The sequence below is a fragment of the Hemitrygon akajei genome, chromosome 16, assembly GCF_048418815.1.
Source record: "Hemitrygon akajei chromosome 16, sHemAka1.3, whole genome shotgun sequence".
Classification (NCBI taxonomy): Eukaryota; Metazoa; Chordata; class Chondrichthyes; order Myliobatiformes; family Dasyatidae; genus Hemitrygon; species Hemitrygon akajei.
Genome location: NC_133139.1, coordinates 66,676,824 through 66,821,002, shown reverse-complemented (window position 1 = coordinate 66,821,002; position 144,179 = coordinate 66,676,824). Strand labels below are relative to the sequence as shown.

The 144,179-nt window shown below is 43.0% G+C and overlaps 1 protein-coding gene across 1 annotated transcript; it reads right to left on the bottom strand.

Annotated features, from left to right (window-relative positions):
- Positions 1-35,289: 35,289 nt before the first annotated feature.
- Positions 35,290-130,636, bottom strand: LOC140739659 (adhesion G protein-coupled receptor E3-like). Its single transcript, XM_073068033.1, has 17 exons — positions 130,222-130,636; positions 124,687-124,845; positions 108,841-108,975; positions 74,054-74,185; positions 65,661-65,746; positions 63,060-63,155; positions 59,695-59,869; positions 57,620-57,739; positions 54,314-54,501; positions 52,847-53,017; positions 50,699-50,893; positions 49,030-49,265; positions 47,442-47,508; positions 44,861-44,952; positions 40,507-40,675; positions 38,510-38,596; positions 35,290-36,293 (listed from the first exon to the last, which is right to left on the bottom strand). The coding sequence occupies exons 1-17, from the start codon at positions 130,634-130,636 to the stop codon at positions 36,252-36,254; spliced, it is 2,565 nt and encodes an 854-aa protein (XP_072924134.1). The 3' UTR covers positions 35,290-36,251.
- Positions 130,637-144,179: the final 13,543 nt, after the last annotated feature.

The following is a 144,179-nucleotide window of genomic DNA, read 5'->3' as shown; positions in this document are numbered from 1 at the left end:
TTAACTTCCTGTTCAGGTAGTAATTTGTTTACTTTTCATTTTTATTGAGCAGAGTTTAATAAATGTTTATTTGTTTATAAACCTGGACTCAATTCTATATTTACAGCTTTACATCTCTTCAAAGATTTCAAGTTCCCTGGCCCCCACCGTCTCATTTTCACCATGGACGTCCAGTCCCTATATACCTCTATCCCCCACCAGGAAGGTCTCCAAGCTCTCCGTTTCTTCCTGGATTCCAGACCCAGCCAGTCACCTTCTACCATCACTCTTCTTCACCTCGCGGAATTAGTCCTCACCCTTAACAATTTCTCCTTTGGCTCCTCCCACTTCCTCCAAACTAAATGTGTAGCCATGGGCACCCGCAGGGGTCCTAGCTACGCCTGCCTTTTTGTCGGCCATGTGGAGCAATCTATGTTCCTAGCCTACACCAGTATCTGTCCTCCTCTTTTCTGGCGTTATATTGACAACAGCATCGGTGCTGCTTCCTGCACGCATGCTGAGCTCGTCGACTTCATTAACTTTGCCTCCAACTTTCACCCCGCCCTCAAATTCACCTGGTCTATTTCCGACACCTCCCTCCCCTTTATAGATCTTTCTGTTCCTATCTCTGGAGACAGCCTATCCACCGACGTCTACTACAAACCTACTAACTCCCACAGCTACCTAGACTATTCCTCCTCCCACCCTGTCTCCTGCAAAAATGCCATCCCCTTCTCTCAATTCCTCCACCTCCACCACAGCTGCTCTCAGGATGAGGCCTTTCATTCTAGGACAAAGGAGATGTCTTCCTTTTTTAAAGAAAGGGGTTTCCCTTCGTCCACTATCAACTCTGCCCTCCATCGCGTCTCCCGTATTTCACGCACCTCTGCCCTCACCCCATCCCCCCGCCAGCCCACCAGGGATAGAGTCCCCCTGGTCCTCACCTATCACCCTACCAGCCTACAGATCCAATGTATAATGCTCCGTAACTTCTGCCACCTCCTACGTGATCCCACCATCAGCCACATCTTCCCCTCTCCCCCACTCTCGGCTTTCCACAGGAATCGCTCCCTATGTGACTCCCTTGTCCATTCATTCCCCCCATCCCTCCCCACCGACCTCCCTCCGGGCACTCATCCCTGCAAACGGAAGAAGTGCTACACCTGCCCCCACACTTCTTCCCTCGCCACCATCCCAGGCCCTCGACAGTCCTTTCAGGTGAGGCACCACTTCACCTGCGAGTCAACTGGGCTGATATACTGTATTCGGTGCTCCAGATGTGACCACTTATACATTGGGGAGACCCGCTGCAGACTGGGAGACTGTTTCGCCGAACACGGGCGCTCGGTCCTCCAGCAGTGGCGGGATCTCCCTGTGGCCACACACTTCAATTCCACAGACCACTCCCACTCCGACATGTCTGTCCATGGCCTCCTCTACCGTCAAGATGAGGCCACATGCAGGTGTGCACCTTATCTCCCACCTAGGTAGCCTCCGACCTGCTCATCCTACTCACGGACCTCCTACTCACGGACCTCCGTTGATACCCCTGCACCCCCTTACCCCCATCCCTATCTATTATTTCAGTCTGGTTCTCTTTCTCTCTCTTTTTCCCCCCTCACTATATCTCCCCCCAGCCCTACCTTTCTTTCTCTTTTATTTCCCATAATTCTCCACCTTCCCCCAGCCCATTTCCCCCCAACCTATCATTTCCTAGCTCTCTACTTTATCCCTCCCCCCACTTCTTATCCCCCCTTGACCATCCCATGTTACTTCACTCCTGATGAAGGGTTTCGGCCCGAAACATCGTCACTACCTCCTCCCATAGATGCTGTCTGGCCTGCTGAGTTCTGCCAGCATTTTGTGTTTTTATTTATTTCCAGCATCTGCAGATTCACTCGTGTTGCCTTTCAATTCTATATTCATTGTTGCCGTATCTTAACAATTGGGGGCTCATCTCGATCTGAATCCATTTTTGTGCTTAAGTTCTTGTTTACTTATCAGTCTGATTTGGAAAAGGGAAATACCCAATTCTTTTGTTTGATTGGTTTGCGGGTGGTATTCGGCAACCATGAATATTGATGTCTTTCTGGCATCGTCAGACGCGGAGTTCTTAGTGAAGGTGAAAAAGAGTGATGTATCTGATATTGCTAGCAGGTTGGAACATAAAGGTATTTCGAAGGCTACAACAAAGCATGTAATTCAGAGGAAAATTGCGGAACACTATCTAGATTTGGGTGTTTTTGATGAAGCAGTGTTAGATAGGTTCCCTATAAGTAAAACAGTGATCCAGTTACACATAGAACAGGTAGTGTTAGAAAAGCTTAGAATAGAAACTGAGTTAAAACAGAAACAATTGGAAGCTGACTTGGAACTAAGTCGATTGGAAGCTGAAAACGAAAAGAGGGAATTTGAACTTGCGATGGTGGACTTAAGGTCTGAGAATCAGTCCTCTAGTTCTAGAAGAATGTCTGTTGTTAATCAGGACATTGAGGGCTAATCAAGAAAACACAATTAAAATCCTTCAACAAATGAAAGTTACGGTGACCACCTGGTCCAAACAACATCCAGTAATCGATTAATTTTGTCTCTGCTACTCTAAAACCATTGTGAGAAGGATGTTGAAGAGATTAGCAAGAAATTTACAGAAACTGGACTCAAGGTTTGAGCTGAGGTTTAGATCAGCCCTGGGCAGTGAGAACACAGGACACGGTGTGATTGGGGAGTGAGAGCATTAGAGTATCGTGGAAACAACTTTAACACCACCCACATCTCCCGCTGAATGCTCCTACCCTTCAAAGAGCTGCTGCTGGGAGGGCTGTCTGGAAAATGACTGCATCCGGTCCAGGAGGTGCCACTCTCACACTGTTAGCTGCTAAAAGTTTGTTATCGCGCAGGAAACTACCGATATTCATCAACATCCATGTATGGGGTTGGGGGTGGTGGAGAAAATTTGCAGCCTGCAATTTGCCTCCAGGAACAGCAAGGAGCGATGTTGTGTTGGATCCATCTTGTTTATATTTGTTGTCCAATCACCTACATTCAGTGGGCACTTAATGAGTTACCTCCTGTACCCAATAAAGTGGCCACGAAATGCAAAGTACGCATTCAGTTCCTCTGCCATCTCTGCATCTCTCATTACAGTATCTCCAGTGTCATTTTGTATTGGTCCTATATCTACCCTTGACTCTTTTATCCTTTATCCTTCACCTACAATGGGACCACCAACATATTTAAAAAGGCTTTTAGTATCTCCTTTGATATTAGTTGCCAGCTTCCTTTCATAATTCATCTTTTCATTCCTAATGAACTTCTTAGTTTCCTTCTGCAAGTTTTTAAAATCTTCCCAATCCTCTATCTTCCCACTGGCTCTGGCGCCCTTGTATGCCCTCTCTTTTGCTTTTACTTTGGCTCTGAGTTCACTTGTCAGGCATGGTAGTGTCCTTCTTTCCTTTGAAAATTTCTTTTTATTTGGAATATGTCTGTTTTGCACTTCCCTCATTATTTGCAGAACCTCCAGCCATTGCTGCTCTGCTGTACTGCCTGCAAACGTCCCTTTTCAGTCAACTTCGGCCAGTTCCCCTCTCATGCCGTGTTAATTTCCTTTATTCCACTGAAATACCAACACATTGGATTTCATTTTTTCCCTCTCAAATTTCAATGTGAACTCGATCATATTGTGATCACTATTCCCTAAGGGTTCCTTAACCTTAAGCTCTCTTATCACCTCTGGATCATTGCACAACACCCAGTCCAGCACAGCCGGTCCCCTAGTGGGCTCAACTACAAGCTGTTCTGAAAATCCATCCCTTAGACATTCTATAAATTCCCTCTCGAGGTCCAGTACTGACCTAGTTTTCCCAATCCACTTTCATGTTAAAACCCCCAAAGATTATCGTGACATTGCCTATCTGACACGCCTTTTCTATCTCCTGCCATAATTTGTAATCCTCCCTGCCACGCTTTGCTATTCCCTTTTCTCTCTTCTACCTTCTGGGAGAAGATACAGGAAGTTGGAAACTCGGAACTCCAGACTCAAAAACAGATTCTTCCCCAATGCAATCAGATTCCTGCACCAGTCACCTCTTTTACATGCCTTTCCCGGTGAGGCTTGGACTCTTCACTCTACCTCTCTCGGTACCTTTCACATTGCTTTCAGTACCGTTTCAGAATGCATGGCCATCGTTGTGTCATTCTGTTGTCCTGTGCTCATGTTGGATTTACTTTCAGTACCCACTTTATGAGGTGCACCTGGACACCTGCTCAATAATGCAAATATTTCATCAGCCAATCATGCGCCCACAACTCAATGCATAAAAGCGAACAGAAATGATCAAGAGGTTCAGTTATTGTTCAGGCCAAACAACACAATGACAAGAAGTGTGATCAAAATGACTTTGACCATGGAATGACTGACGGTGCCAGAACTGTTCTTTGAGTATCTCTGAAAAAGCTGATTTCCTGGGATTTTCACGTACAAATTGTTACAAGAATCACCACTTGTAATAGTGAGGCACAGAAAATCTGTAGTTACCAACAAGTAACTTTGATTGTTTCAACTAAAAGCACGTGGGTTCACAAACTGTCTATGTGCACCCTACTAGAATTCCCTGACAGTCCATGAACAGTCAATGAAGAGAAAAGGATATTACCCAGGAAAGGAGTCTACGCTGGCCAGGCATTCCTCGTGGTTCCGATCTCCACGTGTCCGTGGGGTCCTCCGTATCCACGATGGTTTGTCTCTGGCTGCTGGGAGAGTTATCGCTCCTGTGTATTTGGAGCTCATGAGTCTTGTACTGTTCCTCATCAATTGAACCATTGGATCTCCATCCCATTGGCTCAAGGTCACCTGACCGACCTGGGTGACCTTCTTAATAGTCATTGTACAGGGCTACAGTCAACATTGTTTCATGGCTCTGCCCTTCCCAGGCTTGTGGTCCAAACCAGTTCAATGAGGCAACCCAGACAGAGCCTAACGAGATTACCGAATGCAGGTCTGGCATTTTACATAACAAGTAGCTGCTCCTCTGAGAAGGGTCTCAGGTGTTTGTTCACTTATTGCTGCTCAGCTGATCTTAAGTCAGGTTCCTTCTCCTCCGGATTCAGATGATTGTTATAAAGGGTTATGACCAGTAATATTCACAAATTGTGCACTTGGAATATTAAGAGGAGTCATTCACCAATCAAGAGAAAGAAAATCCTACGAAACCTGAAAAAGGAGAGGGTGGACATAGCCTTATTGCAGGAGACACATTTAAATGATAAAGAACATCTAAAACTGCAACAGAGTGGATTTGATCAAGTCTATTTTTCATCCTTTAATACCAGGAGTAGGGGGCGGCCATTTTAATTAGGAAGAACTTAACTTTTAAGTTATTAAACTGCATTAAGGATAAGCATGGGAGATTTGTGATTGTTAAGGCTTCAATATATGGAGAGGAATATGGTATTCTCAATGTGTACTGCTCTCCAGCTCATCCTCTCAAATTCCTAACAGATGCTTTTTCCAAACTTACAAGCTTTTCAATACAATTCAATACAAAACATTATTGTAGGATGGGAGTTTAATTGTCTCCTGGGCCATTGATGGACAGAGTACCTATTGGCCCCCCATTGCTCTCCTCACAGTCCAAACAAATCATGGGCTTATGTGGAGAACTAGGACTTGTGGATATCTGGAGGTTGTTACATCTCTCCGATGATTTTTTTTCTAAACCACACAAGTGTTACACCAGAATTAACCTTTTTCTAACCTCCAAAATGCCCCTAAGCTTAGTTGTATCCTGCACAATTGGAAATATCGCTATTTCTGACCATGCAGCAGTATATTTAAATATTAAGCCCAAAGATAATTCAGCACGATATAGATTCAAGATTCAAGATTCAATAACTTTATTGTCATTCTAACTGTACATCAGCTCTGCAGGGCAGAATGAGACAACGTTTCCCAGGAGGAGTGCAATCATAACATAACAAACGCAACACTAAATAATAAACATAACAATAAATAGTAAAACACAACAGCCACGTGTCAGTTAAAAACAAGTTATAAGCGTCCAGTGCAAGTTAAAAGTGTCCAAAGCTGAGTCAGGTACAGCAGCTATTTAGCAGTCTGTCTGCCTGTGGGAGGAAGCTGTTTAGTAGCCTTGTGGTTTTAGTTTTGATGCTCCTGTAACATTTACCTGATGCAGAAGAACAAACAGTTCATGGAGAGGGTGTGAGGGGTCTTTAATGATGTACCGTGTCTTCTGGAGGCATCGACTCTGAAAGAGATCTTGGACAGAAGGTAGGGAGACCCCAATAACCTTCTCTGCTCCCCTAACCACCCTCTGCAAGGCTTTTTTGTCGGCAGCACTGCAGCTGGAGTACCAGGTTGTGATGCAAAAGGTCTGCACACTCTCAACCACGCCTCTGTAGAATGTAGTTAAGATGTTAGTGGGGAGTGATGCTTGTTTAAGCTTCCTCAGAAAGTGCAATCTCTGTTGGGCATGTTTCACAATCCCAGTGGTGTTCCTGTACCAGGTGAGATTGTCCGAGATCTGCACCCCAAGGAACTTGATGTTTTCCACTCTCTCCACTGTGGAGCCGCTGATGCTGAGGGGTGTGTGCTCAGGCTGAGACTGTCTGAAATCGACGATCATCTCCTTGGTTTTGGTGACATTAAGCATCAAGTTGTTGTCACTGCACCAGCTCTCTAGGTGTTTGACCTACTCCCTGTATATTGTTTCATCATTTTTGCTGATGAGCCCCACCACTGTGGTATCATCGGCAAATGTAATGATCAGTTTCCCCTTGAATCTGGCTTCACAGTCATGTGTTAGCAGTGTAAACAGCAATGGGCTAAGCACACAGCCTTGTGGGGCTCCAGTGCTCAGTGTGATGGAGTCAGAGATGTTCCTGCCAACACGGACAGTCTGTGGTCTCTCTGTCAAGAAGTCCAGAATCCAGCGACACATGGCAGTGTTAAAGCCAAGCAGCGACAGTTTCACCACTAGTCTCTGTGGGGTGATGGTATTGAACGCTGAACTGAAATCAATGTACAGGATTCTGGCATAAGTGTCTTTGTTGTCCAAGTGAGAGAGAACTGTGTGCAGTGCGGTGGATATTGCGTCCTCCGTAGAGCGATTTGGACGATAAGCAAACTGTAGAGGATCCAGCGATGAGGGGAGGCTGGCTGTGATATGAGGCTTGACAAGCTGTTCAAAACATTTCATCACTATGGGGGTCAGGGCAATGGGACAGTAATCATTCAGACAGGCTACAACTGATTTCTTTGCTACAGGGATGATTGTGGAGGTTTTGAAGCATCTGGGGACAATGGCGTGACTAAGGGAGATGTTGAAATTGTCTGTCAGGACATGTGCTAATACATCAGCATATTTCTTGAGCACACATCCAGGGATGTTGTTGGGACCTCCCACTTTTCGAGGGTTAACAATGGCAAGGGTTCTCCGTGTTTGCTCTGAATCAACGATTGGAGCCGACTGGTCAGATGGTAAGAAAGGACTGGCTCTCCCCCTTGCTATAGTGTTTGATGCTTCGAAGCGTGCAAAGAATTTGTTAAGCCTGTTAGGAAGAGAGGCATTGGAGATATTGGACATATTGGACATATAATATAATAGATATAATATAATATAATAGATATTGGAGGCTGAATCCTTTTATTCTAAAAGATAATAAATTTATAGACTACTTTACTTCTGAATTCAAAACTTTCCTATCTATTAATTCCAAATCAGATAGAAGCCCATCAATGCTCTGGGAAACCGCTAAGGCCTATGCAAGGGGATTAATTACCTCCTACTCTGCTGGTAAGAAGTGATAAACTGTGGAACAGCAGCACCTAGTGGAAGCAAGGCTTGCAGCAACTGAAAAGGATCATATTAATAAGCCTTCTGCAGCCAAGTTACAGAAGATCACAGCTCTACGCTGGACACTAAACTCTTTATTTACACAAGCAGCCAAAAGAAGATTGACATTTGCTAAACAAAAACTGTTTGAACATGGTGAAAAACCAGGTAGGTATTTAGCTTATTTAGCTAGAAAGAAAAATGCCTCTCAGACTATTGCTTCAATTGGGGATGGGACAGGAGCCCTCACTAGTAATTATAAAATGATTAATGTTGTGTTTAAGAATTTTTATTCTAAATTGTATCAGTCTGAGCAATGTAATAATGGACAATCTAAGATGGAGCCACTTTTCAGGAATTTAGATCTCCCAGGCATTTCTTCTGAACAAGAGTCCCTCCTCAATGCTCCGTTATCTATACATGAAATACAGGAAGCTGGGAGACAGCTCCAAAGTGGGAAGGCCCCTGGTCCTGATGGACTCACTAGTGAATTCTATAAAGAGTTCACAGGGTTATTATCAGAGCCTAGGCTAAACATGTTCAATCATGCATTTAACTGTGGTCTCCTCCCATCATCATTGAGAGAAGCTAATATCTCCCTAATTCTTAAAAAAGGAAAGAGCCCTGAAGATTGTGCCTCCTACAGGCCTATTTCATTGTTAGATGTTGACTTTAAAATCTTATCTAAAACCTTAGCATTGTCATTAGAGACTGTTTTACCTTTTATCACCAAAGAGGATCAAATGGGTTTTGTAAAAGGCTGTAGATCATCTACCAATATCAGAAGATGACTTAATGTGATTCAAACATGTCAGAAACAGGCAGTGGATGGCTTGGTGGTTACCTTAGATGCAGGAAAGGCTTTTGATCGTGTCGAATAGTCGTATCTTTTTTTCACTTTAGAATGATTTGTTTTGGGCAATAATTTTATTAAGTGGGTGAAGGTTCTTTACAATGACCCTCTGGCTATAATTCTTACTAATGGTATTAGGTTGGATAATTTTAGTATTCTGAGGGGCAGCCGGCAGGGCTGCCCTTTATCACCACTAGTTTTCACACGAGTGATCGAGTCATTGGCTGAGGCTATTCAGCGAGACCCCAAAATATCTGCTCCAGACATAGGACTAAAGTCACATAAAATTACATTGTTGGCTTGGCCGAATATTCTTGCTCAAAATGAACATTCTTCCTCGTCTGCTCTACCCAATACAAATGATTCCAGTCATTTTTACCCAACAAATACTTATAAAAATAAATGGCTGGTTTGTTTCTTTCATCTGGAACAAAAAAAGACCCTGTACTAAAATGTCTAAGTTACAGCTTCCCAGTAGTCTAGGGAGTCTGGATTTTCCAGACATCAAAAAATATCAATTAAGCTCCTTTTTATCTTATGCGGTTGACTAGGTTTGCAAGGATCCCTCCACGGTTTGGATAGACATTGAAGCTTCACAAGCAAAATGCCCTCTTATTAATTTGTTTTTCCTCAATAAGATGAAATTAGTTAAGGAATATTGTCGCAATCCAATAATAATTAACACATTCAGGGCTTGGAGGGTGGTGCGACAAATTGAGGGCAACGCAGTGAAAATATCGCCCTTCACCCCAGTAACCGGCAGTCCAGATTTTTAGCCTGGCATACTGGATCTTGGATTTAATCTTTGGATTTCTAAGGGTATTTTCTATTTAGGAGACTTGTTTGATGAAGGAACGATGATGTCTTTTACTCAAATAGTACAGAAATTCATCATACCCAGCAAGGATCTTTTTCATTTCTTTCAGATAAGAGATTATATACAGAAAAAAACATCATTGTTAACTGATTTCTACAGTTCTGACATAGAAAAGTGGGTGTTTTGTTCTAAGGGTGAAGTCTCCATCAGTACTTTTTACAGCATCCTGAGGGAATGTTCTTGTGGAGAGGCTGAGCAGTGGGGAAGGGTCTGGGAGGAAGAGCTGGGAGTAGAAATTACAGCTGAAACATGGGAAGATATCTGTGATAATGCAAAGAAAAGTTCAGTTTGTAATAGAACTAAAGCATTTCAACTCAAAATTCTGCATAGAGCCCAGCTGACTCCAGATCGTCTCTCGAAATTTAAGATGGGGGTTTGTCCAATATGTTCTAAATGTAAAGTAAATACTGGAACTCTCACCCATTGTTTTTGGACTTGTCCCAAACTTCAGGCTCACTGGAGTGATATTCTGGGTGAAATGGAAAAGGTTCTGAAGATGGAGCTTGAACTGAATCCAGTGTCTTTTCTCTTAGGCCTACCCAGCAGTCATATTATTAATGCACATCAGAAAACACTTTTTAACATCCTGACCTTTTTGTGCATGGAAGAACATTTTACTTTATTGGATATCTGATAAGGCCTCTGGACTTTCTGTTTGGCATAAATTAATCATGGAATATATTCCTTTGGACTTTTTAACGTGTATGGTACACTCAAAAACAAATAGTTTTCATAAAACATGGCAACCTTTTCTACAATATGTAGATGTAAACCTGTCTGCTATACTAATACGGGCTTTTGTATAGGATGTGGTGGTGATGTCTAACTTTGATGGAAGTGTTCTGATAGCTGACATCTCTGAGGGGAAGAAATGTAGATGTACTTGGAAATCGAAAGTTTTGTTATGCTGAGCAAAAAAAAAATTAAAAATGAAAAAAAAGAAAACCAAATACAGTTCCTGTTCTCAAGTATTATAGTTAACTTCAGTTTCAGTTCCAGGCAGTATATCTACAAATTTAAATTCAAATTCAAAAATTATATATACGCTGTTTCACTCCTTTCATGACAATTCTCCAACATCACAACTCTTAAACAAAGTAAATCTCATTCAGCAAATTATCAAAGTATTTGCAAAGATAATCAGTTCTTGCAGAAAGTTAAATCTGTATTCTTCGAATGAAAATAACTTACACAACCAACCATATGAAATCCTCTGCGTCATTACACATTTCATTCCCATGTCGCTGTTTCATCTTGGGTGGCTCACCATCTTGGTTCTTGGTTCTTTGGAATGAAATAGTTTATCATCCATAGAAAGTCAATTCACAACCTTGTACAAAAACTTGACCCTAATCACAAAACGTCCCTAAGCACATGCTTGATTGCTGAAAGGAGATAACCAGGGAATTTGATGATACCAAAGTAGCTCTTTCCAACATGATCCTACTAGCATACTCACTCTCTAAAACACCCATAGCCATTGCTACTGACATTTCAGACTATGCTGTGGGTGTTGTGTACAAACAGTTAGTTGGAGGCACGTGGTAGCTGCTCGCCTTCTGCAGCTGGCAGCTTTGACACCGTCCCCCCCGATAGGAAGAACAGCACATTTGACTGTGAGCTTCTCGGTCTCTATCGGGTCGTCCACCATTTTCACTTTCTTCTAGAGGGTCGCCATTTCACAGCGTTCATTGACCACAAACCCCTCATGCATGCAATGGCCAAAATATTAGACCCTTGGTCTGTAATTCAGCAACACCACCTTGACTACATCTCAGAGTTCACAACTGATGTACAACACATCAATGGGAAAAATAATGCCGTGGCTGATTGCCTCTCGTGGGAAGCCATTGAGGCCATACACATAGGGGTTGACTATGCCAGCATGGCAGCCAACCAAGCTACTGACCCAGAGGCCCAGGCTTTCCGAATATCAGTCACAGGCCTGCGGTTTGCGGACATTAGGTTCGGGGAAGCTGGGGTTTCCCTCCTGTACAATATCTCAACCAGTCACCCTCACCACATAATGCCCATAATGGACTGTTTTTGACTCCAAACATGGACTCTTGTGTATGGGCCAGAAGTTATACTAAAGTTTGTGTGGCAAGGCCTTAGGAAGAACGTGTGTGATTGGACTGCAGCCTTTGTGGAGTGCCAATGGGTAAAAATTAACACATCTTCTGGGGTCCCTGAGCGATGTTTTGACATGTCCATGTGGACCTTATTGGTCATCTTTCCCCACCCCGTGGTTTTACACCCTCCTTTCCATGGTGGACCATACCACGAAGTAGGCAGGGGTCATCTCTCCAGCGTCGACAATGGCCACAGACGTGGCTTAGGCTTTCATCAGCACCAGGGTTGCTCGGTTTGGCACTCCATCTGATATTTCCTCTGATGAAGACTCCCAATTCATATCAGACATCTGGACTACAATGACCCAGAACCTGAGTGTTAGGCTACATCACACCATGGTGTGTCACACACAGTCCAATGCCATTTGCCAGCAGTTTTACCATTCCTTAGAGCTCTGAGAACTTCCCTGACCAACAAGTGTTGGCATGATCATCTCCTGTGGGCCCTGCAGTCATCCATGGCTGACTTTGTATACGGGCAGCCATTACGAGTGTCCAGGTGATTTTATTCCTGACACTACGACTGTTTAGACAGCCTCTCGACAGCATTCCACCCTCCTCAGTAAATTTAATTTCTTTGCTCCTTTTCCTACCTGCTATCATGGTGCATGGCCATTTTGGTTTCCTGCTGATCTAAATTCCACCTGATTTGTTTTTGTCACCATGATGCAAATCCACATCTCCTTGACCCCTAATGATGTCCCGTTCCACATTTTGGAATGGAACACCAGCATCAAGGACATCTTCAAAAGATGATGCCTCAAAACGATGGCATTTATCATTAGGGAGCTCCATCACCCAGGACATGCTGTCTTCTCATTGCTACCATCAAGGAGGAGGCATAGGAGCCTGAAGATACACTCTAAACATTTCAGGAACAACTTTGTCCTCTCCGCATTGGATTTCTGAATGGACAATAAACCAACCCACGAAGACTACCTCACTATTTTTGTTCATATTCATTATTGTAATTTATAGTTTTTAATGTATTGCACTGTACTGGGACCTGCTCTCAGGGCCTCACGAACAGCCGCTTTTTGATATTTCGAGGATGCAGCCAGGAAGACTAGTGTGCCTTCAGGGTGCCAGATTTTCGTGGCTCTGGAGATGTGTTGATTCTAGGCCGGTGCCCCTGACTGAGGCGTCGCGGGAGAACACGGAACATCGGGAGCAGCGGGTTAGCTGTCGTGGGTTGTGTGTCCAGAGATCTGAACCTTTCTAAGGCCAATTCTCTGGGCACGGTGCTCAGAAAAAGCAACACAACAAACTTCTAACATCATAAATCAGTGAGTTGTTTGTTATGTCTCCCCTCTCGCTGTGAAACAGGGACACCTCTTTTTCTCTTATTAGGGAGAGAGAGAGAGCCTGTGGTATGTCGAATTACCAGGTGAATGAGTAACTGGCATACTGCAAATCTGTGTGTTTATTGATGCTTGCTGCAAGCTTTAGTTCTCGGTGGGGGTGCTGATGCCTTTTTGCTGGTGGGGGTCATTGCCTTGCGGCTGCTTGTGTGTGGAAGGGGGAACTGAAGGGGCTTTGGGGTTCTAAAGTTTAACTGTCATTCGTTCTTTGGGGAACTCCCCTGTTTTTGTGGATGTTTGCGAAGAGAAGGAATTTCAGGATTGACCGTATATTGTATACATTTCTCTGACATTAAATGTACCTGGTGATACTGCTGCTGCAAAACAACAAATTACATGACATAGCTCAGTGATATTAAACCTATGAGGAGTGATTGATAAATTCATGGCCTAAGGTAAAAGGAGTCAATTTTAGAAAACCTAGCACATTTATTTTTCAACATAGTCTCCTCCTACATTTACACACTTAGTCCAGTGGTCGTGGAGCGTATGGATCTTGGACCTCCAGAAAGTGTCCTAGCATGGGTGATTGATGAGTTCGTGGCCTAAGGTAGAAGATGATGAGTTATACAGCTCTTGTAACATGCACATGCAGGTGGACTCTGAATGAAAATGCAGCAAGTTTGAAGTTAATAACTCATCTCCTTCTACCTTAGGCCACAAACTTATGAATCACCCCTGATATGTTATTAACTGATGACTTATTAACTTCAAACGTTCTGCATAATCACTCAAAGAGTTGAACTGCACATTCATGTATTGAGAGCTGTATAACTCATCTCCTTCTACCTTAGGCCACAAACTTATCAATCACCCATCTGTGGACTCTTTCTGGAGGTCCAAGATCCGTATGCTCCACGACCGCTGGACTAAGTGTGCAAATGTAGGAGGGGACTATGTTGAAAAATTAATGTGCTAGTTTTTCTAAAATTGACTCATTCTACCTTAGGCCACAAACTTATCAATTACCCCCTCTTAATTCTCAGCAGGCCAGGCAGAATCTATGGAAAAGAGTACAGTCTACGTTTCGGGCTGAGGCCATCTCCTTCCTTCAGCTTCTTATTCTAACTTCTTGTTGTTCTTTCTGGTCCTGATGAAGGGTCTCGGCTGGAAACATTGACTGTTTACTCTTTTCCATAGATGCTGCCAGGCCTGCCGAGTTTCTCCAGTATTTTGTGTGTGTTGCTTTAAACAGATTAGAGCTGTGTTCTTTAGGGTTTAGAGAAATTGTAGGGATCTCATTGAAACTTACCAATTCTTATTGCTAGAGAGCCTGCATTATGATGGGTAAGTTCAGAGGAGATATATGGGAAAGGTTTTTTACACAGAGAGTTGTGGGTGATGCCGGAGGTGGTGCTGGAGGCGTATACTGTACGATAGAGGTGTTTCAGAAGCTCTCAAATAGGCAAATGAATGTGCCGAGGATGGAGGGATAGGCAGGGGTGGCACAGTAGTGTAGTGGTTAGCACAACACTTTTCAGTACAGGTGACCCAGGTTAAATTCCTGCTGCTGCCTGTAAGGATTTTGTACATTCCTCCCATGAACACGTTCATTTGCTCCTGGTGCTCCAGTTTCCTCCCACAGTCCAAAGTTGTACCAGTTGGTAGTTTAATTGGTCATTGTATATTTTTGTGTGATTAGGTTCGGATTAAATCGGGGAATTGCTGGGCGGTGCATCTCAAGGGGCCGGAATGGCCTATTCCATGCTGTATCTCAATAATAATAAATAAAAGAAAGGATTAGTTTAGTTCAGCATTTACCTAGTTTATCAGTTCAGTACAACATTGTGGGCTGAATGGCCTGTTCCTGTACTGTACTGTTCCTATAGTACTTTCTGCCCGTTACACCGCTGGCATTTAGGGCGGCAATGAAGTTCCTCCATCTGTCTGTGTAGAAGGTTTCTTCATTGCTGTTTCTGTAACAATTGTTTTTTTACCAGTCAGGGTAGCTCGTCCAGAGCTTAACCCCCGAACATGGAGAACCAGTGGACAACTCTTCATCAGGCCTCTACCCTTTGACGTGTTTAGCATGGGTAGCCCTACGAGCACAATGTCCTGACTCCAGCCAACATTGCTCTCAGAATCACTGAGGCACACAAGCCTCCAAACCACAACCAGGCTGTGGTGCTCTTGGAGGATGTTACTATCGGACTCAACAGAAATAGTGTGAAAGTGGAGGATGAGCCATGATGTAGATGAACAGAGGAGCAGATCTGAAGGGTCAGATGTCCTGTGCCTGCTCTTTATTCTTCTGACCCAGCTGATCAGAACTGAGACAGGATCGCTCAGTGAGCTTGAGCTGGGAGGTGGGAATTGAAATTCCGTGGGCTCTTGTGTTCCACACTGTGAGAAGTGTCATGGTCCCGTCTGGCAATTCCCCACCTTGCTATTACCTCAGTAATTGGGCTTCAATCCCCTCATCTAACTTCCAATCATTCCCAATTCCACTAATTACACACAGCTGCCTTCCATCAGTAAATGTAGGATAAGAACCCTGTAATCACAACAAGGAGCTGCCAGTTCGTTGGTCGACTCGTTTCATGGTTCTTTAGGACTGTCGGTTCTAAGTTCTGCATTATTTTCCTGGATTCTGTACGTGAACCTGGTCTCTGTGTAAAGACTCTTCTGGATACCTATTCCATGCTCGCAACTGCACTAATGCCTCTCGATCCTGCCTCCGTGCCCGTGTCCAGCACTTGGATTCCCCCCGCAGCCACGTCCTTGCAAGAGAATGAACTGGCCAAGAATGAACCCAGCGGACTTGGACCCCATGCAACAGGCCCTCGCCAGCCAGGGCCACTTACTGGGCGCCCACGACCAGCTGCTCAGGGAGGTCACGAAAACCCTTCGTACCTTATCCACGAATGTGAGGGAGGTCAGTGAACTGGGTGTCTGCTTCCCTTACACCATTCTCTCCAAGAACCCTGACAGACCAAACCACACAGATCGGGATGGCTTCGCCCCAGGATCGGCAACACCATTCCCTTGAGAGCCGTATGTACCCAAGCCGGAACCCTACGCTGGGGACCTAGGGAGGTGCCGGGCTTTCTTATTACAACGCTCCTTGGTCTTTGAGCTACAGCCACGTACGGACGCTTTGGATAGATCAATAAAAATAAATTACAAAAAAAAGGAAAAGGGAAAAAGTCGGAGGAAACACCAGCTTGGGCAGAGCGTCTGGAAGATTTGCTGATGGATCTGCATAAGAAGATAGACAACAACACGGTGAAGCTTGATGCTACCTCTTCTGAGATGAAGTCGTTATGAGAGTTTTCAGTTTGTGCAGGAAAACATTATTTCCCTGAATTCTGAACGTAAAGAGGTGAAGCGGCAAATCGTGGAGATCTCAGCTCGCTTGGAGAAGTCTCAACATAAGATTATCGATTGGGAAGTAAGATCTCGTCGGAATAATATTCAAATTGTTGGATTGAAGGAAGGATCTGAGACCGGAGATTTATTAGACTATTTTGCTAACTTGTTTCAATCTCTGTTTCCGGATATTTTACCTCAACTTCCCGACTTCAAAAGAGCACATAGAATTTTCACTGCGACATCTCGCCGAGACAAACCAAGGTCAGTTTTAGTCTCTTTCCTTCATTTTAAAGTTAAAGACCAAATCATAAAATATGCAAGGAAACAGAGTTTTTAAATGTAAAGATTCTGAGATTCGCTTTTATGATGATTATCCATGGAAGTCGTGGACCTGCAGTCTAAATTCGTTCCAACCATGAAGATAGCCTATGATAAGGAATTATTCCCATCACTTCAATACACAGCCCAATTAAAATTATTTTCCAAAGATTTGACTCCACCTGTTTTTCTGGACCCCAAAGAGGCATTGGACTATGTTAACTCTATTCCGGTTGTAGCTGAGGTTTGAATGGTTTTAGATCTGCAGAATAATGGTTCTTTCAGAAAGAAGATAAGCTTTCAATATTTCTGATTTGCTTAAGATGTTTTTTGCTCAATCGACCATTTAAAGAAGATGTGAACTTTGTGAATGATGAATGACTTTCCCGAAATCTGTTTGGACTACTGAGCGAATTAAGACAATGGACAGATTGTTTGATTATTTGTTTTTATCCTCCTTTTTTTATTAATTAAGTGATAGTTTTCATAGTTCATAAGGTCACACACATATATATATTAGTTGGAAGTGCTTAATCGATAGATGATAATTTTTCTTTAAATCAGTTTTTCATTGGGCGTGTCAGTTAAATGGAAAATCGTGCTGATTTTTCTTCACTGGAGTTTACAAAGGTATTTTTCTCTTTGTTTAATTTTATTGTTTTTGGTGTCCTTGGAGACTGTTTTTTGAATTCCCCCCAGCATATTTTTAAGGATTAAATATAAACATTTCTTTCTCTGAACTTTTATGCTGAATATGGGGAACTAGATGTTGTAGAGAAAAACTGAACAGTGCAGGCCCTTTGGCCCGTGATGTTCTGCTTACCTTTTAATCTACTTCATGATTAATCTAATTCTTCTGTCCTGTAGATAATTCTATTCATCTTTTACTATGAGCCTACTTAGGATTCTTGAATGTCCTTGTTGTGTCTGCCTCTATAACTACCCATGGCAGATCTTTCCATGGATCCACTGGTCTAGGAAAACAATATCTCTGAGATCCCTATATTGTCTTCTGATCACTGTAAAGTCGTGCCCTCTTGCATTAACCATTTTAGCTGGGAATCTGTTTCATGTTTTAATGATTACCCAGTCTCAACAGTGTCCATTTTCCAGCACAATAATACTCTGTAAAGTAATGGAAGGCATTAAAGCCAATTGATATTTAAATTGCATATATATCAGTTAGAAGCAAGGCCAGTAAGTGGGCAGAAGAACCAGTTAACATGACTTGATATGGTGGTGTTATTGCTTTGTAGTGTTTGGCTTTTTATATTTAGTAAAATATTTTTCTTTCCTTTGCAGAGCTTTTCTATTTTAGGGTCGTATGTTGTCTTTTTTTTTGTAACTGGGGGGAGGAATTAAGGAAAGCTATTTAGAACCACTATTATAAAATGGGCAGCTTGTGGAGTCTCTTTTTTTACTCTATGGGGAGGCATTTTATCTTTTGCCAAATTTTGGGCTTTTTGGGGTGGTGAGGGGATTGGGGTTAGTTTTGATTTATACTTTTAATTATAAGATTAATTTTAGTTTTCTTTTTTGCATTTTTTCCCATTACGGAGTTCTGGAGCATGGGCCTTCAATTTCACACTACTTGTCAAAATAAAACAAAGGGAGTATCTATTTTCATTAAAACTAATATTTTACTTATCCAAGAAGACATTGTGTCAGATATTAATGGTAGATTTTTACTTGTTAAAGGAACAATTTGTAATACAAAATTTGTTTTGGTCAACCTATATGGGCCTAATGTAGATGATCCTTTTTTAAAAGATGTATTGGCTTTACTGCAGGATTTAAATGAATGTATGTTGTTAATGGGTGGTGATTTCAACTGTTGTTTAAATCATTTGATTGACAAGAGTTCAACTAATCAGCAGCTTCCAAGTTGTTCTGCATCACTTATTAACTCTCTTTTAATTGATTTTGGTCTGGTTGAAATTTGGAGATATTTACATCCTAATGATAGAGATTATTCTTTTTTGCTCACATGTTCACAAAAAATATTCAGGAATTGATTACTTTATAGTTGATCTCTGATTTTTGTCCAAAGTCCAGAAATGTGAATATGATGTTATAGCTCTCTCAGATCATGTGCCTTTAAGTTTAGCCTTTGAATTGAATGATGTCGCTATTGCAAATTTGCCTTTGCATTTACCAGAAAATTTATTACTACGTCCGGACTTAGTAAAATTTATTGAGACTCAGATAAAATATATTTTTTTCTTTTTAATAATACAGGAGATGTGTTCAAATTGATTATATGGGATACATTTAAAGCATATTTGTGCGTTCAGATAATCTCCTATTCAGCTAAGCTTAACAAGGAGACAAAAACAGAGTTAGAAAAGATTTCCAAACCAATTAAAGACTTGGGTAATAATTATGCAATCTCTCCTAACATTGATTTATTTAAACAAAGAGTTGAACAATCACAATATAATTTATTATTAACTTATCCTATTTAAAGAAATTTGCTTAAATTGAAAAGTCAATTTTATGCGTTTGGAGATAAAAACAATAAGCTATTAGCATCTCAATTAAAAGCAGCTGGAGCTAAAGGACAAATTTTAAAAATTCAAAAGGGAGATGGTAGTTTAGCATGTAATTATGAAGATATTAATAAAATTTTTCAAGACTTTTATATTGAATTTTATAAATCTCAGTTTCCAGTTGATTCTTCTAAAATGAATGCCTTTTTACAAAAGATCAATTTTCCTCGAATTTCTGTTGAAGATCAACAAACTCTTGATGTTCCTATTACTGAAAGTGAAATTCAGAAAGCTATTTTTTTCAATGCAGTCTGGTAAAGCTCCTGAACTGGATGGTTATTCTGTAGGGTTTTATAAAAATTTTGAAAAATTGCTCTCTTCATATAAGTTGGAGACACTTAAAGATTCTTTTTTGATAGGAGAGTTACCTCCCACATTTTATGAATCTTCGATTTCTTTAATTCTTAAGAAAGATAAGGACCCTACTGACTGTGCTTCATATAGACCTATTTCATTGTTAAATATGGATGCTAAAATTCTTTCAAAAATAATGGATAATTGGCTGGAGAATTTTCTAGCTAGATTTGTAGATGGAATCCACTTACACTTTTGTTAGTCGGCCGAATTCATGCAGTTAAAATGATGATTCTACCAAAATTTTTATATGTATTTCAAAATATCCCTTTTTTTAACTAAGAAGTTTTTCAGTCAAGTTGACTTTATTATTTCATCTTTTGTTTGGAATAATAAAAGACCAAGAATTGGTAAATAGCATTTACAAAAATTAAAAGAAGATGAAGGTCTCGCTTTACCTAATCTAAGAATGTATTATTGGGCTGTTAATATATGTTATATGTGTTGTTGTTTAAATGGGACTGATAGAAATGAACAACTGCCTTGGGCTGATTTGGAATTGAATGCTGTGAAACTGTTTCACTTAACCTCATTATTAGGAGATTCTCTACCTGTACAAATGGTCAAAATTACTAATTTAGATTTATATCCTGTGATTAAGCAGTCGTTACAAATTTGGTTCCAGTTTTGTAATTTTTTTTAATCTCAAAAAATTTAAACTTTTTAGTTTAATTTATCAAAATTATTTATTTAAACCTTCATTAAGTGATCCTACCTTTCTTCTTTGGAAGAATAAAGGAGTTTATTCCGTCACGGATCTGTTCCAAGATGGCCGATTGATGTCTTTTGAGAAATTAGTAAATAAATACTCTCTCTTGTATTCACATTTCCTGCAATATCTTCAGGTCAGACACTTCTTACAAAAATACTGAAGTAATTTTCCATATATACAAGACTCTGACCTGTTAGATATTACTTTAAAAATGAATCCTTTATTGAAGGGTTTTATTGGGAAATTTATAATCTATTGTTACAGCAGCACAATTACCTTTCACTTAAGATTAAGCAAGATTGGGAGAGAGAGCTTAACATGACCCTGATAACAGATGATTGGATGCGGATTTTGAAGTTGGTTAACTCTTCGTTGATTTGTGCCAATCACTCTTTAATTCAATTTAAAATTGTACATCGTTACTACTTGACAAAGAAGAGATTGTCTAAATGTTTCCTAATGTTGACAGTCAGTGTGACAGATGTAAAACCGAGACGGCCACATTGACACATATATTTTGGTCGTGTTCTGTATTGAAACGTTTTTGGAAGTCTGTTTTCTCCACAATTTCTAAAGTTTTAAAAATTAATTTACAACCTAATAAATTGACAGTTTTATTTGGTATAATGCCTCAATATATTCATGGTATTTCTCCCTCAGACCAACATGTAATTGCATTTGTTACATTATTGGCCAGAAGGGCTATTCTGTTGAAATGGAAAGATGCTTCCGCTCCTACTTTGATACAATGGTTTTCTCAGGTGATGTTATGTCTCAGTTTGGAGAAAATCAGAAGCCAAACTTTTGATCCTCGATTTGATTTTGAGAAAAGGTGGGGTTCATTCACCTGCTACTATCATCTGATTTGAGTTAATTAATATGGTTTCCTTCCGATTATTTCTTTAAGTGGATTTGAGTTGGCAGTTTGATTTTTTTTTGTTTAAGTATGTATGATAGCTCTGGGGTTGTGCTCCCAATGGTTTTTTTTGTTTTTTTTTCCAGTTAGTAGGGATTTTTTATAGTTAGTAGGGGTTCTTTTTTCCCCTTTTTCGTTCAAAAAATATTCTTAACACTTTATTTTTTCTTATTATTATTCATATATTGCTTAGCTTTGTTAAGCAATTATTTGCTAATTTAATTCCTTATTGTACATAATGATATATTGACTTAATGTATCTTTTTTGTCAATCTTCAATAATAATTAATGAAAAAGATTTTAAAAGGAAATGAAAAATCTTTACATTTTTTTGTCTAAATGTGCAATGTGCAATTTATAGTAATTTATAATAAGTAGAATGTAATAGGATGGTATTACATAGACAGGATGGTCAATATAACATAGAAATACAGTTGTGTCAGCATGAGTACATCCGTCTGATGGCCTGGTGGAATAAGCTGTCCCGGAGCCAGTTAGTCCTGGTTTTTATGCTGCAGCACCATTTCCCAGATGGCAGCAGCTGGAACAGTTTGTGGTTGGGGTGACTCGGGTCTCCAGTGATCTTTCTTACACACCTGTCTTTGTAAATGTTCTGAATAGTGGGAAGTTCACATCTACAGATGCGCTGGGCTGTTTGCACCACTCTCTGCAGAGTCCTGCGATTGAGGGACGTACAGTTCCCATACCAGGCAGTGATGCAGCCAGCTCTCAGTTGTGCCCCTATAGAAAGTTCAAAGGATTTGAAGGCCCATACCAAACTTCTTCAACCATCTGAGGTGGTAGAGGCGCTGTTGTGCCTTTTTCACCACACAGCCGGTATGCACAGACCACGTGAGATCCTTGGTGATGTTCATGGCAATGAACTTAAAACTGTTCATCCTCTTGATCCCAGATCCATTGATGTCAAGAGGGGTGAGCCTGACTCCATTCCTCCTGTAGTCCACAACCAGCTCCTTTGTTTTTTTTGACACTGAGGGAGAGGTTGTTTTATTGACAATACTGTGTCAGGGTGATGACTTCTTCTCTGTAAGCTGCCTCATTATTATTTGAGTGTCGTGTAGCCAGCAAATTTAATTAGCAGATTGAAGCGGTGGTTGGTGACACAGTCATGGGTATACACCTCCAATATATACCCACACCAATGACCAATCATAGCTCCACTCCCAACATATAACGACACCCTGACATTTGATAGAAAAACGCCAACATATAACCATATGTCTGACCAATCATAATTCTGCCCCAAAAATATAACAACACCCTAACACTTGATGGAAACATGCCAACATATAACCACAACTTAACCAATAATGGAAATACTCCAAATTGTTAACACGCTGACTAATGATGGATACATTGCAACGTACACCACATAAGCACGAGTGTCTGCAGATGCTGGAAATCCAAAGTAACACATACAACTGCTAGAGGAAAAAAGCTGGATGAACTCAGCAGGTCGGGCAGCATCCATTGAAAGAAGCAGTCAACGTTTCGGGTCGAGACCCTTTGTCAGGACTAAAGAAGGAGGGGGCAGAGGCCCTATGAAGAAGGTGGGGGGGAGGGTGGAAAACCAATCAGGGGAAAGATCAAAGGGTGGGGGAAGGGATAGGCAGGAGAGGTGAAGAAGGAATCTAAGGGGATAGCGCTATGGGTAGTAGAAGAGAAGGTAGAGTCATGAGAGGTGATAGGCAGCTAGAAGAGGAGACAGAGTGAAGGTGGGATGGGGGAAGGGAGAGGGATGGAATTACCAGAAGTTAGAGAATTCGATGTTCATACCAAGGGGCTGGAGACTACCCAGACGGTATATGAGATGTTGTTCCTCCAACCGAAGTTTGGCCTCATCATGGCAGTAGAGGAGGCTATGTATGGACATATCCAAATGGGAATGTGAAGCAGAGTTGAAGTGAGTGGCAACAGGGAGATCCTGTCTGTTGTGGCGGACAGAGCGGAGGTGCTCGACGAAGCGGTCCCCCAATCTGTGTCTGGTCTCGCCGATGTAGAGGAGGCCGCACCGGGAGCACCGGATGCAATAGACAACTCCAGCAGACTCGCAGGTGAAGTGTTGCCTCACCCGGAAGGACTGTTTGGGGCCCTGAATGGTGGTAAGAGATGAGGTGTAGGGATGGGTGCAGCACTTACGCTTGCAGGGATAAGTGCCAGGTGGGAGATCTGTGGGGAGGGACGTATGGACCAGGCAGTCGCGGAGGGAACAATCCCTGCAAAAAGCAGAGAAGGGTAGAGTGGGAAAGATGTCCTTAGTGGTGGGTTCTTGTTGAAGGTTGCAGAAGTTGCGGAGGATAATATGCTGGATCCGGAGGCTGTTGGGGTGATAGGTGAGGACAAGGGGGACACAGTCCCTGTTGTGGTGACGGGAGGATGGGGTGAGGGCTGAAGTGTGGAAAATGGAGGAGGTGTGGCTGAGGGCATCATTGATGACGGCAGAAGGGAAACCATGATTCTTAAAGAAAGAGGACATTTGGGATGTCCTGGAACGGAAAGCCTCATCCTTGAAGAAAATGTGGTGGAGACGGAGGAACTGGGAATAGGGAATAGAATTTTTGCATTTGGCAGGGTGGGAAGAGGTATAATCAAGGTAGTTATGGGAGTCAGTGGGTTTATAGAAGATGTCAGTGGACAGTCTATCTCCAGAGATGGAGACCGATAGATCGAGAAAGGGGAGAGAAGTGTCTGAGATGGACCAAGTGAATTTGAGGGCTGAGTGAAAGTTAGAGGCAAAGTCGATGAAATTGATGAGCTCAGCATGGGTGCAGGAAGCAGCACCAATGTAGTCGTCAATGTATCGAAGGATAAGTTGGGGAGCAGTACCAGTATAGATCTGGAGCATACACTGTTTCACATAACCCACGAAGAGGCAGGCATAGCTAGGGCCCATGCGAGTGCCCATAGCTACACCCTTGGTCTGAAGAAAGTGGGAAGAGCCAAAAGAGAAGTTATTAAGTGTGAGTACCAGTTCCGCCAACCTGAGGAGTGTGGTGGTGTTGGGGAACTGGTGAGGTCTTTTGTCCAGAAAGTAGCGGAGGGCTTTGAGGCCTTCTTGATGGGGAATTGAAGTGTGTGTGTGTGTGTGTGTATATATACATATACACACACACACACACACACACACACACACACACACACACACACACACACACACACACACACACACACACACACACAGCCACTTTATTAGGTACACCTGTACACTTGCTAGTTAATACATACCTAATCAGCCAATCATGTTGCAGCAAATCAATGCATTAAAACATGCATACATGATCAAGAGGTTCAGTTTTTATTCTGACCAAATATTAGAATGTGGAAGAAATGTAATTTTAGTTACTTTGACAGTGAAATAATTGTTGGCGCTGATGGGTTGGTTTGAATATCTCTGAAACTGATGATGTCCTGGGATTTTCATACACAGCAGTCTGTAGAGTTTACAGAAAATGATGCCAAAAGCAAACAAAAAAGAATCCCATGAGCGGTAGTTCTGTGGGTGAAAACGCCTTGTGAATGTGAGAGGTCAGAGGAGAATGACTGGACTGGTTGAAGCTGACAGGAAGGCAATAGTAACTCAAATAACCACATGTTACAACAATGGCGTGCAGAAGAGCGTCCCTGAATACACATCACATCGAAGCTTGAAGTGGATGGGCTGCACAGCAGAAAACCTCACCATCTTCCACTCTTGTGCCTAATAAAATCACCAGTAAGTGTGTAACAATGCACCTGACCAATAGTGGAGAAACTGCAACATATAACCACATGCTGACCAATCACGGGCACACCTCCGACACATAACCACATGCTGACCAATCACGGGCACACCTCCGACACATAACCACACCCCGGTGGATATATGAATGGCTGCGTTTGATAAACACACCCTGAATAATGATAGACACACTCCCACGTATTAGCACACACTGACCATTGATGGAAACACAACATATAACCTTACACGAAACAATGATGGACTCTCACCAACCTATAACCAGATTGATCAATGATACTCTCACTGCAACATATAACCACTTCTACCCAAATGATGGAGTCACACACAACACACAACTCGCTGATCAATTATGGACTCATCCCTAACATAAAACTACATCTTGACAAATGTTGGACACACACATGACACACCCCAGAGCAATGATGGACACATCCCCAATATATAACCACACCCCTCACCAATGATGGACACATCCCCAACATATAACCACACACCAAATCAATGACGGACACACCCCCAACATATAACCACACTCCTCACCAATGATGGACACATCCCCAACATATAACCACATCCCTCACCAATGATGGGCACAGCACGAACAAATAACCAAACACCAATCAATGATGGACACATCCCCAACATATAACCACACACCAATCAATGATGAACCAATCCCAAACATATCCTTGCCAATTACAAACACAGCCACAACATATCACTACACCACTGACTAACGATACACCCACCCAAAACTACAACTATACCCTGACCAGTGATGCACAGACCATGACCAATAATAGACACTTCCCCAAAATTGAACTACATACCTGGCCAATGATGAACCAACTTCAAACATGTAACCATACCATTGCCAATTACAGACATGCTGACAACATAGAACTACGCTGCTGACGAACAACGGACCCACCCCAAAACTATAACCACACCCCTTGACCAATGATGGACACATGCCGAACATATAACTGTGCAGCTTTTTACAACTAAAATGGCAGAGACATTTTGTGTTTATGAAAAACCATAACAACTCATTTATTGAACATCAGGAACTGTACACGACATGGAATAAAACTCAGTTGCATAATTGTGCCATAGTATCAGAACAACCTCTTCAAATGAAGCCCATATAATGTCAATGGTTGTCAATTATGGAGGTATCAACCAATTATGTTACCCACCACAGCCCACATGGAAATCACTAAAGCCAGAATTGTGAGCCTGATTGGAGCTTGGACAAACTGCCCAGCTCAGGTCCTATGTTCCATGGGCAGAGGAACAGCAGAGTCCTCTGGATCATCCAGAGGTGTATTGACATTCTCATAGGTGTGTCATAACAGAAAGGACATGGTAGCAGAATCCTCCAATTCTTGGTGGGCCAGCTTAAGGCAATCTATTGAAATACCGTAGATTTCGCACTACAGAGCGCACCTGATTAAAAGCCGCAGCCTCTAATTTTAGAAAGAAAATCAATTTTGTACTTGTACAAGCCGCACCGGATTTTAGGCCGCAGGTGTCCCACGTTGTAATATGAGATATTTACACAGAAAGATATTACACGTGAGGATTTTTTAACTTTTAATTAAATCCATATGGTAACATAAACAAATACATATTGCAAATGCTTTTTTTCGAACCGTGCCTGTAACACGGCTACTTTGAAATATACATACGTATCGGTAACACGCAAATTACGTTGCGTATACTTTTTTACTGAACAGTGCACGAACAACATTCCAATATCTCCTAACGACTGGTAAAAAAATATATACTGCAGCCTACCAGGAAAAGTTATTGATCGCCTTTAACTTAAAAGCAGCGTTTTCGCGCTCGCCTAATGCCCCCACCTTTCCGTTTATCGCAAGCCGGTATTTCCCACAAGACGCGGCGAAACCGGATGTGACGTCATAGTATCCCGGGATGTAGTACAGAAAACAAATACCGTATACTTAAAACACTTCTAACTTTAACTAGAAAATACTAACAAATGAATTACTAAGCGAAAATATTATAAACTAAATAACTGCCATAAAGGCAGCACAATGCTTTTCTTCGAGTGTTTTCCATGTTGATGAGGGTGAGTACAAATGACTGATTTACAATAATTTAATTGTGAAAGTGCGCTTGATTTATCGTACAATTTCATTGGACCTCTGTGAACTACTCATCAATTTTATTGGTCTACTGTTACGAGGCAAAATGTTTTTGGCGGCATGAAAAAAAACCATGCATTAGCCGCACCGTAGTAAAAGCCGCAGTGTTCAAAGCTGTTCAAAGCGTGGGAAAAAAGTAGCGGCTTATAATCCGGCATCTACGGTATATTCCCGTTTACCCTTCTTATCTTCAATAAAATTCTTTTTTCTCAGTTCCAAAATGTGGAACTGGCCATCATAAGGGGATGTTGGTGGGTGTCATGTCGGATGAAAACAAACAAGGAAGAATGTAAATCAATAGGAACGCAACAATGCTGTTCACCATGATGGGAGGCAGGAATATGAGCAATGGAATTACTGATTAGGGGGGCAATACAGTTGAGAAGCCAACCAAGTGGTCGTAGCATCGGGAATAAAATTCACCTGGCACTCCTAACAGCTGCCCCAATACCAATTCAGCCACGGTCAACTGTGTGTCCTCTTTGGAGTTGTTCTGAGTCACAGCAGGACCCATGGGAGACGATCGTGCCAATTTTTATCCATCAGGGAAGCCCTGAAAGCAGATTTTGAACAGTGATGATACTGCTTGCATAGGCCATTAGACATGTGTGATACGCCGTGGTGTGATGTAGCCTATCACTGAGGTTCTGGGTCATTGCAGCCCAAAAGGTGTCGGTACCTGCAGGTGAACTCAGTCTTTTTGTGTGTTTTCCCCTAGCCATCAGTCTGTGGTTTTGTATTGCCATGTGCTCTCGTTTGTTTTTATGCCCCATGTGTTCCTGTCCCGACCCTAACCCTACTCCAGCCCCTGTAATACTGATTAATTCACCCTCATCTGTTTCTCATTATTGCTTGTATTGCTGCCACCTGTGTCTCATTGTGCTCCACCTATCATCTGCCTCTCTGTTTATTGCTGAGTGTACTTTATTTTCATTTTTAGAATCTGCTTATTGATACATAATCTTCTACAGCTATGAAATGATACAAAACTTCAACAAATTGTTATATGTACAATTAATAAAGCTGAAGAAAAAAAGCTGATCATAATATATGAAGATGAAAAACAATATTTTTTAATAGGGAAAAAAAGGAAAATGAGAGAACCCCAACTAACTAAAAAAAACCCCACTAACTCCAAAAAAAAGAAAGAAGGGGAAAAAAACCCATTAGGAATAAACCCCTGGAGCAATACATCTTACCATCATCTATATAAATAAAGAAAAAGAATCATCAACTGCCAATTCATGTTTACATAGAATAAAATTGGAAGAAACCATATAAAATAATTCAAATTAAATGATAATACTTGGCAAAAGAGCCCCATCTTCTCTCAAAATCGACTCAAGGATCAAAAGTTCTACTTCTAATTTTTTCCAAACTGAGACATAACATTACTTGAGAAAACCATTGAATTAATGTAGGGACAGAGGTATATTTCCATTTTTATAAAATAGCCCTTCTTGCCAACAATGTAACAAACACAATTACATGTTGATCTGGAGATGAAATACCCTGAATATGATGCGGATCTATTCCAAATAGAATAGTCAATGTATTAGGTTGTAAATTGGTTTTCAGAGCTTTAGAAATTGTAGAAAATAAAGATTGCCAAAAAGATTTTAATGAAGAACATGACCAGAACATATGTGACAAAGTGGCCACATCAGTGTTACACCTATCACAGTAATTGTCTATACTAGGAAATATTTTGGATAGTCTCTCCTTTGTTAAATAATAAAGGTGAGCAATTTTAAATTGAATTAAACAATGATTGGCACATATCAAAGAAGAAGTTACCTTTTTCAGAACTCACAACCAATCTTCATTAACAAAGGTCATATTAAGTTCTCTCTCCCAATCTTGTTTAATCTTTAGTGAGAGGTTATCTTTTTGTAGTAAAGATAAGTTATAAATTCTACCAATGGAACCTCTTACTAAAGGATTCAAATTCAAAATGGTATCCAACAAATCAGATTCTTGCAGATATGGAATCTTAGATAAGTATTGTTGTAAGAAATGTCTAGTCTGAAAATATTGCAGAAAGTGTGTGTGAGAGAGAGAATATTTGCTAATTAACTCTTTAAAAGTCATCAATCGACCATCACAAAATAAATCTGTAAAAGAACGTATCCCCTTGTTTCTCTATCAGAGAAAATTGGGATTGGTTATTGAAGGCTTAAATAAAAAATTTCGATATAGAGAACTAGACAATTTAAGTTGTTTAAAATTTTAAAAATTGTGAAACTGAAACCAAATCTGTAAGGACAGTTTAATAACAGGGTAGAGATTTAAATTTGGAAGTTTAGAAAGCTGTAAAGATAATGGAGCTCCTAATAATGAGGTTAGATAAAATTGTTTGGCAGCTTTTAATTCCAAATCAATCCAAGCTGGTTTTTGGCTCTTATCGAGCCAAAAATATATCCAAAAACATAATTTTCAGATATTAACAGCCCAATAGTACAATCTTAATTTTGGAAGAGCAAGTCCACCATCTTTTTTAGATTTTTGTAAATGATACTTATTAATTCTTGGTCTTTTATTATTCCAAATAAAGGACAAAATAATAGAGTCAATTTGATCAAAAAAAACTTTTAGTTAAAAAGATAGGTATATTTTAAAACATATATAAAAATCTAGGTAACATCATCATTTTCATGGCATGGATACGACCTATTAAAGAAAGAGTAAGTGGATTTCATCTAGAAAATAGTTGTTTCATGGAGTCCATTAAAGGAAATACATTAGCCTTATAAAGATTTTATATTCTTTAGTAATCATAACACCTAAAGAATTAACAATTATAAATGAAATATCATTATATATAAAAACAGGAGCATTTAATGGAAACAATTCACTTTTATTCAAGTTAAGTTTATATCCTGAAAATTTTCCAAAATCTTTTAGTATTTCCAAAAGATTAGGAATTGATTCCTCAGGGTTCGAAATAAAAAGCAAAAGATCATCTGCATAAAGAGAAATCTTATGTATGGTCCCATTCATAGAAATACCATGAATATTTTTAGCTTCATGGAGTGTTATGGCCAAAGGCTCCAGTACGAGATTAAATAATAAAGGGCTTAATGGACATTCCTGTCTAGTACCAAGTGAAAGTGAAAAAAAGAAGACCTGAAATTATTAGCAATGACCATAGCAATAGGATTCTTATAGATCATTTGAATCTACCTATTGAAATTATTACCAAAACCAAATTTTTCTAATACTTTAAACAAATATGACCACTCAACTCTATCAAATGCCTTTTCTGCATCAAGAGAAATAACACATTGGAGTTCCTTAGATAATGATGAATATATAATGTTCATCAATCTTTGAACATTGGAGAAAGAGTAACAGCCTTTAATAAAGCCTGTTTGATCCATAGAGATGATTTTAGTTAAACTATTTTCCAAATGGTTAGCCATTAGAGAGAATTTTTGCGATCCATATTTAATAACAAAATAGGCTGATATGATGGACATTCAGCAGGATCTTTATCTTTCTTAAGGATTAAGGAAACAGAAGCTTCATAAAAAGAAGGTAAACTACCCTTCTCAAAGGATTCATGAAATATTTCCAAAAGGTATGGAGAAAGTAATCTTCCAAATTTTTTGTAAAATCCTACCGAATAACCATCAAGCCCAGGAGCTTTACCTGATTGCATTGACAACATAGCTTTCTGAATTTCATGCTCAGTAACTGGAGCATCAAGCATCTGTTGATCTTCAACAGTAATTTGGGGAAATTTAATCTTATGTAAAAAAAGCCTTCATTTTGGAGGAATTTGCAGGAAATTGGATTCTATAAAGATCAGAATAAAAATCCTGAAAAATATTATTGATGTCTTCATGGTTACTTGCTTTATCTCTATTTTCCTTATGAATCTTTAAAATTTGTCTCTTAGCTCTAGCTGCCCTTAATTGGGAAGCTAAGAGCTTATTATTTTTATCCCCAAAAATATTAAACTAACTTTTCAATTTAAGCAAATATCCTTCAATAGGATAGGTTAATAATAAATTGTATTGTGATTGTAATTCCACTCTTCTTTTAAACAAAACAACAGGAGAGGTTGCAATAATGTTATCTAAGTCTTCAATTTGTTTAGAGATTTTATCTAATTCCATTCTTGTCTGTTTCTTCAACTTAGCTATATATGAAATAATATGACCACATAAATAAGCTTTTAATGTATCCCAAATTACTAACTTTGAGACATTTCCTATATTATTAAGGAGAATAAACTCTTTTATCTGAGTTTCAATAAACTCAACAAATTCTGAACTTTGTAACAAATGTTCTGGAGAACGCCAAGGTGGTCTGGTAGAAGCAACATCTCTCAGTTCAAATATTAGGTTTAGAGGAGCATGTTCAGAGATAACAATTGCATCATATTCACATTTCTGAACATGAAATAGAAGTCGAGGGTTGACTATAAAATAGTCAATTCTTGAATATTTATTATGAACATGTGAGAAAAAAGAATATTCTGTATCACTAGGATGCATATGCCTCCAAATTTCAAGTCAGCCATAATCAATTAAAAAAGAATTAATAAGTGATACAGAACAATTAGGGTGTTGATGTTTGGATGATGACTTATCCATTAAACACCCACTAATAACATATATTCATTTAGATCAGGTAATAGAGCAAAGACAGCTCTAAAAAATGAGGGATAATTTGGTCCATAAATATTAAGCAAGACCATTTTCCTGTTATGAATTGTTCCTTTTATGATCAAAAATCTACCATTAATATCAGCTATAATATCCTCCTGGTTAAAAGGAATATTGGAATCAATAAAAATAGAAACACCTCCAATTTAACTTTGAGAGTTTGCATGAAACTGAGAATCCTCCCAAAATTTTAAAAATCGATTTTTATCACATAACCTGATATGCGTCTTTTGTGCAAAGATTATATCAGGTTGGAATCGGTTAATAGTTTAAAATGTTTTCTTGCATTTAATAGGATGGCTCCAAGCATGGACATTCCAACTTAAAACATTTAACTGTTTAAATATCATCATGAGACTTTGTATCTAAAAAGAATAGTTAGACACATGTCAGGATAAGATAATCGAGAATGGCGGAGATAAACAACAGTAATAATAATTAGCATATGCTCCGGAATTCCATAATGGGGATAAAAAAGAAAAAAAGAAAGAAGAAAAAAATCCACCCAAACGACAAAGCCCGGAAATAAGTTGATATCAATCGATGCAAGCCCCAAAGAATGCATAAAAAGCAATTATAAACTCCACCTGCCTAAATAAAAAGTAAAAATGAAAAAAATTCATTTCTCCCTCTTCCAGAAAAAAAATTCTAGATGTTTCAAAGTTATCTACAGTCTTTCAACAGTTCTCCTGTTATGTCTTCTGAGGTTAAAACCATCCAGACCAGTCTGTTTCAGAGATAAAAGTACATTTTAAGGTAAAGGCTTTCTATAACCATCAAATCTTCAGATTTCATCACTGCTTACATCGTGAGACAATCAAACAGTTGAAATCATCCAAATTCAGGCTTCAGACTCGTCAGGCAGAGAATTAATAAAATGCAATGCTTCAGCTGGGTCATCAAAAATATGAACCCCAGAAGTTTTGACAAAAAGCCTTAATTTAGCTGGGTATTGAAGTGATGGATACAGCTTTTTTTGATAAGCCATACACATAGCCGGAGCAAATCCAGAATGTTTCTTAACAAGTTCAGGAGGAAAATCTCGCTTGGAACAACCTGACTGGGTTCTGATCCAGAGTCCAGGTTGATGCTAGGTGGTTCACTCCATTTTACTCTTCCTCTGTTTACAGTAAAGTTGCAACTGAGTCACTTGCTGGGTCATTTCAGAAGGTGGAAAGTGACAAACATCAGGGCCTGTGAAAGAAATGCTGCTAGGAGAGATCTTCTGTTTTAGGATACGCCCAGAGATTGACGTCTGGGTCAGTCCCTGGAGGATTAGGATGGCAAGGTGCTGTTTGAGGGCAGCACAGTAATGTAGTTAGCATAACACTTTACAGCACAAGTGATCAGGGTTGAATTCCTGACATTATCTTTAAGGAGTTTTTAAGTTCTCCCTGTGATCATGTGGTTTTCCATCAGGTGGTCCGACTTTCCCCCACATTCCAAAAAGACATTTGGGTCAGGGTTGGTAAGCTGTGGGCATGCTACATTGGTGCAGAAGTGTAGCAACACCGATGGGATGCCCAGCACATGTTCGAGCTGTGTTGAACATTAACAGAAACAACACATTTAATTGTATGTTTTGATGTACATGTGATAAATAAAGCTGATCTACATCTTTACCCAGAATGACAGGCAATTGCAGGCTGTTGTTGAACTGGAGGAAAGGATGGGACGAGACTGTAGGGACAGGAATGGACAACAGGAGAATGGGTGTGTGTGTGTCTACAGTGCCTGGGCTGTCACGTGTGGGGGGAGACATTGGAAGCTGTAGGAATGTGACAGCTCTCTGCACCACAATGAATAGACCGACGCAGAGCAGGTCCTCAGGAGAGGAAGGAAAGAAAACCCTTTCATATAGATGCAGCTCTCAGGTGGGGACTCTGCAGCCCACAACTTCCTGAGGTCCGAGTTCAGAGAGGAGGAGGGGAACTTCTGGAGGACCTGTGAGAATTGGAGGGGCATGGAGACCGTCCCCAATCATAGGCTCAATGACCAAAGACCCAACAATGACTTCACCAAGGTCAGAATTAGAATCAGGCTTAGCACACTGACATTCAGTATATCATGAAATGAATTCTTTTGTGGTAGCAGTACAGTGCAAACATAAAACTGACAATATGTTACAAAAATAAATAAATAGAGCAGAGGAGGAATAGTGAGGTAGAATTGATGGACCATTCATAAATCTGATGGCAGAGGAGAAGTAGCTATTCCTGAAATGATGGGTGTAGGGCTTCAGGCTCCTGTACCTCCTTCCTGATGGTAGAAATGAGAAAAGGGCATGTCCCAGATGGTGAGGGTCCTGAATGATGGACTCTCCCTTCTTAAAGCACCATGGCTTCAAATTGAAGACCTAGACCTACATTTGAGGAAATGATTCTTCTTCTCCACCATCTGATTTCTGAATGGTCTATGAATCCATGAACAGTACCTCACTATTCTCTTGTACTGCTTATTTATGGATTTATTGTAACTGAAGGCCCAGAGAACAACAATAAACTCACCAAGATCCAGGGCCCAAAGGAGGTAGATTTTCACTTTGTTGTCTCCACCGTTTCCCACTCCACCCAGAGCAGAGACGATGGAGAGGGACTGTGGGAGGAGGAGGAATCTATGAAGGATGAGGTTGTAGGAAAGCACCAGAGGTGGAGTTAAGAGAAGTTAGTTGGACTGAGAAGGTCAGGAAGATGGGGGTTGAAAGGAGAGTTAGGTAAGGAGAAGTAGGGTCTTAGGAGAGGTCAGGAATGGGTGTGTACCTCAGCAGAGTAGAGCAACTTTAGTAGAAATGGGCCAGCAGTAATGTCCTCAACAAGCCACCTTCATCTTCAGCGGGGTTCACAATGGAAGGAAACAGTGGGCAATAATGACTGTTCCTATAATTCCTTGGAATTGAACCTCAACTCAAAAAACTGAAGGAATATCCTTAGGACCAGGAGGCATTGATCTGGCCCAAAACAGGGTCGATGGACCAACAGAGACAGACTCCTTCTCCAATTCCCTGAGGTTCCAGTTCTTCTGGGCCTCCTACAACAGACGTTGGTGAGTTGATGGGGGAAGAGGGGAAAGGGATTTGTGGTGGGATTTGCAATCCATTGCATGGTCATTCCATTGGAGACGATGACCCCTCCAGTCCCAGCCCCCAGAAGCAGTGCTGGTTGTTGGGAATATCTGGGCTGAAAGGTGGCCTTGCTTGGAGACAGTGATGTCCAGTGTCTGTGGGCAGTGAATGTGACAGCTGCTCCACCAAGAACACATCTCATGGGTCTTCAGGTCAGTCGAGGACAGACACCCATTTCTCTAGTATGACAGGGGGTCATTCCTCTCACCGTGTGATAATCCATGTACAACCATCTTTCTACAGTTCAAAATCTCATTCACTTTTAATTATTACACAATGGACTCTTAATACAATAAGATTTATTTATTTAAGACACTTTTATTTTATGAATTTTGATCAATAGTACAGTGATTTTCAAGCATGAACAAATTCATAAATAAAGAGCTTTATTCCTACTAAAAATATCATATTTATTTCTCGTATAGATGGTTTTAAAAGGGATGTAGCGCTCAACACTGGCACTGAGTTTCCATTTATAAAGGCAGAAGAGGAGAGACGTGATGCTTCTCTGGTGCTGAGTTAGCCAATCACAGGAGACAATGGGAACTCAAATTGGTGTGTGTGTGTGTGTGTGTGTGTGTGTGTGTGTGTGTGTGTGTGTGTGTGTGTGTGCATCCGTGCGAGCACGCGCCTGTGTTTTTCTGCTGCATATGTGCTTCAGGTCTGTGTGTGCATGGTTGTCTTTTATGTGAGTGTTTGTGCACATGTGCATCTGTGTATGTTTCTGCTCTACATGTGCTTTAGGTCTGTGTAGTGAGTGCCTATGTGTGAACAGGAATTGTGCACATGTCTAAGTTCTGTGCCAATCTACTACATGGGTTTTGTATCCGTTAGAGTCTGGTGTACATTGTGTATCTGATCTTTATGTCGAACCTCTACAGATGCAACATGTTAGGACAAGGTCAAGTTCAAATCTGGTATCTCACTGTGACTTCAGGTAAACTCTCAACAATGTTGGCACCAAAGTCATAAATCTCATAAGCAACAACAATCAAAATAACAGGATATCTGTGTAAAACTTGGAAATGTAGCAAAAATCCTGAAATTTATTTATAATCACACTCATCATAACAGCAAATATCACACATATTCTTATACAGACTCATTTTCATATGCACACACTTCTAGAATTCCAGTTGGATTCTGCCTTTTTACAAGCTCAGTACAAGCCAAATAATTCTGCTGGTGACACCACTCACGCAAAGTAGCTTTCCATTCTTGGCAGTGGGTCTTGAATCCACAATCTTCAGAGCCAGACGCACAGCGAGAGCGAAAGAGAATGAAAGAGAGAAACTCCACTAAGAAGAATCTTGTCATTGGGTCATGAATGAGTCTGATTGTATTACTTTATAAGTCTAGATAAAACAAAATGAGATTGCTATTATTTGTCTTGCTCCAGACAAAATTGGGTTAAGACCAAATTTAAGGAGGTAAAATTCTTCTATTTACTGCCCTGGGGGTTCTGCCTGAAGAGTCAAAGCTCCTCGGGATTCATGGTCAGCAGGAGGGCTTGAATGGGAACAAGAACCACAGTGTGCTCATCACCTGTGTTGGCCCACAATGGTCCGTTGGAAAGCTGGTGCCTACTCGTGTGTGGTGGGCAGAGGATGGGGCAAGGCCAAGGTACCTTGCCGAGACCCTGCAGACACCACTCCCAGCAAGGGGAGCAAACTGACTTGTTATTCAATCATCAGATCTCATGCGACAGCAGAGGGCAGCAAAAAAGCCAAGTGGAGGCAGAAACAATCTCATTATTTGCATGGATCAGAGTTTCAGCTGTGTGGGATCACTGTCCATTGTCAGGAGCAGTAACCCCACCAATGTGGGACTTAAATAGGTGGTTCGGGGATGGGGTGTGGGTCTCGAGCTGAGATCATGAGAGGATGTTGTAGGAATCCAGCAATGTGTCGGGCCCACTATTGTCATCAAGTGATTCACAGTCATAGATTTCCTTATCAGGAGACAAATCATTATGGATCAGTCATAACATCTCCTCCTCACTGACAGTCAAGGATGTGTGCTGAGCTCATGGCTCTAATCTGTCCAAACTCCTGTGGCTAGGCCCTGCTCAAATACCATCTACTTCATTAGGAGTTCGAGGAGACTCAAGAAGGTGCATCCATCTTTAAAGACCCTCACCATCCGGGACATGTCTTCTTCTTGTTACCACCATCAGGGACGAGGATAGGAGACTTCTATCATCAGATTTCTGAGCACACCATGAACTCTATCCAGTTGCCTTTTGCATTATTTATTTTGTAACTCTTAGTAACTTTTAAGTATTGCAGAGTTCTGGGACCAGAAATTAAGTAATTTCACAACATATGTCAGTGATAATAAAACTGTGTTGTAGGGGAAAGAATTGTGAGGGCTAATAATTAATAAATAGTGATGTGTGTTGTTCTAATGTGGAAACAGGAAACCGCAGACTAAAGTAGAGACATTGAATGCAGCAGCTATGCTGCCCAAGTTTCAGGGACTTCACTAATTATGAAATAGCATGTCCTCATCATTGTGTCAGAAAATTGGATTTATTGCTATACCTGTGGTAATCATTTTATTCTGCAATCTGGAACTTGTCTGTTCCTCAATTAACTCTTCGTCTAGATGTCATTCTGTTGTCAAAACGTACTTTTGCAGGTAATCTCATCAACTGAGAATGTAAAAGCTGCATCAAATTCACGTTCAGCTAGATCAGCTTTGCCTGGTTTCCTGGTGTTTAAATGGTTAATTTAATATCAGCGAAAGTATGCAGAATATAGCCTGAAACTCTTACTCTTCGCAGACATCCACAAAACAAATTACACCAAGGATTGACTGACAGGAATATGAGAATCCCAATGACCCACCCTCCCCCTCGCATGCACAAGTAAATGTCCTCCCCCTCAGCTTCCTCCAACACTTGCATCAGCAAAAGCACTGACACTGCTCCACCTCACCCCCGGCCAACATGCAAGCAATAGCATGGTGTGCATCGGTTTTCAATCGATTTGCCCATTATTTCAAATACCATCTCTGAGATCTTTCAGGTTGTTCCAAGAAACTGATTCTGAAATCTGATACTGATACAGCATGGCAACAGGCCTCGTCACGAACTAGCCTATACCAACCAGGATGCCCCATCCAAGCTTATCCCATTTCTCTAAAATTTTCCTATCCATTTTCATCCAACTACCATTTAAAAGTTGTTTTTGTACCTAACTCAAGCAATTCCTCTGGCTGCTCATTCCACATGTATACTACAGTAAATGTGGCTGGTCTGGTTCAGTTAGTTAATGGTGACAGCTCCAGGATGTTGATGGAAGGGACTCAATGACATCATTGAATCTCAGGGATAAGTGGATTGATGTGCTCTTGATGGAGGTGGTGATTGTCTGTGAATTATTTCCCACTTCTCAGCCCATGCCTGATTGGAGGAATGAAGTTCCTGAAACATTCACTCTTTCTCCTTCTACAGATGTCAAAAGAGAACCATTACTGCCATCGACCCAAGACACTCAGTTTATTTCTGCCTCCGCGGACACAGCCTGATCTTCTGAAGATTTCTGTCCTTCTGGATAAAGCTTCTCACCTCAGTAATGCTCATCTCCACCTCTATGGACGTGATGGTGATGCTCTTCTGTTTACTGATCAACCATTTCCGTAATTCATCAACCACCTTCAATAAAATGAGAATGGTACATTAGTCACACCCAGTTTTAATGAATTTTATTTCTACACAATAAAATTGTTTGATTCTTTGTGCTAATTGTGAATTTTGCACTTTTTTCCATTTTCTGATATTTATTTTTGCAATGGTCCTCTCTAACTATTTTTGTAATGATTATATAAGTGTCATAACACAGTTATGAGTGGTGAGAGAAACCTTTACACACTATTATTTTGTAGCATGCTTTAAAGAATTTGTTAATTCCTACCTAGTAGAATAAAACTATCTTTCAATCACCCTTCAGAGTCCCAAGGCCAAGTAAGAATTACAATTTACGTAGTCACTGTGTCCCTGTGCTCCTTCAGTGGATCACTCAGAGAGAAGGAAATCTCCAAGATACTCGGTCAGATAGGATTAGACTTTCCACATTGCCTCCCATGGAAGTAGTTCATGGAACTAATACTGGGACTGGAAAGTGCTTTGAGGCTTACAGGAAGCAGATTGCTCAGGTGTTATGCCAAATCACCAACATCAAAAGAAGAGGATAGATTCACATATCAAAAGACTAAATGAATGTGCAGAGGCAACTTAGGATCCAAGTACATAACTCTCCATGCTATCATCTTCAAGGATTTCTGAAACTGCATGTCAAGAGCTCCTTGTCCCTCAAAATTCCTTCAGAACATATCATTCATTGTGTATATCCTACCCTTACTTGTTCTCATCGCTTCACACTTACCATCTTCAAATTCCATCTGACACTATTCTGCCCATTTTGCTCACTGATCAAGGTCTGGCTGTAGCCTGAGACTGTGCTCTTCACTACACACCACACCACCAAATTTCTTTTATCAAAGAGGAATGAAATCATGATCTTTGAAAAAAACTTACAGAGGCGGAGAGCTTCTGGGTAAGGGGATGAAAGGTTATAAAGGGGGGGGGGATGAAAATGAAGATTGGAGGTCACAATCACATCAGCCTGATCAGATTAAATGGTGAAGAAAACCTAAAGGACCATGTGGCTGACTCTTGCTTCAAATTCATGCTTCAGTAAAAGACTCTCTAACCATTCATCACTATGATGATTATATGTGGAGAGTAAGATCAGGAGGAGAAATTCATAGATTTATGGAGTCATAGAGTAATACAGTTTGGATAGAGGCCCTTCGACCCAATAAGCTCATGCCAACCACGATGACCACCCATTAGTTCCAAATTCCTGAGTTAGACCATGAGACATTGAAGCAGAATTAGTCCATTCGGCCCATTGAGTCTGTTCCTTTCAACCCCCAACCTTCCATGTGCATATACAAATACTTATTAAATTATACTACTGTATCTGCCTCAGCCACTTTTTCTGGCAGCTTATTCCATATACTCACCATCCTCTGCTACTCAGGTCCCTTTTAAAATTTTTCCCCTCTCACCCTAAATCTATGCCCCCTAGATCTGGTCTCCCCAACCCTCTGGAAAAGACTTATCACCCATCTTTTACAGTATATGTTTCTCATACTTCCAAACATCTCTGCAAGGTTGACTCTCGTTTTCCTACGTTCCAAGGAATAGAGACCAAGTTGGTCAACCTCTCCATATAACTCAGGCCCTCTAATCCAGAAACATCTTCAAATATTGTCTGCGCTCTTTCCAATTTAACTACGACTTTCTGATAACAGGGTGACCAGAAGTATACACAGTATTCCAATTGCATCCTCACCAACAACTTATGAAACTGCAAAATAATGTCCGATCTCCAATGCTCATTGCCCTGACTAATGAAGGCCAGTGTGCCAAATGCCTTTTTCAGAACCCTGTCCACCTCTGACACTGCTTTCAAACTCATACTCCTCGGTTCCTCTGTTTCTTTACGTCCCGAGTGCCCAACCATTCACAATATGTGTCTGTAGGGAAGAAATTCTTACCCGGCGATCAGAAACGCAGTAAATAAGGAAAACGAACAGACCCTGGAGACTGTTGATGACCGTGAATAAGTGGGAGAACACTGCAGTGCTCTTATCAACTTGAAATATTCCAAAGATCCACGTGGTTCCCAAAACAAACATCCGTGCTGCAGCCTTAATGGTTAGGGTTCTGTAGAGAAGAAGGAAAAAGAAACCAGGTGAATGAAAATCACAGGAATGATGAAATTCCCTTCATGTGGGATCTTTCATACCCTCAGGGTTTTCTCAACAGCCAACAGCACATTCTTGTGTTTATTGGACACATTGCTGGGCCCCAGGCATCACTGGAAAGGATATTGCTTATTGCATCAAAACTGCCCTTGAGAAGGCGGTGGTGTGTCACTGCCTGGAAGTGCTGCTTTCCTTCTGGTGCAGGAGCTCCATGAAATGGTGGGAAAATGAGTCCCAGGATTTAGACTCAGTTACAGCAGAGGAGCAGTGATATATTTCCAATTCAGGGTTCTGTGCTACATAAGTCATGAAGTAGGTGTAGAAATTACCACTATGAATCTTCCCTGTGATTTGGTAAAATCGTGGTTGGTCTAATCTTGGTTTCCACAATACTCACCTGCTCTCTGCAAACCCATTGACTCTCCCATAGCTCAAATATTTGTCAATTACTGTCTTTCAAATATTCAATAACTCCATATCTGCATCACTCTAGGGTACAGATTTACAATCTTTCAAGGTAAGAATTCTCTCATGATTCGATTTTCAAGTGTCACCTCCATCCGGAAACTGTTCTTTGCTCTAAATGCCCCGTCATCTGCTCAACATCTTCTCTATTCCCTTCATAATCATCTGTTTTCAAAGTGGGCCCTTTGACCATTCTAAACTACACTGAGTGAAGTTTCATTCTGCTTAAATGTCTCTCAAACATCAACCTATCCAGCCTAGGGATCAGCCTGGTAAACCTTCACCACAGTGCACACCAGTCAATTTGTGCACATAACCAAGAATGGATCCTGAGGGTGAGTGGGTAGAAGCCTTCAGAGCTGCTGAGAATCACCTCATCTGTCTATGCAATCTATCCCCAGAAGGAGTACTTCTGCCATAATGTCCAAATGCCTTCTGAAAACCCAATGGTTCCTCCTTCTCAACCTTATTTATTATTAGATTGTCGATAGGAAACATGACTTTCCCTTCATGATACAATGTTGGCTCTGCTAGGTCATGCTCAGATTATTGAAGTGCCTTCTGAGTGAGACCTTAATGCTGTGTCCCATCTTCTGTTGATATCATCAATTTTACATTGTCTGTGCACCCATTCCTAGTCATTGGGTTTGAGGGTTAAGTGGCAGCAACTATGTCAGTCCTGACACTGTTCTCACATGGCATGTACACAAGAAGATTTCCACATGCAATCTCTGGCCAATGATCTGAACTCTGGCCGACTAGCTCCCCACTTCCAATGTCACCATGCGCAGAGATCAGCACCATGGACAGAAGCCCTTCCTGGGAAACTGCTAATTGTCACCCCACTTACTCACCAGGGATCAAATGTAAAACAATATAATTCTAATATAAAAGATAAAGTCAATTTACTGTTACAAAACAACAGATATCATGGCATACACCCAGTAGTCACTTAATTAGGCACATCTGTAAACCTGTTCATTAATTCAAGTATACAGTTGAAGTCAGAAGTTTACATACGCCTTAGCTAAATACATTTAAACTCAATTTTTCACAATTCCTGACATTTGATCCTAGAAAACATTCCCTGTCTTAGGTCAATTGGGACCACTACTTTAGTCTAAGAATGTGGAATGTCAGAATAATAGTAGAGAGAATGATTCATTTCAGCTTTTATTTCTTTCATCACTTTCCCAGTGGGTCAGAAGTTTACTTACACTTTGTTAGTATTTGTTAGCATTGCCTTTGAATTGTTTAACTTGGGTCAAACATTTTGGGTAACCTTCCACAAGCTTCTCACAATAAGTTGCTGGAATTTTGTTCCATTCCTCCAGACAGAACTGGTGTAACTGAGTCAGGTTTGTAGGCCTCCTTGCTCGCTCATGCTTTTTCTGTTCTGCCCACAAATCTTCTATTGGATTGAGGTCAGGGCTTTGTGATGGCCACTCCAATACCTTGACTTTGTTGTCCTGAAGCAATTTTGCTACAACTTTGGAGATATGCTTGGGGTCATAGTCCATTTGGAAGACCCACTTGCGACCGAGCTTTAACTTCCTGGCTGATGTCTTGAGATGTTGCATCAATATATCCACACAATTTTCCTTCCTCACGTTTGGGATGGTGTTCTTCGGCCTGCAAGCCTTACCCATTTTAATCCAAACATAATGATGCTTATTATGGCCAAACAGTTCAATTTTTGTTTCATCAGACCAGAGAACATTTCTCCAAAAAGTCCCCATGTGCACTTACGAACTGTAGTCTGGCTTTTTTATGGTGGTTTTGGAGCAGTGGCTTCTTCCTTGCTGAGCAGCCTTTCAGGTTATGTCAATATCGGACTCGTTTTACTCTGGATATGGATACTTGTCTATCTGTTTCCTCCAGCATCTTCACAAGGTCCTTTGCTGTTGTTCTGGGATTGATTTGCACTTTTTGCCCCAAAGTACTTTCATCTCTAGGAGACAGAATGCATCTGCTTCCTGAGCGGTATGACGGCTGCGTGGTCCCATGGCGTTTATACTTGCGTACTATTGTTTGTACAGATGAATGTGGTACCTTCAGGTGTTTGGAAATTGCTCCCAAGGATGAACCAGACTTGACATCATTTTCTGACCTCATTCTGATAGAAGATTTGTGGGCAGAACAGAAAAAGCATGTGTGAGCAAGCAGGCCTACAAACCTGACTCAGTTACACCAGTTCTGTCAGGAGGAATGGAACAAAATTCCAGCAACTTAATGTGAGAAGCTTGTGGAAGGCGACCCAAAATGTTCGACCCAAGTTAAACAATTCAAAGGCAATGCTACCAAATACTAACAAAGTGTATGTAAACTTCTGAACTACTGAGAAAGTGATGAAAGAAATAAAAGCTGAAATAAATCATTCTCTCTAATATTATTCTGACATTCCAAATTCTTAAATGTACTCTAGAGTTAAATGTCAGGAATTGTGAAAAACTGAGTTTAAATGTATTTGGCTAAGGTGTATGGAAACTTTTGACTTCAACTGTATAATCAGCCAATCACATTGCAGCAATTCAATGCATAAAAGCAAGCAGGCATGGTCTAGTGCTTCTGTTGTTAACCAGAATGGGGAAGAATCCTGATGTAAGTAACTTTAGCTGTAGAATAACAGTTGGTGCCAGATGGGGTGGCTTGAGTATCTCAGTAACTGCTGATATCCTGGGGTTTTCATGCACAACAGTATCTAGCATTTACAGAGAATAGTGCAAATTTTGTTTTATAAAAATCCAGTGAGTGGCAGTTCTGTGGGCATAAACACCTTGTTAATGATAGAGGTCAGAGGGGAATGAGCAGCCTGGTTGAAGCTGAAAGGAACGTAACTGTAACTCAAATAACCATGCATTACAACAGTGATGTTCAGCAAAGATTCTTCAAACACACAACACATCAAACCTTGAAGCAGATGAGCTACAGCAGCAGAATATGTTGGTGTATGTAATAGACATGCCTAATAAAGCAATCACTAGTATGTCAGTGATAGTAAAGTTTTTCAGTGCTAACAAACCTGATTCTGATTCTGAAAGGTGAGGTATGTGCAAGGAGATCTTTGTGTTCCCTCCCTATAATTATCTAAAGAGGATACAAGTGCATATATTTACTTTGTAACATCAAGGATGCCTCAGACATTTGGGACCTAGCCACATGGGTCATGTGCTGTTGGCTCTCAGTAGGAGTGTCTCTGTGTTTTGCCAGTTCACGAACAACAGCAGCTTCCATGCCAGGACTCTGCCCCGTGTCAGGGTCCCGAGAGGCTGGGCTAGTGATGGACACATAGTGGAACACAGAACAGAGAACAGGCACAGTGCAGACCCTACAGCTCATGATGTTGTGCTAAACTTTTAACCTACTCCAAGATTAAGCTAACCCTTCCCTCCCACATAGGGCTTCATTTTTCTTTCATCCATGTACCTATCTAAGAGTCCCTCAAATGTCCCTAATGTACCCCCCTCTACCACCACCCTGGTAATGTGTTCCACACTCTCACCACTCTCTGTGTGAACAACTTACCTCTGAGATTCCACCCCACCCTCCACCCAATACTCTTCCTCCAATCACAGTAAATTATGCCATCTCGTATTAGCCATTGTTGCTCTGGGAGGAAGATGCTGGCTGTCCACTCCATGCCTCATATCATCTTATATACATCCATCAAGTCACTTACTTGGTTTCCTTAAGCTTCGACACCTCCTTGTTGCGCGAGTTGAAATGGCGTCTCAGTAAGTAGAGAGTCGAAAATAAAAGGACTGTATTGATCTGGAGAGAGAGAAAGAGAGAGTTGCAAGAGAGGCAGAGATTGCAAGAAAGAAAGAGTGTGTGAGAGAGAGAGTGCGAGAGAATGATGGAGGGAAAAAGCGAGACAAGAGTGAGAGAAATGCTGATTTTCATTAGCAAGGCATAACGGATTTCCCAAATTGCACTTTGAATTCACCCCTCCTACTTTCCATTCTCACTCACTGACACTCACACTTACTCCTCAATGATTATTGGTTTTACCCATGACACTCTCTCTTTCTTTATCTCAAATTCTCCCTGTCCCCAAAGAATTCTGGAGGAGCTCAACGGGCCAGCAGCATCTATGGAAAGGTGTTTCGGGCTGAGACATTTCAGCAGCTCTGGGGAGATTTAAACTTGTTCAGGGTAGCCCTACCTGGAAGAGACTTAGCAGTGTGGTAATCTAATGCTGGAAATCTAAGCAACACACGAAGAACGGTGCCAAAGGGTTTTGGCCCGAAACGTTGACTGTACTTTTTTCCATAGATGCTGCCTGACCTGCTGAGTTCCTCCAGCATTTTGTGTGTGTTGCTTGGATTTGTAGCATCTGCAGAATTTCTCTTGTTTCTGCTTGTCCCCCATGTCTCCCCCTCAGACTCTCCACTCATACATTTTGGAAAACCAACATTCTTCCAGGGGTTTGGAATTTCCACAGAATCCAGATGCACTGGGATGACTAGGAAACCCAGGAGAGGAATTAACTGGGAATTGTTCACCCTCAACCACTATGCTTTGTCAGTGGGATCTGTGAGCTGGGAATTCCAGGCCAGAAGGTTGGGAAGCAGCCCTCAGTTTCTCTGCTTCTTTCCTCCATCCTGCCCTGAATCAATGACCCGGTGCCCCCCAACCTGCCTACTCCTCCTCACTGCTCTTCTTAATTATGCAGTGAAACACAACCAAACCCAAGGACTAGGCCCACCCTACTCAGTGATAAATAATAGGACGATGAAGATGGTGGAAAGAGATACCATACTTCAACAACAGGAATTGCTTTTAGATCAAAATCTTTCATCATCTCCAAAGTGTGAAGCATTTGACAAACTGTCCCAACACTTGGGGTAAAGTGGTATCTAATCTGCAAATGTGCCGATGTCTCAAAGGGACGAAAGCAACCATGAAAATTCCGTTATCACTGGGCCCAGTGCACACACGACTCAGAGAGGGTCTGGGGAGGGGCAAATAATGGAGGGAACTACCCAGGATGTGCAGGCTGGGTGCATCTCTTGTGTTGGTCAGTGGCTGGAGTTGAGGATAACACAGGGTTGGAGTTGTTAGGGGCAATGGCTCAGGGTTAGGAGAGGAAGCTCAGGGTTAGGAGAAAGGGTTGTAAATTTAGTGGGCTCCATCTTAGGCACTAGCCTGCAAAGTAACCAGGACATCTTCAAGGAGAGATGTCTCAGAAAGGCCGCGTCCATTATTAAGGACCTCCAGCACCCAGACCATGCCCTTCTCTCACTGTTACCATCAGTAGGAGGTACAGAAGCCTGAAGACGCACACTCAGTGATACAGGAACAGCTTCTTCCCCCGGCATCCGATTCCTAAATGGACATTGAACCCGTGAACACTACCTCACTTTTTTAATATATATTTGTGGTGAACTACATATACCTGTCTGGATACGCCCCCCTGCTGACTGCTCCTGTGGCTCCTCCCACTGACCGTGGCTCCTCCCACAGACCCCGGTATAAAGGCGATTGGAGGCACAGACCCTTCCTCAGTCTCCAGGATGTTGTGTGATGGTCACTTGCTGCTTGTGCTTTCTTCCAGCGAATAAAAGCCTACCTTAACCCACGTCTTGGAGCTATTGATGGTGCATCAATATTATTTCTGTTTTTGCATGATTTTTAATTAATTCAATATACGTAAACTGTAATTGATTTAATTATTTACTAGTACTATTTTATTTTTTTCTTCTTCTATCACGTATTGCATTAAACTGCTGCTGCCAAGTTAACAAATTTCACAATACATGCAGGTGATAATAAACCTGATTCTGATTCTGAAAGCAACAGATCAGGGGTCAAAGGCCAGCCCCTAGGTCAGAGGTGCGATTCACACACACCTGAGGGCCAGGTTCACTGATATTTCTTCAGTTATCAAATGTGCTGACCACGCTGAGTGTCAGACACATTAACATTGAGAGGACACGATGCTTCTCACAGTCCATGAGTGATTCGTGAGGGGTTGCTACACTGGACACAGCCCCACAGCAGAGGCACCACCCTTGACTGTGGTCCTTCCCCACTGAGCTTTTGCAGTGTCAGCACCGAGCTTCAGTGCATCCCCCAAGCTCGTCCTTCTCAACCCTGGACACCGAGAGACTCCAGAGCACAGTGATATCTGGTGTCTGTGAACTCTGGGCATAGAGACACACCATGTAGACACACACAGGGGCCTGAAAGTGAAGCACACAACAAGAGAGAACCCTGGTCTGGAATGGTTGGTGTGTAGAGAGAAACAGGAAACTTACCAGAATCATGAAACAGACCGGGCCCTGGAAACTCCAGTTAAACCTCGACTCGTGCTTCAACCAACAGCTGTGAAGATGGAAGAGTTTCGTCACTGGGTGGCAGTCAATTTGTGAAATACTTTGAGAACATCAGCGGACCTACAGTGCAGGAAATTGGCAGCCAATCTCCGCAGGGCAAGATCCCAAACAATAGCAGTGCGCTGATGACCAATCAATGCCATTGGTTAAGGGATGTTGGTCTGAATGTGGGGAAAAATGGCCTGTGCTCTTCTTTGATATAGTTTTGTTTGATAAGTTCTGTCCATCCAAAACTACAGACAGGACTTGGCTGTGATATCTCCTCCAACGACAGCACCAGTGACGACGTGACTCCCTCTCAGCTCTGCACAGGAACTCAACCTCTGTCCAGAGTTGGGTATCTGTCATTAAACAGGGAGGGTGGGGTCACTTAGCACAGGATGGACTTGAGAAGGATAGGGAGGGGCACCACCCCATCTCCCCCTCGCTCCACATGCAGAGACTAGGGTTAATAGTGACCAAGTCCAACAGCATCGGGCAGCTGGTGTTTCAACTGAAACCTTGTTTGCCTCTCTCATTGTGGTCAATCCCAGAAGAAGTTGAGGGAGTGATTGGCCATTAGCTGACCATCTCTGCAATGTTCTGTGATGCTGCGATCTCAGGCAGACTCACTTCTGTAGGACCCTGGATGGAAATCAGTGGGATATCAGGTCACTGGAAACTTTACTCTTTGATCACAGGCTGCCGAGGTGGGTGGACACTTGTTGGATAAGGGTGTCAAGAGCTGTGGACCTAGATTAGGGAAATGTGTTCCAGTCAGGGTTGATTGGTAGATGCTTTGAAATGCAAAATGTTCTCCTCCTGTTGCCCCTATGATTTCTAAGATTCTCCTCTGGCCTATAGACAATCTCGGACCCCTCAGTGGCTCAGCAGCTGAGGTCAGTTGGGACAGGAGCTGTCAGCGTGTGAAGTCAAACCCTCCCCAGTCTCTGGGAGTATCTCAGACAAGATCCATAATAACCCTCGCAATTGTTTTCCTTTTTACAAGTTTCACGGCAGCTTCCTACACTTCACCATGCAATCACCACTTGGGGAATATTTAATACAAAATTATCAAGGTTTCAGATGAAGGATAGCGGGTGAATTGTATGCTTTGTTCTCAGAACTGGTACAGGACTCAGCTCACGTCCTGTGTGAGGGCAATGGTGCAGCCAATTGCGCTGCTGCCTCCAGGACCTGACCTCGGTTGTTGTCCGAGTGGAGTTTGCAAGTTCTCTCCATCACCACGTCAGGATTTCTCCGAGAGCTCCGGTTTGATCCCACATCCCAACCGTGTGTTATTGACAGTAAATTTCCCCTTGTTGTGGGTGGGTGGAGAAAGCATCAAAGGGGAGTTGATGGCAATTTATGGGAGGATAAGATGCAGGGGTAGAGGGAGATAGGGAGAGGGGCAATGGGACTGATGGGCTAAATCTGCAGGAAACCAGCATGGACCAGATGGAATGAAAGGCTCTTTCTGCATCAGTCGGTTGTATCACTCTATCACATTTCCTTATCATTTAATACTCACATGGTCTCTGTTCCATAGCCTCCAGGGTTTATTGCCGCTGAGATAATGACGATCACAGCAGGAACAGCATAAGCAGAAATGTACAGGTATCTTGGTTTGATTATATGTGTGCGAGTGTAATTGGTGACTGTCAGGTGTCTGGATGTGATAAAAAGCTGCAAACTGTCCAGGAACATCCAGACGAAGACGGCAAGGAAGAGGTAATGCAGACACCCGGCAATCAGGGCACACACAACCTAAAGAAAGAGGCAACACAGTGGATAGTGAGCAGCTTGGGGCAAAAGCAGAGGGCAGTCAGAGACAGGGACGCATGCAGGAACATGCAGAGACGGGTTAGAGATGCACAGACGGTTACAGACAAGTGAAAGAAACCGAGAGAGATAACCACAGCTAAAGACATTCACACGGACACAGAGAAAAACACGGCATCAGAAACGGACTGACAACCTTTTCCACTCCCTCTTAACTCTTCTCTTCTCCTCACCTGCCTATTATCTCCCCCGGTTCCCATCCTTCCCTTTCTCCCCTGCTCCATGTTCCTGTCCGATCAGATTCATTTTCCTTCAGCCCTTTAACTTTTTCACCTATCATCTCCCAGCTGCTGTATTCGTACCCCACACTCCCCACCACCCACACTCCTTCCCCGTCACCTCATCTCACCTATCACCTGCCAGCTGCTGTATTCATACCCCACACTCCCCAGCACCCACACTCCTTCCCCTTCATCTCATCTCACCTATCACCTGCCAGCTTGTATTCCTTCCCCCTCCTCTCCCTCTGATTCTGACTTCTGCCACCTTCCTTTCCAATCCTGATGAAGGGTCTAAGCCTGAAACCTCAACTGTTTATTCCCTCCATAGATGCTGCCTGACCCGCTGAGTTTCTCCAGTGTTTTGTGTGTGTAACTCAGAGATACTAACACAGAGACACTGAAATAAACCAGTACACCAACACTTGTACACAATGGAAGAGATAATGTGCAAACATATAAAGAACATGGTGGTGATATACACCAAAGATTTATTAATGAGTAGTAATTCAGTGATACAATTAGAATAATACACAAAGGAGATGGAGGAACTCCAAGGGTCAGTAGGTATCTATGAAGGGACACGGACATGAGACGTTTCACATTGCCTGACCTCCTCTGTTCCTCCAGCTCCTTTGTGATTTGCTCCAGGTTTCCAGTGTTTACAAACTCTTGTGAGTCCATAAACTTAGAACAACTTTGGTACTTTTTACAAAACATCTTGTTGCAGCTCCAGATCTGTAAAGTGTGCTGATGTCACTCATTCTCCAGTGACTGGGAAACTCAGTGACACGGTTAATCCACTGCACCCCAGGGTGAATGTGAATGGGGAGGTTTGGAGTGTCCCATGAGGTCATAGGGAGGGAAAGGGCAACGTTCTGTGGTGACAAGACCATGGGGAAGGGGAGGGTCTCCAATGCTCGGAGGCTTTGGCTGCCATTGCAATGAGGATCTGATTAAATGGATGGCACGCTGGTCATGATGAGCCAATGGAAGGAGAGGACACCAGAGGAGAGTGGCGGGAGAGCAGGGGCTGAGATCCCACCACTCCCACGTTAAGTCTGGCGTTTCTGCAGAATTTGACTAACTGCACATTCAGGAGCTATATGGGAATTAGAGGTAGTAATTTGGTTTTCTTACCGGCTGTTTAATCCGTATTCCGATCAGAAAGATGAACTGTGCCAGGAAGAGGGTGATACTCAGGTGCTTGTGGAGATTGGTGTTAGCATTCTGGATGGATTTGCAGTTGACAAATACGGTGATGGAGGCAGCGAGGCAGAACAGGGAGATGATGAGGCCGATGTAGGTGATCACCTCCAAGTGCCAGTCGTCAATCTGCAAGCACAAAGTGGGGAACCACGCTCAGGAATCGGCTGTGATAGAGTCTCCAGGGACAGCATTAGACATGGTGATCATGCGGAGAAGGTACAAACCCCTTACAGGCAGCGGTGGGAATCAAACCGCAACTGGTGATCACTGGTGCTATAAAGTGATTTTGCTCATCACTACGCTACCGTGTTGCCCACATCTGATACCGTACTGTATCCCTGGCACAACTAATAAAGGCAGGAATGCTACAGTGCCACCCATAACTAATACCGTACCATAACCTTGGCACGTCTAACAAAGGTAGGAGCAATAATTGATCTGCTGGAGGAACTCAGCGGGTCGAGCAGCGTCTGTGGGAGGAAAGGAACTGTCGCTGTTTTGGTTTGAAACCCTGAATCAGAACCAGAACATCAACTCAGTCCTGATATGGGGTTCGGACCTGAAATTTTGACAATTCCTTTCCCCCTACAGATGCTGCTCGACCCATTAAGTTCCTCCAGCAGATTGTTTGTTGCTCCTCAGTCCAGCGTCGGTGATCCCTCGAGTATCTGTAATAAGGGTAGGACTTACATCATGAATGGTGAGGACCTGGTGTGTGGAGGAACAGTGTGTACAAGTCAATGTATTCCTGAAGGTGGAAATAAAGGTCGCTAAGGCAGTAAAGAAGGCATCAATTACTTGCCAGCATTAGTCAGGGAATAAAATATAAGTACAGTACAGACAGGAAATGGTAAATCTTTAAGCAACATTGTGTAGACCACAGCTAGAGTGCTGCTGAGTGAGCTTCTGGATTTGTTCTCTGAAACTGTGGCTACGTAATTTCCTGAGAAATGGCGACAGAGGGATTCCTCCTCTTACAAGCTTCCTGCTAACATTTGGCAGTTATCGTGTCTCCCTCCACACTGTGGGAAACTGTCATGAAAAATATCAGTGGAGAGGGTGAAGAGGTGATTCACGAAGCCCTAGGTCACCCAACCTATCCTCATAAGACATGCTTTCCAATCGCAAATCCCCTCTGAAGACTCTCTAAATCTTCCACATCATCGGAGGATGAGAGGTGTCCTGATAGACGTGTATGAGATGATGAGAGGCATTGATCGTGTGGATAGTCAGAGGCTTTTCCCAGGGCTGAAATGGCTAACACGGGAGGACACAGCTTTAAGGTGCTTGGAAGTAGGGACAGAGGAGATGTCAGGGGTAAGTTTTTTTACGCAGAGAATGCTGAGTGTGTGGAATCGGCTGCCAGCAATGATGCTGGAGGCAGATACAATAGGGTATTTTAAGAGGCTCCTGGATAGGTACATGGAGCTTAGTAAAATAGAGGGCTATGGGTAACCCTTGGTAATTTCTATAGTAAAGACATGTTTGGCACAGCTTTGTGGGCCGAAGAACCTGTATTGTGCTGTAGGCTTTCTACGTTTCTAACATTCCTATAATAAGGCAAACAGAACTGAACTCAGTGCTCTGACAGCGATCTAACCACATCTGACTAAGGAAGGCCACCACACCATATGCCTTCTGAACCATCCTTTTGACTTGCATGGATCAGTGTTTTGTTTTCCTTGCAGCAGAGGGTGCTGATGGAGCACAGAGTGAATAAATACTGGGAAAATTTACACCATAGCAGAAGAGTCGAAATGCAGTCGCAGAGGTTGAGCGGATGGGGTAAGGAATTTGAAGGGATTTGTGGAAGGATTGTTTTCACCCATTGGGACACACTGCCTTGAGGGGGTGACAGAGGCAGGTGCATCACCACATTTCAGCGACATCTAGACGAGGATTTGTATCACCAGTATATAGAAAGCTACCGAGCAAATTTTAATGAAGGTGACCCTTGACGATCAGCATGGAGAATGTGGGCTGAAGGGCCTGTTTCTGTGTTTGTGTCTCTCTCACTCTGACTCTCTTCATTCACCCTTTTCATCTGACTACAGATTTTTCTGTTGAATAATTTCTTACCTCAGTCTGAACTGGAGCCATTAAAACAGCAAAGCTTGTCAGATGGTTACACTGGCAGATTACATGGGTCTTATTGGAATGGATCCGTTCACAACCATCAGATAACCAGACACTTCTCTCTTTGGTATTACTCCAATAGACACATTCTGGCTCTTTGCCATCTTCCTTTTCCTGTTTCCAGATAAGGACAAATTCTTTTAACCATTATTGAAAATATTCTCATTTCATTTTCATTTTTAGAATCTTTTTAGTGATATATAATCTTCAACAGCTATAAAATGATACAAAACTTCAACAGATTAATATGTATACAATTAATAAAGCTGAAAAAAACTGATCTTAAAATATAAAAATGGAAAAAAAAGAAGGAAAAAGAAGGAAAAAAACCCCATCTAACTGGGAAAAAAACCCCACTAACTACAAAAAAAACACCCATTAAGAATCAGCCCCCAGAGCAATACATTTAACTATCATCTAAATATATAAAAGAAGTCATCAACTGCCATTTCATATTTATAAAAAAAATAAAATTGGATGGATAACATATAACTTAATTCAAATTAAATGAATATATTTGCCAAAAGAACCCCATCTTCTCTCAAAATCAAATTGAGGATCAAAAATTCTACTTCTAATTTTTTCCAAACTAAGACATAACATCACTTGAGAAAACCATTCAATTAATGTAGGGGAAGAAATATCTTTCCATTTTAATAAGATCGCCCTTCTTTCCAGTAGTGTAACAAATTCTAATAACAACTTAAATCTTCACAGCCACGGGACAGGAGACACTGGTTAGAAACAGAGCGAAGCTCCATCTACATTGTCCCATCAAACTTGTGAAGTGCAGGGCAATAAAATTAGAAAAGATTACCTTTATTTGCCACATGAACTTCAAACCTTTGGAACATACAGTGAAATGCATCATTTGTGTCAATGACCAACACAGTCTTTGATGAAACCCATGTGGTCACAAAGAGAAAGAACAAGCTCCTTACAGACACTGGCAGGAATTGAACCCCTGTCTTATTGCTGGCACTGTAAAGTGTTATGTCAACCACTCTGCTACTGTGCAAACTCGATGGCTGAATGGGTAATTACAGTAATGCAGTAATGGGTATTTTCCTTTCGATGAAGTGGTGGTTGTACTTTGTAACCAGTTACTCAATGACCTGAGAAATGACAGCAAGGGACTCCTCCTTTGATGTGTCTCACCACCAGTCTCTAAACATTCCCCCATCTCTCTCAGGTGAGGGATCTCCACTTCCTCTATCAGGCCCCATTGTACTGTCCCTGAGTAATGGTGACTGGAAAGGCCACCATAAACTGACCTGAAATGGCCCAAACCTAGTTTCCATGGAAATGTTATACCTAAACCCAGGATCTGTGCCTGTTCAGCCTCCCATTTTGCATTTTAGCAGGAAGCTCATTTTTAATTGGGGAACATCACAGATCGTATCTACAAACCTGGTTGAGTTTCAGAGTCAAATTGAACTTTTCCTTCCGATTAGAGCTGATGGCCTTGTTGCTGATGGTGGCGGCTATCACCTTGGAGTTTAATGACACATTGTTCTGAGATGGACGGCCGCCTTTAACCTCTTGGTTCAGCAGGGATTCCAAGTCTTTGAATACAATTAAGGAAAAGGCCTGAAACACTGTGGAGATAATAGATCAGCCTTTGGTGAATGTGGCGAGACATCACTGAAACACTCCAGCAGCTGGATATAAAGGCAGGTCAACACAAAACACGTCCATTGCAGTAGCACTTTGTAAGTCTTTTGAGTATTAAAATCGATGGGGATGGACATGGAGATCATCATGTAGACTGCTTTATCGTGGATTGTGTTAAGTTAATTTGTGTTGGTTAATCTATACTCTTCCAGGTAAATGGGAGTCTATCACATTCCTGACCTGTGTCTTGTGGATGGTTCAAAATCTGGAGATCCACAGAAAATGATGCCTTTCTGTGAAAGAAGATAAGACCTTAAGACCAAGGATCAGAATTAGGCCATTCAGCCCATTGGGTTTGCTGCACCATTCCATTATGGCTGATTTATTATCCCTCTCAATCCCATTCTCCTTCTTTCTCCCCTTAAGCTTTGATGCCTTGCTAACCAGAATCAGAATCAGATTTAATATCATCGGCTTATGTTGTGAAATTTGTTTCTTAGGGCATTAGTGCATTGCAATGCATAATAATAATAATAATAACAATAATAATAAGCCTTTAAATTACAATAAGTATAATACATAAAGAAAATTATATTAAATAAGTAGTGTGAAAAGATAGCATAAAGTAAAATGGTAGAGTTCGTGGTTTCATTGTCCATTGAGAAATCTAATTGCGGAGAGGCTCCTGAGAGGCTGAGAGTGTGTCTTCAGGTACCTGTTTCTGCATCGTTGATGGTAGCAATAGGAAGACAACATGTCCTGGGTGATGGGTTTCCTTGATGACAGATGCCGCCTGTTTGAACATCGCCTTTTGAATGTGTCTCTGATGGAGCTGGCTGAGTTTTCAACACTCTGCAACTTTTTCTAATCCTGCACAGTGGCTGCTCCATACCGGACAGTGATGCAAACGGTTAGAATGCTCTCCACAGTACATCTGTAGAAATTTGCGAGTGTCTTTGATGACATACCAATCCTCCTCAAACTCTGAATCACACATAGCCGCTGTCGTGCCTTCTTTGTAACTGCATCAACATGGGTCCAGGACAAACCTTCAAAGTTGTTGACTCCCAGGAACTTGAAACTGTTTACCCTTTCCACTGCTGACCCCTCGATGAGGATGTGTGTTTCCTCGACTTCCCCTTCCTAAAATCCACAATCAGTTCCTTGGTCTTACTGAAGTTGAGTGTAGGGTTTCTGTTGTGACACCACTCAACCAGCTGATCTATCTCACTCCTGTACACTTCCTCAACTTCATCTGAAATTCTGTCAATAATAGTTGTATTGTCAGCAAATTTAAAGATGGAATTTGAGCTGTGCCTAGCCACACAGTCATGGGTGTAGAGAGCGTAGAGCAGTGGGTAAGCACGCATCCCTGAGGTGCACCAGTCTTGATTATCAGCAAGGAGGAGGTTATTTCTGATCTGCACTGACTGTGGTTTCCCGATGACGAAGTCAAGGATCCAGTTGCAGAGAGGGATACAGAAGCCCAGGTTTTGGAGTCTGTTGATTAGAACTGAGGATATAATTGTGTTGAACGCTGAGCTGGAATCAATAAACAGCAGCCTGACGTAAGTGTTGCTATTATGCAGGTGATCCAAGGCCAAGTGGAGTGCCAGTGAGATTGCATCCAATTGTAGCGACAGGCACAGTTTATTCTATTTTATTTAGAGACACAGCATTTAACAGGCCCTTCTGGCCCCTTGAGCTGTGTCACCCAGCAACCCACTGATTTAACCTTAGCCTAATCGTGGGACAATAAACTACGAACCGGTCTGACTTTGAATGGCGGGAGGAAATCGGAACATCCAGTGGAAAGATATGCGCACACGGGAAGGAATGTACAAACTTGCTTCCAAAGGACACTGGAATTGAACTCCGAACGCGGCTGCCCGGCTGTGAGAGATTGAAGATGTTCTTGAACACTCCCGCCAGTTGGTTGGCACAGATTTTATTTCCCTACCAGGTTCACCATCAGGCCCTGATGCCTCTTGAAAGCTGTTCTGATGTTGTCCTCTGACACAGAGATCATAGGGTCACCAGATACTGCAGGGAGTCACGCAGGCATAGATTTATTCTCTCTTTCAAAGCCCACATAAAAGGCACTGAGCTCATCTGGGAGAGAAGTATTACAGCCATTCATGAAGTTAGGTTTCTCTTTGGAGAAAGTAATGGCTTGTAAATCCTGTCAGAGCTGACATGCATTTGATTCCATCTCTAACTTCAATTGGCATGTGTTTTTCTCTCTTAAAACTATCCTTCAGTAGGTCATACCTGGACCTCTTGTGTAGTTCTGGATCACTGGTCTAGAGTACCACATATCCAGCTCTCAGCAGTCTACAAATCTCCTGGTTTATACATGGTTTTTGGTTTGGTAACATCGAGTATGTTCCTGAAGACACACCCTCATGATTCCCACCTGAGTTGCATGCAAAGAGTTGCCACTTATCAGCACCATCAGTAACCTATCAAGCCCCATTTTAAATATCCCCAATCACTTGGCCTCCACAGCCTCTGACTAAAGAAATACCTGCACACCTCTCTTCCCAAGGGATGTCCTTGTATACTGAGGCTGTGCTCTCTGGTGCAAGACTCTCCCTGGCCTTTCAATATTCGATATGTTTCAGTGAGATCCGCCCTCATTCTTCTTACCTCCGTCATATGTTAACCCTTTCATTCCCACAGTCATTCTATTGAACTTCCTGCTGACCCTCTCCATGATCAGATGAGCAGATATCCTGAATGTAGCAAATATCTGTCGGTCTGCAAACTACGTACTGAGGTTTCTCAGATTAATACAGAGTTTGATATCGTAAACTGGATCTTACTGTTGATTACACATGGACTAAAAACAGTAGCCAAGTACTGCTCATTCTGAACTGCATTTGATTTCTACTCAAGGCAGATTTCACCGAGGTTTACACAATAAAATCAAACACAGCAGCATATTTTGATGTAGGGGAACACAGACTGATCCCACAGAGTAATAGTTCAGTCAACAACCTGGACAAGGTAGAACATCCCCTGTGAATGAGTCTGTAAATCACTGGCCAAACTCATTCTTATACTGTGTACACAAGCATGGGAAAGAGACAGAAAACTTACCAGTGTTATTTTCTCCAGCAATGGTTCTCCAGTTCATCTCAAAGGAATTATTCTGAGTGTCCAATTTCACCAGTTGGTCTCCACTCGCATTGTTCCTTTCAGGCACCTTGACCTTAAGAACTATGAGGAAAGTTAAAGTAAGGTGAAGCATTCAGAGGCAAAAAGGATGTTCTCTCTCTCTCTCTGCTGATAACTCTTTAATCAATGCCTCTCTACAAAGTCTTGTTCAGGCTTTCTGAGAATCCCATCTGATGGATACAATTTGCAACTGGGCTTTCTTGGGTTGAATTAGCTTATTGTAGTAAGAAATCCATTAGTCTCAGTTCCCACAGAACTGAGTGAAAATACTCATGCACGTTCTTCACTGTCTGGTGGCACTGATCAAAAGTAGGTAAAATGATAAATTCTGGCTCCAATATGTTAGTTCACCAGGTCTAATATCTTACCAGCACCTCCTATCCTTGGCACAGACAGTGATCTTGACTCCTTACCAGAGGTAGTGAGGATTCCTGCTCCTATATCATGAGCACAGAACCTACACTGAAGTTTCATGACTTCAGTCTATTTCTCAACTTCAGAACATCCTTCTAGATGTTATTTTTGAAGTGCGGTGGAATTAACATAAGAGATGATTGAGCTACTCTGTGTTTGGCTATCATGCTTAGAGGGACTGCAGAGAAGATAGAGCAGGAAGATCCATTGACAGACCAGAGAATGTGGCATTGTTCTTCTTTAACAGTGAAGGTTGAGAAATAATTTGATAAAAATCTTCAAGATTGTCAATGCTTTGGCCAGAGTTAATGAAGAGAATGAAACATAGAAAACCTACAGAACAATACAGGCCCTTTGGCCCACAAAGTTGTGCTGAACATGTCCCTACCTCAGAAATTACTAGGTTTACCCATAGCCCTCTATTTTCTAAGCTCCATGTACCTATTTAAAAGTCTTTTAAAAGACTCTATCGTATCGGCCTCCACCACCATTGCTGGAAGCGCATTTCATGCAATGGTCTTCCATTGAAGAAGAGTGGAGAACCAATAACCAGAGGTTTAAAGGTGACTATTGTTGAACCAGGGGTGCCAGGAGAGAAACCCTTTCCACAAAGTGAGTGGTCACAGAACTCACTGCATGGATGGGAAGTGGAATTATTTCACCATGAGCTTTCAAATGGGAAAACACATGGAGTGTTGGAGAGAAAATAATTATAGGGCTATCGAGAAACAGGGGATGATCAGACTGTAATGTCCCTGTTGAGACCTAGTACGGGTTCAATGGGTAGAATGGCCTTCTGCACAATGTTTCTATGATACTACACTGCTGGTGAATACTTTGGAGTAGTTTGTTTGCAGACAGTGAGGTCACAAAGAAATTAGATAGCTCATTATATAATGTGAATGAGAGTTTGTGGATAAACTTGTCTGGGATCTTTGTTAGAATTCTCCTGGTCTTCTATGATATTGTGTCCTGTATTCTCACCAACAGAGCAAATGACAGAATGTCCCAAGCAAATGAGGCAACTCTGACAGTGTGGTACCCCTCAGCCTAGACATTGTGAGCAACAGACAGCAGTGAGGGTGAGGGTAAATTGTGCAAAACATGAGAGTGGACACTCACAATCAGTGATGTGACATGTTTCAGCACAGCCTTCCAAAGCAACCTCATGAAATCAGAAATAAAAGCAGAAAATGTTGGTAAATTCAGCAGGTCAGGCATCAACTTTAGAATGAAGAATGGTTAACCTCTTCAGCATGAAATTTTAACTATTAATCTTTCCAGAAATGCAGACTGAACTACTGACTACTTCCAGCATTATTCTTTCTTCCACATTTCCTGTAGCTTGATTGATTTTTAAGCTTTAGAAATATTAAACAAAGATTTCTATCAAGAGCCTACATATTAATCATTTTCAAAACCAGCTGATTACTGAGAAAGTAATCTCCACATTTCCTTCCCTTAACTTGAAACCAATTTCACAGACTCGATAATCTTCAGAGTTGTGGTGAACTACATACACCTATATCTTGCCTCACTTCTCTTAGAGTTAGTGATGGTGCATCAAGAGTCCAATACTTTACCGAAAGAGTCTGTTTCTATGGTCTTTGACTTTGAACTGGGTAGTTTCAGAGCAATCGCCATTGCCATGTTCTCCAAGAGCTCCACTGTGGCTGTTGCCACCTCCAGCCTTTGAGTGGTGTTCATGCTCTCCAGCCAGGAAGTATTAAGAACACTGTTTACAAATGTTGTCATAGGCTGCAGATGAAAAAGAACACTTCATGAATTGAGAAGCAAAAAACTACAGATGTATACAGATGTAGTATTTTCCAAAAATGGAAAATGATGTTTTTCCAATGAAGGGTCATTGAGCAAAATCATTAGTTTTGTTTCCCTCTCCACAGATGCTGCCTGGCCTGCAGAGTCCAGCAATGGAGGCTCTAAAAACAGGACTGAAAGAGACTGAAAAGGGTTGTCCACTCCGCCAGACCTATCATGGGCATAACCCTCCCTACCATTGAGGACATCTTAAAAAGGTAGTGCCTCAAGAATGCAGCATCCATCACTCAGGACCATCACCACCAGGACAAGCTCTCTTCCCATAACTACCATCAAGGAGATAGAGAAGCCTAAAGATGCACACTCAGCATTTCAGGAACAGCTTCTTTCACTACCATCAGATTTCTGAATGGTCTGTGATCCTCACTATTCCACTTTTGCACTATTTATTTGTTGTAATTTTAAAGTTCAAAGTACATATACTATGTACAACCTTACAGGCAGCCACAAAACAAAGAAACCCAATAGAATCCATTAAAAATGAAGACCATCAAATTATTATAATACTGTAATTTGTTACATCTTCTACTGTACTACTACTCAAAACAACAGATTTCATGACAGGTCTGTGATGATAAACTTGATTCTGTGATTCTCAACACTGACTGACTCCACAACCAACAGACTCTCTTTCAAGGACTCTACGACTCAGTATTATTTATTTACATTTTTCACTATTTGCAAGATTTGTTTTCTTTTGCATATTGGTCATATGTCACCCTTTGCTATTTATAGTTTTTAATAAATTCTATTGTATTTCTTTATTTCTCAGTGAATGCCTGCAAGGAAATGAACCTCAGTGTTGCTTATGGTGATGTATATGTACTTTGATAATAAATTTACTTTGAACTTTGGCAGTTCTTTTCGTGTTCCATGACTGGCGATTTTCCTGGGGTATTGAAAGCTTACCTTTAAGAAGTTCTCTTCTTTATGGAAGGATTTGTACCCCTTCCTGTTTTTATTCCTACTGCACTAATTGTTGAATCTTTCTCCATCTTTTTTCTCCTATTCTACTCCACTCCCTTTTTCTCTCCCTTTGCTTCCCATCTTTGACTTCCTTTCTTTCTCCATTGCCTTCTGTTCCCCTGCTCCCACTTTCTCAACCCTTACTCTTTCTCCATCTCTTTATGACTCCCTTTGCCTCTTCCGTCATTCTCTGGTCACCAACCCAGTGCAGACACTGTGGGCAAGAGCAATGAACGTTGTCCCATAAAGCTGTCATTTCCAATCCTGTGCGGCTCTGGATGTAAGTGCATCTTCTGCAGCAACACACACTACAAGCTGGAGGAACTCAGTCAGTGTCAAACAGCATCTATAGAGGGAAATGGAGAGTCAACATTTCAGGTCAAGACCCTTCATCGGGGCTGGGCAAATTTCTGTGATTCTGGGATGCAAATGCATTTTCTGGTGTCACCTAATTTTATCCATATTCAATGTCTACTTTAGGATACCTGTATCTCCAGTACATCTGCACAACTGCCCATATTACAGAGTGGCAGAAATACAAGGCACATCAGGCTGGCAGATGAAGAAACCCTCACCACATTTAGAAAGTACGATGCCAACACTGAGATGGGATTGGGTTCAATCAGCACAGATACAATGGGCAGAATGGCTCCCTGTTGTGTTGTGAATATCCTATGATTCAGTGAGAAATGTGCTGTAAGAACATATCACCATTCCGTAACACCCATGTAACCTAACTCCATCTGGTGACAATTGCCCCATCCCATTACTACCTTCAGTTAAGGTAGTTTAGAATCCACCTTTAACCCAACATTGATGGGTCACTGAGGAGTGTTCTGCATTTCCACCATCATCTGGGTGTACAGGTCTTTTCAAATTTCACTCCTGAAAGTCATGGCTCTAACTTTCAGACTCTGCCCTCTTGTTCTGCTCTCCCTACCCCGACCACACTCCATACTCCCTCCATTCACATCTACTCCTCTCCAGCTCTGTTTTCCATAATACATAGATCATAGCACAGTACAGCACAGGAACAGGCCATTCAGCCCACAATATCTGTGCTGAACATGATGCCAAATTAAAACCATTTCTCTTCTGTATCCACATGATCTATATCCCTCCATTCCCTGAAACGTCATGTGTTTATTGAACAGTGTCTTAAACACCACTATTTCCACCTTTACCTCTGACAGCCTGTTCCTGACATCCAACACTCTGTGTAAAAACCTGTCCCACACATCGGTTTTAAACTTCCCCACTCTCACCTTAAATGCATGTCCTACAGTATTTGGTGTTTCTACCCTGGGAGGAAGATTCTGTCTGTTTACTCTGTCTATGCCTCTCTCAGCCTCTGCCTCTGATGCTCCAGAGAAAATGACCCAAGTCTGTCCAGCGTCTTATAAATTGTAGTGTATAAATTGACCTCGTGAAAAAAAAACACTGCCACCTCCAGTTTAAGTTCCCATGCGGAATATTGTGGAGAATCAAATACCCAAACCCAGCACAGCCCCCACTTGTCCCATTTAACCTGTCTCAGTGCGGTGCAGATTAAGACCACGGGAAATCAGTTCAGTGGTCCTTAGGACCCAGTGGACCTCAGGAGCCGGCGGAGGTCGGGACCCGCCGCCCGCAGTGTTTCTGTTCCATTGACGGGAAGAAAATAAAGTGATTGAAAATAAAGTGGAAATAGTAAAGTGTTTGGAAAGAGGTGAAATACCATCGGTCATTGGAAGAGTGTTAGGCTACAGTCGGTCAATGATTGGAATAATTTCAAAGGATAATGGATAAAGTGAGAATAATGGAGCAAGTGAGAGGCCCTTCCCCGATGAAAGCTACAATTATTACTAAGCAACGCAGTGGTTTAATTATTGGAATACATACATTTCTTAAGTGTTTTATATGCATAGAAAGGTAAAATACATACAATATACTAAGACAAACGGTTGACTAACTGACTCTAAACAATACCCGATGTACTTGTTCTGACTTACGTACAAATCCAACTTAAAGACGGACTCAGGAACGGAACTCGTATGTAACCTGGGGACTGCTTGTATCCTTGTAAATATCCTCTTTACTCTCTCCAGCTCATGAACACACCACTTTTACCCCAGGATAAATTGTTGGGCTTCTAATTCCTTACCTTGGTATCATCTGTCTCACTGAAATTCTGACAGATTTTATCATGGTAGCAATCAGCTAACTTCAGCACATCTTTTGCAGAGTTTAACTTGACAATCTAAAAATACAACAGCAATCAAACAGAGAAATAATCAAATATCACAAGCAATCTGAAAAAAAAAGTTTGAGAATGAAGCCTTTGAAACTCTTTGGCTTCACAGGTGACTGTGACACAGTGTCGGATGGCAACGCCCACTGAAAGTCACGTGGTCAATGAAAGGACATCTCTGAGCATGGAAAAGCAGGAAGGAATGGCCTAAAATATCCTTTATTCACTGCCCTTCACAGTCTCAGAGCATTCCAACATGCTTTACAGGGTCTGGCAGAACTGCGGTATAGTTCTTGGCCAAACAATCCACAACCATGGACCAACGATTAGCTGATCAAGTTGAAATTCAGACAGCATGGAAACTGGCCCTTCAGCCCACTGAGTGGATGCTGACCCTCAAACTCCCATTGATGCTAATGTTAAACTTACTCTGAGGGGCAGAACAATTTATTTAAAGTGTTTTATTTTTCCAATAATCCCAAAAATCCTAAACACAAGAGATTCTGCAGATACTGGAAATCCAGTATAACACACACAAAATGCTGAAGGAACTCAGCAGGTCAGGCAGCGTCTGTGGAGGGGAATGAACAGTTGATGTTTTTGAACAGTCCTGCTGAAGGATCTCAGGTCGAAGTGTCAACTGCATATTCCTCTCCATTAATGCTGACTGAACTGCCGAGTTCCTGCATCACTTTGGTCCCAAAAGTCCACAGGCCAGGCAGCATCACAGGGTGTTGAGGAAACTTAGCAGTTAGCACAAGGCTATTGCAGCTCGGGGTGTTCCAGAGTTCAGAATTCAATTCTGGTGTTGTCTGGAAGGAGTTTGTATTTTCTCCCTGTGAATCTTGTGGATTTCCTCTGGTGCTCAAGATCCTTCCAAATGCATTGGTCAGTAGGTTAATTGGTCATTGTAAATTGTCCTGTGGTTAAGTTAATGGTAAAATTAGTAGGTTGATGGGTCATGCAGCTCACTGGCCAGAAAGACTTGTTCCACGTTCTATCTCCAAATGAATCAATAAATAACTTCTGTTACAGTTTTAAACACTTTACAAACTGATCCAGTTTTCCAGTCTCTCCTTGAGGAAAGTTTTAAACTGGAACAAGTGGAATAAACTCACACAAACACAGGGAGACAATGCAAACTCCACCCAATGTCAGGGTAGAACCTGGGTGTCTGGTGTGGCTTCACTAATCAGTAAAGTTTCCAGGTTTCCTCCCATATCCCAAAGATGTGCAGGCCAGTCGGTTAATTGCCTGCTGTGAATTGCCCTAAGCGAGGGGTTGAAATTAGGGGATATCGATGGGAAAGTAGATGGAATAAAAAGGAATGAGTCTTGGATTAGTATAAATTGGGATGGGCAACAAATGTTGGCTGTGGTAGCAACACCCACATCTAGAGAGTGAATTTGAACATATGGTCGCTGCTCAAATGTAAAAGCAGCAAGCTGGAATTACACAAAGAGTGAGGAACAGTGTTTATTCTGATGGGTGAGGAGAAGAGACGTATGTAGAAAAGAGTGATGGACAGAAGCAGGGAGAGGGATACTTCTAGTGAGGAAAACATTCCAATAGATTCACGTCTGGGGATAATAGAAGTTAAGTTTGCACCTTGGAGAAACGGAGTGAGTGAACGTCAGAAGTTCTCATACCTGCTTGGAGTTTGTTACAAAATCCAGGTTACACTGCATACTGAGAATGGAAAAGCAGGAAGGAATGGCCTAAAATCAGACTTATCCTTTATCCACTGCCCTTCACAGTCTCAGAGCATTCCAACATGTTGTAGAGGTTCTGGCGGAACTGTGGGACAGATCTTGGCCAAACGATCCACAGGCATGGACCAACGATCAGCTGATCAAGTTGAAATTCAGTCATGAATTCAGACAGCATGGAAAAAGGCCCTTCAGCCCACTGAGTGGATGCTGTCCCTCAAACTCCCATTAATGCTAATGTTAAACTCATTCCTTTATATTTTCTTTACATTATGACAGAGACATTTCAGAGGCTCTTAGATAAGGACAGGGAAGTGCAGAGAATCATGGATATGGATGTTGTGTAGGCAGAGCGGATTAGTTTAGAGAGCTGTTTAATTATTAGCTTCCACCACCATTTTGTGCACAAGTCTTTTCAAATTTCACTCCTGAAAGGCGTGGTCCAAACTTTCAGATTCTGCCCACTAGTTCTGGGACCTTCCTATGCCCTCTCTACCCCGTCCACACTCCTCTCTTCACATCTGCTCCTCTCTAGCTCTGTTTTCCATAATACATAGATCATAGCACAGTACAGCACAGGAACAGGCCATTCAGCCCACAATATCTGTGCTGAACATGATGCCAAATTAAAACTAATTCTCTTCGGTACCCACATGATCACTGACAGCCCAAGAAACACTGTTGACTCTGGTGAGGACTGCATATGCAGGAAAACATTCCAACAGATCCACATCCAGGGATACTGGAAGTTAAGTTTGCTCCTTGGAGAAACAGAGTGAGTGAACATCAGAAGAACTTCTCATACCTGCTGGGCATTTGCTGAATAATCCAAGTTGCACTGCGACGGCGTAGAGTTCTGCTTCTCAGAGACAGGGCAGGAAAGTGGATCCACTGGAATGAAGATGGCATTTTAGAGATCAGTGCGTCTACCTGCCGACTCTACCCCCACCTTCCTGCTGTTTACCGATCAGACAGGGAAGCGCTGACCTCTGTAACTCCAAGCTGGTGTACTCCCACAACGAGCAGCATCAGACCCGGACACACAGGACTGTGACTCGACGCCACATCTTCCTGACCCCAAGAACAACTGTGGATGCCTCATCCAATCCCACACCCACTGGCACCCAAAGGAACCGATACCATGGTTGGCATTGTACTTGTAATGTTGGCACAAGCCACACTAATGTGGAAATGTTGGTATGGGCCTCATTGCTGGCTTGGGAGGGACAATTTGTAAACATCTCCACAGCCATGAAACCAGTTAAATGTGTAAGTGATCAACCCTCTCAGGTTGGAGGAACAACACCTCATATTCTGTCTGGTTAGCCTCCAACCTGACAGCTTAAACACTGAATTCTCAAACTCCCAGTAATTTCTCACCCTCCCCCTTCTCTCTTTTCCATTCCCTACTCTGGCTCTCCTCTTATCCCTTCTCTTCTCCTCAGCAACCTACCATCTCCTTCTGGCGTCCCTCCTCCTCCCCTTTCTCCCTCAGTTCACTCTCCTCCCCTATAAGCTTTCCTCTTATTCAGCCCATTTTACATTCTCCATCTCTCTCCTCCCAGCTTCTTACTTCATACCTCCTCCCCCTCCACCTACATTCTCCCTCACCTGACTTCACCAATCACCTGTCAGCTTGTCCCCTTCTCTCCCCCCACCTTCTTATTCTAGCTTCTTCACACTTCCTCTCCAGTTCTGATGAAGGGTCTCAGCCCAAAATGACGACTGTTTATTTCCTCTTATTAGATGCTACCTGACCGGCGAGTTCCTCCAACATTTTCTGTGTGTGACATCAGGACACATGTTTGATGTGAAGTTGTTTCAATGGGCTGGAGTGAGACCATTCAGCACCAAGTGACAAGGAGCTGAATTTAATTATCTCCATTATACATTAAATAATCTTGTCCACACTCCCCCATCTCTCCAACCCCACTCTCTGCTCACTCATCACCTTCCCACCGCTCACTGAGACCAGTCCAACCTGTTCCTCCTGCAACTGACCTGAGGACTGGGGCCAGGGGGCTGAACATCGTGGGGTGAGCTGCCCGTGTCTGAGATCAGTCTGAGGACTGGGGCCAGGGGGCTGAACATCGTGGGGTGAGCTGCCCATGTCTGAGATCAGTCTGAGGACTGGGGCCAGGGGGCTGAACATCGTGGGGTGAGCTGCCCGTGTCTGAGATCAGTCTGAGGACTGGGGCCAGGGGGCTGAACATCGTGGGGTGAGCTGCCCATGTCTGAGATCAGTCTGAGGACTGGGGCCAGGGGGCTGAACATCGTGGGGTGAGCTGCCCGTGTCTGAGATCAGTCTGAGGACTGGGGCCAGGGGGCTGAACATCGTGGGGTGAGCTGCCCATGTCTGAGATCAGTCTGAGGACTGGGGCCAGGGGGCTGAACATCGTGGGGTGAGCTGCCCGTGTCTGAGATCAGTCTGAGGACTGGGGCCAGGGGGCTGAACATCGTGGGGTGAGCTGCCCGTGTCTGAGATCAGTCTGAGGACTGGGGCCAGGGGGCTGAACATCGTGGGGTGAGCTGCCCGTGTCTGAGATCAGTCTGAGGACTGGCGCCAGGGGGCTGAACATCGTGGGGTGAGCTGCCCGTGTCTGAGATCAGTCTGAGGACTGGGGCCAGGGGGCTGAACATCGTGGGGTGAGCTGCCCCTCTCTGAGATCAGTCTGAGGACTGGGGCCAGGGGGCTGAACATCGTGGGGTGAGCTGCCCCTCTCTGAGATCAGTCTGAGGACTGGGGCCAGGGGGCTGAACATCGTGGGGTGAGCTGCCCGTGTCTGAGATCAGTCTGAGGACTGGGGTCAGGGGGCTGAACATCGTGGGGTGAGGTGCCCGTGTCTGAGATCAGTCTGAGGACTGGGGTCAGGGGGCTGAACATCGTGGGGTGAGCTGCCCGTGTCTGAGATCAGTCTGATGACTGGGACAAGGGGGCTGAACATCGTGGGGTGAGGTGCCCGTGTCTGAGATCAGTCTGAGGACTGGGGTCAGGGGGCTGCACATCGTGGGGTGAGCTGCCCGTGTCTGAGATCAGTCTGAGGACTGGGGCCAGGGGGCTGAACATCGTGGGGTGAGCTGCCCGTGTCTGAGATCAGTCTGAGGACTGGGGCCAGGGGGCTGAACATCGTGGGGTGAGCTGCCCCTCTCTGAGATCAGTCTGAGGACTGGGGCCAGGGGGCTGAACATCGTGGGGTGAGCTGCCCGTGTCTGAGATCAGTCTGAGGACTGGGACAAGGGGGCTGAACATCGTGGGGTGAGGTGCCCGTGTCTGAGATCAGTCTGAGGACTGGGATCAGGGGGCTGAACATCTTGGGGTGAGCTGCCCGTGTCTGAGATCAGTCTGAGGACTGGGGCCAGGGGGCTGAACATCGTGGGGTGAGCTGCCCCTGTCTGAGATCAGTCTGAGGACTGGGGCCAGGGGGCTGAACATCGTGGGGTGAGCTGCCCGTGTCTGTGATCAGTCTGAGGATTGGAGCTCTGGGGTCATGAGGAATTCCTCATCAGAGGGCTGCAGACCTTTGGAATTCAGTCAGCCCTGGTTTCTCAGACTACTGTGTCAGTTCAAGGCTGACCTTTATAGTTCTGGGGATCAAGCAGAGTCGTGGAGTTTCGGGTGGGTGGTGGTAGAGGGGGTGGGGAGATCAACATGACCCTCTTGTGGAGGAACGGTCTTGAGGTCTGGGGGCTTGTCAGAATCATGGGGAGAGGTTGAGAAAAAACACAATGAGTCTGTCTTCTTTGTACTCACTGACAATAGGTCACGTCATCGATGAGGAACCGATTGCATGGGTGCTAATCGTCTGAGAGACAACAACGGCTTGTTTGGTACTCTGATCAATGAGGAACCGATTGTATAGCTACTAATATTGTACGAATTGCGGAAACAGTGTCCAGAGACCGGCTGACCTCGTGTAATTGGATTTACTGTATAAATTTGAATTGTAACATCGTGTTGACGGAGACATGCAGAAAGGTTCCCTGTGAATTCACGAATTAAGGCGGTGACCATCTCTGATTTCGGACTCAGAACAAGACAGGCTTGGGAAGAAGGGGCCTGAGAGCTCTGATTAAACGACAGTACTAAAAACAAAGGCAATTAAAGGATGGTATTACAACGAAGGCAACTGTGACCTTGGGATTAGAACCTAGATACATTGGCCGATGGAAAAGGGAGAGAAAATTATATGGAGGATACGATTGTATGTCTTTGAGTGTACGTCTCTGTTTGTCTGAAGGGTTTACGTCCTTTGTACAGAACAATTAACAGGCAGGTAAAATGGTTAACAGGAACGGCAAACCCCAGAAAGGGAATCGGAAAAAGAATTCTGGATCAACAACGCACGCCAGGAATCGGCCTGTTGATCCCGTAATGACAAAACACACGAACAGGTACACCCGATAAAAGATAGAAACAATATACGAAGAAGGAGCAGCTCTTAGTGGACGTGCTTGCTTCGCGGTGTCACCCGCGGACAAGGTTTCCTTGGAAACGTGAGACAGCAGGTATTCTAACTTCTTCCAGGGATCTCTCTGGGTGGAGTGGTGAGGATTGGTTTTATGGCAGACCCTTTGATCTAAAATAAGATTCAGTATACCAGACTCACTCCCCTGCACACCCCTGACTGACGCAGCCCCAGCCTCACTCCCCACTACCTCCAACACACATTGCACTGACCCAGACTCACTCTGCAATATCCCCAACCCATGTACCTAGCTGCAGAACCACTCCCCATCGTCCCCGACACACCCCGTCCCCTACATACCCCACACTAACCCAACCTCAACCCCCACCCCACTGTCCCTACACACCCCACACTGACCCAACCTCAAACCCCACCCCACTGTCCCTACACACCCCACACTGACCCAACCTCAACCCCCACCCCACCGTACCTACACATCCCACATTGACCCAACCTCAACCCCCACCCCACTGTCCCTACACACCCCACACTGACCCAACCTCAGCCCCCACCCCACTGTCCCTACACACCCCACATTGACCCAACCTCAACCCCCACCCCACTGTCCCTACTCACCCCACACTGACCCAACATCATCCTCACACCCCACTGTCCCTACACACCCCACACTGACCCAACCTCAGCCCCCACCCCACTGTCCCTACACACCCCACATTGACCCAACCTCAACCCCCACCCCACTGTCCCTACTCACCCCACACTGACCCAACATCATCCTCACACCCCACTGTCCCTACACACCCCACACTGACCCAACCTCAGCCCCCACCCCACTGACCCTACACACCCCACACTGACCCAAACTCAGCCCCCACCCCACTGTCCCTACACACTCCACACTGACTCAACCTCAACCCCCCACCCCACTGTCCCTACACACTCCACACTGACCCAACCTCAGCCTCACACCCCACTGTCCCTACACACCCCACACTGACCCAACCTCAACCCCCCCACCCCACTGTCCCTACACACCCCACTGACCTAACCTCAACCCCCACCCCACTGTCCCTACACACACCACTCAGACCCAACCTCAGCCCCCACCCCACTGTCCATACACACCCCACACTGACCCAACATCAGCCCCCCACCCCACTGTCCCTACTCACCCCACACTGACCCAACATCATACTCACACCCCACTGTCCCTACACACCCCACACTGACCCAACCTCAGCCCCCACCCCACTGTCCCTACACACCCCACACTGACCCAACCTCAACCCCCCACCCCACTGTCCCTACACACCCCACACTGACCCAACCTCAACCTCACACCCCACTGTCCCTACACACCCCACACTGACCCAACCTCAGCCTCACACCCCAATGTCCCTACACACCCCACAATGACCAAACCTCAACCCCCCCACCCCACTGTCCCTACACACCCCACTGACCCAACCTCAACCCCCCACCCCACTGTCCCTACACACCCCACACTGACCCAACCTCAGCCCCCCACCCCACTGTCCCTACACACCCCACACTGACCCAACCTCAACCCCCCCCACCCCACTGTCCCTACACACCCCACACTGACCCAACCTCAGCCCCCCACCCCACTGTCCCTACACACCCCACACTGACCCAACCTCAACCCCCCCCACCCCACTGTCCCTACACACCCCACACTGACCCAATCTCAGCCTCACACCCCACTGTTCCTACACACCCCACACTGACCCAACCTCAACCCCCACCCCACTGTCCCTACACACCCCACACTGACCCAAACTCAGCCCCCCACCCCACCGTCCCTACTCACCCCACACTGACCCAACCTCAGCCCCCCACCCCACCGTCCCTACACACCCCACACTGACCCAACCTCAGCCCCCCACCCCACCGTCCCTACACACCCCACACTGACCCAACCTCATCCCCCCACCCCACTGTCCCTACACACCCCACACTGACCCAACCTCAACCTCACACCCCACTGTCCCTACACACCCCACACTGACCCAACCTCAGCCTCACACCCCACTGTCCCTACACACCCCACACTGACCCAACCTCAGCCTCACACCCCACTGTTCCTACACACCCCACACTGACCCAACCTCAACCCCCACCCCACTGTCCCTACACACACCACTCTGACCCAACCTCATCCCCCCACCCCACTGTCCCTACACACCCCACACTGACCCAACCTCAACCTCACACCCCACTATCCCTACACACCCCACACTGACCCAACCTCAGCCCCCCACCCCACTGTACCTACACACCCCACACTGACCCAACCTCAGCCTCTCACCCCACTGTCCCTGCACACCCCACACTGACCCAACCTCAGCCTCCCACCCCACTGTCCCTACACACTCCACACTGACCCAATCTCAGCCTCACTCCCCACTGTCCCTGCACACCCCACACTGACCCAACCTCAGCCTCCCACCCCACTGTCCCTACACACTCCACACTGACCCAATCTCAGCCTCACTCCCCACTGTCCCTACACACCCCACACTGACCCAACCTCAGCCCCCCATCCCACTGTCCCTACACACCCCACACTGACCCAACCTCAGCCTCCCACCCCTCTGTCCCTACACATCCCACACTGACCCAACCTCAGCCCCCACCCCACTGTCCCTACACACCCCACACTGACCCAACCTCAGCCTCCCACCCCTCTGTCCCTACACACCCCACACTGACCCAACCTCAGCCCCCCACCCCACTGTCCCTACACACCCCACACTGACCAAACCTCAACCCCCCCACCCCACTGTCCCTACACACACCACTGACCCAACCTCAACCCCCCACCCCACTGTCCCTACACACACCACTCTGACCCAACCTCATCCCCCCACCCCACCGTCCCTACACACCCCACACTGACCCAACCTCAACCTCACACCCCACTGTCCCTACACACCCCACACTGACCCAACCTCAACACACCCACCCCACTCTCCCTACACACACCACTCTGACCCAACCTCATCCCCCCACCCCACCGTCCCTACACACCCCACACTGACCCAACCTCATCCCCCCACCCCACTGTCCCTACACACCCCACACTGACCCAACCTCAACCTCACACCCCACTGTCCCTACACACCCCACACTGACCCAACCTCAGCCTCCCACCCCTCTGTCCCTACACATCCCACACTGACCCAACCTCAGCCCCCCACCCCACTGTCCCTACACATCCCACACTGACCCAACCTCAGCCTCCCACCCCTCTGTCCCTACACACCCCACACTGACCCAACCTCAGCCCCCCACCCCACTGTCCCTACACAACCCACACTGACCCAACCTCAACCCCCCCACCCCACTGTCCCTACACACACCACTGACCCAACCTCAACCCCCCACCCCACTGTCCCTACACACACTACTCTGACCCAACCTCATCCCCCCACCCCACCGTCCCTACACACCCCACACTGACCCAACCTCAACCTCACACCCCACTGTCCCTACACACCCCACACTGACCCAACTTCAGCCCCCCACCCCACTGTCCCTACACACCCCACACTGACCCAACCTCAACCCACCCACCCCACTCTCCCTACACACCCCACACTGACCCAACCTCAACCTCACACCCCACTCTCCCTACACACCCCACACTGACCCAACCTCAGCCTCCCACCCCACTGTCCCTACACACTCCACACTGACCCAATCTCAGCCTCACTCCCCACTGTCCCTACACACTCCACACTGACCCAACCACAGCCCCAACCCCACTGTCCCTACACACCCCACACTGACCCAATCTCAGCCCCCCACCCCACTGTCCCTACACACCCCACACTGACCCAACCTCAGCTTCACACCCCACTGTACCTACACACCCCACACTGACCCAACCTCAGCCCCCACCCCACTGTCCCTACAGACCCCACACTGACCAAACCTCAGCCCCCACCCCCCTGTCCCTACACACCCCACACTGACCAACCTCAGCCCCCACCCCCCTGTCCCTACACACCCCACACTGACCAACCTCTGCCTCACACCCCACTGTCCCTACACACCCCACACTGACCCAACCTCAGCCCCCACCCCACTGTCCCTACACACCCCACACTGACCAACCTCTGCCTCACACCCCACTGTTCCTACACACCCCACACTGACCAAACCTCAGCCCCCACCCCCCTGTCCCTACACACCCCACACTGACCAACCTCAGCCCCCACCCCCCTGTCCCTACACACCCCACACTGACCAACCTCTGCCTCACACCCCACTGTCCCTACACACCCCACACTGACCCAACCTCAGCTTCACACCCCACTGTCCCTACACACCCCACACTGACCCAACCTCAGCCCCCACCCCTCTGTCCCTACACTCCCCACACTGACCCAATCTCAGCCTCACACCCCACTGTCCCTACACACCCCACACTGACCCAACCTCTGTCTCACTCCTTACATTCCACTACACACACCAAAGTGTTTCTTTGAATGTCAATGATACTCAGAAACTTTTAGAGACATAAGATGTTCTGCAGATTCTGGAAATCCAGAGCAACACACCTACAACTCAGCAGCTTTGTCAGAGACTGCGTAGGGATAAATTGAGTTGAGATTTCAAAGTTTAAAAGTCATTAACACTTTTAAACACAAATTCTTTTTCTTTGCATGAGTTCTCCCTGACTTGTGTAGTGTTTCCAGCATTGCTTGTTCTGATTCTCAGCTCTCAGTAATCATTCTATTATCACCTGTACAGGCCAGCTGAGTGTCTCCCTGCATCTGGTGATATCCAGCTTTGCAGACGCAGTAAAAAGACCCAGCAGAGTTACGACAGGTCATGTTCACTCCGCACGCATTTTTATCCTGGCATTCATCCACATCTGTTGTAGAGAGGAAGAGAGATACAAATATTACCAACACAGATGTAGTCATAGAGTCATAGAGGACTACAGCACAGAAACAGGCCCTGCTGCCCATCTAGTCTGTGCTGAACTGTTATTCTGTCAGCCCCATTGACCTGCACCCAGAACATAGCCCTCCATACCCCTCCCATCTATGTGTTTATTCAAATTACTGTTAAATGTTGAAATTGAAACTGTTTCCAATACTTCCACTGGCAGCTCGTTCCACTCTCACTCCACCCCTCTGAGTGAAGATGATGATAATGATTACTGGAAAGTGAATGGTGTACGGAGTCCCACAGGAACTTCACTCAGATCTTTGTTCCTCATACTCTACATCACACATTATTAACCATTTCCTGCACGGATTCCCCTGGATCTAGCATCGGGGAGGCACAGTGCTACATCTACTACAGATGCTGCTCCACAGGCCCCAGCACCCCGTGTCCAATCGGAATTCAAATTCCTCCACAGCTGCAACTGAGGAAATGATTTGTCATTGGGATATCTCTCAGTAAAATGAACAAGTTGTCTGAAAAGGTCATCCATTATATCCTCCTGGAATGAGCCCCTGGATTCATGATAAGTGTTCAGTGTTCTGCGTGATGAGAACCACCAATGTATAACTGTCACATTTCCCTGAGTCTGGAAGTTGTGCAATGCGAGCATTTTTCACAAATACAAACCAAATCTGCAGAAAGTGCTTAGCAGATGAAGTTGTGTCAGAGAACAGGAAGTGTGAAGGGTGAGCACTGTTCAGTGGAGCTGCTTTCATCAGTGTTTTGATACTGAAGTCCATGAGTATAGGCAACTTGGCTTTGCTGTTTCCTTCAGAATTGGCTTGTTCTACTGTAATTTATCAGTGTGCAGTGCTTCACACTTCTTGACCTCTGACACAACTTGATCCGCTCAGCACTTTCTGCAGACTTGATTTGCATTTCACTCTGGAGAGTTTGTTTAGTGTGATTTGCTCACAATGCTTGTGTGATGAGCAATCTTTCTGCTTATGTTAATAATGACACTTTAGTTAAAGCCTTCGATCTTGTCAAAGTTCTGGGAAAAGTTACAATGAATGATCGACATCTGAACAAATCATTTGGCAAATATTTTGTGCTAGTCCAGACCTCGAGAGATGTGACTGAACTCACTCTGCCTGATGTGATAGGAATAACAGGGGAGGCAGCGACATGGCCAGTTCATGTGTTTAGAGTTGCACATGAAACAACTCCAGATGCTGCTGAAGGTGAAGATTTTCAGTTCAAGTTGCTCTCTTTTCTGAGGAATGAAGCGAAAACTCTGACTGATGTTAACAATCCACTAACTCCTTCAGCTGTTTATCTAAATTCTAAGCTGGTTTCTGCTATCACATCACTGGTCGAGAAATGGCAAAGTGTACCTGCTGAGATCCAAGGTTACCATAAGCTGAGAATGTTCTCTGGGGTCAAGCGCAGAGAAGAAGGATCAGGCTTAAGCTGAGCTGGATGAGAGGCAATGCTCAGACAATATAAAGAAACAGAGACTGCTAGAGAGTTTAGAGGGCTCTGCTGCTGATTATAGTGAGGTTTTGAAAGGCAGAAAATCCTTTCACCACATCAGTTAGCTCTATGCAAGCTTTGAAAATTGCTTTTGGCACCATGGAAAGTTCAGTGGAACCCCTGGTGAGAGTCAGATACACATTCCAAGAGGAAGGAGGCAAACTCTCTGCTTCCCTCCTCCAGCTGGATAAACTGTTGCATTGTTTGTGCCACAAAAAATGCATTCAACTTTCTGAGATAAATTGCTTGAGGGTGGAGCAAGTTATGAAGGGCTCACTGTCACAAGTTATGGTCGCTCTACGTATTCCAATGACCCACAAGATGTGTGATCCACCATATTTTGCTGAGTCACTAAGAAAATATGATTGAGGAGTGAAATGTTTCCAAAAGCCAAGTAACGTCTTCAGTTGTAGGCCCTGTTGCTAAAGTAACCATTGATGCCACAGAAGTAGAACTTTTGAGAAATGAGGTGAGAAACATTCAAGCTGATATGTCTCAATAGAAGTCTGTTAATGCTGCAGATAAACATGACGTATCCACTGGAAAGCCCAACCCTCCTGTGGAAATCACAAAGCAGAGGAATGCTGCTGCATAGGGTGAAGGATAGGACTGGTATTTTCTGTTAGAAATGTGGAGAAGATGGACATTTCAAACAAGATTGTGAGAGACAGGGAGATCTTCGAAAACTAAACCAGTGGATAATCAAACAGAACAAGATGGGAAACGACAGAGGGACCCAGTAAAGGAACAGTCTGACGTCCTGGAGCAAACATGGTCCAGTCAGTGTATCAACAACAATACTAAGGTGCAAAACATTATTCCTGAAGGCTTAGTGGGGCCAAGTTCTGATGTCTCCAGACAGACTGAAGGTATTTATGCTAGAGTCATACTTGACACGGGTTCTCAAGTTATTTTACTCCACAGATCCTTTTCAACAGGGATTTGACTCATTTCCTGTTGGCTCCGATCAGTGCCCTTGAGGTTTGGGGCCTTAGTGCTGATGATTACCCTCATGATGGTTTTTTGTCGTTGACACTGGTGTATTCAGGAGCAGATATTGCGGTAGCTGAGACTATTGATGCACTTGTGTTGGTTTGCCCAGATCCAGTTGTCAAAGGTAAAGTTGCCATTCTTGTGGGAACAAACACTTCCATTGTGAGAAAGCTCACGGGAGCATGGAAAGAGAGAAAGGGAGAGAACTTTCTGAGAACTTTGTCTGTTTGCCCTGTATTCAGAGCTGCTTTTGTGAATGTGCAAGTTTCTCCTGTGCAGGGTGATGAGAATAAAAGAGGAACTGTGTGGTGTACTCAGTCCAAACCAGTCACTTTACCTTCTAGCTGAGGAGTTCGAGTGATTGAAAACCCAGATTTTCAGGAGAGCCCAGTGCCCCAGCCACTTTTGTGGATGCTCCTGACGATCAGGAAGAAAAGCCACTCTTGTCTGCAGGAGTGCTGGTGAGACCCGAACTGCAGAAATCTTTGGCTCTCTATTCTAACAGGAGAACAGTGATTGTCAGCAACACCTCAGGAGGAGATGTCAGGAGTTTCTAGTTTCCCAGTAAAGAAAAAGGAAGAGAAATAGTCTCCTATTTCTATGTTTTTGTTTTTTTTTTTCAATTTTAGGGTTTTCTTCCATCTTTTTATTTTTTTCTGGTATCCTGTTTATGTTTAGGGTTTGGGAGATCTATTATATGCCGTTACCTATAGTTTTTACTCATATGTTAACTGCCAACAATGTAATCTCACTCCCTTTCTACTGTTATGACTGTTATGCATCTGTTTTTGAAAAATTCAATCAAAAGATTGGAAAAGAAAGAAATAGTCTCCTCTATTAGGAAAGTTGACATTGAAGTCAGTCAACTTTGATGACTCACCAATACCAGAGGATTGGGAAAAGAGAATAACTGATAAGATGTTGGAACACAAAGACATCTTTCCTACTGACAAGATTGCTGTTGGTTGTTCCATGAGTACTCACCACACTATCATAGTGACAGAAGACACACCTTTCCATTCATCACCATCGGAGATTGAATTCAGAGTGATAATAACTCATTATGAGCCTACAGTGAGGCAGTTTCAGTTACAAGGTCTATCTCTAACTCTTCCCCTTCCCTCTCTGGATCACACCGGTATCTCCATGGATTTTCCAGCCCCTCACTGGAACTGCTCCCAGATGGTCTCCACATTGGATCGTGTGGAGTTTGTGATCTAGGATCAGAATAGTAACCACCATGCCAGCTACAGATGGCTATTCTGGACAGAATTGTTCCTGGAGAAACTCTACAGGTCATGAAATCCATGTCCATCACAATAACCCTACTGTGGGACTTGCACAGAATATCCTTCTTTACTTCGAGGTATCTGAAGGACAATGTTGAAGGGATGTCAATGACAACCACTTCTTTGAATTGATTCTCCATATCGTGGTTATATTAAGTCCTTACATTCACAGATCTTCCCTGCAGTGAGGCTGGCAGTCACAGAAAATGCCAGAAACAATATGACACAGTTACACTGGTGGGAACACACTGGTTGTTACAAGTTGCATATTTGTCACAGGGCGAGTATTCACTATTATCGATATCTGTGAGAAAGGACAAAATCTTTCACAATGATAAACACTGTTTACTCCTTGTTACAGGTGCACTCTGTGGGTCTGCATGGAGCAAAACATAGGCATGTTGCTAAACACAGACCAGACCTTCCTTGGAACAAACAATTCAGTGATTTTTTTGGAAAAGGCCTTCAGAGTCAAGGCAGAAAGACGGGTGTGTGGAGTTAAGGTACAGCCCACCCTGGATTGAATTGAATCAGGGAACCAATAGCTTCCCACCTGCTGGAGGCCAAGATGGTTGCTAGCCTGCTCTCCTGGTCATTGGACCTGGAAGCTGCCTATCAACACCTGCAGATCCCACTGGAGGAATCAGCGGTAGCCCCACCTTCTCTGATGATGTGACTAGTTAGAATGCTAAAGATGTGCCATGGAGAACATTCTGACTCGTTGCATCTCCGATTGGTTTTGAGGAGTCACCAAACAGGATGAGAAAAACCTGCAGAGTTGTAAATATAGCCCACACCACTATGGGTAGTCGCCTTCCCACTATCAAGGACAGCTTCAAATTGCAACGGCAAAAAAAGGTGGCATCCGCCATTAAGGACCCCCAAGACCTGCCCTTTTTACAATAATACCATCAGGTAGGATGTACAAGAGCCTGAAGACACACGCTGAGCGTATTGCTTACAGCTTCTTCCTCTGCAAAATCAGACTTCTGAACGGACAATGAACACATGAATACCACTTCACTATTTTCACTCTCTTTTCTCCCTACTTATTTAAAAAAGGAGGTGGAGTGATCTTAAGATGGCGCTAAACGTCGACTCCTTTGCTTTCATCTTCAGAAACAGCTCTATTTCCATCTTTAATATCTTTATTTTTCCCATTCAGAGTTCTTGAGAAGACCCTGTCCCGGAGTTACACACTGACATCGGTTCTTTGTGGGAATGGGACCTGTTCTCAGGGTTTCAGGACTGCCCGTTGTTCAGCACGCCAAGGGTTCAGCCTGAGAGTCCGGCTCGAATTCAGAAGTTTAAGATCTCAGGGCTCTGGAGACGGGCGGATCGAGGGTTGGTTTCACAGCAGGAGACCCATGTGTCATCAAGGGAGTCAGGATATCTGCTGTGGGCCCGAAGACCCGGGATCTGTGCAATCTTCAGGCACAGAGCTCGAAAAAAGTGACATAACAGACTTTTAACGTCATAAACCAGCGGGTTGTTGTTATGTCTCCCCACTCACTGGGGAGAAAATGGAGACGCCTCTTTTTCCCTTATCAGGGAGAGAGAGAACCTGTGGAATGTTGAATGCCGGATGAAATGTGAAGTCTGTGGGGTAACTGCAAGACTGTGTCTTTGCTATTGCTTTGCTCACGATGAGTGCTCGGAGGTGGTACCGATGCTTGCTTTATTTGCTGGTGGGGGAGGGGGATTGTTGCTCGCTGCTCTTACGCACATGAGGGAGGGGAGCTGGGGGGACTTTGGGGTTCTTATGTTTATCTGTCGTTCATTCTTTGGGACACTTCTCTGTTTTCGTGGATGTCTGCAAAGAGATCTTTAAGGCCCTTCTGATGAGGGGTGGGGATGTATTGGGATTGGACACCCATAGTGAAACTGAGACGATTGGGGCCAGGGAACGTAAAGTCATTGAAAAGATCAAGTGTGCATGAAGTGCCATAGACGTAGGTTGGAAGGGACTGAACCAGGGGGACAAAAAAACAAATTTGAGGTATGCAGCCCCAAGCTCGGTGGGACAGGAACGGGCAGAAAAAATGGGTCTACCTGGACAGTCAGGTTTATGGACTTTGGGTGGAAACGGGGTGGGGGTGTGGTGTAAGGGAACTCTGGTTGGTGGCATTGGATTGGAGATTGGATTGGAGAGTTGATAAGGTCAGTGATGGTGCAGGAGACAATGGCCTGCTGCTCCTCAGTGGGGATCGTTGGACGGGATCTCTTGTAACTGAGTCCCTGTGCCCATGACTCTCAAAGTGAAAAGAAATCCCAGACTTCACTTCCAAATTCCATTAGAGCCCAATATACTCCCAGCAGCGCCATATTGTGGTTCCCCATTTCCCATGGAAACCATTCTCGTGGCAAAGCCTGCTTTCTCCTTCCTGCTGGAGACATTTAGTGGTGAATTACAGGCAGTGAGTTGGGACAGTGAGGTGAGAAAGCATTGATCAATACGAAATGAAAATGTAAAATAATTTGCCAGTAACTTCTGTAAAGCTATTAACCAGCTTAACGTTGTCTGATCCAAACTATCTCACATTTCACTGTCTAACAAGAGGCGGAGATCATTGAAGGTAAATGAACACAATTTACTCAAGTGCTTTTTGTATTCAGGATATGAAATAAGATGTTTATATTTAGTTCAAAGATATGTAGTTCTCTTTACAAGTAACCTCACTTGAAGAAGTGATCGGTTATCTGTGTGCCGATGAATAATGTTTACTGACATAGCGACACAGTTTTGCAAGTGTGAAGAAGATATCTAGATTCAGCAGCTCTAAAGCTCTTCGTTTTGCACAGAGTTGAAAGAAGCAATTCAGCCCATCAAGTCTCCGCTGGCTTGCAGAGCAATCCTAACTATTGCCCATTCACCCATACTCTGTTCTACCATACACCTACAGATTACAACGGCCAATTAATCTCCAACTTGCACAACTTTGGGCTGTGGGAGGAAGCCAGAGCACCCGGAGGAAACAAACTCATCATTGAGAAAAGTGCAAACTCCAATTCTTACATTCTTAGCTCAACACTTTAAAGTTGAAACAAAAGAGATGCTAGGAATATTGAACAACACACACAAGATGCTGGAAGAACTTAGCAAGTCAGGCGGCATCTATGGAAGTAAGTAGACAGTCAACATTTTGGGTCAAACCCGTCCTGGTAAAGAATCTTGGCTCGAAACATCGACTGATTATGTTTCTCCACAGATGCTGTCTGAGTTTCTGAGTTCCTCTTTAAAGTTTAAAATTGTTTTATGCTTAGGTATATGTTGTGCCAAGATTTTAACTTATTATAAGAACAATCTAACTCCTCCCTCCCATATGCCCATCCATTTTCCTTTCATCCTTGTGCTTATCTGAGTGTCTCTTAAATATCTCTAGTGCATCTTCAGGTGTGAGATGATGTTGGTGAACTTCAGCGATGTCTGTCTGATGGTTTACGAAACAAGGATAGCAATAAAATAGTTTGTTAACCACACTTTTTCTGGCAAACAATAAACAATCAGAACTGAGGCAAGGCGAGGTGGCGGACCTGTCTCTGAGAGAGTGGAAGAGTGTGAAAGGATGGGCAGTAATGCCTCCATGGCATTAGAAAAAGGTCTGGAACCCCTGCTCTACAGTATCTCATAAAATACCTCCACAGCACTGGCAACATGGGTTAAATACGGAGGAATACTCCCTCTGTGCCATCCCATCAAACATCCTGAGCAGGGATATCATGGGTTAAATACATGGTAAATCTCCCTCTGCAATGTACCACAAGCACATCTGAGGCAGGGACATCATGGGGTAAGTACAGAATGAAGCTCCCTTCACATTGTCCCATAAATATATCATGGGCAGAGACAACATGAGTTATATACAGAGTAAAGCCACCTCTACCACATCCAATCACACAGATGTGAAGGGGCAGACCAGAGGTTGAGGTTTGGCATGGAATTCCTTCAGAGGGACACTGATTGAGAGTCTAGCCTGGCTCAAGTTGTGAAAGAGCCTGTCCCGGGACAAAGGTACGAGGGTTTGAAGAGTCCACTAACAGACCTGCTATCATTCCTAGACTAGAGCGACCAGATGTCATGGTCTGGATCGGTTTCCCTTTAAATTTAGTTAGGTTGTGTTATGATCCGGACCATTGACCCTTTGTTCCCTTCTAATTCCGTTTCACGTGTCCCTTGAGCTTGGCAATTAAGGTGATCGACTCGCGACCTGAACTGGCAGCTTATAAGCCCCTGGATTTAGCCGTTCGGGGCGAGAGTGTTAAGAAGTCTTAGCAAGTTGCCGTCGCTACGACAAGACAGAGTTATCCAGCCCGCATCGGAGTACCAGCAATTCGCCTTCCTTCGCCAGAGTGGGTCCGGGCAAGGTCAATCTGCCAGGGGTGAGTTAAAGGCAGAGTCCTGACTCGACGTTCATGCCCATTGTCTGTGTCTACCCTCGAAGAAGAGTCCCGGCTCGATGCCTGATCTGGAGGCGGAGTTCCAGCTCGATGTCATGCCCAGTGTCTGTGTCTACCCTCGAAGAGTCCCGGCTCGGTGCCTGAGTTGAAGGAGGAGTCCTGGCTCAAAGTTCCTTGTCCTGTGTTTTGGTGTCCACGTTTCTGGCTGCAGTGGTCCATGGTGTCCAAGTTTCTGGTGGCGGTGAATCAAGGTCCTAGTCTCCTAGTCCAAGGTCCGTGGCGGTCCCAGTTCCCAGGGTCCCAGTCATGGCCGCAGCTGTCCATGTTCCCACTGTCCAAGGTCCGCGGCTGTCCCTGTTCCCACTGTCCAAGGTCCGCGGCTGTCCCTGTTCCCACTGTCCAAGTCATGGCCGGGGCGGTCCCTGTTCCCACTGTCCAAGGTCCGCGGCGATCCAAGTCCCTAGTCCCCTAGTCCGAGGTTCGTGTTCCCCTTTGTCCTCCTTGATTTCCCAATTTTCTGTGTAGCGAGTAATAAATACTATTTTATTGAACCTAAGAAAGACATGTTTGTGTCCTGCGTGTGGGTCCTCTCCCAGCACCCTTGTCCCCTCCTCGTGACACCAGAACTGAATGCAAAACTCCAGTTGCAGCCTAACCAGAACTTTAAAAAGCTGGTAAACTGATCAGTTGATTTATTAATGTCACATTAACTGAGTTCCAACAAAAAACTTTGTTATGCATGTCATCCCTACAGAACATTTCATTACAACAGTGAATTGAGGTAGTAGGAGGAAAAACAATAACAGATTGCAGAATTAAGTTTAAAAATATCATGCACTGACCGGCAGACAATAAAGCACAAGGTCAAATTAGGTTGACTGTCAGATCAAGACTCCATGTTATAATTTCCTTCATGTTAAACTCAATTCCTCAAAGGCAAGGCAAGCATGCCAATTGCCTTCTTTACCACCCCATTAACCTGTGCAGACTCTTACAGGAAACAATGGACGTGGACCCCAAGATCCTTTTGAATATCAGCATTGTTAAGGGTCCTGTGATTAACTGTGTACTGACCCTTTACATTTGATGTGTCAAAGTGTAATGCCTTACACTTGGCTGGATTAAACTGCACCTGAAATCATCCTGTCCATATCTGCAGTATCAAGATCAATAGTTTGTTGTCTTTTGTACATTGTTTATCTATCTTGTGTATTTTTTTCACTGTTTCTATTGTGTTTCTTTGTATTTACTGTGAATGCCCATAAAAAAATGAATCTCGGTTGTATATAGTGATATATATTTACATTGATAATAAATTTACTTTGGATTTGAACTGTGAACTTTGATTTATATTCTGCTGTATCCTTTGGCAATATTTTACACCACCCATAACACCAATATTTTTTGAATGATCTGTGAACTTACTAACCCACCCATCCGTGTTTTCATTAATATCATTTTTATATATTACAACAACTGAGCTCCAAGTATTGATCCCTGTGGAATAACACTGGTCACACACCTCCAGTCAGAATAACAACCCTCTACAACTACTTTCTGTCTTCTATGAACAAGTCAACCTTGCATCCAACTTACAAAGATTTCATCGATCCAATGGCCTTAATCTTTTGGATCAGCCTACCATGAGACATATCGTCAAAAGCTTTCTAAGCTCCATGTATACAAGATCTATAGCCTGCACCTCCTGAAAATCTCAATTAAGTTTGTAAGACTTCCCTACACAAATCCATGCTGACTATCCCTAATGTCAATGCTTTTCCAGTTGTGAATTGCTCTGTGCCTCTGTTTTCCTACCACTGATGTAAGGTTTTCCAACCTGGAATTTCCTGCTTTGCCTCATTGCCCTTCTTAAATGGCAGAACAACACCAAAGTTCAAAGGAAATTTGGTAAAGTACATACATGTCACCATATACCACCTTGAGATTTATATTCTTACAAGCTTTTTCAGTAAAACAGAGAATGACAATGGAGTCAGTGAAAAACTACACACATTTATTGTTATTTATCCATTTATTGTCTACTTTTTGTATTTCACAGCTTGTCTTGCACATTGGTTGTTTGTCAGTCCTGGTGTGTGTTTTTCATTGATTCTATTGTACTGCTTTGTCTGACTGTGAATGCCTGGAAGTAAATGAATCTCAGGGCAGTATTTGGTGATATATACATACAGTACTTGGATAAACCATTTACCTTCAACTTCGTCAGGCTTATTGGTGTATAATTTTGTTTCTTCTGCTTCCCTCCTTTCTTGAAGTGTGGAGTGACATTTGCAATTTTCCAGTTTTCCTGAACCTTTCCAGCATCATGTGATTCTTGAAACATCAAAACATCATAACTAATGCTTCCTCAATCTCTTTAGTTACCTTTTTCAGAACCCACAGGTGGCATAACTGGGGCAGAAAGTACAAACCCATTTCCCCATGGTGGAGGTGTCCACCACTACGGGACGCACACTCAGTGGCCATTTTATTAGCTACACCTGTATACCTGCTCGTTAATGTAAGTATCTCATCTGCCAATCATGTGGCAGCAACTCAATGCACAAAAGCATGCAGACAGTGTCAAAAGGTTCAGACCGAACATCAGAATGGGGTGAAAAGTGATTTAAATGACAGATTGCAGAATGAATTTTGTTGCCAAACGGGGTGGTTTGAGTTTCTCAGAAAGAGCTGACTTCCTGGTATTTTCACACACACCAGTCTCCAGAGTTTACAGAGAATGGTGTGATAAACTAAAATCATTCAATAAGCAACAGTTCTGTGGGTGAAAAACACCTTGTTAATGAGAGACGTCAGAGGAGAATGGCCAGACTGGTTCAAGATGACAGGAAGGCAACATTAATTCAAATAACTATGCATTGCAACACTGCCATGCAGAAGAGCATCTCCAAATGCACAACACATTGAATGTGAAGTGGGTCTGCTACAGCAGCAGAAGACCAAGTACATACACTTTGTGGCCACTTTATTGTGTACAGGGGGTAACTCATAAAGTGGCCACTGAGTGTAGGTGATTGGACAAAAAATATAAACAGGATGGATCCAACACAACATCACTCCTTGCTGTCCCCGGAGGCAAAATGCAGGCTGCAAATTTTCTCCACCACCCCCACCCCCATACATGGATGTTGATGCATATCGGTAGTTTCCTGTGCAATAACAAACTTTTAGCAGCTAACAGTGTGAGAGTGGCACCTCCGGGCCTGGATGCAGTCATTTTCCAGCCAGCCCTCCCAGCAGCAGCTCTTTGAAGGGTAGGAGCAGTCAGCGGGAGATGTGGCTGGTGTTAAAGTGGTTTCCACGGTACGCTAATGCCCTCACTCCCCGTTCACACCGTGTCCTGTGTTCTCACTGCCCAGGGCTGATCTAAAAATCAACCCAAGCCTTGAGCCCAGTTTCTGTAAATTTCTTGCTTATCTCTTCAACATCCTTCTCACAATGGTTTTAGAGTAGCAGAGACAAAATTAATCGTTTACAGTATGTTGTTTGGACTGGGTGGTGACCATAATCTTCGTTTGTGAAGGATGTTAATTCTGTTTTCTTGATAAGCCCTCAATGTTATGGTCACTATAACTGCAGAAGCCCAAATGTCAGTGAAACAAATAAAACTCATTCAGGGCTTCCATTTGGAAGCTCCTCGACAGTTTGAATCGTTCCAGCAGCTGGAACTCATGACTGAAACCCAGCAGGTCAAGTATGATCTATGGAGGGGAATAGACAGTCGATATTTTGTGTTGAGACCCTCTTCTGGATGGGAAAGCAAAGGGGCAAGAAGATGGAGGGGAATCAAGTTGGCAGGTGATAGGTGAGACCAGGTAAAGGGGAAGGTGAGTAGGTGGGATGAAGTAAGAAGATGGGTGGGGGAATAGGTGGAAGAGGTAAAGGGCTGAAGAAGATGAAGTAATCTGATTGGAGCGGACAATGGAAGAATGGGAAGTAGGGAAGGGGACTGGAGGGAGGAGATGGGAAGGTGAGAGGAAAAAGGGTAAGAGGATGACCAGGGGAATGGAAAAAGAGAGAAAGGGGAAGGGGGTTAGAGGTAGTTACCTTTCTCCCTCCTCTTGCTTCCCCTCCCTACTTCTCTATTTTTCCATTCTGGTTTCCCTCTTGCCCCTTCTCCTCACCTGCTCATCTCTCCCTCTTGTTCCTGTCCTCCTTCCCTTTCTTCCATGGTTTTACCTTTACCCGTTCTTTACCTCTTCCAATGATCACCTCCCCCAGCTTGTGACTTCATCCCCCTCCCCCACACACTCACCTTCCCCTTGACCTGGTCTCACCTATCACCTGACAGCTTGTACTCCTCCACTCCCCCACCTCCTTATTCTGGCTTCTTCCCCCTTCATTTCCAGACCTGATGAAGGGTCTTGGGCTGATTGGGAGGGGTTTTCAATCTCTCGTTGCTACAGTGAGAGTTTCTACCTGCTTCAAAAGGGCAGCAATTATACCAGTGCCCAAGAAGAGCAGGTGATCTGCCTTAATGACTATCGTGCAGAAGCACTCACATATCTGGTGATGAAGTGCTTTGAGAGGTTAGTTATTGCTACTATTAACTCCCATCTCAGCAAGGACATGGACCCAGTGCATTTTGCCTATCACCACAACAGGCTTACGGTAGATGCGATCTCATTGGCTCCTCATGCGGACTTGGATCTCCTGTACAATACAAATACCTATGTCAGGATGCTATTTACTGACTACAGCTCAGCATTCAGCACAAAAGTTCCCATTGTTCTGATTGAAAATCACCAGAACCAGGGTGTCTGTACTTCCCTCTGCAATTGGATCTTCAACTTCAATCCACAATCTGTGCAGATTGGAAATAACATCTCCAATCAACACTGACAATCAACACTGACACACCTCAGAGATGAATACTTGGCCCGTTCTTCTACTCTCTACACTCATGACTGTATGGCTAGGCATACCTCAAATGTCATCCATAAATTTGCTGATGATACAACCATTGTTGACAGAATTTCAGATGGTGATGGCAAGGCATACAGGAGTGAAATTTATCAGCAACTTGAGTGGTGTCGCAGCAACTACTTTGCACTCAGTGTCAGTAAGACCAAAGAGCTGATTGTGGACTTGAGAAAGGGTAAGATGAGGGAACACACACAAGTTGTCATTGAGGGATCAGAAATGGGAAGAGTGAATAACTTAAAGTTCCTGGGTGTCAATGTCTCTGAGGATCTGTCCTGGACCCAACATACTAATGCAGCTACAAAGAAGGCAGGACAGTGGCTATATTCATTAGGAGGTTGAGGTGATTAGGTCTGTCACCAAAGACAGTTGTAAATTTCTACAGATGTACCATGGAGAGCATTTTAACTGGGTTCAATACCATCTAGTATTGGAGTGGGGGAGCTATTGCACAGGATCAAAATAAGCAGCAGAAAGTTGTAAACTCAGTCAGCTCCAACATGAGCAATGGCCTCCGTAGTATCCATGACATCTTCCAGGAGCGATGCCTCAAAAAGGTGGCATCCATCATAATGACCCTCAGGTCATGCCTTGTTCTTTTTTTTTTGAAAACTTTTTTTATTGCGTTTTTAAATGATTACAAAGTATGGAAAATAAATGTATATATATCCCTTCCCCCCTCCCCTTAACCCCTCCCCCCTAACTTCCCTATATAAAAAAAAGAGAAAGTAAGAAAGAAAAAAAAAGAAAGAGTGCCTAGTTGTTGGAAGATCTCCACATGCTCCATGGAGTTAATAACTTTAGTATATATATTTATTTCTTTCCCCAAGTAACCAATTGTTTCATCTTCAGAGCACCTATATATTTAGTCCTGTCTTTTGTAAATAAGGGCACCAAATTTTCAGAAATGTTTCATATTTATCTCTTAAATTATAAGTAATTTTTTCTAATGGAATACAGCCATAAATTTCTTTCTTCCAACAATCTATACTTAAATATGTATCTGATTTCCAAGTAACTGCAATAGCCTTTTTGGCTACTGCCAGTGCAATTTTTATGAATTCTTTCTGGTATTTATTTAGTTTGAGTTTCGGTTTTATCCCTTCAATATCACCTAGTAAGAGTAATATTGGATTATGAGGAAGTTGTATTCCTGTAATTTGTTCCAATAAAAGTCTTAAATTTGTCCACAAAGGTTCAATTGTAGAACATGACCATGTAGAATGTAAAAAAGTATCAGTTTCTTGGTTACATCAGAAACATTGATCAGATAAACTTGAATTTAATTTATTTTTTGTGGTGTAATATATAATTGATGTAGAAAATTATATTGCACTAATCTTAACTGAACATTTATTGTATTTGTCATACTATCAAGACATAGTCTTGACCAATTTGTTTCTTCAATTTTAATATTCAAATCACTTTCCCATTTTTGTCTTGACTTATGGACTCCTTGTTTAATTGCCTGTTTTTGAATCAAATTATACATACAAGATATACATTTTTTAATATTTCCTTTTTGAATTAAAATTTCTATTTCATTAGATTTCGGCAATAACATTGTTTGACCTAATTTTTCTCTTATATAAGCCCTTAGTTGAAAGTAACAAAATAAAGTGTTATTTGATACTTTATATTTATTCTTTAATTGATCAAATGACATTAATATACCTCCTTCAAAACAATCTCCTATGTATCTAATCCCTTTTTGAAACCAATTATATAAAAGTTGATTGTCCATTGTAAAAGGAATAAGTCTATTTTGAATTAAAGATCTCTTTGCTAATAAAGATTTTTTTGTCTCATCATCAACATTTATCTTATTCCATAAGTCAATCAAATGTTTTAATATAGGAGATTCTTTCTTTTCCCGTATCCATTTAGATTCCCATTTATATATAAAATCTTCTGGTACGTTTTCTCCTATTTTATCTAGTTCTATTCTAATCCATGCCGGTTTATCTTTCTCGAAAAAAGATACAATAAATCTAAGTTGATTTGCTTTATAATAATTCTTAAAATTTGGAAGTTGTAACCCTCCTAGATCAAATTTCCATGTAAATTTTTCCAACGATATTCTTGACATCTTACCTTTCCAGAGAAACTTCCTCACATATTTGTTTAACTCTTGAAAAAAACTTCTGGGGTAATTGTATTGGTAATGATTGAAATAAATATTGTAGTCTAGGGAATATATTCATTTTTATAGTATTTACTCTACCTACTAATGTTATTGGTAATGCCATCCACTTATCAAGATCTTCCTGAATTTTTTTCAAAAGTGGTGAATAATTTAATTTGTATAAGTTTTTAATGTCATTATCAACTCTTATACCTAAATATTTTATACCATTTGCTGGCCATCTAAATTGAGTTATTAATCGACATTGACTATAGTCTCCATTAGTAAGAGGTAAAATTTCACTTTTAACCCAATTTATTTTATAACCTGATATTTTCCCATATTCTTCTAATCTATAAGATAATTTACATAATGAATGTAATGGATCTGTTAAATAAAGTAGAACATCATCAGCAAATAAATTAATCTTGTATTCTTCCTGATTAACTCTGAAACCCTTAATATCTGGGTCCATTCTAATTAATTCAGCTAATGGCTCTTTTGCCAACACAAACAAAGCAGGTGATAATGGACAACCTTGCCTAGTTGATCTTGTTAACTGAAATGATGTCGAAATTTGACCATTTGTCACTACTTTAGCTTTGGGATTAGTATTTATTTAAGGTATTGGAAAAATATGGATTAGGAACATCATTTATAAAATGGATTAAAACCATGCCTTGTTCTTGTTGCTACCATCAGGAAGGAGGTACAGAAGCCTGAAGACAAACAGTCAACAATTCAGTAATAGCTTCCTCCCCTCTGACATCGCTTTCAGAATGGCCATTGAACCAGGAACATAACCTCACAACTGTTTTTATTTTCATTTTTGCTCTACTTGTTTAATGTAACTATTCAATTTATTTGCTAAGTTCCTCCAGCATGTTTTGTGTGTTTTGCTCAAGATATCCAGCATTTGCATAATCTCTTGTGTTTACTTGTTCTGTTATTGTGAACCTCCACCCTTCCGTGACAGATACACTCCTGTGGCTGCTAATTAACGAGTCCACCCTGCTCACACTGATCTATTCACTGGGACAGAGAGTGTTGCATCTACCACACTCCCGGCTGTCAGACTGATGACTTGGTGCACTAGTCCTGACCAGGTATTTGGACCTCTGCTGAATTGATGGTTGGGCCACAACCCCACGATGCCCAACTTCACACAAGAGATTGTGCAGATGTTGAAAATGCAGTCAAACACACACAAAATGCAGGAGGAACTCAGCATCTATGGAGGGGAATAGGGAGTTGAAGTTTTGTGTTGAGACTTTCATCAGGACTCTTGCCTTTAGTCGTTTTTAGGAAGGGAGTTTCATTTCCTTCTCCATTGTGGAGTCAGTGTGATGGTGAGATTATACAGAGTATAAAACCCAGAGCTCACAATGACAGCTGACACTAGAAAGGGTCAGTTGTGCAGAGAATGGGTCTTGGCAACATGAGCAGCTGCCTGCCTCTTCTGGGTAAGTGTTAGTTCTAGAATATTTCCCTTTCTGTTTCTGGTTCACTCTTTTCCCTCCCCTCTCCACTCCTCTACCTCCCTTCTTGCTCCTCATTTCCTCCCTTCTATTGCCCTTTGACCTCCTCCCCTTCTTCTTCCCATCTCCCTCAACTTTCCTCATCTTTTTTGGGACTGCCCTGTTATCAAAAACTATTGGAGGGGGATACACAATGCCCTACAAGACATCTTTAAATGTGAAATACCCTTAGAGAGTAAGACCATATATTTTGGATATATACGTCATGAATGGTTGAAAAGAGATAAATATTTAAGGAATATAATGTTGGTGGCTGGTAAAAAGACTCTTACTAGGAAATGCTTATCACAGGAGAGCCCAGCTTTAAATACATGGATAGATATTACAATGGACATTTACAAAATGGAGAAGATGACAGCATCTGTTAATCATAAGCTGGAACAATTTGATTCATACTGGGGAAAATGGTTTAACTATATAATGCCTCATAGGCCTAATTTTATTCTCACAAATCAATGAATCTGTTGTAAAAATAATCACTCCCTACTTGTACATAGTTCTTTCCTTTTGCTTGTTTTTTCTTTCCACTCTTTTCTATAAGTGTATACCTCAGATAAATACTTCGTGGAGATTTGTGATATATATGATTATATGATATATATGTACAATGTCTGAAATACATCTTATGGAAATGTTTGTTTGATGATGAACTTCAATAAAAAAATAAATTACAAAAAAAAAGGCCAAAGTTAGTATGGTTTCCTTAAGGGAATACCTTGCCTGGCAAATCTGTTAGCATTCTTTGAGGAAAAAGCAGACAGTATAGACAAAGGAGAATTGGTGGATGTTGTGTACTTGGATTTTCAGAAGGACTTTGACAAGATGCCATACACGAGGCTGCTTAACAAGATAAGAGTGTATGGTATTACGGGAAAGATACGTCCATGGATACAACATTGACCAATTGGCAGGAGGTGAAGAGGAGGCAAGGAGGATTAAAGGAGTCCTTTTCTGATTGGCTGCCTGTGACTAGTGGTTGTCCACAGCGGTCTCTGTTAGGACCACTTCTTTTCATGTTCTCTGTCAATGATTTGGATGATGGTATTAATGACTCTGTGGCCATGATTGTGGATGATATGAAGATAGGTGGAGGCGCAGGTGGATCTGAGGCAAATGGCATATAGTGTCAGGAAGTATATGGTCATGAACTTTGATAGAAGAAATAAAAACATATTTTCTAAACATGGAGAAAATTCTAAACTCTGAGGTGCAAAGAGTCATTGTAGTAGATTCCCCAAAATGTTAATTTGCAGGTTGAGTTGGTGGTAAGGCAAATGTAATGTTAGCATTCATTTCAAGAGGACTGGAATATAAAAGCAGGGATGTAATGTTGAGGCTTTATAAAGCCCTGATGAAGCCTCACTTGGAGTATTGTGAGCATTTTTGGGCCCCTTATTTAAGGAAAGATGTGCAGAGGAGGTTCACAAGTATGATTCTTGGAATGAAAGGCTCATCTACAAGGAGCAATTGATAGCTCTGGGCCTGTTGGAATTTTGACGAATGAGGGGAATCTCATTGAAATCTATCAAATGTTGAAAGACCTATACAGAGTGGATGTGGAGAGAATACTTCCTATGGTGGGAGGAGTCTAGGACCAGAGGGCATGGCCTTGAAATAGAGTGACGTTGCTTTAAAATAGAGATGAAGAGACATTTCTTCAGCTAGAGGGTGGTGAATCTGTCGAATTCATTGCCACATGTAGCTGTAGAGGCCAGGTAATTAGGTGTATTTAAGGAAGAGGTTGACGTGTTCTTGATTAGTCAGGGTGTGAAAGATTACAAGTTAAGGACAGTAGAAGGGGGTTGAAAGGGAAATGGATCAGCCATGATGAAATAGCCGGGCAGACTCGGTGGGAAAAAATGGCCTAATTCTTCTCCTATGCCTTGTGTCTTAGACCTATGTACGGGCCTATATAAATCTAACCCTTCACTTCTACACATCCCATAACCCCCTGTTTTTCTTACATCAATGTGCTTATCTACATGCTTTCAATTCTCCCTAATGTATCAGCCTCTACTATCACCCTGCAGCAGCAAGGAGGCGTCTGAGCAGTTGCACAACATCTCAATAGGACAGGTGAGCAGCCAGAGGTCATTCTGCATGGTGGCATTAATTACATACTGTAGAAAGAAAAGCGATGAGGTCCTGCGGAGTTAATATAGGGAGATAGGAAAAAGACCAGAAAGCAGTGCTCGAGGTAATCATCTCTGGATTCCCCCTGTGCCACATGTTAGTGAAGGCAAGAAAAAATGGTTATAGCAGATGAATGTGGGACTGAACAGTTGGGCAGGGGCAGGGATTCATTTTTTTGGACCATTGGGATCTCTTTTGGGGCAGATGTGATATGTAAAGAGGGTTAGCTTGCACCTGAACTGGAGCGGGATCCAACACCTCAGCAGAAAGTTTTGCTAGTGCTACTGGGAAATTTTAAACAAATCTGGCCGAGTTTGGGGTTTAGCTCAGAAAACAGGCAAGTAGGATAAGTGTGAGGTGTTTCATCCTGGGAAAGCCAAAGAGTGTAGGACATATACTGTGAATAGCTGCGCTCTGCAGAATTACGGTGCCTATGGAAAACATTCACCACCCCCCCCCCCCCCCAGAAGTTTTCATGTTTTATTGTTTTACAACATTCAATCACAGTGGATTTAATCTGGCATTTCTGACACTGATCAGCAGAAAAATACTCTTTTGTATCAAAGTGAAAACAGATCTCTACAAAGTGATTTAAATTAATTACAAATATAAAACACAAAATAATTGAGATACATAAATATTCACTGCCTTCATCAGTATTCAGTAGATGCACCTTTGGCAGCAATTACAGCCCTGAGTCTGTGTGGATAGGTCCCTATCAGCTTTGCACATCTGGAAACTGCAATTTTTCCCCATTCTTCTTTACAAAACTGCTCAAGCTCTGTCAGATTGCATGGGGATTGTGAGTGAACAGCCCTTTTCATATTCAACAATAAATTCTCAATTGGATTAACATCTGGACTTCGACTTGTCCACTCTGAGACATTAACTTTGTTGTTTTTAAGCTATTCCTGTGCAGCTTTGGCTTTATGATTGGGGTCGTTGTTTTGCTGGAAAGCAAACCTTCTCACAAGTCGCAATTCTCTTGCAGACTGCATCAGGTTTTCCCCCAAGATTTCCCTGTACTTTGCTGGATTCATTTTACCCTCTACCTTCACAAGCCTTCCAGGACCTGCTGCTGTGAAGCATCCCCGTACATAGCATGATGCAGTCACCACTCTGTTTCATGGTAGGGATAGTGTGCTTTTGATGATGTGTGGTGTTTGGCTTATGCCAAATATAGTATTTAGTCAGATGGCCACAAAGCTCAATTTTGGTTTCATCGGACCATTCTTCCAGCTGACTTCAGAGATTCCCATGTGCCTTCTGGCAAACTCCAGCTGAGATTTCAACAGTGGCTTTTTCTTTGCCACTCTCCCATAAAGCTGTGACTGGATAAACACCTGGGCAACAGTTGTTGTACGCTCAGTCTCTCCCATATCAGCCTCTTGTAACTCTTCCAGAATTGTCATAGGTCTCTTGGTGTCCTCCCTCACTAGTCTACTTCTTGCACAGTCACTCAGTTTTTGAGGACAGCCTACTCTAGGCAGATTTACACCTGTGCCATATTCTTTCCATTTCTTGACGATTGACTTAACTGTATTCCAAGGGATATTCAGTGACTTGGAGATTTTCTTGTTTCATCTCCTGACTTGTGCTTTTCAATAACTGATTTGTGGAGTTGCTTGGAGTGTTTTTTTGTCTTCATGGTGTAGTTTTTGCCAGGATACTGACTCACTTTCCAGATACAGGTGTATTTTTACCACAATCAATTGGAATGCCTTGACTGCACACAGTAGAAGCATAGAAACATAGAAAATCCTTCAGCCCACAATAAAAGCCCTTCGGCCCATAAAGCTGTGCCGAACATGTCCTTACCTTAAAAATTACCTTGGGTTACCCATAGCCCTCTATTTTTCTGAGCTCCATGTGCCTGTCCAAGAGTCTCTCAAAAGACCTTATCGTATCAACTTGCACCACTGTCACCAGCAGCCCATTCCACGCACTCGCCACTCTCTGTGTAAAAAGACTTACCCCTAACATCTCCTTTGTACCTACTTCCAAGCAGCTTAAAACTGTGCCCTCTCATGCTAACCATTTCAGCCCTGGGAAAAAGCCTCTGATTATCCACAAGATCAATGACTCTCATCATCTTATACACCTCTATCAGGTCATCTCTTATCCTCCATCGCTCCAAGAAGAAAAGGCCAAGTTTACTCAACCTATTCTCATAAGGCATGCTCCCCAATCCAGGCAACATCCTTCTAAATCTCCTCTGCACCTTTTCTATGGTTTCCAAGAACTATGGCGACCAGAACTGAGCACAGTACTCCAAGTAGGGTCTGAGCAGTGTCCTATATGCCTGCATTTGACCTACCAAAATGAACCACTTCACACTTACCTGGGTTGAACTCCATTTGCCATTTCTCAGCCCAGTTTTGCATCCTATTAATGTCCCGCTGTAACCTCTGACAGCACTCCACACTATCTACAACACCTCCAACCTTTGTGTCATCAGCAAACTTACGAACCCATCCCTTCACTACTTTATCCAGGTCGTTTATAAAAATCACGAAGAGAAGGGGTCCCAGAACAGATCCCTGAGGCACACCACTGGTAACCAACCTCCATGCAGAATATGATCCATCTACAACCACTCTTTGCCTTCTGTGGGCAAGCCAGTTCTGGATCCACAAAGCAATGACCTCTTGGATCCCATGCCTCCTTACTTTCTCAATAAGCCTTGACTAGATTTACAACAGCCTTTGTTGTTGTACCCTACCATCCTTTGCCTGCCTCTCTCATTGGAACATACCTATGCAGAACTCCAAGCAAATATCTCCTGAACATATGCCATATTTCTTCAGTACATTTCCCTGAGAACATCAGTTCCCAATGTATGCTTCCAAGTTCCTGCCTGATAGCTTCATATTTCCACTTACTCCAATTAAACACTTTCCTAACTTGCCTGTTCCTTTCCTTCTCCAATGCTATGGTAAAGGAGATAGAATTGTGATCACTGTCTCCAAAATGCTCTCCCATTGAGAGATCTGACACCTCACCAGGTTCATTTCCCAATACCAGATCAAGTACAGCCTCTCCTCTTGTAGGCTTATCTACATATTGTGTCAAAAAACCTTCCTGAATACACCTAACAAATTCTCCCCCATCTAAACCCTTCGCTCTAGGGAGATGCCAATCCATATTTGGGAAAATAAAATCTCCCGCCACAACAACCCTGTTATTATTCCACATTTCCAAGATCTGTCTCCCTATCTGCTCCTCAATGTCCCTGTTACTATTGGGTGTTCTTTAAGAAACACCCAGTAGAGTTATTGAGCATTTCCTGTTCCTAACTTTCACCCATAAAGGATCTGTAGACAACCCTTCCATGTCTTTGTCATTCTTTGCAGCCGTGACACTATCTCTGATCATCAATGAACTCCATTTAATACATTTTGTGACTTCTAAAACCAATTGGCTGCACCAGTGATGACTTTATGTGTCATATTAAAGGGGGGGGGGGGAGGTGAATACTTATGCAATCAATTAATTTGTGTTTTATATTTGTAATTAATTCAGATCACTTTGTAGAGATCTGTTTTCACATTGACACGAAAGATTTTTTTCAGTTAAATGAAAACTTTTTCATGAAAACTTCCAAGGGGGTGAATACTTTTTATAGGCCCTGTATTTAGCACAGAAGTAGAGGTACATGGTTCCATAAAAGTGGCACCATCGATAAACAGGGTGTCATCAGTCAGTGGAGTGAGTGTAGAAGTTGGAATGTTACATTGCAGTTCTACAAAACAATAGTGAGGTCACATTTGAAATATTTTATTTAATTTGGCCACTATGCTATAAGAAAGATGCCTTAAAGCTGCAAAGAGTGCAGAGGAAATTTAAGAAGATATTCCTGCCATTTAAGCTAATATGGTAGCGATGGTAGCCAGTATGATAGTGCTGAGGATGAGCCAGCAAGCTTACAAGTAGATGATGGGTATAACATGAATGTAAGGAAGGATAAGCCAATTATTGGGTAGAAATGCAGACAGAGAAAAGAGTTGATTTGTACCACAGGACAAAATTCAAAGGGGCAAAGAATTCAGGACTGAAGATGCTGTATTTAAATGCAGTTGGAATAAGGTGGATGAACTCATGGCACAATTGGAGATTGGTTGCTATGACTGTGTGGGCATCACTGAGTCGTGGCTGAGGGAAGGCATTGGTTTGGAGCTTAACATCAGAGGATATACTTTGTATTGAAAGGACAAGCAGGAAGGTGTAGGCAGTCGTGTGGCTCTGGTGCTAAGAGATGGAATTACATCTTGAAAAAAAGATGACAAGGTCAGAGAATGTTGAATCTTTGTGGTTTCAGTTAAAAATTGCAAGGGTAAAAAAAACATTATGGGAATCATATATAGGCCTCCAAATAGTAGCTAAGATGTGAGATTAAGATTGCAAAGAAACCCTCAGGAGACAGTGATCATAATATTATTGAATTCATGCTGCAGTTTGAGAGGGAGAAGCATAGCTCACATGTATCAGTATCGCAATAGAATAAAGGGAATTACAGAGGCATGAGAAAGGACCTTGCTCAGGGGTTGGAGGAGGATACTGGTGGGGATGACGGCAGAGCAGAGGTGGCTGAAGTTTCTGGGAATAGTTCACAAGGCGCAGGATAGATATGTCCCACAGAGGAAGAAGTTCTCAAATGGCAGGGATAAGCAACCGTGGCTGACAAGGGTAGATAAGGACTTCATAAAAGCCAAGCAAAGGACTTATGACAGCAAAAGTGAGTGAGAAATTGGATCACTGGGAAGTTTTTAAAATCCAACAAAAGGCAACTAAAAAAGCTATAAGGGAAAAGATGGTCCCGGGGGCTGGAAGATTGCAAATGTCATTCCACTCTTTAAGCTGGGGAAGGCAAGAGAAAGGAAGTCATAGGCCAATTAGCCTAACCTCAGTGGTTGGAAAAGTGTTGGAGTCTATTATTAAGGATGAGGTTTTGAGGTACTTCGAGACTAATGATAAAATTAGTCAAAGGCTGCATGGTTTCTGTGAAGGGAAATCTTATCTGCCAAATCTGTTATAGAGTTCTTCGAGGAAGTAACAAGCAGGGTGGACAAAGGAAAGGTAGTGGATGTCATTTATTTGGATTTTCAGAAGGTGTTTGATAAGGCTGCTTAACAAGATGAAATCCTGTGGCATTACAGGAAAGATACCCGCATGGAGAGTGGAAGTGCTGACAGGCAGGAGGCAGTCAGTGGGAATAAAGGGAGCCTTTTCTGATTGGCTGACAGTGATGAATGGTGTTTCTCAACAGTCAGTATTGAGCCCATTACTTTTCACATTGTTTGTTAATGATTTAGATAATGGAATTGATGGCTTTGTGGCAAGGTTTCTGGATGTTACAAAGATAAGTGGAGGGGTAGGTAGTGTTGAGGAAAAAATGTGATTGCAGCAGGACTTAGACAAATTAGAAGAATGAGCAAAAAAGTGGCAGATGCAATACAGTGTTGGGAAATGTATGATAATGCATTTTGATAACAGGAACAATAGTGCGGACTTTTATGTCATTCCAAGGCATTCTACAAGTATGTGAAGAGCAAAAGGATAAGGCGTGTAAGAGTAGAAACTATCAAGTGTGACAGTGGGAAAGTGTGTATGCAACCGGAGTAAATAGCAGAGGTACTTAATGAATACTTTACTTCAGTATTCACTATGGAGAAGGATCTTGTTGATTGAAGTGATGACTTGTAGCAGACTGAAAAACTTGAGCATGTAGATATTAAGAAGGAGGATGTGCTGGAGCGTTTGGAAAGGATCAAGTTGGATAGGTTGCCGGGACTGGATGGGATGTACCCCAGGCTACTGTGGGAGGTGAGGAAGGAGATTGCTGAGCCTCTGGCGATGATCTTTGCATTATCAATGGTGACGAGAGAGGTTCCAGAGGATTGGAAGGTTGCAGATGTTGTTCCTTTATTCAAGAAAGAGAGTAGAGATAGCCCAGGGAATTACAGACCAGTGAGTCTTACTTCAGTTGTTGGTAAGTTGATGGAGGAGATCCTAAGAGGCAGGATTTATGAACATTTGGAGAGGTATTATATGATTAGGAATAGTCAGCATGGCTTTGTCAAGGGCAGGTCCTGCCTTACGAGCCTGATTGAATTTTTTGAGGATGCGACTAAACACATTGATGAAGGAAGAGCGGTAGATGTAGTGTATATGGATTTCAGTGAGGCATTTGATAAGATACCCCATGCAAGGTTTATTGAGAAAGTAAGGAGGCATAGGATCTAAGGGGACATTGCTTTGTGGATCCAGAACTGGCTTGCCCATAGAAGGCAAAGAGTGGTTGTAGATGGGTCATGGAGGTTGGTGACCAGTTGTGTGCCTCAGGGATCTGTTCTGGGACCCTTATTCTTTGTGATTTTAATAAATGACCTGAATGAGGAAGTGGAGCGATGGGTTAGTAAGTTTGCTGATGAAACAAAGGTTGGAGGTGTTGTGGATAGTGTGGACGGCTGTCAGAGGTTACAGCAGGACATTGATAGGATGCAAAACTGGGCTGAGAAGTGGCAGATGGAGTTCAACGCAGATAAGTGTGAAGTGGTTCATTTTGGTAGGTCAAATATCATGGCAGAATATGGTATTAATGGTAAGACTCTTGGCATTGTGGAGGATCAGAGGGATCTTAGGGTCCGTGTCCATAGGATACTCAAAGTAGCTGTGCAAATTGATTCTGTGGTTAAGAAGGCATATGGTGTATTGGCCTTCATCAATTGTGGCATTGAACTTAGGAGTCGGGAGGAAATGTTGCAGCTATATAAGACGCTGGTCAGACCCCACTAGGAGTACTGTGCTCAGTTCTGGTCGCCTCACTACAGGAAGGATGTGGAAGCCATAGAAAGTATGTAGAGGAGATTTACAAGGATGTTGCCTGGCTTGGGGAGCAAGCCTTATGAGAATAGGTTGAGTGAACTTGACCTTTTCTCCTTGGAGTGACAGAGGATGAGAAGTGACCTGATAGAGGTGTATAAGATGATGAGCGGCATTGATTGGACTGAGAGGACTGTCAGAGGCTTTTTGCCAGGGTTGAAATGGTGCTGGGAAGTAGGTACAGAGGAGATATCGGGGTAAATTTTTTACTTAGAGTGTGGTGAGTGTGTGGAACGGGCTGCTGGCAACGGTGGTGGAGTCGGATACGATAGGGCCTTTTAAGAGACTTTTGGATAGATACATGGAGCTTAGAAAAATAGTGGGCTATGGGTAAGCCTGGTATTTTCTTAGGTAGGGACATGTTTGGCACAACCTTGTGGGCCGAAAGGCCTGTATTGTGCTGTAGGTTTTCTATGTTTCTATTTTTATCTACACAGGGAGACTGTTTAAACATCAGAGGTGCAGAAGGATTAAGGAGTCCTCATGCAGGACTCCGAGAAGGTTAATTCACAGGTTGAGTCTGTGGTAAAGAAGGCAAATGCAATGTTGGCATTTATTTGGGATGAGTTGTCATTGGAGAGAGTCCACAGGAGGTTCATGAGGATGATTCTGGGAATCATGGGGTTAACATGTAAGGAGCTTTTGGCAGCTTTGGGCCTGTACTCACTGGAATTTAGAAGAATGTGGAGATGGGAGATCTCATTGAACCCTACCGAATGTTGAAAGGACTTGATAGGGTGGACGTGGAAAGGATGTTTTCTATTGTGGGTGTATCCAGAACTAAAGGTTACAACCTCAAAATTTAGGTGCGTATAGAATAGAGGTAAGGAGGAAGTTATTTTAGTCAGATAGTTGTAAATCTGTGGAATGTTCTGCCACAGACTGCGGTGGAGGCCAAGTCCATGTTTATATTTAAGGCAGAAGTTGATAGTTTCCTGGTTGGTCAGGACATCAAAGGATACGGTGAGAATGTAGGTGTATGGGTTTGAGTGGGATCTGGAATCAGCCATGATGGAATGGCAGAGCAGCCTCAATGTCTAAATGGCCTAATTCTGCTCCTACGTCTTCTGGTCTTCCGGACAGAAGGACTGAATTATGGTGATAAGTAGAGATATAAATCATGGACATTGCAGTGTGGAAGAATGAGGGATGATGTCACAGAGGTGTAGAACATCATTTGCGGTACAGATAGAATCAATGAATACAGCCTTTTTCCCAGGATTAGGGAATCAGGAACAAAGGGACATGGGTTTAGGGTGAGAGGAGAGCCATTTAATAGAGACTTTGCAGGGAAAAAATTCACCAGAGCTGTCAGAGGAAGAGTTGAGACAGGCACAGTATACAGTATAGAAACAGGAACAATCACCAGTTTGTAGTTTACACAAAGTCAGCTGATATCCTAAGGCATCTGTCACCTGCACAAACTGACATACGTGAAATAAATTATAAATAATAAATACAGGATAAATTTAAAGGAGGCAGTTACTGAAAGGCACAAACTAAAATATAAACAAGAAGAATGGGATGGCTATTTAATATTTAGGTTTCATTGCGGTTAGTATATCCCTATCTGGCCTATCCAAAGATTTCTAACAATTGTCACTATCTAACTACTGGCAACAAAAGAAATGAAATGGACGATTTTGAAATTCAGCTACTGATTGCTAAGTATGATGTTGTGACCATCTCTGAAACTTGGCTAAAGGATGGCTGCCATTGGGAGCCGAATGTCCAAGGATATATGGTGTGTCGGTAAGATAGGTAAGTAGGCGGCCTGGTCGATAAGTAGGCTGTCGGGAGGTGGCCTGGTCGAGGGAAGTGCCTGGTGTGAAAAGTGCTAGTCTTTGGCTCGAGAGTCTTCGTCGAGGAGGCTGAGGGAGGAGACTATGCCACAATTGGAGAGGGTGAAGACATGACCGCTAACCTGATTCAGTGTGCTACGTGCATGATGTGGGAGGTCAGGGACACTGACGGTGCCCCAGGCTCCTACTGTGGAAAGTCTGTCCAGATTCAGCTTCTGAAGGAGCATGTTGCAGCACTGAAGAAAGAACTAGATGACCTCAGGTTCATCCGCGAGAACAAGAGTTTTCTGGACAGGACCTACAGTGAGGTCATTACACCAAGGATACCGGAAGAAAGAAGGGGGCAACGATGAAGAAGGAAAGGATGCTTGAAGTACAGGAGACCCCGGGAGATGTACCTCTCATAAACAGGTTCACCCACTTGGAAGCTGTCAGGACAGAAGATACTGCCAGTCTGAGAGGCGGACAGATCTGCGAGTCGAAAATTGGTACAGAAGCAGAGCCGAGGAGTCAGACATCAGGAAGAGCCGTGGTAGTAGGGGACTCCATAGTAAGAGGTACGGAAACGGGTTTCTGCGGCAACAGGCGAGATTTAAGGATGGTGTGTTGCCTCCCTGGTGCTGGGATCCAGGACATCATGGACCGATTGCAGGGAATCCTCCAGGGGGAAGGTGAACAGCCGGAAGTGGTAGTGCATGTCGGCACAAATGATATCGGGAAGAAGAGGAAGGATTTTCTGCAGCGGGACTTCAGAGAACTCGGAAGAAGGCTGAAAAGCAGGACTTCCAGGGTGGTTTGCTTCCAGTTCTTTGTGCTGGAGAGGGCAGGAACAGGGAGATAATGGATCAGAATGTGTGGCTGAGGAACTGGTGCAGGAAGCAAGGATTTACATTCTTGGACCACTGGGGTATGTTTTGGGGTAAGGATAAATTGTACAAAAGGGGCGGGTTGCACCTTAATAGGCGGGGGACCAGCAATCTGGCAGGCAGGTTTGCCACTGCAACACGGATGTGTTTAAACTAAGTAGTGGGGGGAGGGGATGAACTGGAAATATAAAGATGGAGTTAAAGGGAAAGTGAAAATAAGAAAAGTTAAAAAGGACAACAGAATCAATGGAGCAGAAAGCTCAAGAAGAGATCATACCAAGTGAAATAGGAATTGATATGAAAGGTGGGGGGAAGTAACAAATTAAAAGTATTATATATGAATGCACGAAGTATAAGGAATAAAATAGATGAGCTTGAGGCTCAGTTGGAAATTGGCAAGTATGATGTTGTGGGAATAACAGAGACGTGGCTTCAAGCGGACAGGGCCTGGGAAATGAATATTCAAGATATACATCTTATCGAAAGAACAGACTGATGGGCAGAAGGGGTGGGGTGGCTCTGTTGGTGAGGAATGATATTCAGTCCCTTGCAAGGGTGGACATAGAATCAGGGGATGTAGAGTCAGTGTGGATAGAACTGAGAAATTCTAAGGGTGGAAAGACCCTGATGGGAGTTATCTACAGGCCCCCAAACAGTAGTCTGGATGTAGGGTGTAAGTTGAATGAGAGTTAAAATTGGCATGTTGCAAAGGTAATGATACAGTTGTCATGGGGGATTTCAACATTTAGGTAGACTGGGAGAATCAGAATGGTACTGGACCCCAAGATAGGGAGTTTGTGGGGTGCCTCCGAGATGGATTCTTAGGACAGCTTTTACTGGAGCCTACCAGGGAGAAGGCAATTCTAGATTTAGTGTTGTGCAATGAACTAGATTTGATCAGGGACCTCGAAGTAAAGGAGCCATTAGGAGGTAGTGACCATAATATGATATGTTTTAACCTACAATTTGCGAAGGAGAAGGGAAATGCGGATGTGTCAGTATTACAATTGAACAAAGGGAACTATGGAGCTATGAGGGAGGAGCTGGCCAAAGTTCAATGGAACAATACCCTAGCAGGGAAGACAGTGGAACAACAATGGCAGGTATTTCTGGGAATAATGCAGAAGGTGCAGGATTGGTTCATTCCAAAGAGGAAGAAAGATCCTAAGGGGAGTAAGGGTTGGCCGTGGCTGACGAGGGGAGTAAAGGACAGTATAAAAATAAAAGAGAGGAAGTATAACATAGCAAAGATGAACGGGAAGCCGGAGGACTGGGAGGCTTTTAAAGAGCAACAGAAGATAACAAAAAAGGCAATATGCGGAGAAAAAAAATGAAGTACAAAGGTAAACTAGCGAAGAATATAAAGGAGGATAGTAAAAGCTTCTTTAGATATGTGAAAAGAAAAAAAAATAGTTAAGACCAAAATTGGGCCATTGAAAACAGAAACAGGTGAATTTATTATGGGGAACAAGGAAATGGCAGATGAGTTGAACAGGTACTTTGGATCTGTCTTCACTAGGGAAGATACAAACAATCTCCCAGATGTAATAGTGGCCAAAGAAACTAGGGTAATGGATGAACTGAACAAAATTTATATTAGGCGAGAAATGGTGTTGGATAGACTATTGGGTCTGAAGGCTGATAAGTCCCTGGGACCTGATGGTCTGCATCCCAGGGTACTTAAGGAGGTGGCTCTAGAAATCGTGGATGCATTGGTAATCATTTTCCAATGTTCTATAGATTCAGGATCAGTTCCTGCAGATTGGAGGGTGGCTAATGTTGTCCCACTTTTCAAGAAAGGAGGGAGAGAGAAAGCAGGGAATTATAGACCGGTTAGCCTGACATCAGTGGTGGGAAAGATGTGAGAGTCAATTATAAAAGAGGAAATTACGACACATTCGGATAGCAGTAGAAGTATCAGTCCAAGTCAGCATGGATTTACGAAGGGAAAATCATGCTTGACTAATCTTCTGGAGTTTTTAGAGGATGTAACTATTAAAATGGACAAGGGAGAGCCAGTGGATGTAGTGTACCTGGACTTTCAGAAAGCCTTTGATAAAGTCCCACATAGGAGATTAGTGGGCAAAATTAGGGCACATGTTATTGGGGGCAGAGTACTGACATGGATTGAAAATTGGCTGATTGACAGGAAACGAAGAGTAGTGATTAACAGGTCCCTTTCGGAATGGCAGGCTGTGACCAGTGGGGTACCGCAAGGTTTGGTGCTGGGACCGCAGCTGTTTTCAATATACGTTAATGACTTAGATGAAGGGATTAAAAGTAACATTAGCAAATTTGCTGATGACACAAAGCTGGGTGGCAGTGTGAAATTCAGGAAGATGTTATGAGAATGCAGGGTGACTTGGACAGTCACTCGGAGCCGGGTGAGTGGGCAAATATATGGCAGATGCAGTTTAATGTGGATAAATGTGAGGTTATCCACTTTGGTGGCAAGAACAGGAAGGCAGATTACTATCTAAATGGAGTCAAGTTAGGAAAAGGGGAAGTACAATGAGATCTAGATGTTCTTGTACATCAGTCAATGAAAGCAAGCATGCAGGTACAGCAGGCAGTGAAGAAAGATAATGGCATGCTGGCCTTTATAACAAGAGGAATTTAGTAAAGAGGTCCTTCTGCAGCTATACAGGGCCCTGGTGAGACCCCACCTGGAGTATTGTGTGCAGTTTTGGTCTCCAAATTTGAGGAAGGACATTCTTGCTATTGAGGGAGTGCATTGTAGGTTCACGAGCTTAATTCCCGGGATGGTGGGACTGTCATATGTTGAAAGATTGGAGCGACTGGGCTTGTATGCACTGGAATTTAGAAGGATGAGAGGGGATCTGATTGAAACATATAAGATTATTAAGGGATTGGACACGGAGGCAGGAAGCATGTTCCTGCTGATGGGTGAGTCCAGAACTAGAGGCCACAGTTTAAGAATAAAGGGTAAGCCATTTAGAACAGTGATGTGGAAAAACTTTTTCTACCAGAGAGTGGTGGATATGTGGAATGCTCTGACCCAGAAGGCAGTAGAGGCCAAGTCTCTGGATGCTTTCAAGAGAGAGTTAGATAGAGATCTTATAGATAGTGGGGTCAAGGGATATGGGGAGAGGGCAGGAACGAGGTACTGATTGTGTATGATCAGCCATGATCACAGTGAATGGCGGTGCTGGCTAGAAGGGCCGAATGGCCTACTCCTGCACCTACTGTCTATTGTCTATTATAGCCAGAGTGGGTGGTGTGTGGTGTGGCTCTGTGTATAAGAAATAATATTCACTCATTGGAAAGGGATGACATAGGATTCAAAAGCGTAGTGTCTCTATGGGTTGAGTTAAGAAATGGCAAGTGTAAAAGGTCCTTATTGGCAGTTGTATACAGGCCTCCAAACAGCAGCTGGGATGTGGATTACAAATCACAGCAGGAGTATCTGAAGGGCAATATTCTGGTAACCATTGGGGATTTTAACATGAAAGTTGATTGGGAAAACAAGGCCAGTACTGGACCTCGAGAGAGAATTTGCAGAATGTCTAAGGGATGGCTTTTTAGAACAGCTTATTGTTGAGCCCACTAGGGGATCGGCTGTGCTGGATTGGGTGTTGTGCAATGATCTGGAGGTGATAAGAGAGCTTAAGGTTAAGGAACCCTTAAGGAACAGTGATCACAATATGATTGAGTTCACTTTAAAATTTGAGAAGGAGAAACTAAATTTCAGTGTGTTGCTATTTCAGTGGAATAAAGGAAATTCCAATGGCATGAGAGGGGAACTGGCCAATGTTGACTGGAAGGGACGCTAGCATGAAGGACAGCAAAGCAGCAATGGCTGGAGTTTCTGTGAAAAATGAGGGAAGTGCATGACAGATATATTCCAAATAAGAGGAAATTTTCAAATGGAAGAAGGACACTACCATGGCTGACAAGTGAAGTCAGAGCCAAAGTAAGAGTAAATGAGAGACAATACAAGGAATCCAAAACTAGTGGGAAGATAAAGGATTGGGATGCTTTTAAAAATTGGCAGAAGGAAACTAAGAAGGTCGTTAGGTAGGAAAAGATGAATTATGAAAGAAGCTGGCAACTAATATCAAAGAAAATACTAAAAGCCTTTTTAAGCATATAAATGGTAAAAGATTTGAGGGCAGATATAGGATCAATAGAAAATGATGTTGGAGATATTGTAATGAGAGACACAGAGATGGCAGAGGAACTGAAGACATCTGCAGGGTCAGGGAAGTGATGTATATGCAGTGAAAATTACAACTGAGAAGGTGATCAGGAAGTTTAATGGTCTAAGGGTGGATAAATCTCCTGGACCTCATGGAACGCACCATCAGGTTCTGAAGGAAGTAGCTGGAGACATTGCAGAGGCATGAACAATGATCTTTCAAGGATTGATAGATTCTGACATTGTACTGGTTGACTGGAAAATTGCGAATGTTACTCCGCTATTTAAGATGGGTGGGAGGCAGCAGAAAGGGAACTATAGACCTGTTAGCCTGACATCAATGGTTGGGAAGTTGTTGGAATCGATTGTTAGGTATGAGATTATGGAGTACCTGGAAGCACGTGACAAGATAGGCCAAAGTCAGCATGGTTTCCTGAAAGAAAATCCTGCCTGACAAAACCACTGCAATTTTTCGAGGAAATTACAAGCAGGGTAGACAAAGGAGTTGCAGTAGATGTGCTGTGGTTGGATTTGGAGAAGGCCTTTGACAAGGTGCCACACATGAGGCTGCTTAGCAAGATAAGAGCCCATGGAATTACAGGGGAGTTACTAGCATGGGTGGAACATTGTCTGATCGGCAGAAAACAGAGAGTGGGAATAAGGGGATCCTACTCTGGCTGGCTGCTGGTTACCAGTAGAGTTCTATAGGGGTCAGTGTTGGGACCACTGCTTGTATGTCAATGATTTGGACTATGAGATTAATGGAATTGTGGCTAAATTTGCCAATGATACAAAGATAGGTGGAGGAGCAGGTAGTGTTGAGGAAACAGAGAGCCTGCAGAAAGACTTCGATAGTTTAGGGGAATGGGCAAAGAAGTGGCAAATGAAATACAATGTTGGAAAGTATATGGTCATGCACTTTGGTGGAAGTAATAAATGGGCATTCTATTTAGCTGGGGAGAAAATTCAAAATGCCAGGATACAAAGGGACTTGGGAGTCCTTGTGCAGGATACCCCGAAAGGTTAAATTCCAGTTTGAGTCGGTGGTGAAGAAGAAGAATGCAATGTTGGCATTCATTTCCAGAGGTATAGAATATAAGAGCAAGGGTGTGATTTTGAGGCTCTATAAGGCACTCATGAGACCATACGGTGTATTGTGTGCAGTTTTCGGCTCCTTATTTTAGAAAGGATATACTACATTGGAGAATGATTCCAGGAATGAAAGGGTTACTGTATGAGGAATGTCTGGCAGCTCTTGGGCTGCTGTATTCCCTGGAGTTCAGGAGAACAAGGGGGGGATATCATAGAAACATTCCAAATGTTAAAAGGCCTGAACAGATTAGATATGGCAAAGTTATTTTCCATGGTAGGGGAGTCTAGGACAAGAGGGCACAACTTCAGGATTGAAGGACGTCCATTTAAAATTAAGGTCCGGAGAAATTACTTTAGTCAGAGGGTGGTAAATCTGTGGATTTTTTGCCACCAGTGGTTGTGGAGGCCAAGTCATTGTGTTCATTTAAGGCAGAGACAGACAGATTCTTGATTAACAGGCAACAAAGGGTAAAGGGAGATGGCAGGGGAGTGGGGATGACTGGAAGAAATGGATCAGCCCATGATTGAATGGCGAAGCAGACTCGATGAGCCAAATGGCCTACTTCTGCTCTTATATCTTATGGTCCTCTGGACTCTGGCATGGGCTGAATTATGATTTATTTCACTCCATGTTTGAGATTGAATAAGACTGAGTTCATTCAAACCCTTAAACATTGCTCAAACAATAACTCACACTTCATTTCATTACTCCCAGTCAGTCCCATGTCCCACCTCAAAAGTTGTGTAAATTGCTTAGTTAACAATTTTGATTCAACAAATGCTCTGACAATAAGTGCAGTTATTTATGAACAAGAGCAAATTCAATTGTTTACTAGAAGAAAGGTGAATGCTTTGAATCTTAACACAAAAGACTTTACCTTGGCTCTGAGTTTTTTTTTCTTCAGAGGTTGGAACAAATCCAGTCTTATTGCTGCAGCTAAAGTTTCCGGGGTTGTTGATGCATGTTACATTTGGACCACAAATGTCTGGGTTATCGTCACACTCATTGATATCTGGAATAGAAAAGCAATTTTAAAATAGGATACAAAATCTTCATGTACTGGTGACATACTTTATTCACTCCTGGACCTGAATTCCCATGACATTTGTTGCCATGTAATGCACAATATTTACAGCAGTGACACTCAGAGACTTAAAAAACATCAGAGCTCTAAGCAACAGATGTAGTTTCTCTCTGCCACATTTTAGAACTTAACACAGACTCATCATAGGCTCTTTAGTTTTTCACCAAGCAAACTGCCTTTCCAGTTTCTTCTCAGTGGTGCTGATTCCAATATGATAATGCACCTAGAAATGGTGAAGAGAATTCACTTTAAGGAGAGATTAGTAAATGAAATGTTACTTGAAGGGCTCCTTACAGTGAAATGTGTCATTGACAAACTTACCTCCTTTTGGCTTTTCGCAGAGTGGGTGCTGGAAAGTTGGATCATAACTTAAAGCAATTTAACTGAACTAACATGTAAAAGTGATCCAGTACACCAGATTCTGCTGTGGCCAGTACTCTTCCAGCCCAATCGACTTGCAAGTTCCTTCACAAAAATATTTGGTGAACAGTGACTCAGTTGGAAGAACTATCCCACACATTAACCAAGCAATACTTTGACATTATGGATGTATTAAAGTCTTCCTTGTAATCTAGGGCTATTCCTGCCCCACTCAATGACAAACTCACAAAAGGGTGTGGTACAGTTCTATAAAAGTAATTGACTTGGAATTCCTCAAATAATTATTTCAAATTTCATGAGCCTCTCAGCATCAGGTGAAACATGGGAAAAGAATATTCCTCCTTTATACCACTCCTGCTTTCTTTTATTGACAAAACTGTCTCATTTTAACTGTGAATGTCCAGTCCCTAAACACTTCCATCCCCCATCAGGAGGGCCTTAAAACTCTTCACATCTTTCTAGACCAGTGGTCCCCGACCACCAGGCCGCAGAGCATGTGCTACCGGGCAGCGAGGTAACAATATGATTTGGCGATATGAAACGATATGAGTCAGCTGCACCTTTTTCTCATTCCCTGTCACGCCCACTGTTGAACTGGAATGCACGTGAGGTCATTAACCACGCGAGGTCATCAGTTGCATAAATGCAGTGATACCCTTGTGCCAGGGATCACTGGTTGGCCTCGGGTAACTGGCCACCTTGTGCAGCAAGCGAGAGGTGCCATTGCTACTGGCCTGGAGTGCGGACAGATGGGCGTCAACTCTAAAGCTGTTTGCCACACTGAATGTTTGTGGGGAATCCGGTGCTAAAATATTTGCAGACGATCTAATTCAGGCTCAGGGTTTCGTAAGCAGCAGAGCAGCTACTTCGCTGCGATCTACTGAAAGTCATCCCTCGAGCCAAACTTTTGTGGGCCAATAGATCCTGCCTACCTACAAGGGCACGTGCCCTGTTGCACTCCTCCCTCAGTCAGTCGCTCTCTCCGGACTGTGACCTGCCGTGGCCCCAGCACGGGGACCTCCGGCCCTCACCTTGTCTTCTCACTGGTGTGTTGCAATGATTTTATATGTTCATATGAGGAAAATATGCACTGTGTGTTTAATATCCAAACGTTACTTAAAATGTTCTGATGCTATTGACTTGTAAGTGAGTTATAATTGACTTATCACCATATTCATGGGAGGAAAATATGCGCAGTGTGTTTAATATTAAATTTGTTAGATAAGCCCTTTTAGAAACGAAATTGAGTGTATTAGCCACTTATAAGTGACTTATAGTTGACTTATCACTGATATTCCGGTCACGATTAACACCCACACCATCCCCCCCCCCACCACCCCCAGTCGGCCGGTCGGCAAGAATATTGTCCATATAAAACCGATCCGCGGTGCAAAAATGGTTGATGACCCCTGTTCTAGAAAACAGAACTGACAAGATCCCCTCAACCACCACTCTGCTGTGCTCGGCAGAATTGGTCCTGCATAGAAGCAGAGAAACTCTACAGCACAATGTAGGCCCTTCAGCCCAAAATGCTATGCCGAAGATTTACGCACTTAGAAATATTCCGAAAACATCTGAAAAAATATCCCTGACATCGTGTGGACAGCTTTTTCCCAGGGCTGAAATGGCTAGCATGAGAGGGCACAGCTTTAAAGTGCTTGGAAGTAGGTCCAGAGGAGATGTCAGGGGTAAGATTTTGGTGAGTGAGTGAGTGCGTGGAATGGGCTGCCAGTGACGGTGGTGGAGGCAGATATGGTAGGGTCTTTGAAGTGACTCCTGGATAGGTACATGGAGCTTAGAAAATTAGAGGGCTATGGGTAACTCTAGGTAATTTCTAAAGTAAGGACATTTTTGGAACAGCATTGTGGGCCGAAGTCCTGTATTGTGCTGCAGGTTATCTATGTTTCTATCTCCTCTATACCTGCTTCCAAGAACCTTAAAACTGTGCCCTCTTGTGTTAGCCATTTCAGCCGTGGGAAAAAGCCTCTGACTATCCACATGATCAATGCCTCTCATCATTTTGTACACTTCTATCAGGTCACCTCTCATCCACTGCTGCTCCAAGGAGAAAAGGCTGAGTTCACTCAAGCTTTTCTCATAAGGCATGCTCCCTAATCCAGGCAATATACTTGTAAATCTCCTCTGAACCCATTCTATAGTTTCCACATCCTTCCTGTAGTGAGGTGACCGGAACTGAGCACAGTACTACAACTGGGGCCTGACTAGGGTCCTATGTAGCTATAACATTACCTCTCGGCTCTTAAACTCATTCCCATGATTGATGAAGGCCAATGCACCGTATGCCTTCTGAACCACACAGTCAACCTGCGCAGCTGCTTTGAGTGTCCTATTGGATCGGAACCCAAGATCCCTCTGGTCCTCCACACTGCCAAGAGTCTTACCATTAATACTATATTCTGCCATCATATTTGACCTACCAAAATGAACCACCTCACACTTATATGGGTTGAATTCCATCTGCTACTTCTCAGCGCAGTTTTGCGTCTTATTGATGTTCCGCTGTAACCTCTTACAGCTCTCCACACTATCCACAAGACCCCCAACCTTTGTGTCATCAGTGAATTTACTAACCCATCCCTCCACTTCATCCAGGTCACTTATAAAAATCACAAAGAGAAGGGTTCCCAAAACAGATCCCTGAAGCACACCATTGGTCAACAACCTCCATGTAGAATATGACCCATCTACAGCCACTCTTTGCCTTCTGTGAGCAAGCCAATTCTGGATCCACAAAGCAAGGAACCCTTGATCCTATGCCTCCTTGCTTTCCCAATACACCTTGCATGGGGTACCTTATCAAAAGCCTTGCTGAAATCCATATACACTACATCTACTGCTGTATCTTTATCAACGTGTTTAGTCATATCCTCAAAAAATTCAACAGGCTCATAAAGCACGATCTGCCTTTGACAAAGCCATGCTGACTATTCCTAATCATATTATGCCTCTCCAAAAGTTCATAAATCCTGCCTCTCAGAATCTTTTCCATCAACTTACCAACCACTGAAGTAAAACCCACTGATCTATCATTTCCTGGGCTATCTCTACTCCCTTTCATGAATAAAACAACATCTGCAGCCCTTCAGTTCTCTGGAACCTCTCTCCTTTCCCCATTGATGATGTAAAACCATTATCAGGGACTCAGCAATCTCCTCCCTTGCCTTCTACAGTAGCCTGGGGTACATCTTTTTCAGTCCCGGAGACTTATCCAACTTGATGCTTTCCAAAAGCTCCAGCACATCCTCTTTCTTAATGTCTATATGCTCAAGCTTTTCAATCTGCTGTAAGTCATCCCTACAATCGCCAAGATCCTTTTCTGCAGTGAATACTGAAGCAAAGTATTCATTGAATACCTCTGCTATCACCTCCGTTTCCATAGGCACTTTCCACTGTCACACTTGATTAGTCCTATTCTCCCATGTCTTATCTTCTTGCTCTTCATGTACTTGTAGAATGCTTTGAGGTTTTCCTTAATCCTGCTCACCAAGGCCTTATCATGGCCCCTTCTGGCTCTCCTAATTTCTTTCTCAAGCTCCTCCCAACTAGCCTTATAATCTTCTAGAGCTCAATAATTACCTAGTTTTTTGAACCTTTTCTCTTCTTTTTGACTAGATTTTCAACAGCCTTTATACACTATGGTTTCTGTACCCTACCATCCTTTCCCTGTCTCATTGGAATGTAGCTATGCAAAACGCCACGCAAATATCCCCTGAGGTTTTGCCACATTTCCTGAGTAGATCTGTTTCCAATTTATGCTTCCAAGTTCACATCTGTTTCTAATCTATGCTTCCTAGTTCACATATGTTCCCAATTTATACTTCCAGGTCCTCACCCTCAACAATTTTTCCTTCACCTCCTCCTACTTCCTTCAAACCAAAGGTGAAGTCATGGGCACTCGCATGGGTCCCAGGTATGCCTGTCTTTTCATCGGTTATGTGGAGCGGTCCATGTTCTAAGCCTACACCGGCACCACTTCCCAACTCTTCTTATGTTACATTGGTAACTGCATTGGTACTGCTTCTTGCACCCATGCTGAGCTCGTTGATTTCATCAACTTTGTTTGCAGCTTCCACCCTGCTCTCAGATTTACTTGGTCCATTTCTGACATCTTTCTCCCCTTTCTAGATCTCTTGTCTTCAACTCTGGAGGCAGTCTATGTACCCACCGACTCTCACAGGTATATAGCTCCTATCTACTAATCCCTCCTATCTACATCCTGTCCATGTCCCTCCATCATCCTTACATCCATGTACCTGCTGAAACATCACTTAAAAGTCTCTACCACCACACCAGGAGTCCCTGATATACCTCAGGTCCTACAATTTTGCTCTGAGGTCTTCAACTTTATTTTCCAGAGACTGGCAGAGTCTAAGGCGTTTTGATCATACCTGTAAACTAGCTTGCTATCCCTGGTTTCATTTTCTTAAAGGGGAACTGCACTCACAACCCAAGTGTTCCAGGTGGGGTCCATTAATTTAAGGATCAATAGATCTTTTAAGTGTCTTACAATAATGTTGTTTACTGTAACTTTGACTGTGGATTTCAGCTGTAATAGCTCTAAATGGGAATGTGTAATGATTTCCATCATAGCTGCACATAAAGTATCGCCACTTATCTGCTCCACCTTCCCAGAAATTAGGATACTATGTCAACGGGGAGCACCAAGATCAGATTGAGCATGTATGCCTGGAGTTGTGAGACATTTGCATTACCTGCTCCCGCAGTCTCATTGTACCAACCTTTTCTTTTATTTTTCTTTACTTTTAAATATCCTTCGCTTATCCACCTTGAACAGAACAATTTCAATCACATATACCCAGCATCACAACAACGGTACCAAGCTCAACACAGGGAGATCATGCACTGTAAAAGCTCAATAACATACTTGTATGTGCTGTATAACCAACTGTGAAGTTAGTTAGTCCTGATGGGATGGCAGTAGAAAATCCCACTGTATTAAAATGTATAGTATTTGGCCCACACACTGATGGAATTTGGAAACATTCATTATTTTCTGTAATCAATATGAAACAGGCATGTGAATAGTATTCATTCTTTATACTGGGTTGCAGTGACCATTTCCCCCAGCTGAGAAATATCTCCATGCCAGTTTTCTTAACAGAATGCTGACACATCCAGTGGATGTCAAAATGTGGCAGGAGATTCGCTGCCAACTAAGTGGATTAAGGAAAGGGTCCAATCTGAACATTCTCTTATAATGAGATGATTTTATGAATTGGACAATATGCAATCGCAACAGGATAACCACCAGCTGTTCAAAGGACCAGGGAAGTTCTGAAGCATCCCCATGATGATGGTACTTAACGTGCAGTCTTGCCTGGCATCTCGGGTTGTCAGAGGCTTTCAGTGAGCCACAGTAAGGAGCTATTAATGGCTCTTCCACTCAGGGGTTTATGTGCTTTGAGAGATCATTATCACCTGTATTGTGGGACAGAAAGACAAACATCACCATGAGCAGCTCTAGCAAGATCTCGTCACTGAGACAAAGCTTCTTCATGGGTAAAAGGCTGCATCCGTTTCTCTCAGATGCCCTGGTTGTTGTTGAGAGCCACATTGCTTCATTCAGGTTTCACTATGTGAAGCTGAGGTCCATGATGCAGGGTTGGAATGGAACAGAAAGGAAGTTTATTTAACCTGAATAATTAATTAATTGATAAGATTATGGAATATTAATTGGGTAACAAAGATAGTACGGATGTTAAGAAACAGAAGAACAGGGAAAATTTCATAAAGATTGAAGAATTATGATATGAGAGTGTAAAAAGATGAGAAACAGATCAAGAGTAGGTCAGTAGGCCCTTCATACCTGCTCTGTTGTTCTGTAAGAACACGGCTGAATTGTTACCACTCCTCATATCTAAAAAATTGTCTATTGTTTCATTTAGAGTGCACCAATTTGCCCGGAAATCTTTTCCTGCAAGTAACATCACATCGAGTCCAATGCATAGAGGAATGGAATTAATTTTGCAGGCAGAGTATTGGAAGAAAATGTTTTGCCTGGGAAGCAAAATAGGAGCTCCATTATGATTAAACCTGTAAATACCATGACAGCCAGATCAAGCTCACAGCTGCGGCCTTGGTTCATCACACAGTGGGGCAAATCACCATGAAGCTCGTAGACACAAAGCCTGGAACAGGGGGAGTAGTTACACAGCCTCAGTTCCACGGAGAGTGAAGCAAATGTCTCGAAGCAGTAAACAAAATTGGTCTGGCCCTTGCCTTCAGTTCTGAAACCTTGTCTTCTCAGTCCATCTGGGCTGTGTTTAAATTTTCTAACACTGGGTCATCCTCTGCACAGGACCCGGGCCCTACCTTACCAATATGCTCTGTGCAGAGATTCTGCCACCATGTTCTTTCCCGTACCCAAACTTTCCAGATCAGCCCAGAACTTAGATCGATCCAACCTTGCTCTCAGTTTAGGTGGATGGGCTCTGAAGCTTCTCCAAAATTTCTCCGCTCTGCTCGCTCCAATTCTGTTTCTGACTCTGACTCCATCTAGAATATGCCTCGACCCTGCTAAGACCACTTCTCCACAAACTTGCGATGCTCAGAATTTGCATTGCACCCACATGCCTCAACCTGCAAGTCAGCCTCACCTTTGCTCACTTTTTCATTGTTTGCAGTGATAGTTTACAATTTAACCACAGAAAAATGCTGATAATAAAGTACTTAGTTGTATTTCTTGCTTTACGAACCACCAGGAAACTGTTGTCTCTCATTAGTGTCATCTTAAACCAGAAGAAACAGGCCCTTTGGCCTATGTAGTCCATGCCGATCCATTTAGACTGCCTACTCCCATTGACATGCACTGGGACCATAACCCTCTATACCCCTACTATCCATGTACCTATCCAGCCTTCTCTTATATGTTGAAATCAAGCTCACATGTACCACTTGCACTGGCAGCTCGTTCCACACTCTCAGGCCCCCCTGAGTGAAGAAATTTCTCCTGGGTCGATGGGACTAGACAGAATAGCCAGAGCACATATTAGATGAGCCGAATAGCCTGTTTCTGTTCTTTAGTCGCTAGGACTCTGACATGTCAGATATTAATAGTTATTATATCATTTTCAATTGTTTTCCTCTTTTAGTCAGTCTCAACTTTATGATCCTCCTGGTTTAAAATAGGACTACTGAAGTTGGTCAACAGTATATGGATGGATAATAGAGTAAGAACTATGTCTAAATACTTATTAATAACACTTTTACTGTGGGAAATTGTGACAAATTATCACCACAATGAACAGGCGAGCGAAAGTAAGACATGTGGGTGTGATGTAAAGTCAGTGATTCTTGAAAGATCATCACTAACGCCTCCATTAGGCTCCAAAGGTAGTCATAGCCAAAGGGTGGTGGTGGGGACGAGCTCTCACTGCTCTTCATGGTGTGCGTCTCAAACAGCCATTGCTGCTTTGCCATCATCCTGCTAGTGTTCTTTTCCAATCAATTGTGGCCAACTCCTCTCTCATGCCTCTGTAATTCCCTTTACACCACTATAATATTGATATGTCTGTCTTTAGATTTTTCTTCTCAAATTGCAGTGTGAATTCGATCACATTATGATCACTTTCCCCTTAAGGTTCTTTTACCTTAAGGTCTCTAATCAATTCTGGTTTATTGCACAACACTCAGTCAAGAATAGCTGATCCTCTAGAGGGCTCATCCACGAGTTGAGATCCTGGACTTCCTGTCAGATCGCTAGCAGGAGGCAAGAGTGGGTTCCCTCACCTCCACCACCCCTCTGACTCTCAACACAGGAGCCCCTCAGGGCTGTGTACTGAGTCCCCTCTTTTGCTCCCTGTATACCCATGACTATGTCGCCACTCCCAGCTCTAATCTGCTAATTAAATTTGCAGATGACACTACATTGATTGGCCTTATCTCAAACAATGATGAGGTGGCCTACAGGGAAAAAGTCATCTCTCTGACACAGTGGTGTCAAGAAAACAACCTCTCCCTCGATGTTGCAAAAACAAAGGAGCTGGTTGTGGATCTGGAGTTGAGAAGGTTGAGAGGGTAAACAGTTTGAATTCCCTCAGCATCCACATCACTGAGGAACTCACATGGTCTGTACACACCAGCTGTGTGGTGAGAAAGGCAGAACAGCACCTCTTTCATGTCAGACAGTTGAGGAAGTTTGGTATGGGCCCCCAATTCATAAGAACTTTCTACAGGGGCACAATTGAGAGCATCCTGACTGGCAGTATCACTGCCTGGTATGGGAACTGTACCTCCCTTAATCGCAGGACTCTGCAGGGTGTGGTGTGGACAGGCCAGTGCATCTGTAGTTGTGAACTTCCCATGATTCACTACATTTCTAAGGACAGGTGTGTAAAAAGGGCTCATAGGATCATTGGGGACCTGAGTCACCTCAACCACAATCTATTCCAGCTGCTACCATCCGGGAAACAGTACCACAGCATCAAAGCCAGGACCAACAGGCTCCAGGACAACTTCTTCCACCAGGCCATTGATTAACTCATGCTGATCTGAGTGTCCTCTAGATTACATTGACTGTTCTATTTATTATAAATTATTATAGATTACTATGATTGCACATTGTACATTTAGATGGAGACGTAACATAAAGATTTTTACTCCTCATGTATGTGAAGGATGTAAGAAATAAAGTCAATTCGGAGCATAGCTTACTATTATCCTCCTCGATTGAAAGTCAGTTAATTAAATCAAAAGCCCAATTCTATGTATATGGAGATAAGTCTGGTAAATTACTAGCTAACCAATTGAAAATTGTTTCGGATAAATGACAGATTACTAGGATTCGTAAACAAGATGGTACTTTGACGATCGATCACAAAGAGATAAATAAAGCCTTTCAAGATTTTTATAATTCCTTATATCAATCAGAATGTACTAAGGACTGTTCTATAATAAATGAATTTTTAAGGAAATTGAATATTCCAAAAGTAACTGTTGAGGATAGTGTATTTTTGGACACACCTATTATGGAGTCTGAAATAGAAAAGGCTATTTTTTCAATGAATTCGGGTAAAGCTTCTGGTCCAGATGGTTTTTCTACAGAATTTTTCAAATCTTTTTCTTCCATACTTTCTCCTTGGCTTTGTAAAATTTTTAAAGATGCATTAAGTATAGGTAAACTACCACAATCTTTTTATGAAGCTTCTATTTCTTTAATTCTTAAAAAAGATAAAGACCCTACTGAATGCGCATCTTATCGGCCTATATCCTTGTTGAATACGGATTTTAAGATTTTTAGTAAAATTTTGGCTATTAGATTAGAAAATATATTACCTCGAATTATTTCTGAAGATCAGACTGGATTTATAAAAAATCGCTATTCATCTTTTAATATTAGAAAATTAATTAATATTATTTATACCTCTTCATCTAAAATACCAGAATGTGTCATTTCTTTAGATGCCGAAAAAGCATTTGATAGAGTCGAATGGCCATATTTATTTAGTACAATGCAACATTTTAATTTTAGTTCAAAATTTATTTCATGGATTAAATTAATATACCATAAACCCTTAGCTTCGGTTTTTACCAATAATCAAAGATCCCCTTTTTTTCAGCTATTTCGTGGTACAAGGCAAGGTTGTCCTTTAAGTCCTTTATTATTTGACATTGCTTTAGAACCCTTGGCTATAGCTATTCGTGAATCACCCAATATTTTTGGTATTACCCGTGGGGAGACAACATATAAGGTATCATTATATGCGGATGACTTGTTATTATATATATCTGACCCTGAAAGATCTATTCCTGCTATTTCTTCTTTGCTCGCTCAATTTAGTAACTTTTCTGGTTATAAATTGAATTTTAATAAGAGTGAACTATTTCCATTAAATATGCATGTTCCAATTTATAATCATGTACCATATAGAATTGTTACAGATTATTTTACTTATTTAGGTATTAAAATTACTAAAAAACATAAAGATTTATTTAAAATTAATTTTCTACCTTTAATCGATCAAATTAAGCAACTGGTTAATAGGTGGTCTCCATTATCTTTGTCTTTGGTAGGCAGAGTTAATGCCATTAAGATGATGATACTACCTAAATTTTTATATTTATTTCAAGCATTACCAATTTTTATTCCTAAATCTTTTTTTGATATGGTTGACTCTAAAATATCTTCTTATTTGTGGCAGAACAAAAATCCTAGACTAGGCAAAAAATATTTACAGAAGCCTAAGAAGGAGGGCGGCTTGGCTCTACCAAACTTAAGATTTTACTATTGGGCAGTTAATATATGGTATTTAATATTCTGGACACAAGAATTGACTACAGCTGCTTGCCCACAATGGGTAAATTTGGAATGTAAATCTGTGCAAGATTTTTCACTGATCTCAACCTTAGGATCTTCACTTCCTTTTTCATTATTCAAAATTAATAAACAGATAACTAATCCTATAGTCAAGTATACATTACGAATTTGGTTTCAATTTCGTAAATTTTTTGGCTTGAATAAGTTTATGCTGTCATGTCCTATAATATCTAACTACTTTTTTCGGTCTTCATCTATAGATCAAGCTTTTCTTTTATGGAAAACAAAAGGTATAACATGTTTTCGTGATCTGTTTTTGGATGATAACATTATGTCCTTTGAACAGCTATCTAATAAATATAATTTACCTAAAACCCATTTTTTTAGATATTTGCAAGTCAGAAATTTTCTGTATAATGAATTAAAGTCTTTTTCGAAAGAATGTCCATTGGACATTACAGAAAGAATTTTAGCCCTCAATCCTTGTCAAAAGGGTTTAGTAGCTATCATTTATAATATGATTATGAGTGGACAGCCAGATGTATCAGGAAAAATTAAGAAGGAATGGCAAGAAGAATTGCATTGTCCTATATCTACTGAGGAATGGGAAAATTTTTTATCATTGGTAAATTCGTCCTCTATTTGTGCTAAACATGCCCTAATACAATTTAAGGTTGTACATAGAGCTCACATGTCTAAAGATAAACTTGCTCGATTTTATTCTTATGTTAATTCAACCTGTGACAGATGTCATTCTGATGTTGCGTCACTGACTCATATGTTTTGGTCCTGTCCTTGTTTACAAAATTATTGGAAAGATATTTTTAATATTATCTCAAGAGTTTTAAATATCAATCTCCAACCGCATCCTTTTACTGCAATTTTTGGTTTACCTATGATAGATAATAATCATCTATCCGCTTCATCTCAACGAATGATTGCATTTGTTACATTAATGGCTAGAAGATCTATTTTACTGAATTGGAAAGAAATTAACCCTCCAACTGTATTTCAGTGGTTTGCTCAAACTATTTCTTGTCTGAGTTTAGAAAAAATTAGAAATGTGGTTTTTGATTCTTCAGTTAAATTTGAGGAAACTTGGAGACCATTTATTCAACATTTTCATATGAGTTAAATGGTCTGATCCTAAACCTTACTGTTATTATCCTTAATTATTTGGATGGAGGTTCGGAGTTATCGGCACTACTGTATGTATTTAACATTATGCAATTGCCCATGTTGGTTAGTTTTTTTAAAGTTTTCTTTTAGTTTTTGTTGGGTTTTTTTTCTCTTTTTCGATTCTTTTACATTAATACTATGAGTTTGGGAGGCCTTATATATTGATTATTACATATCTGATTGTTTATTTAAACTATTAATTATGTACTCTCAAACGTTTTGTATTCATAGTTCACTAATGTTTTTCTTAAAATTAATAAAAAGATTTAAAAAGAAAAGAAATAAAGTCAATTCAATTCAATTTGGGGGTCTGTATGCAACTTCCATCAGGGTCTTTCTAACCTTGCAGTTCTTTAGCTCTATCTACAAAGATTTAACACCTTCCGACCCTGTGTGTGTATTGCTTTGAATTTCAGGCATCTGCAGACTGTCTGTGTCTGCCTGTGATATTAGATCTTTGCATTCACAGCTAAAATCCCAATGTTAAGGAAAGAAGCTCTCCTTGAAGTTTGCTTTACCAGCTTTTGAGATGAATTTGTCAAGAAGAAGAGAGAATACTGTATACACGAGGAAATCTGCAGATGCTGGAAATTCAAACAACACACACAAAATGCTGGTGGAACACAGCAGGCTAGGCAGCATCAATAGGGAGAAGCGATGTCGACGTTTCGGGCCGAGACCCTTCGTCAGGACTAACCGAGAGGAAAGATAGTAAGAGATTTGAAAGTAGTGGGGGGAGGGGAAAATGCGAAATGATAGGAGTAGACCAGAGGGGGTGGGATGAAGCTAAGAGCTGGAAAGGTGATTGGCGAAAGTGATACAGAGCCGGAGAAGGGAAAGGATCATGGGATGGGAGGTCTCAGGAGAAAGAAAGGGGGGAGGAAGCACCAGAGGGAGATGGAGAACAGGCAAACAACTAAATATATCAGGGATGGGGTAAGAAGGGGAGGAGGGGCATTAACGGAAGTTAGAGAAGTCAATGTTCATGCCATCAGGCCTCCAACCTCGCCAGGTTGAATTCGCCATTGAATGTAGTAGCCTCCAACCTGATGGCATGAACATTGACTTCTCTAACTTCCGTTAATGCCCCTCCTCCCCTTCTTACTCCATCCCTGATATATTTAGTTGTTTGCCTGTTCTCCATCTCCCTCTGGTGCTTCCCCCCCACTTTCTTTCTCCTGAGGCCTCCCGTCCCATGATCCTTTCCCTTCTCCAGCTCGGTATCACTTTCGCCAATCACCTTTCCAGCTCTTAGCTTCATCCCACCCCCTCCGGTCTTCTCCTATCATTTCGCATTTCCCCCTCCCCCCACTACTTTCAAATCTCTTAATATCTTTCCTTTCGGTTAGTCCTGACGAAGGGTCTCGGCCCGAAACGTCGACATCGCTTCTCCCTATAGATGCTGCCTAGCCTGCTGTGTTCTACCAGCATTTTGAGAATACTGTATCTGGTGTTATGGTCTTATGGCAGTGGTCCCCAACCACTGGGCAGCGAGGAAACGATATGATTTGGCGATATGAAATGATATGAATCAGCTGCACCTTTCCTCATTCCCTGTCACGTCCACTGTTGAACTTGAACGCACGCGAGGTCACCAGTCGCCTAAATGCAGTGATACCCTCGCGCCAGAGATCACTGGTTGGCCTCGAGTAACCGGCCACCTCGCACGGCCAGCGAGAAGTGCAGTTGCTACCGGCCTGGAGTGCGGACAGATGGGCGCCACCTCTAAACCTGTTTAGCACACCGAAGGTTCGTGGGGAACCTGGTGGTAAAATATTCACAGACGACCTAATTCAGGCTCAGGGTTTCATAAGTAGCAGTGCAGCTACCTTGCTGCGATCTGCTGAAAGTCATCCCTCGAGACAAACTTTTGTCAGCCGATAAATCCTACCTACCTACAAGGGGGGTGGGGACGTGCCCTGTCGCACTCCTCGCTCGGTCGGTCGCTTTCTCCGGACTGTGACCGCCATGGCCCCGGTACAGGGACCTTCGGCCCTCACCTTGTCTTCTCACTGGTGTGTTGCAGTAATTTTATATGTTCATACTTTTTTAAACTTTTTTAACTTTTTTAAAGCTATTATTAATGCTTTTTGAGTTAGTGATTTAGATGCATATCATATTATTACTGAGTTAAGTATTGTATGTAATGAGTTTTTGCTACAACAAGTGTATGGGACATTGGAAAAAAATGTTGAATTTCCCCATGGGGATGAATAAAGTATCTATCTATCTATCTATCTATCTATCTATCTATCTATCTATATGAGGAAAATGTGCGCTGTGTGTTTAATATCCAAACCTTACTTAAAATGTTATGATGCTATTGACTTATACGTGAGTTATAATTGACTTATCACTATATTCATGTGAGTAAAATATGTGCAGTGTTTTTAATATTAAATTCGTTAGATAAACCCTTTTAAAAATGAAATTGAATGTATTAGCCACTTATAAGTGAATTATAGTTGACTTATCACCTATATTCCGGTCGTGATTAACACCTGTGTGCCCCCCCCCCAACTCCTCCGTCAGTCAGTCTGCAAGAATATTGTCAATTTCAAACTAGTGCGCGGTACAAAAAGGGTTTTATGGTATCCCCTGTCTTATGGTATCATAATTGAACAAATGTACACCATAATTTTTTCAAAGTTTCTGACGGGAAAAAACTGAAATAGTATTTGGAGCAACACACACACAAAATGCTGGTGGAACGCAGCAAGCCAGGCAGCATCTATAGGAAGAAGCACTGTCGACGTTTCGGGCTGACACCCTTTGTCAGGACTACCTGAAAGAAAAGATAGTAAGAGATTTGAAAGTAGAGGGTGGGGGGTGGGGGGGGGGAAGTCCGAAATGATAGGAGAAGACAGGAGGGAGAGGGAGAGGGATGAAGCTAAGAGCAGGAAGGGTGATTGGAAAAAGGGATACAGAGCTGGAGAAGGGAAGGGATCATGGGACGGGAGACCTAAGGAGAAATAAAGGGGGAGGGGTGCACCAGTAGGAGATGGACAACAGGCAAACAGTGATGGGCAGAGAGAGGAAAAAAAAGGAGGGGGGAATAAATAAATTGGGGATGGGGTAAGAAAGGGAGGAGGGGCATTAACAGAAGTTAGAGAAATCAGTGTTCATGCTATCAGGTTGGAGGCTACCCAGACATAATATAAGGTGTTGTTCCTCCAACCTGAGTGTGGCTTCAGCTTGACAGTAGAGGAGGCCATGGATAGACATATCAGAATGGGAATGGGACGTGGAATTAAAATGTGGGGCCACTGAGAGATTTACAAATTTCATGACATATGTTGGTGATATTAAACCTGATTCTGATCCTGAATTTGAAAAATCTGCCATCATTTCTCATCTAATTGAATTACTTGATTCAACAGATGGAAATCACCTCTTAGCTTTTGTTCCTAGAGACAGAAAAATCCACAACAGGATTAGACGAGATGAACAGAGGGAAGCTCATTAACCTCCCATGAGTAGAGTGTTCAAGGTCTTTGGGGGGGGGGGGGGGAGGAATTTAAAGAAAAACTGAATCAATTGGAGATTTGATTTAAATCACCAGGAAAAATGGGGAATGAGACTTGTATATGGGCCACCGGCAGAGACATTGCAGCAACATTGAAATAAATGGCAGGAGGCTTGATTTGTGAGTACTCCCACTTTATACCGGAGAAGAACAACAAGACATCTTCTGACTGACCCGTGCTAAGGTCGGGGGAAAACTTCAGAATGTGTCAATAAGTACAGCACTAAATACCAAAAATATGAGTGTTATCACTCACCTGTGCAGTTTTCCAGCTTTGTGAAGTTACTATTCTTCTGTAAGTTCATATATCCTTCCTGACAGTTACAATAGAAGCCTCCCTCTGTGTTGTAACAAACAGTATTGTGACCACACATAGCTTCTGTAACACTTTCCCCATAAGAGCACTCATCATCATCTGAATTGAAGAGAAAATGATTCAAGGTTTAATAAAAGCTCAAAAATGTATGAATTAGGAGCAAAAGTCAGCCACCTGTCATGCTGCTTAGCTGATCAGGCCTGATCCTATCCCTTCTCATGCAACAACTTCCCAGATCTATTAAGGTACACAGGGTCTAATGAAAGGAGGGAACTAAACAAACTTAGTATTTGTGGAAAATGGTATTAAAATATTAAAAGGATTAAAGACTTTTAAATTCCCCGAGCCCAATAGACTGTATTGCAAGTACTTTAGGAAGTGACACTGAAGATGGTCGATGTATCGATGATCACTTTCCAGCTTTGTTTAGTTCTGGAACAGTTCCAATTAATAAGAGTGAATGTAACCCTAGTGTTTACAAAGGTCGCAAGATAAAACAGGAACTCATAGACCAGTTAGGCTGACATCAATGACAGGGCACTTGAAGAATGACTAAATTGGGCAACCTCAATGGAATCTGTACAACATGAGGATGCATAAGGGAGAAGCAGTGGATGCAGTGTATTTAAACTTCCAGAAAGCTGGTGCTAATATCCCACAAAAATTAAGTCAACATGGGATGAGGGTAAGGTGCTGATCTAGATAAAAAAATATTTGGCCCACAAGAAACAGAAATAAACATGGTTTCCTCTGAGTGGCAGTCACAGGGTTAAGTACCATAGGGATCATTGTTGGAACCCTAGTTACTTACCATAAATTAATGATTTGAATGAAGGAGTTAATAGTACTTTCTCTAGTTTTACAGATAACACAAAGCTGGGTGGGAATATCAGCCTAGAGGATACAGAAGACTCAAGGTTCATTAACAGGTAGAGAGGTGCCTAGATACTAGGCTGATGCTGTACAACATGAATAATTTGAGGTAATCCATTTTGGGGGCAATATATCAAGAAGGCAGATTATCTGAATGGTGGAAAAGAACAGTTACAACAGGATCTGGATGTCTTCATGCAGATGCAGCGGGTGATAGGTCAGAAAATGGTTTGTTCAGCTTTGTTACAGGGAATTTGAGTACTAAAAGTAGAGATTTGCAGAACCGTGATGAGCCTGCACCTGGAGTATTGTGTACAGATCTGGTCTCCCTATCTGAGGAAGGTTGTTCTAACTATGAAAATAATTCACCAAAGGTCCACTGGACAGATTCCTAAGATTACAGGGCTGATGCCTGGAGAGTTGTATCAACTAGTGACATACTCACCAGAGTTTAAAAGAATGAGAATGCTAACAGGCCAGGAAGATAACGCGCAGTATGAATGTTCCTGATGGCTCAGCAGTCATAGTATAAGAATTTATTTATTTAAAACAGGGAGGAAGAGAGATTCCTTCTCTGAGAGAATGCTGAATCTGTGAAATGTCTCGCTGCAGAAACAAGTTGAAGCCTAAACATGAAATATATTCCAGGTTAGATTTTTCTTAGGGCTATGGGGATCAAGAGGAGAGGAAGCAGGAATGAGGCACTGAAAGTGAATGATAGGTCATGATGATATTGAATGGCAGAACTGACTTACAATCCTGTTTCTGTGTTTCTGTGATATTTGTCCCAAAATCACTGTATAAATGTATGTGTTTGGACACCACAGCCTCCCATTCATTTCAGAATCAGGAGATTCTTTAGTTGTGAATAGCCCAGAAAAATAAGTTGTTTATTTCTTTTTCTGAGCTTTGGCTGACAGCTGCAGGGAGAATGAATGGTAAAGAGATTCTTTGAGTGAAAATGTTGTACTCCAACTCACCAACACAGCCATTAATATCCTGATAATTGTATCCATTCGGACACGGTGGGGGTATAGCTTGAATCCTTATGTGACTGAAGTAAATCACTAAAAGAAACCAGAAAAAAACTTGGTAAGAATCCATTTCATACTTCATTCCACTCCTACAGAACTACAAAGAAGGAAAGGAAACATGGTTAATGCTTTAACAATTGACTAAATTTAGAGAAAAGCTCTGTGACTCTGCAAAGATGTAATCAATAAAATTACCTAGAGCTGTTTGATGCCTGATTCCTTGGGAATTAGTTGTAATGAGTTCATCAGGTGCGTGGCATGCCAGCATCTTCATGAAGGTTTACCAGCATGTTGCTGGGACTCAAGGGACTGAATTATGGAAAGAGAGTGAGCAGGATGGAATTTTATTCTTTGGAGAGTAAGAGAATCAGGAGTCTTTTCACCCCGGTGCAGAAACTCATGAAAATCATAGATAGGATGAATGCATATAAGTTATTTTTCACAGAACTGAGGAATCAAGTTCAGGTGACATAGGGTTGGGGTGTGAGGGGAGATATTTAAGAACACAAGGGGCAACTTTCTCACAGAGTCCATGTGTGAAATGAGCTGCCAGAGGAAGTGCTTGAGGCAGGTACTTTAACAACAGTTAAGATGCACTTGGGCAAGAAAGGTTTACAATGATATGGGCTGACCACAGGCCAGTTGGTGGCATGTTGACATAAACCAGCTAGGTTGAATAAGATCACAACCATAATATTCCCTTGAACATCGCATTTAACCTTGAATGGGAAGTATAGCCATAGTCATTCAGCAATGGTTTAACCTCTTGGAAATTCTACTAACTGCATCAATGACAAAACCTCCATTTCAAAGAGAGCAATGACTGAACCGATTCACCAAAAGCTTTTCAAGAATATTTAGCTGTAGTTATATATTCCAGCATTGCTTGCAGTACCTAAAGCCTGAAATATTTATACTGTAATATTGTTTAGGTGTCTATGGCAATAAGGTTTCTTTGTCTAAGTAAGCAAAGGAGAGGTTTGGAATAACATGCAGTTTCAAGGGGAGAAGTATTCAAGGCTACTGAAATAGCCTGAAACAATGACAAATTCATTAAAATAGAACCAACCTTTGTTTCTTTAATCTACCACTGGATATCTTTTATACTTATACTTTACTTTATTATCACCAAACAGTTGATACTAGAGCGTACAATCATCACAGCAATATTTGATTCTGCGCTTCGTGCTCCCTGGAGTACAAATCAAAGTAAATATAATAAAAATTTAAATTATAAATCATAATTAGAAAATAGAAAAGGGAAAGTAAGGTAGTGCAAGTCAGGTCCAGATATTTGGAAGGTATGGCCCAGATCTGGGTCAGGATCCGTTCCACAGTCTTATCACAGTTAGAAAGAAGTTGTTCCCAAATCTGGCCGTACGAATCTTCAAGCTCCTGAACCTTCTCCCGGAGGGAAGAGGGCAAAAAGTGTGTTGGCTGGGTGGATCGTGTCCTTGATTATCCTGGCAGCACTGCTCCGACAGCGTGCAGTGTAAAGTGAGTCCAAGGATGGAAGATTGGTTTGTGTGATGTGCTGGGCTATGTTCACAATCTTCTGCAGCTTCTTCCGGTCTTGGACAGGACAACTTCCATACCAGGTTGTGATGTACCCTAGAAGAATGCTTTCTACAGTGTATCTATAAAAATTAGTGAGGGTTTTAGGGGACAGGCCAAATTTCTTCAGCTTTCTCAGGAAGTAAAGGCACCGGTGGGCCTTCTTGGCAGTGGACTCTGCTTGGTTAGACCAAGTCAGGTCATTTGTGATATTCACCCCGAGGAACTTAAAGCTTTTGACCTGTTCCACCTGTGCACCACCGATGTAGATGGGGTTGTGCGGTCCACTACTCCTTCTGAAGTCAACAACCAATTCTTTCGTCTTGCTGATGTTGAGGGATAGGTTATTGTCTTTGCACCATGCCACCAAGTTCTTAATTTCCTCTCTGTACTCAGACTCATCATTACCCAAGATACAGCCTACATTTGTGGTGTCATCAGCAAACTTCTATATTGAGTTCGATGGAAACTTGGCTACACAATCATGGGTGTACAGTGAGTACAGCAGGGGGCTGAGTACACAGCCTTGTGGGGCACCAGTGCTCAGAGTGATTGTAGAGGAGAGCTTGTCCCCTATTTTTACAGCCTAGGTCCTGTCTGTGAGGAAGATGAAGATCCAGCTGCAGATCTGAGTGCTAAGACCCAGGTTCCGGAGCTTAGGAATCAGTTTTTTTGGAATGATGGTATTAAAGGCAGAGCTGTAGTCGATGAAAAGGAGCCTTACATATCCGTCTTTATTCTCCAGGTGTTCTAAGGAGGAATGTAGTGCCAGAGAGATGGCATCTGCTGTTGACCTGTTGCTCCGGTAGGTGAATTGCCAAGCATCAAGGTTGACCGGTAGGTTATGGTTGATGTGTGCCATAACCAATCGCTCGAAGCACTTCATAGCAGTTGATGTCAGAGCCACAGGTCGATAGTCATTCAGGCATGCCACCTTGCTTTTCTTCTGCACCGGGATTATCGTTGCCTTCTTAAAACACGAGGGGATCTTAGACTGAAGCAGGGAGCAGTTGAAGATGTCAGCAAACAGTCCAGCTAGCTAACTTGCACAGGCCCGGAGAACCCATCCCGGGACGCCATCTGGGCCCATCACCTTCCTTGGATTTATCTTCAGGAAGGCTCTTCTAACGTCTTCCTTGGTGACGATGAATCTCGATGCCACCAGGTCCAGTTCATCCAGAGGGGGCGGGATGCTCCTCTTCTGTTCGAATCTTGCGTAGAATACGTTAAGTTCGTCAGGAAGAAAAGCGCTACAGTTATTGATATTCCCAGCCTTTTCTTTGCACCCAGTGATCTCATTTAGACCCTACCATAGTCTACTGGCATCCCTTTGGTTAGCCTGGGCTTCCAACTTGGCTCGATATTGCCTCTTGGCGCCCTTAATGGCTTTCCATAGTTCACGCCTGGATTCCGTGTAGCGACTGGTATCCCTGGACCTAAAAGCCGCAGCTCTAGCCTTCAAAAGGGAGTGGACCTCATAATTCATCCAAGGTTTCTGGTTAGGGAATACCCAAATCGTCTTGCGAGACACACAGTCCTCTGTGCATTTCCAGATAAAGTCCATGACAGCTGAGGCATACTCATCGAAGTTAGCTGCCGAGTCCTTGAATACTAACCAGTCCACCGACTCAAAGCAAAGGACCTCATCCGTTTCCTCTGTCCAAAGCGACACCACTTTTTACACCGTGACCTCCCGCTTTAGTTTCTGTTTGTAAGGTGGAAGGAGGACTATGGCCTGATGACCCAATTTTCCAAAGTGAGGTCGTGGGATGGAGTAGGATGGTGGGCAGAGGGACCTTAAAGCCCCTCCCCTTCAATCTGACCAGCAGCCCAGCTCTTTTCCCACGCTTCCTCGGTAAATAGTGCATCTTTCCAAGTTTCCATCGATGCAGTGTGTTGTTGGCAGCTCTTTGAGGTTGGTGGACGCATCCTGCAGGGATTAATCGGCGGGTCGCGTCGTCCGGCACTCCAAGTCAGGCCAAGTGACAGGGGAGGCTCTGCTGCCACTTCCAACTGCCGGGGGCCTGGACTGTCGATCGGGTTGGGCCCCGAAGCCGACACTTAATCCCAGAGGGCCAGGCTGCCGGCTGAAACAAGTCCGTGAACAGAGTCACGGTTGTGGAGGCTTCCGCTCCAGCCGAGACCCAGGCTCGATTTCCGAGGTTGGCGGCAGAGACCTCACTCCCGGCAGCTGTGGATGGCCACCAACGGACCAGGCCACGCTGATCAGGTCCGGGTCCGGTCCGGAGTTGAAGAAGCAATTCTGGCGTGTCGATGATCTCCATCTGGGTCAGTAGCTTCGCCAGGGTGTTGTTGATCTTGCTAGATGTAGCAAATTGGAGGTTTAGAAGGGTTTCCTGGGTATAGGATAGTGTAGAGGGCAGTTTGCACAGGAGAACACGCACAGAGTCACCAGATACCGGCGCCATCTTAAACAAAGTGCCTGTTGAGTTTGTAAGGTGGATTTTGTAGACAAAAAACTTATCCAAACAGCAGAATAATGTGCACAGAACATAGAGAGTATAGCACAGGTCCTTAGGCCCAGAGTTGGGCCAAACCAATTAAAGTAGTAACCAATGGCCAACCAAACTAATCTCTTCTGCTTGCACAATATCCATATCATTCCATTTTCTTCACATTCGTGTGTCAATTTAAATTTCTCTTAAAAGGCTTTAACCTATCTGCCTCTACCATTACCCCATGCAGTGCATTCCCAACATGCACTACTCTCTGTGTAAAAAACTAGCCCTTACATCTCCTTTGACATTACTCCCTTTCACCTTAAATGCATGCCCTCTGGTCTTAGACATTTCAACCCTGACAAAATGATACCATCTGTCAACTCTATGCCTCCTGTAATCTTATAGACATCTATGTGATCTCCCCACAGCCTCTGCACCCTCTCTAAAGCCTTGAAATCCTTCCTATAATGGAGTGACCAGAACTCTATGCAATACTCTAGATGTGACCTAACTAGAGTTTTATGAAGAGCTGTATATACACTGAGGAATGGACAGTCAACATTTCAGTTTGTGACCCTTCATCTGAGTCCAGATTGAAAGCTTTCAAACTAAAATGTTGATTGTCCATTTTCTCCACAGATGCTGCATGACCCACTAAATTCCTCCAGTGTTTTCTATGTTGCTCCATATTCCTGCATCTGTAGCCCCTGTGTCTCCATGTAGAGTGATGGATAAATCACTGAAAGAATGATCTTGAGTATGGACAAAAAAATCACATCATAATAAGTGGAGTTGGAAAAACATGAATTCTAGAAAAGGTGATCCTGAGGCTGCTTAACCATAATGGTTAAGACTTACTTAGCCATTTCACCAACATTCTTCAGAAAAGGAAATATGTCCCTCTTACCTGTGTTGGCCCCTTGTGACCCCAAATCCTCTGTTATGTGGACAATCTTAGATGCCTCCTAAATTCAGGGGCAAATCATGATGAAAAATAGATATTGACTACACAGTGACATCCAATTGATTTGTAAGTAGTAGAAAAGTAGATCTTAAAGGTGAGGTAGTAATTTAGATTAGACGTTGGCTTTGTGGGAGAGGCCAGAGAGTACTAGTACATACAGTAATTGCCTCTCTGATGGAGGCCTATGTCTAGTGGTGTGCTGCAGGGACTGGTGCTGGCTCCAATGCTTGTTTCTCATCTGTGGTTGTTTATCATCAATGATCTGGATGATAAGGTGGTTAACTGGATCAGCAAGTTTGTGGACAACACCAAGACTGAGGGTGTGGTGGACAGCGAGGAAGATTATCAGAGCTTGTAGTGAGATCTGGATCAGCTGGCAAAATAGGCTGAAAAATGGCAGGCGGAATTTACTGCAGACAAGTGTAAAGTGTTGCACTTCAGCAATGTAGAATAGTCTATGTTCAAAGCCTTCCCCGGTCATGCCCCCTAACACTTTCCCCTCTATATTGATATTTGCATTGGCACTGTTTTGTGCACCTAGGCTGTGCTTGCCAATTTCATCAATTTTGCCTCTAACTTCCATCCTGCCCTTCAATTCACTTGGGCCATCTCTGACACCTCCCTCCCCTTTCTTGATCTCTCTGTCTCCATCTCTGGAATCAAAATATCAACTGACATCTTTTATAAACTTACTGACTCCCATGGTTGTCTTGACTAATTTTTCTCACACCGTCTCCTGTACAAATACTTTTCCCGTCTCAGTTCCTTCGCTTCTGCCTCATCTGTTCCCAGGATGCGGATTTCCATTCCAGGACATCTGAGATGTCCTCCTTCTTTAAAAAAATGGGGTTTCACTCCCTTTGCTATTGATGCTGCCCTCACTTGCATCTTCTCCATTTTCCATACATCTGTGTTCATTACATCTTTCTAGTGTTGTAAAGGTGATAGAGACCCCCCCTTGTTCTTACCTACTGCTCCATCAGCCTCCACATCCAACACATTATCTTTTGCAACTTCCACATCTCCAAAGGGACCCCACCACTAAATGTATCTTTACCTCCCCCACTTCACTTTCCACAGGGATTGCCCCCCCACCCGCGATTCTCTTGCTCATTCGTTCCTCCCCGCTAATCTCTTTCCAGGCACTTAACCGTGTAAACGGCCTAAGTGCGACCCTGCCCATACACCTCTTCCCTCACCTCCATTCAGGACCCCAAACAGACCATCCAGGTGAGGTAACAGTTTATCCATGAATCTACTGGGGACGTCGATGGCGTCCGGTGCTTCCTTTATGTTGGTGAGACCCTTTGTAAATTGGAGGACCTCTTTGTCAAATACCTCTGCACCAGACACCAGAAGCAGGACTTCCCAGTGGCCAAGCATTTTCATTCTGATTCCCCTTCCCTTTCTGACATGTCAATCTATCTTGTGCCAAGATGAGGCCACCCTCAGGGTGAATGAGCACTCGTTATATTCTGCCTGGATTCCCTCCAACTTGATGGTATGAATATAGATTTCTCCTTCCGGTGAACAAAAATTCTCCCCCCCCCCCCACCTTCTATTCCCCACTCTGACTGTTTGCTTCTTCTCACCTGCCTATTACTTCCCCCTGGATTCCCTCGCACTTCCCTTTCTCCTAATGTCTGCTCACCATCCCTATCTCTTCTCCAGCCTTTGGCCTTTCCCACCAGCTGGCTTCACCTATCACATTCTAGCAATCCTCTTTCCCCCCCCCCCCCCCACCTAATTCAAGCATCTCACCCCTTCCCTCTCAGTCCTGCAGAGGGATCTTGGCCCAAAATGTCAACTTTTCCATAAATGCTGTTTAAGCTACTGAGTTCCTTACAAACAAGAGAAAATCTGCAGATGCTGGTAATCCAAACAACAAACAGAAAATGCTGGAGGAACTCAGAAGGCCAGGCAGCATCTATGGAAAAGTGTATAGTTGACCTCCACCCACCCTGTTTGTATTACAAACCCATGGACTCTCACAGCTACCTGGAGTATACCTTATCCCATCCCTTCTCTGAATTTCTCCATCTCTGCTGCATCTGCCCTCAGGATGAAGCTTTTCATTCCAGAATGAAAGAGATGTCCTCCTTCTTCAAAGAAAAAGGCTTCCATTTCTCCATGATCAATACCACCTTCAGCTGCCATCTCCTCCATTTCACACACGCCTGCTCTCACCCCATCCTCCTGCCAACCTACCAAAAGGTGTCCTTTTGTCCTCACCGACAACCCCACGAGCCTCCATGTCTAGCAGATAATTCTCCGCAATTTCCACCATCTCTAACGGGATCACATCACCAAGCCCATCTTTCCCTCCACCCCACTTTCTATTTTCCATAGGGATCACTCCTTACATGACTCCCTTCTCCATTTGTCCATCCCCACTGATCTCCCTCCTGTCACTTATCCTTGAAAGCGGATACTTTCTGCCCCTACTCTTGCTCACTCACTGCCATTCAGGGCCCTAAACAGTCCTTTCAGGTCAGACGACACTTCACCTGTGAGTTTTTTTGGGGTTATTTACTGTGTTTGGTGCTCCCAGTGCTCCTGTATGTTTGGTGCTCCTCTATATCATTGAGACCCAATGTAAATTGGGAGACGTTTCGCGAACATCTACACTCCGTCCACCAGGCAAAGTGGGATCTCAGAGTGGCTGTCCTTTGTAATTCCACTCCCCATTCCCATTCCACTATGTCTATCCATGGCTTCCTCCTTTGTCATGATGAGGCCACACTTAGGTTGGAGGAACAACACTTCATATTCCGTAGCCTCCAACCTGATGGTATGAACATCGATTTCTGAACTTCTGGTAATGCCTCCCCTCTCCTCTTTCACTATTCCCATCCCGTTTTCCTTTCTTACCTTATCTCCTTGCCCGCCCATCACCTCCCTCTGGTGCTCCTCCCCCTTATCTTTCTTCCATGGCCTTCTGTCCTCTTTTATCAGATTCCCTCTTCTCCCAAGGGGGAATCTGATTCTCCCTGTATTTCTTTCACCAATCAACTCCCCAGCTCTTTATTTCATCCCTTCTCCTCAGCTTTTTCTCTCCAGTCCTGTCGAAGGGTTTTGGCCCGAAATGTCGACTGTACTCTTTTCCATAGATGTTGCCTGGCCTGCTGAGTTCCTCCAGCATATTGGCTGTGTTGCTGAGTTCCTCCAACATTTTGTGTGTGCTGCTTGTTCCACTGAGGTTCAGTGGGACTACAACAAGAGGTCACGGGTTAAGGGTGAAAGGTGAAAAGGTTAAGGGGAACTTCTTTATGCAGAGGGTGGTGCGAGTGTGGAATGATCTGCTGGTGCAAGTGGTACGTACGAGCACAAGTTCAACGTTTAAGTGAGGTTTGGATGGTATGGGGATGTGGGGTGTATGGAGGGCTAAGTATTGTTAACAGTTTTTGGCCCCATATCTCAGAAAGGATGTGTTGTCATTTGAGGGAGTCCAGATGAGGTTTATGAAGATGATTCCAGGAATGAAGAGGTTAATGTATGAGGAACGTTTGGCAGCTTTAGGCCTGTACTCTCTGAAATGTTGAAGAATTAGGTGGGAACCTCATTGAAACTGAATGAATGTTGAAAGGTCTAGACTGAGTGGATATGGAGAAGATTTTTCCTATGGTGTGGTATCGAGAACTAGAGGGAACAGCCTCAAAATTGAGGGGTGATCCTTTAGAACTGAGGTAAGCAGAATTTTTTTTTTAGTCAGTGGGTAGTAAATCTGTGGAATGCTCTGCCACAGAATGTGTTGGAGGCCAAGTCTGTGCATATATTTAAGGTAGAAGTTGATCATTTCTTGATTGGTTAGAGCATCAAAGGATTTGACAAGAAGGCAGTTATTTGGGGTTGAGTGGGATCTGGGATCAGCCATGATGGAATGGCTAAATGGCCTAATTCTGCTCCTATATCTTATGGTCTTATGGTCTGGGTGCGGATCAATTGTGTGCAGGCAGCTTAAATAGTTCGGCACAGACTATTTGATCTGAAGGGCTTGTTTCTGTAATATAATTTTCTCTGCCTATGAGTCTAAAGGCTGCACAATTCATCATTGCTTGCTGATTCCCAGAGAGGGAAAAAGCAAAGAATGTTAAACATAGAAGAGTACAGAACACGAACAGGCCATTTAGAAACATAGAAAATCCATAGCACAATACAGGCCCTTTGGCCCACAAAGTTGTACCAAACATGTCCTTACCTGAGAAATTACCGAGGGTTACCTATAGCCCTCTATTTTTCTGAGCTCCATATACCTGTCCAGGAGACTCTTAAAAGACCCTATTGTATCTGCCTCCACCACAATCTCCGGCAGCCCATTCCATGCACTCACCATTCTCTGTGTTAAAAACTTACCCCTGACATCTCCTCTGTAACTTCTTCCAAGCACGGTAAAACTGTGCCCTCTCATGCTAGCCACTTCAGTCCAGGGAAAAAGCCTCTGACTATTCACACGATCAATGCCTCTCATCATCTTATACACCTCTACCAGGTGAACTGTCATTCTCCATCGTTCCAAGGAGAAACGGCTGAGTTCACTCAACCTATTCTCATAAGGCATGCTCCCCAATCCAGACAACATCTTTGAAAATCTCCTCTGCACCCTTTCTATGGTTTCCACAATGTTTCGACAATTTGGCTCACCATGTTGCTAAAAAGCAAATCAAAGCACCCAAATACTAATCCTTCCTACCTACTCCATGACCATATCCCTCTTTCTTACATCTACCTGCCTACCTAAATGTATTTGCCTCTACCACTACACCAGGCAGTGCATTATGGACAGCCGACTCTCTGAGTAAAACATTTACCCCTCATATTCAGATTGAACCTACCCCCTCTCACCTTCAATACATGCCCTCTGGTATTTGACATTTCAACCCTGGGTATCAGATACTCTGTGTCCACTCTATCTATGCCCCTCATACGCTTGTTAACCTCATTCAGATCTCCCCTCAGCCTTCTAAATTCCAGTGAGTACAGACCCAGAGCTATCACACGTTTCTCATATAATAACCATTTTTTTCCTGGAATCATCCTTGTGAACTGCCACAATGATGTGGAAGCGAGGAAGTCCACCCCTCCTCCAAATGACCAGGTGCTGTGTCTCACCGTGGCTGATGTGAGGAGAACCCCGTGCAGGGTCAACCCACGGAAGGCTGCTGGACCAGACAATCTTCCTGGCAGAGTGCTTAGAGGATGTGCAGACCAGCTAGCAGATGTTCTCACTGACATCTTCAACATCTCCCTGAGTAGCGCCATTGTTGCAACGTGCTTCAAGGCCACCACCATGGTCCCCGTGCCGAAGAAGTCTTCAGTGTCCTGCCTCAATGACTACCATCCCATTGCACTCACATCCATCACCATGAAGTGTTTCGAGAGGCTCATCATGAGGCACATCAAGACCCTGCTGCCCCCCTCACTGGACCCCCTGCAGTTTGCGTACCATCCCAATCGCTCAACAGATGACGCCATTGCCATCATCCTCCATCTGGCCCTAACCCATCTGGACAAAAAAGACACATACGTTCAAATGCTGTTCATAGACTTCAGTTCAGCATTCAACACAATCATTCCTCAAAAACTAATTGGAAAGCTGAGCCTACTGGGCCTGAACACCTCCCTCTGCAACTGGATCCTAGACTTCCTGACTGGGAGACCTCAGTCAGTCCGGATCGAGAGCAGTATCTCCAACACCATCACACTGAGCATGGGCCCGTCCCCCCCCCCCCACCAGGCTGTGTACTTAGTCCACTGCTGACCCACGACTGTGCTGCAACACACAGCTCGAACCACATCATCAAGTTTGCCAATGACACGACCGTGGTGGGTCTCATCAGCAAGAATGACGAGTCAGCTTACAGAGAGGAGGTGCAGCAGCTAAAGAACTGGTGCAGAACCAACAACCCGTCTCTGAATGTGAACAAAACAAAAGAGATGGTTGTTGACTTCAGGAGGGCACGGAGCGACCACTCCCTGCCGATGGCTCCTCGGTAGAGATTGTTAAGAGCACCAAATTTCTTGGTGTTCACCTGGCGGAGAATCTCACCTGGTCCCTCAACACCAGCTCCATAGCAAAGAATGCCCAGCAGCGTCTCTACTTTCTGCAAAGGCTGAGGAAAGTCCATCTCCCACCCCCCATCCTCATCACATTTTACAGAGGTTGTATTGAAAGCATCCTGAGCAGCTGCATCACTGCCTGGTTCGGAAATTGCACCATCTCCGATTACAAGACACTGCAGCGGATAGTGAGGTCAGCTGAGAAGATCATTGGGGTCTGTCCTCCCGCCATTACAGACATTTACACCACTCGCTGCATCTGCAAATCAAACAGCATTATGAAGGACCCCATGCACCCCTCATATAAACTCTTCTCCCTCCTGCCATCTGTGAAAAGGCACCAAAGCATTTGGGCTCTCACGATCAGACTGTGCAACAGTTTTTTCCCCCAAGCCATCAGACTCCTCAATACCCAGAGTCTGGACTGACACCAACTTACTGCCCTCTACTGTGTCTATTGTCTTGTCTATTACTTATTGTAATCCCTACACTGTTTTGTGCACTTTATGCAATCCTGGGTAGGTCTGTAGTATAGTGTAGTTTTTGTACTGTTTCATGTAGCACTATGGTCCTGAAAAATGTTGTCTAATTTTTACTGTGTACAGTACTAGCAGTTATCGTCGAAATGACAATAAAAAGTGACTTGACTTGACTTCATCCACTGCCTTGCCTTCGTCAACTCTATAAGATTGGTTAGCCATGAATTACCACACTCAAAGCCATATTGACTATCCTTAGTCAGTCCCTGTCTATCCATATACTCATATCTAGAACATCTTCCAGTAACCTTCCAGTAACTTTCCTACTAATGATGCCTGGCTCACCAGCCTATAGTTTGCTGGTTTACTTCTAAGAGCCTTTCTTAAATAATGGAACAACATTATCAATCCTCCAATCCTGCGGTACCTTACCTGTCACTAACAATGTTTTAAATATCTCTACTAGGGCCCCTGCAATTTCCTTTTACTATTAATATATCTGTAGAAGCCCTCAGGGTTCTCCTTCGCTCTGTCTGCTCGAGCAGCCTCTTTAACTCCTCCTAAATTCCTTCTGAACTGTTATCCTGTATTTCTTACGGTCCTCAAGTACCTAATTTGTCTTCCTATATCTGCTATACACCTTTTTCTTAAACAGGGTCTCAATATCTCTTAAAAACCTGTTACCGCTGCCTTTTATTCTGACGGGAACAAACAAACTCGGTACTCTCAATATTTGACTTTGGAAAGCCTTCCACTTACCAAGCATCCCTTTGCCATAAAACAATCTATCCAGACCACACTTGGACAGTCCTTGGGTGGGAAAGACTTGGAGGAGAATAGGCCAAATGCAGGCAAATGCAATTAGTGTAGATAAGCTGTAGGGTCAATATTGTTGAGAAAGCTGAACCATTTTTACCAAATCTACTCTTAATTGTATTTAGCGTATTCTCCTCCAAGTCTTTCCTATCCAGGGACTGTTCAAGCATCACTTAAAGATTGTAATTGCATCTGCTTCTACCATATTGTTTCAGGTAACCAGCATCTTCTGTGTAAAATACTTACCTCTTAAATATTCTTTAAATTCCTCTCCCTCACCTTAAATCTATTTCCTTTTGTTCAAGACTCCATAGCCCTGTAAATAAGATTATGTCTATCCTCTCAATCACTTATAACTTTATAAATCTCTATAAGGTCATCTCTCAGTCTTCAATGAGAGTAAAGCCAGCCTGTCCACTCTCTCCTTGTAATTCTAGCCCACTAAGCCAGACAATATCCTGGGAAATCTCTCCTGCATTCTCCCTATTGCTACCACAATCCTTCTGTAATGTGGCATCCAGAAAGATGCACAATAGTCCAATGAAATATAATCGATGTTTTGTACAACTGCAACATGGCATCCAAACTTGTACACTCAATGCCTCAGCCCATGAACACGTGCATGCAAATACTTACAAGGGGTCCTGGGGTAAAAGTACCACAGAGAAGTTTTATCAAGAGAACATACAGATTTCCCGGTGGTCTGGAATCGGTCGTGTTTAAGATGTGTTTCCTTCAGTCACACAAGGAATCATCCTTGAGTCTCAACAAAAGCGGCCTGGTGTGCTGAGCAGTCAGAAGTGAGCCATTACATCAATTAACTAGCAAAACATGTAGGGTTCACCACATTTTCAACATCCTCTGGGTGTAGAAGGTGCTGCTGTTACTGACAGAACAGAGAAATCCCTTTGACTGGCCATCATGCACATTTAATCTACTCCCATCTGTCTGCATGTAATCATTATCCCTCTGGTTCACATGTGCGGCTAAATGTATTGGCTTTCGCCACCTCTCCTGACAGCACTTTCGAGGTACTCACTACTGTTTGTTAAAAAACTTGCCCCGCAGTCACTTTTAAAGTTTTCCCTATCATCATAAAGCTATGCCCTTTGGTATTTGACATCTACACCCAGGAAAAAGACTTTGTTCTATGTATGCCTCTCATAACATGATAAACTTCCGTCAGGTCTCCATTCAGCATGCAATGCTCAAGAGGAGACAACCCAGTGATAATTAACAAATAATTTCTAAGCATTCACACCAACACATTGCCCAGACAATATACATGTCATGTGAATTCAATTTATTCCAATGACAAAGTACGATCAAATAGTTTTTTAAACTTTCAATTCAGTCTAAAAATTTCTTATATTCATAAATGGGATATTACAGTTCAAATTGACCACTTTGTGAATGATTTACAATAAGATACAATCAAAATGAGAGGGAGAACTGCTTAAAGTGGCCTGTGTACAGCAGCTGCCTGAGAGCTGTGGGCTACTCGGAGATTACTCATATCAGCATTTATTGCCTCCCAGTCACTTTCACCATGGTGCATATGAAAAGGTTGCTATTTTCAGTCCACAGTTCAGACCGCTGGTGGAAACATTCACATATTAAATAAAAACTGCGGAAAATGGAGTATGCAGAAATGCTGTGATCTTAGTGTGAGGTGCTGGAGAAAAAATATAAAAAATAAAAAATAATTAAAAAAAATAAAAGGGAGCATGAAGGAGTGAAGAGAGAAAAGAAAGCCTGAAAGAAGCAAAGACATAAACATTCACACCAAAGATTGCAGAGCCATGTCAAAGTCTAATTATCTAATATATTTTAAGAGAAAAGGAAGAAATAATTTCTTAAACAGATGAGGCAAAGGGAATTGTATTCTTATGAGAGTGACAGTGAGAGAAAGGTCAAACAAGAAAATATTCATTCATACAGAAAAAAGTACTAACTTTACATGTCTAAAAATGGTAAAACACTGTTACAGAGTAATATTTCTGAGATCAATTTCACTTAACATACCAAGCATAAGGTAGCTGTATCCCAGTTGCATTGTGTTCTCAAAAGTGTTGAACTGTAACTGTTCAGTGGTAATCTCACTCAGGCACTGTTCTCTTCCTTTTCATACTACTGAGATCATTTAGCAGAACTTCAACAGATGAAGTCTCAGACACACCCAAATAGGGGAGGAGAGAAACCCAGCTTCGGCCTGCCTCCCACGCTCCACAACCTATTAATCCATTGATTTTAAATCTACGTATGAATTCAAATCTGGAGTATACCCTTGAGATCCTACAACATCTGATTCTACTCATATGCTCCGAATTATAGAAATCCTTTGTTGGCAATACTTATTTTCAAAATCTGCTTATTGCATGTGTTACGAAGGATGAACAACTCTGATGGGCAGAAGGGTGCAGAGTGGCCCATGCCCCCCCCCTTTTTGGAGAATCGCAAATCGCTACTATTTCGATGCTGCTAACAAGGAAGTAAGAAAGACAAAAGGAAATCTGCCAGGGCAGTTGTTATTGATAACAGCTCATGAAAGAGAATGAGAGAGAGAGACACAGCTAAAAGGTACCCCATGGTGGAATGCCTCCTACTAACAAAAGAGGAGCGGAACCATTGATGACTGCTATTGTCTTTTGGAGAAGGATTGTTTACTTGGTACTGTTCTATTCATTGAAATCCCTCAGGGGACAGCCAGAGTGGGCTGGTTTGATGGGTTAAGTCATTCAAACCTGATTGACACCTGAGACCCCGTGAGTGGGGATAAAATCGAGGTCTGGGGTGACACCCCTCAGATGCACCAGCAGAAATGCTAGTGAGCAGCAGAAACCCACAAGACAGTGTGGGACATCGGAGACCGAATGAAAGGTCGGTAAATTTTAACTCTCAGTGTTTATAGCGAGACCAGTGGGGGCTTGTGTGTGTGTCCACCCTTGCCTGGGTGACGAGTCCACCATGGAAGAACGGTCTAGCTAAAGGACAGAGGGGTCACACTTGAATGGCCACAACAACGACACATCGACGGATCGAAATCGTAAAGGAAGGTTGGCAAAGACCATGGCTGTTACTGTTCGCGTGCTCTCTTTCTCTAGTCTCTCTCTCTCCAACAATTGCAACACATCGACTGACAACTACCGCAGCCTGCATGAAATGAACTGAACTTTATATTTCCATCTGACAATTCATTATCCCCTAGACAACGATAGAGCTTGTTTTATTACTGATTATTATTATACCCGCACTTTTAGGTTTAGTATTGCTAACGTGTATTATCTGTATATTTGCATTGATATTGATTTGTATATTTTTACTAATAAACACTGTTGAAAATAGTACCACCAGACTCCAACGGACACTTCTATCTTTGCTGGTAAGACACCCGGTTACGGGGTACGTAACACATGATAGATGATTGATTAGATATGTGATTGAAGTGCATTGAAATGAATAAAAAGTTTCATAGAACATAGTACTGGAACAGACCCTGCAGCCCACAAAGTTGTGCCAAAACAGTTAAAAAGCAAATAAAAAAAACCACAAACACTAATCCCACCTACCTACACAATGTTCATATCCCTCCATCTTCCACACATTCATGTGCCTATCTAAATATCTCATGTATTTGCCTCTACCACCATATCAGGCAGCACATTCCAGGCATCCCCTTTGAACCTACCCACTCTCACCTTTAACGCACGCCCACTGGTATTAGACATTTCTAACCAGGGGAACAGATACTCCTCTCTACTCTATCTATCCCTCTCATACTCTTATAAAACTCCGTCAGATCTCCCCTCAGACATCACTACTCCAAAGAAAACAACCAAAGTTGATCCAACTTTTCATGATAGCACAAACCCTCTAAACCAGGCAGCGTACTGATAAATCTCTTCTCCACCCTCTCCAAAGCCTCAGCATTCTTCCTATTGTGAGGGGACCAGAACTGTATTCAACACTACAAATGTGGCCTAAGCAGAGTTTTAGAAAGTTGCAACAATACCTCCTGACTTTTGAACTCAATGCTTGCATTCCAAAAGCCTACCGAACTGGAAAGATTCTTGCCTGGATAAAGCAGTGGCAGATTGGCAGGAGGCAAAGGGTGGGAATAAAGGAAGCCTTTTCTGGTTGGCTGCCATTGACAAGTGGTATTCTACAGGGGTCTGTGTCAGGACTGATTTCTTTTTACGTTATATGTCACTGATTATGTTGATGGAATTAATGGCATTGTTGGAAAGTTTGTAGATGACATGAAGATAGGTGGAAGGGCACGTAGTTTTGAAGGAGGAGTGAAGCTTCTAAAGGACTGGGACAGATTGGGAGAATGAGCAAAGAAATGCACATGGAATACAGTATTGGGAAGTGTATAGTCATGCACTTCGGTAGAAGAAATGAATGGGTTGACAAGTTTCAAGTGCAAAGGACTTGGGAATCCTTGTGCAGGATTCCCTAAAGGTTAATTTGCATGTCGAGTCTGTGGCGGGGAAGGCAAATGAATGTTAGCATTCATTTCAAGAAAACTAGAAAATAAAAGCACAGATGTAATTTTGAGAATTTATAAAGCACTGATAAGGCCTCACTTGAGGTATTGTAAGCACTTTTGGGCCCCACCCTTTAGCTTAGAAAAGATGTGCTGAAACTGCAGAGGCTTCAAAAGAGGGTGACGAAAAATGCAGTGTTTGATGGTTCTGGACCTGTGTTCACTGGAATTCAGAAGAATGAGGGATGACCTAATTGGAACTTATCAAACGGTGAAAGGCCTTGATAGAGTGGATGTGGAAAGGATGTTTCCTACGGTGGGAGAGTCTAAGACCAGAGGACGCTGCCTCAGAATAGACGACATCCTTTCAGAATGGAGATAAGGAGGAATTTCTTTAGCCAGAGAGTGATGGATGCCAAGCCTTTATGCAGATTAAATGCAGAGAATGATAGATTCTTGATTGGCCAGTGCATGAAGGATACAGGGAGAAGCCAGTAGATTGGGGCTTGAGGGAAGTTGGATTAGTCATGATGAAATAGCGCAGCAGACTCAATGGTCAAAAGGCCTAGTTCTGATCTTATACCTTACGGTCTTAAAATGTTTTTGACCTGTGTGGCCACTTTCAAGGAGCTATGAACTTGAATCCCAAGAACTCTCTGCTCAGTAACACTGTTATGGATCCTGTCTTTAACAATGTACTGTCTC

Excerpts from the sequence above, each read along its gene's own strand:
- LOC140739659 (XM_073068033.1), bottom strand. The coding sequence starts at position 130,636 with ATGGCGCCGGTATCTGGTGACTCTGTGCGTGTTCTCCTGTGCAAACTG. Across the intron at positions 65,747-74,053 it reads CACTCAGCTGGCCTGTACAG|TGGATCCACTTTCCTGCCCT; the intron begins GTGATAATAGAA and ends TCTTCATTCCAG. Across the intron at positions 63,156-65,660 it reads ATTCAGCAAATGCCCAGCAG|ATTGTCAAGTTAAACTCTGC; the intron begins GTATGAGAAGTT and ends TTGTATTTTTAG.